This window comes from Cynocephalus volans, chromosome 6 (assembly GCF_027409185.1).
Source record: "Cynocephalus volans isolate mCynVol1 chromosome 6, mCynVol1.pri, whole genome shotgun sequence".
NCBI classification, from domain to species: domain Eukaryota; kingdom Metazoa; phylum Chordata; class Mammalia; order Dermoptera; family Cynocephalidae; genus Cynocephalus; species Cynocephalus volans.
Genome location: NC_084465.1, coordinates 75,999,553 through 76,139,511, shown reverse-complemented (window position 1 = coordinate 76,139,511; position 139,959 = coordinate 75,999,553). Strand labels below are relative to the sequence as shown.

Below are 139,959 nucleotides of genomic sequence, written 5' to 3'. Positions count from 1 at the left end.
CTGTACTTATCATAACAAGAAAATGATTCCATAAAGAAGCGTTTTCAATAAGAAGTCTAAAGAATAAGACTGTAAGAGTGCTGAAAATAGAAAGGAGAAAGAACTGGATTTGCAGCCCACTGTCCACACCAGTCATGGTTTTTAGAGCACCCCCCAAGGTCCTCCATGGAATGTGCATCCACTAGCAGATGAAAGCAAATGTCAGTGCCACCTGTGGAGCTTCTCCTGCCAGCCTCATCATTCCCCAACCCATCTTCTTCACACCATCAAAAATGCAGCAAGATTGATCCCATCTCTATCTCGTTTAAAATCCTGGTTTCATGACCCTTAATGTTGCCTCAGTTTTACTTGTATTTATAATTGACCCATAATAATCGTACATATTTATGGAGTACAGTGCGATGTTTTTATGCATGTATACATTGTATACTGATCAAATCAGGGTAATTACCATGTGTATTACTTTAAACATTTATCATTTCTTTGCAGTGATAACGTTTTGGTCTTGGTCTTTCTTGCCTATAAACCATGACTTGGCTCAGCAAATGATATTTGCCTTTCCCCAGGCCTCCTGGAGGCAAATTCTAGGTACTGGTGAAAAAAACTTTGTTTCAACCTCAAACTCTAGACCAGTGTCATGACTGTGGGGTAAATAAAAGATAATTGAGATTTGGACAGTTTAAAGCCTAGGGTCCTAAATTACCTCTCTAAGATTAGATTATACATTTTAAATGTTTGCATTTAAAAGGATCTGCTAATTGAGTTTTCAAATGCGTAGATCTTTACAGAATTCTGGCTCTTAGTTAAAATAAAAATTTGATCAATCTCATTCTTCCATTTCTCAAAAATTCTTTTTTATTAGTGTTTTATTATGATTGTGTTTCACTTAATGAACTTGCTGAGTTAAAAGTGCTTGAGCAAGTGAGGGACAGCAATTTGGCATATACATAACCAGCCAGATGACACGTACATTCCAAATTATTAATTATGTAATATTAGATTAAAAATTTTGGAATGTATACTATTAGGGTATTTTTTTTTTATCATGGCAGATGTCCATTGCATTTTACCTATACCGTTACAAGCCATTATGAAAAAGATATATTAACATGCACCAAATACTTCCTGTTCTTGTGCAGCAATGGGATCTTTTAGTATTTCAAATATCTTCACCATTATAACTGGTATTTGGATAGATAACAATCTATATATTATCTTCCTTATTCTCAATTATTCCTATTCTATGATTTTTTCTCTCAATTTTCCATGCTAAACTAGGGTATTAAAAGATGGATCAACATATGAAAACTCTTGCTAGCAAAAAAAATTAACAATTGTAATCAAGATGAATTTGTCTCATAATTATATTTTACAAAAACATTTCATTGTTAAAATTGCATTTTTTATAATAGCTACCTCAGAATGCATATATCCTATGGATATAATTTTTAAGCAGTTCTTTTTGAATTTTACTTCTTAGATAAATACATAATTTATAAGCTAGAATTTATCCCTATTGAGTGTCCAAATGCTTTACATTTTTTTTGCTGATTTAGCTCCAAACCCCTTTGCATTTATCTTGTTCACACAGGCACAGCTGGCCATACAGACTATAGACTAAATGATTCTGCTATGAGATTTGAATTTATACAGAGTTTGTTTCATTCTTAAATCCTGGATTCCGGCTTTCATTTGTCTTTCTAAATACATTATTTAATTGAAGAGAAAGTTTGACTTTTCCAAGAACTATTCTAAAAGTGTAATTGACATTAAGCTACAACTTATTTAGTTTGTATTTGCATTTGTGATTTTCCTGTCCTACGTGGACTATTTTGCATTTGACCTTATTGAATCCCATTTTGGAAGAGTTTTAGTGACGAGCTCTTTCTCAGATACAGGAAAAGTTAATTGTGAGTGAGACAGTCTTGAAGTTACTAATCCATAGGCTTGTTAGAGATTTGGAAAAGGCAGTGGCCAAAAGGAAGAGAGATGATTTACAAATTAAACAATAGTTGACAGTTTTACTAAAATAAAAGATTTTTTTTTTAAAGAAAAAACAGTATCTACCAGGAGGTAATGAATATTTAGAATTCATTAAACTAATTTCAGTTCAATCACTTTCCAATCATGTATATTCTTCTTCTAATGCTCACATGATAGTTAAGGATGTACTTTAAATATTGGTATTATAAGCAGGTGTTTCCCATGCTCAGCAAGCTACTTGTTTGGTTTCTATTTGTTATAACTGCACAAATGTTTGAATTTTTAAAACAAGTACATTGAATTTCTACTTTGCCAGTGATTAAACTAGGTGCTTCATAGATCACAAAAAGATTGAGGCTGTTTTCATTCTTTCCGTTGAAAATAATTTTGTTTGCAATTTTTCCACTACCCTTGCTTTGCTCATGAAGTTTTACAGATATATTTTATTTTGCTTTTGAGGTCGTTCAGCTTTAAAGACAGAATCCTTTATTGATCCAAATTAATGTGCTGAATAAATTTAATTTCATGAAAAACACTCAAAATACACTTTGGCCCTCTACAAGAACAGACTCAAAATTTCACTTACATTCTGTCATGTTATTATGTGGTCATAGAAAGTGAAAGGAGGAGTCTATATGGTTTTAAAAAGATACTCTGTTCACACACTGGTAGCATTTAGTTCATTGTCTCCTTGCTAAGACCAGACTCTAGTCACTGGAGAAAAAGCATTTTGAAGTTCATGCAATATATCTTCACCTTTTTATGTTCAGTGTAGTTTTTTTTGTTTGTTTGTTCGTTTGTTTTTATTTTGAGTTTATTTCAGTATTCTAATAGGTTGTCTCTATGGATTTTGAGCTTGGAGACAAAAAAAAATTTTTTTTAAGTTTTAAATTTAGTTTCTGAGTTCCCTTCCAAGTTTCCAGAATAATATCAAGTACCAGGCAGGTAAAGGCGAATCGAGGTAGGGTGGTCATCAGGTTCACAATCCAAGCTGCCAAAATTATTTCCATACACATTATATTGTATCCATGGGTTTATATTCTGAAAAAAAGTAGACATAAAATTTAAATTATAAAAATTAAGGAAACAATCATTGTATTTGTATTTGACAATAATTTATCAGTTTATTTGCCATTATATTAACTAATAGTTATTTTATTCTTATAAAATATATTCCAGATATTGTTCTACACACTATCATTTAATTTTTACTGCAAAACTATGGAATTCTCTCTTTTGCTAAGGATAGTGAAGGGCAGAAATTGAAGCTTAAGGAGAGTGTAATTAAGGATTTGAATACAGGTGGTCTGACTCTGTCCCGAGCTCATGTTGTTGACTAAAATACTACACTATATTCAGATTGGAGTACTTTGCTTTGCCAACGTTGTTAGAAAAAAAAATGTAAATTTAATTGAAAGTCACAGTTTAATAGCTATAACCATTTCCTTCGCTACATACAGAAATAGGAAAAGAATAAATTTAATATTTGTTTAGGAAAATTTGTAAGGTGATGAAACTGTAGAATATTGACCTAGTATTATTAGCATATCTGATGCCATGGGACTAAGGCAGCAAACAGCAAATAAAACTGAATAATAAGTATTCAATATATATTGTGTATCTAATATTCTGTGGAAAATGAGACATGAGTTCACGTGAAAGTTGTAGAATTTCTAGGACTCATACAAATCTTAATGCTAGAAGAAAGAAGTCAGATTCCACTGCAACCATTCCCATTTTATATAGGAAGATATTTTCAAATCTTAAAGGTTAAGTGACTTTTTCAAGATTATGTAAGTAAATACAGGCAGAACTTGTGTAGATAATTTTCTGGTGTTAGATTTCCTTCTAGGTAAAAGAAGTGTAGAGTTAAAAAAAAAAAAAAAACAGGTGAAAATCCACAGTTTTGATTTTGTCAACATTTTCAGATTCTTCTGCTAAAAACTTGAAGCAGTTGAGATGTATTTGCAAGAGCTATGTCTCATCTAGAAGTGGTAAAGAATAGATTTCGTGGTCCAGTGATTACTATACTGGATTAACATCCTCCTTATGAGCCAACTCCATTCTCAACACCTTCCACCCCAGCTGATAACGTTTACTGTAATTCTACTTTAAAGACCTTATTATGAACAAATTATAATTTAGATCTCAGACAATTAGTGAGTGATGGGATAGAGAAAAGCCATTTTTCTAAGTGTCTTTGTGAGTAGGGTCTTCAATATCTCTAAATAACACTAAAAATTTACCTTTATTATTTCTTTGGACCCAGAGGAAATTAAGAATGCAATACTTTTGGAAATTGCACGAAGATGAGAAATATAAATTAGTTGCTATGAACTGGTTGAATTTGACAGATATGTATCTAAGATAATAGAACAGAGACAAATTTGGGGGAGGAGCATCTAAATTAAAAATTTTTTTCTATTGCAATTGAGTAAATACTGAATAACATAACAGAAGCAGATAAAAAAAGAAAGGCTTGACTCGTTTGGTCCAAAGAGTCAGGGAAAAGTATTTAGAATGCTCTACTAATAAAAGTACATTCATTCTATTACACCTTCAAATTGAAATAGACTGTAGCCTACCTCCAGATATGAACATTCCTTAGAATCATGCATGTAATTAGGAAAAGTAACTGGCACCAGAAAATATGGTAATAGCATAGCATGAATGTACCCCCTAAATTGAAACTTTATTATAAGAGATTAAGTAAACAGGGTAGAATTAAATGATACATTTTCTACTAAAATAATGAGTGCAGAGAGTTCATTTAAATGCTCTAAATTTTCTGGTATTTGTAAAAGAAAGAGTTATCTCTATTGCAGAGATAGGAAACTTATCTCGAGATTTTAGGAAACTTACATAAATTTAACTAGAGAATCCATGACAGAAGTAGAAATAAGGTTTGATCTCCTTATACACAAATGGATACTTTTCAGATACACCATGTCACATTTTCTCCATAATTGAACCATTTCATATTCTAAAATATAAAAAATACAACTCCAAATCATGGCTCAGAACGCACTTTAGAACAACTTGATTCATTGATATATTTGCTTAATTCTCTTTCTGTTATATTGTGACCATTTTCTCATATTGTAAAATACTCTTCCAAAACTTTTTCTCCAATGGTTAAATACGATTTCATAATACAGCCATACAATAAGTAGCTTAATATTTTGAATTTGTTAGACATATAAGTTGTTTCTAATTTGGGATTATACAAGTAATATTAAATAAAACACTTTTGCAGATGTGTTTGATTACATTTCTAATTATTTCCTTAGACTGGAATATAGAAGTATATCAAAGTGTATAACCAGTTTTAAGCTCAATAATTACATTTTAATATATATTGCCACATTGTTTCCAGAGAAATTTTACCAGTTTATATCCCATTAGTAAAATATGAGAGTTTTATTGTACATAGCAGCATTTTGTGTAATTTTTAAAGCATATTTTCTAATTTGATGGTAAAAAAATAATATTTAATTTTTATTTGCATTTTTTCGCAAGTGTGGTTAAATTTTTTTAAGATCTATGTATTACCCACTTAAATTTTCTCTCTTGTGAATCATGTCTGTTTATGTCTGCTGCCTGCTGTTTTGGTTTTGTACATTGAGGAGCATACAAACGTCCTTTTATTTTTTGCTTTTAACAGTTTCATAATTAGAAAGGCAAACCTAATTCTATATATGTAGCTAAAAGTCATTATACATTGGTTTGGGAGAAGATGAACTTGTTACGTCATTTGTAAAAACAATTCTAATACAACCAGGCACACCGCCAGTACAAAGGAGCATGCCGAAAACATCACCTCCATGTGGGTGGCCCACCACAGCCACCACAGTAACCACGGCTGCCGCGAAAGTGGCTAGATGTCACAACCACCACACAGATGGTCCACCAGCTACTGGTGTGCATTGATACAAGGAGAGTCACCAGCAGAGACCAAAGAAAAGAAGAGGATGTCTCTCTCCACAAAGCTCATTCCAGAGTGACAGAAGAAGCATCTGCTCTATGATAATATTAGGGGACCTGAACACATCTCTCAGCATTGGACAGTTCATCTACAACAAATCAACAGAATAACCATTACTCTTTCAGAGGGGGAGAAGAAATCTAGGATAATTAGAGGGGGGAGGGAGAGGGAATGGGGGAAGGGGAGAGATTGGACAAGGGCATAAAGAATAAGTACAATATGTAACAATATACATACTAACAATATTGACTTGATCAACATATGCCTACTTTGAATTCCAAAAAATATGTAAATCAATTGTGATTCAATAAAAATAAAAAAATAAATAAAATAAAAACTTAAAACCCCCAATTCTAATAGGAATTCTAATTTAGCTATTACGTTTTGTTTTTTAATCTGTTGTGATACCTTTTAATGCACCATCTGCAGAAGGAACTCAGAGTACACCGGAAATCTCCTGGTGATTATAAGAGATACACTACACTTAGACTGGTAAAGTGTTCTGCCGAGAGTTTCCCTTCCTCATGCTTACCTGGGCTTCACTGACACAGAGCAGTGTAGACCAATGATGTAAACAGTGCTGCAGCCAGTTCCCTCATGCTCATTTCACTGTCGGTTAATGTCTCTACTAGAAAATACGGATAAAAGAGAAGATGAAATTTTGAACAATCAATTTGATTTCCTATAATGTTGGTTCCTTGGGTGAAGAAAAATGTTCAAATTAGTATCTATAATAAGGCTTCTTGAATGATGTCCAGATTTTGTTAAGTTTCTCTCATATTACATCAATAATTTTATAATTGCTAAGTGAAGAGAGTTCATCTAATCAAACCATTTTTTAATGGAACCATTTCTCTACTTTTCTTGCTTTCTACCCTAATGAATCATTGTGCAGTATATGCATGTATCAAAACAACACAATGTACCCCACCAATATGTACAAGTAAATGTTATACAAAAATTTGTTTTTAATTAAAAAAAAATATATAGTACAGGATGCCTGTCCATCTTAAGCGTGTGTTTTATGGTGGGTATGAGAAGAATTCCTCCTGTTAAACTACAAAGCTGAGACTCTGGATCTCTTTTGGTGATGGTGGTGGTGGAGATTTTTCTAAGGACTAATTTCCTTTAGAAAACTATGTTAAAGGTTCAGTGAGAATGATCAAATGAAAATCTTGGGAGGGGACAGTGAATTCATCTATGTATATATGATTAGAAACCTAGCAAGACGAAGATCTTATATGCACAACTAAAGTCATGTTGAAAATCTGGTTTTTTATTTGCAAATATACTCTTGCTTTTCTGAGAACTTTATTAATAAAAAGGTACAGAAACTCCTTTCTGTCTGGTCTTTTGAGACATCTCACACTAGGAACTTACTGAATTAAGCCATCTGTATATCTTCTTGCTCCAGGCAGTGGACTTAGGAAAGTTACAGAGAAATTATAAAATGCCTCGGCTATTTCAAGTGGTTTTAATCAGTTCTCTCATGCAGCAGAGTTCAGAAAATTTTACAGGATTAAAATTATATATTGTTTAACGTAATGAAAGGAAAACAGACATTTTTTTTCCTCCAAATAAAACCACTTTTTAACAGTTACTTCTTGATTGAATTATATACAAATTTTATCTTGGGAAAAATTGCTATTCAAATTTAAACTCAAAAACTATCTTGAAATCACTGCTGTTAGTGTTAACATTTAAGACTTTCTGTTATTTTCCTGTAGACGTCTCAGTGTTTCATGAGATGAATTTTTTTAGGACTTATAATGTGGTCAATAGCTTTTTTAAAAGCTCCAAGTTTATCTCTCAAATGAATTTTACCTTAATCTGAAAATGAATAACTGATGAATAAAACCCTGACAAAGCACAGAAGGACCCGGAAGACCCAATAGGCTATTCTTTTGTTCATAAACAAGAATATTATTCTATCTTTGTGCTCTGAATTCTGGATATTATAACTTTCATCACAAAAATTAATAATAATGTAGATAAGAATAAAAAGTTTTTAAAATTTTCTTAAGAAACTAAACGTATTGCAACTCGGGATCCTACATCAAACTCTATGAAAGCCAAATATGTTCCCATGGGGAAAAAATGAGGAAGCTGTCTTTCACATTTAGGAGTAACAAACAAAGCAAAACCAAAGGGAAATTAAACAGGAAGCTTTCTTTGTTAAACAAGTTTCCAGAAATTATACCTTGAAAGACAAAATCCTGGCTACCTATATTGGTACTTTCCCCACTGTCAATGTTGAATAAGTTAAATACCAGTGGACATCAACAGTTAATATGCCAAAAAGGGATGGAAGCTAATTAGAAGGGCTTTTTGGAAGGTGGGTAACAGAGTGAGTGATGGAATAAGTGGAAAAAGTGAGGACGTATGATACACTTACAAATGCTCTTCTCTAGCAAATGATACACAATATGGAAACAAAACAAATTAATTTTTATTTTTAAGTAGCCTATTATATTGTTTCAAATAATGAGTGGACTACTTTGAGACTTCTTTGATTTATTTTGAATAGAAATTATAATTCTCATTACACAATTATGGAACTAATTACAGCTTATATATTTCATTTCAAATAAAACTTTCTAATTATAATACTTTTTAGAATAATTGAAAGTGCTTAAATGACATATTTATAAAGATAATATAGTGCATATGGCTTTTAATCCCATTTATTTAATCTTCATTTTGTTGTAGAGGTAGTTTGTATATGCAGAATGGCACATATTTACATGGGGGAGGGGTTGTAGTTCCTGCTGCATCTGCTTACACATTGTCCTCAAACTGTAGGTAAATGCAGGTTTTGTTCTATGTAAATAAGTGAGATGATGGGTCTTTTTACTAATCCATATTTACATGTATTATCTGAATTTTTACTGGTGACAGTGAATCTAGTTAATAGCCATAGTGCTCTATGGAAATGTACATTGAAAGTTAAAAACATAAACATCAGGAAACTTTATGATAGATGAGTTAACTATTTATTATTTTTATTGTTTGCCCTCATAATATGAACAAATAATCATAATTTAAATACATTATTGAACTTATTAGTCCAATTTACTGAATTACTGAAATAATCTTTGGTATGAAAGGAAATCTGCTCAGCTGAGCAAATATTTATGGAACTATGTGGATGCTTTGTATCACCCAGCCCTGTCCATGTCCACGAAAAATTTCAACTTTGGGTGGAGGAGGAATTTCAGGGTACTAGCTTTTAGTAAAACAAAACACATCTCTTCATGCAGAGGGGGATTTACCAGGAAGCAAATGAAGCACAAGCTCTGACGCTTCTTGCTACTTTTTACTTGCAAGTCCTTGCAAGGAGCCCTAGACATGCCGGTGAGTACATGCTTCTGTACCATTTGCAGGTGTAAAGCTTCTGTGTGAAATCAGTTTTCATTTCATTTTGCCTTCTTCATGCTTTCCTCAGGGTAAGTATACTATGGGGATCGGAGTGACCACGGGCATTTTTGAGATCTGGCTAAGAGAAAGTTGAGTTGGGGATACACCGAGATTGAGTTTAATATATTTCTGTGGTTCACAGTCTCTTCCATGGATACATCACAGCTAGCTGTCTTTGTGTAGGAGTGTCACATCACAGGGACATCAGCACCTGAGTCACAGGCATATCAGTCTATAAACATACCCAACAGCATCGGACACTAGGAGCATATGCATAATAAAGAAAAAATTGGTCTTGTATGTACTCCACAACAAGTCTCCAGAAATGTCTCCAAATCTTACAGTGGACAAATGAAGGAAACAGGAGTCCTAAAACACTATATGATAGCACTAATGATGAGCCGAGAAGCTGAAAGAAGTTTTTCTAAATCATTATTAATAATAAAAATTTTCTTGGACCATGCTAGGAGACTAAATTATCTTCCTATTTTCTTTTTAGAAAATGTGATAACTTTGTGATTATGTGAGGAGATACTCAAAAGTATGCAGCCAAAAATGTAGAAAAAAAGTATTATAAAAGTGTATGAGGCAGTTACTAATAAAGTATGCATTTTGTTTGCATTTTTTGATGCTTACAAAAAGATTACTTTTTTAGCTTTTAGCTTTTAAAATGTGTAATATGTTGTGATTTTTTCTTTCTAAATAAAGTTCAATTTTCTATCCGATTTTGTATGCGTAATGTTGTACTCCTTTTTATAATGAAGGCCCTGATAATATAAGCTTTACAGTTTATATTAGGCCTTAAAAAACCAGGCTCTGCCCCATACTTGAGAATTTTACAAAGAAGAACACCAGCTGCTGAATCTTCAGGAAGGAAGAAGAAACTGTCCCACTGGACAGTTCCTTTTTTTTTTTTTAAATGGCTTTCTAACCAGATTTCTGATGTTTTCACCAAGATCAGCATTGAGCTGAACAGGAATAGGTTTTTCTCTCTCTTTTTTTTTTTTTTTTTTTGTCGTTTTCGTGACCAGCACTCAGCCAGTGAGTGCACCGGCCATTCCTATATAGGATCCGAACCCGCGGCGGGAGCGTCGCTGAGCAGGTTTTTCTCTTTATTTAAGTCTCTGCCCACCCGCCAAAAACGTGTGCCTCAAAATCATTCATCTTTGTATGGTAGAATTATTGGTAGTTTTAAAAACATATATTCTTTTGAAATTTCTTATACTAATTTTCTATATTGAAAAGTATTGCTTTTATTTTAAAAAGTATTTTAGAGAACTTGGCTCAAACACAGAGTGGAAACTATCTTTGTTCCCATTAGCATAGTTCAAATAGATTTTAAACTTATACCATTGCATTTTTACTATATGCCGAGCCCCTAGAACTACCTAAATAATTAATTACAATTTTAGTTTTAAGATGCATAAATCACGTGATATATGCTAAATATTCAAGCTTACAGAACATCTGTTTCTGTGTTCTGGGAAACACAGCCTATACCTTGTAAACTATCTCACATCTCTTATCCTGAGTAATCTGTGTAGAGACATTTGATTGATTACCTCTGGAATCTTCCTCTCCCCACTTGCTTCTTTGGTTCCTCCTTGCTTACATGGACCTCTGCGGAAATCAGTGAAGAATGATTAGAGTTAAAGACTCATCTCTGTCAGGGTGCTGCAGACCCCACACCATTTCCTGTACCCACAGAAGACAAACAGCTTTCCAGACACAAAAGAACCACTCTTGACTCCACCTCTTGTTTTCTGTCTTCACACGCATAATGGTATTTTCCCACAAGGAAATAATGCCCCTTTACTTGTGGGAAGAACATTTGATTCTTGTAACTCTAAGGGGTAAGAGACCCCTTGAAGAGAGAGCCCCTCTTTGTTCTTTGTGGAGGAGATGATTTAGTAAGACTGCACTAGGGTTCAGACCAAGCCTCCAGAGGCTTAAACTTGCCTGGCTTTCAAGATTTTAAGAGGGATTTTTGCTACTGGAAGAGGAACTTCTTTTCTAAAGGAAAACTCTAGAAACAGAAGTGCAGGGCTGAACATTTGAAGGAAACAAAGGAGTTAGGAGATGCAGGGGGGATCCAATATGATGAATAAGAGTTCCTGAGTTATTTACTATGAAATGTGCAATAGAGGCCCCTTCTTTTTGCTCCTGTGTAAGAATGTTAATAAAAGTCTTTGGCTTAATATATAGCCTTGATACCTCTCTATACCTTGGGGGAGAAAAGTAAAAACAGATACTTAGACCCGGGTTGGGTAAGTACAGGAATATAGGAAGCTAGAGCCATAGGCGGGCAGGAGAGCTGACATTCGAGTTTTCCACAATGAAAATCTGGTGAGTAAATGAGTGGAGAAAATTAAGAAGCAGAAGGAGGGCTGGCTCATTAGCTCACTTGGTTAGGGCACAGTGTTGATAACACCAAGGAAGGGTTCAGATCCCCTTGCCAAAAAAAAAAAAAAAATAAGAAAAAACAAAAAAGGAAATGCAAAGGTTATTTTAATAAAGCACCAAGGGAGTACCCAGAGTACCCAGAGACCTAGGTAGAACACAAAGATGGATGTTTTATTGCAGGATGGATGTGGAATTTATGGCCAAAACCTCAGAGATTTGAGGCTGTTTATGTTTGCTTGTTGTATATCTTTGACAAGTAATTTTCATTTTCCAAGTCCCTGTTGTTTATAAAATGAGAGCCCTAATTCAAATAACTTCCCTGCATAGGGCTTTTTGTGTGTGTGTGTTTTGGTGAGAATTTTTTATAAATGTGCATTATTAGAATATTTACAACCCTTACAAACATGGCCACTGTAGTTTGTGACTATAAAATAAGCTGATACTTATTTACACTATAATTACTGTAGCACCAAATCCCACTAGTCTAACTAATACAAATCAGCCCTAACTTCCTCCTAGCTGTTGCTGTTTTCCAGACTTTCACTTCACATGTAATCCAGAACAATACCCACAGCTACTCCCCTACAAAGACCACTACTGATGTCCTCTCAGGCCTTAGTGAAGGGAAGACACCATGTGCTTATATTCCCACAGCACTACTGAGAATAGGCTGTGACTTTTAATACCTGGACTTTGTTGAAGTGTTGAGTTAAAACTGAAGCATGACTTAGAGGGTGAATTCCAACTTGCCTCAGTCCTTCAGAGGCAGGCTCTCTGCCCAGTTCTTGGCCTTTCTCCATGAGGGAGAAGCCACTTCACCCATCCCTGAAAGCTCCAGGCATTTTCTTACCTCACAGTCTGGGCCCAGCTGCCTCCTGCTATCCAAAGAGAAAGCAAGTGCTTACCTCTCCAGGCCAGAGCCTTGCTCATTTCGTATTTCATATTTAGATACTTCCTGGGTTTCTGGACAGAAAACATACCATTCCCAGGTGGGTACTTCTACCACCACCATAGAGAAGAATCTGGCCCTGTGGCCTGGAGAAGAGTATTGAAGTATTTGGGGATACGTTTAGCTAAGTCTAGTTTATACATAGGTGCATGCACATGCACGTGTGCACATGCACACACAATTATTAGTGCAGCAGAGTCAGTCCAGCACAAATTGCATACTATTCAAACTTCACTCTGGGCTGGACAGAAGATGGCCCCTGACAGACTGTAAGGCAAAAGCATGGCTAAGAATATCTCCCAGGAGAAAAATGATCATTTTCAGGATGTGGGCTGTCTTTGCACTTGACTTAACACTTGTCTTTTGGACTGAAACATCTGCTTTGGGCTGTTTCACTGCAGTATGATTCCCCAGGAACAATGAGGAAGTAATAATTCTTCCTAAAAGGCCCTACTGTAGAGGTCCTTCCCAGAATAAACACAAAGCACTGCCTCTATCCCAGGACACTAGAATCTGTCAGTAATTTCTCCAAAAGGCAGTTTTTCCAGCTACAAAAAAAGAGGTTAGATTTCATTGTTATATATTGTATGACCATTATTTGCTATCATTTAAAAAGATGAGAGAAATGACATAATATCCACATAACACATGTAACAAAGGTGTTATTTAACTTAATGTCTATCTTAGAATTTGAATGATAGTGCCTTAGGAGCTGTTATTCACCTTATCAACAGATGTTTAGAAGTCAAATCCGTTGGCATTTTGGGTGCATATGTAGTCAGCAATTTATACTAACTTTTGTTTCTGACTATTAGCTTAATTAGCATGCATTGTCCTTAAACATATCTACACTAAAATCTGAGTCAGAAAATTTAAACCCAAAATAATTCTGATGCATAATTTTCTTCTTTGAAAATAGCTAGGAATTTCACTTCCAAATATACTGACCAATGGCTTAGTAGGGTTTTTTCCTTTTAATAATTTCTTAAGTCATTTTAAACACAATACATATAGTCAACTTATAACAATCTTCACACTACGTACCAGAGCACAACCATTAAATTACAAAATTTGAAGTAGCTCTTCTAATTTAAATAATGACAGAACACTTTAAAATCAAATACTATATCCATATAATCAGTACGATGATGTAGAAATACTTAACAATTACAGTAATGATATATACTTTTATATATTAAAAGAACAATAATAATAAATCATAAAAAAAAAAGTAGGCTACAAAACACATGAATAGTAACCTAGTTCTGCTAAATGTAAGTAATTAGTCACACAGAAAAAATCCTGGAAGTATGTACACTAAACATTTTTGATGACTATCACTCAGTAATTTCTTTATTAATTTTTTCTTATATATTTAACTTTGTATTTTAAACATCTATTACTTCAACCCTAATAAAAATATAGCTTGCTGAGTTGATAGTGCAAAAGTGAATGAACATGTAAATCAAAATGGAGATTCAGGATCACTTTTTAGGTTTTCATTATAAAAGTGTAGGTCTAATAAAGACAGTTTTAAATCGCATATTGCTCAGTTATTAAACTGAGCCTCTGATTCTCGGAGGGAGGATTATTTTGTGCAAAAGATATTGAGGCCACTTTGTCCTCCCCACATTTTATATTTTATTCTTGGATCCAATAAATTTTGCTTGGACAATTCTGTCTGGCAACTCTATCTAAGACTCCATCTAACACTAGCATCCGCTTTATTTCCTTTACAGTCAAATGACATGAAATTATTGTTTACTTCTTAGTTATTTGTTTGTCCCAATGGAATATAAGTTTCATGAGGTCTAGAACTTGGTCTTGTTCATCCCAACACTTTAGCATCATGCATGGTTCATAGACAGGCATCTAATGAAAAAATTGGTAGTATGTGACTATCAGGAAACTCTTCATTTAGATTAAGTTTGTTTTGGTCCCTCAGATGTTTCCTGTTTATGTTTTGCACTAAGCTATTGGTATTTTTCTCATCTACTAGGGCCATGAATCCTGCTGCTGGTTTTAAAGCTAAAAATATGTCCATAGCTGAGATACACAAACCACACAGGATCTTATATTACTTACTATGTGTGTTGACTTTATTCTTGGCTTTATTTTATTTTGTATCCTTAATATCTTTTGCACTCAATATATTTACTTCTTCATGTTATTGTGTCAATTTATTTATAAAGATGCTTCAAATTCTTTTGAAAATGAGAAAGGCAAAGAAGGAAGAGTGGAAGAACACAAAGGAGAGAAGAGATTTGATATGCATGGATTATAATTAGGATCACTGTATAATTAATTACCCAAACCAAGACATTTCTGAGAGTGAAATGGAGAGCCTGTAATAATTATGCCAGAATAAGAGAGTTATCTAGGACAAAATAGGATGTCATTTTAATTGTAATAACTTAGTGATTTTGCAAGATAAAGAAAAATATTAATATAAAAATAATCTCAGCCATAACACATTTGCTTCTCTTGTCCAGCTTCACCACGGGGATGATGACAGAGGACATGGCCTTCTGCTTTCTAACCCGTGTTCTCTCTGCACACATCACCACCCTCCCTTTTCCACTGGGATCCCGACTGGTCTAGTCCTGCCTATCCAGTGTCTTCACTGCCTATCCCATGCCCAGTAGTGACATTCCACTCCTAAGAAACTGAACCTGGCCAGCTTTCTTATTCCTCAGGCTCTTTCCTTCTCCAAGTCTTTGCATGAGTAGGTTCCTCTGCATGTGGCCCTTCCACTACGCTTCTGCCCAGCCAACTCCTTCTCAGAGAACAGGGGAAACTTTCACAACCCCACAAGCAGAATCAGATTATTCCTCCCTTGAGGTTCCCCCAGCACTTATTACACTAGATTGAAAGTCTTGTACATCTCCCTGATTAGACTCCAGATTTTGTTTTACTTTTCCTACTCCTGAGTTTGTTTTGGTCTAATTTCTTTCTCTCAAAAAATTATAACATTAATTAGTTTTGTTACTGCAGAAGAAATACATATGCATTCTAACAATTAGAGGCCTAGAAAAATTTTAAAATGCCCTTCCCCATTCCAATCCCAACTCCTTAAGATACTAAATATAATAGTTTGATAAGTATCCCTATAGACATTTTTCTAAGTTAATACCAACATTTAAAATTGCAGGCACAAGAATTTTTGTTTACAATTACAATGTGGATATATATATACAAAATATATATGTATATATTTTACATACCATGTAAAACGTAAAACTTCCTTTTTCACTTAATATCAAATGGGCATCTCTACAAATGAATACATATTAGATCCAATTCATTCTATGACAGAATATTCCACAGTATGGATTTATAAAACATTTTAAAATATCTTATGAAAATTACATGAGATAATACATATAGATATATCTGCACATTACCTGGCACAAAGCAAGTTCTCAATAATTTTAGCTGTTATTCACAGTAGTATAAGGAAAAATGTTCCAAATTTTTACCCCTAAAATATCTTTAAAATCTTTTTTCTACTGTGACACTCAATTTTATTGGAGAAGTTTATAAATATCTTCACATAATAAATGTAAGAAAGACATCATATACGCTCTTTTAGTGGAACAGGATGAGAAATAGCTCAGATCTTTCCATTGTAGAAATGTTTATAGGTTCTTTTATTAAAGTAACTTCAGGTATGACTTTGAATTATAGTTGTGTCTTACTGTATTGTGGCTGTAGATCACAGACCAACATGCTTTGTCTCTCTTCCCACTGAGGGGAGGGTCTGTGTCACTTTCCTTGACTCTGTGCAGATTTACGATCAATTCCACCAGTAGAGTACAGTAAAGTAATGGTACGTGATTTCAGAAAAGGCCATTCAGTTCCCATCTGGTTCTCTTGGAATGCTTTACCTGGGCTAAGTCAGCCACCAAATAAGAAGTCTGCTTACTCTGAGTCTTCCATGTTCCAGCTAAAGAACATTATACAAAATTGTGATATGCTGAGGGATCAGATCAAATATGATGTAAAACATGGATACTAAAAAGGAGTTGCATAAACACAGAATATGTTAATAGTAGTTGCCTCTAGCTATTGAAACTATAAGTTATATTTTTCAGCTTTTAATATTATATTGGACTTCCCAAAACATGTATTGACATTACTATAAAAACAAAATAAGTCAATAAAGGAAAGAAAAAATAGATCATATTAATCTAGGTAAACTTTAATCTTGTTATCATTTAAAAATATTTTCCCTTGCTTTCTCTAAATATATAGTTATTAACTAAAAAGAAAGCAAAATTTGCAAGCCTGGGGATAGAATAACTAATTAAATTTATTGTTTCTACCTAAAGGATAGGAAGAGACTAAATTATTTATTGAAACATTAGCCTCTTTGTAGAGCCTGTTGGACAAATGAAATATTTTAAAATGAGTGAAGGATTGTTGATCAATAAGTAATATAATAAGCAAAGATGTTTTATAGCATGTCAGAATTAAAGGTATGGTGAAATAAGCCATATGGCATAAAACAAATCAGGGAGGTCGTATAAGGATCAGATGTCAGATCTATACGTTAATATGTTTAGTCTTTTCAAAAAGTATTTACAGTTGTAAACTGACATGTGCACACATACAAATGTACACACACAAATACAAACCTATTTCTTTTAATCTGATTTTAACGTTCTCCGACTTCATTGTATTTTTTCTTCAGGAATAATTCATTTTTGTTTTATGATATGAACAATACTAATGCAATAATGTCATTAAATAATAAAAATTAAATTATGGCTATTCAAAATATGTAAGCCAGTGAAAGATAATATTACTACATTAGGTATTTCTTATTAAAATGTTTGGCACTGTTAAAGCATATATCAGAAACAAGATTCTAATGCTGATTTAACAAAATAAAATAATGTTTCTACTTTGTTCTTCCAAACAGTGTAAAAAAAGGAAAAATCCTGGGTAAGAATTATTTTGTTGTTGCTATGGCTGTTGGTTATAATGTCCGTACTGTGTTACTATAGAGCCTCATTACAGCTTCAAGTATGAAATAATTTTACAGATCATAAAATGTCCCAAATTTGTATAGTATGTGGATGTTGGAAGGTGAGTAGAATCCTAGCAGCCCATAATCTCAGCAAATGTTTGTTGACTGAGTAACTGATTAAAATTGATAATTTGACAAATGTAAGTATCTGATATGTGGGCCATTATTAGTGTAGACACTGTGACAGATGTAAACAAGTTTTTATTTGACTTCCCCCTCCCCCCCGCCCTTTTTCTGACTGGTAGGAGATCGCAACCCTCAGCACGGTGTGGTCTGCACCGCGCTCAGCCAGTGAGCGCACCGGCCATCCCTGTATAGGATTCGAACCCGCGGCCTCAGCGCTCCCAGCACCGCACTCTCCAAAATGTGAGCTCTAGTTTCTTTATCTGCTTATAAGGACACTAATCCCATCATGGGGGCTCCACCCTCATGACTTCATCTAAACCTGATTACCTCCCAAAGGCCCTACTTTTTAATGTCATACCCGTGGAGGTTAAAGTTTCAACATAAAAATTTTGGAGGGACACAAATATGCAGTCCATAACGATAAGAAAGTGAGTCTTCAAACTTCGCTTTTTTTTTTTTCAAGTCATTTTTGGCTATTCAGAGCCCCTTGCAATTCACATGAATTTGATGATCAGTTTTTCCATTTCTGCAAAAAGCTGCTGAAATTTTGGTGGGGATTGCATTGAATCTGTATACCACTTTGGGCAGTGTTGATGCTTTAACAGTATTAATTCTTCCTACCCATGACCATGAGATGCCTTTACCTTTACTTGGGTCTTCTTTAATTTATTTCAGCAATGTTTTGTAGTTTTCAGCATACAAGTTTTGCATGTCTTAGTTAAATTTATTCCCAGTTATTTTATTCTTTAAATGCTGTTGTAAATCAAATTGCTTTATTAATTTTTCTTTTTGCATTTTTCACTTCAGGTATTATAGAAACAACTTATTTTGTGTAAAGATATTGTTCAACATTGCTGAATACATTTCTTAGCTCTAATAGCTTTCTTATGAATTCTTTTGGATTTTCTATATACAGGATCACATCTTCTGGAAATACAGACAGCTTCACTTCATCCTTTCCAATTTGGATTGCTTCTCTTTTGTTCTGGTACTGGCTAGAACTATCACACAATGTCGAATAGAAGTGCTGAAAGCAGACATCCTTGTCTTGTTCTTTAAAGTGATCTTTCAGTCTTTCCTCACTGCATTTATTTCCATAAATGCCCTTTATCATGTTCAAGGGAATAGTAATAATTATTGTTGTTCAGAAATGTATTTGGCAATATCAATAAAAATAAAAATACTTCGGAGTCCTTGTTTGCATGTGATCTATACAGAGACAAAAAGACCATTCCTCAGGGTGAATTGTAAAATATCTGTATGGTAGCGCCTTGAGGGAGGGAGGTACCAAAAACTGATATTAATTTGGTTGTCCATAAAGAACAGAATGTTGACTAGATTGTGATATGTCCACATTGTGGAATATTTTGTATGTATTAAAAATAATGTTAGATGTAGACGTATGGACTGGGAGGAATGTATAGTAATCTGTCTTAAGGTAGAAAATGTTTTATGAAAGTTAATACAAAACAAGCTCATTTATATGAAAACAAACCAAAAATACCCAAAATGTTGTGTGTGTGCATGTGTGCGCGTACGTACGTGATTTTATGCGTTCATAGAAGTAGTGAGAAGGATGCATGCCATGTGGTAATAACTGGTTGCCTAGAAAATAGGAAGATGTAAAGCCTTTGGTAATTTTTGTTATTATTTCTTTAAAGATTATCCTGTATCAGTAATTAAGACAGAAACACTCACTTAAGCAGCTCCAAGTTTAATAGATGGTGTTCTCTATCCTTGCTTACTATTTCTGAAAAACAGAAGCCTATGCAGTTTTTATGCCTGTAAAGACCAAAAAATAAATTAGAATATCTCATTTTAACCTCTGTCATCAATCAGATGTATGCATAGACCCTTTTATCCCCTAATTTTGGAAACATGCTGCCACCTACAGATAAGAATAGAGTATTACAATTTGCATCAAGACACTGCAATATTCACCAGTGAGCTATTGTGCCTGTGAATGTCAGATATAGACTTGAGTTTGATATATTTTAGTTCAGTTCAATTCAGTTCAAACTATTTATCATCAATATTAAACACTAGGACCATCCCGTGGCTCACTTGGGAGAGTGTGGTGCTGATGACACCAAGGCCATGGGTTTGGATCCCTATATAGGGATGGCCGGTTAGCTCACTTTGGTGAGCGTGGTGCTGACAACACCAAGTCAAGAGTTAAGATCCCCTTACGGGTCATCTTTTAAAAAAAAAAGAAAGAAGGATTAAACACTGAGTCAGGCAGAGATAAAGAGTAAGGGTTTGGAGTTAACGAGGTATTGAACTCAAGGAGTTTATAACTTAGTAGGTGAGATAAGCAGATACAATTTTAATGCAAAGAAATTAACACAAATGTACAGTGAAATAGGAGCAGAGTTCAGTTTTAATGATATGTAAGTGTGAAGCAAGAAGAATTTAAACAGTCTAAATTATAAAAGAAACTATGTGTACTGTAGATGGTATAAAATAAGTTGAGTCCTGGACGTGTTGGGTTCAGAGGCTGATTATATGAATCTGAAACTCAGATAAGCTATCAGAACTTGAGATACACATTATGATTTGGTGGCTAAGAACAATAGATAAAACATGAGAGAAAAGCGATCGCAAAGGAATGGTATGAAGACACAGTGAGAAAAATAATAGCCCAAAGAGAGAAGTTAAGAACCTATTTATTAGGAGTCAGAAGAGCAAGAAACTTACCAGGAAATAGCTTGGTAGAGTAAAACAAGAAATGCCAAGGACAGTAAAAAGAAAGTTTTAATTGTTTTGTTCTGTGTCTCAGTATCCTTAAAGAGTTTGATAAAATCATATGGGTGCTTGGCTAGAAAACCACAAAATACCTGTATAAAAAATAATGCATAATGTTTTTTTTATTTCCTCTGAAATAAATTTAAAATATGGAATATATAAAAATAACATATTTAACAGAATATATAATATTAACTAATAGTTGTTAGTATAACCAGTATAGTCAGTATTAAGTTGTAGGAGTTAATATAATCCATACAATCAGTTATAGAATATAAAATCAATATTAATAGTTATTATTAGTAGTCTTTCTGCCTCTAGTTTTATTTTTTCAAAAATAGAAATGAAACCTGCAAGCAAGAAAGAGCACGGTTTTATGGAAAGGATATTATTATTTTAGTTTCAGTTTGCAAAGTAAAGTTTTATGTACAAAATAAACATTATATTTGATATTAAATAAATTTAATATTTTATTTTTAATGCTAACAAGTACTAAAAAACTTGACTCACAAAATGATGTAAATACATATGAGAAATAAACTGTGAAAACTGCCTTGCCAGAAAAGTGTAGGCAAGGGGAATGTAACATCAGATTTTTCCAGTTCATTTCATATCATTGTCTTTTTCCTCCAGGTAATATCTTTTTTGGCAGAGTCAGGTCCTACTAATGATGGGTATGACTGCCAGTTGGCAGTTTTCTAGGACCTGGGGGTAGAGCTCCCAGACTCTCACTCCATCTTCAATGAAACTTAAAGACACAGTTTTCTTTGAATAAATTCTTTTAATGTTAAAAAAGCTTCAAAATCACCAAGATTTTGTCTTCAACGCTAACAAAAGATCTAAATAAAAATATTTGACTATATCTGAATTAAAAATTCAGATATAATTGGAATATCATTTTACTCTAGTCTATTATTGTGCAGATTAGAATACACAGAAGTTCTAAAATAATGATTAGACATGAATTTTAATATAACAAAAAATAAGATTAGTTAAAAATTAAATAAAAACAAACTGTGCAAAACATGTAGATAATTATTATTGTAATTTGCAAGAAACCTGCCAGCAAATTATGGCTGACATGGCAAGTAGAACAGTGTTCTATACATGTAGGTAAAAGTCTCATTGGAACACAGCTATACCCATTTGTTTGCAGACTGCCTATGGCATCTTTGGTTTCAAACTGTAGAGAGAAATAGTCTCTGCAAAGGACTGGTTTATAAAACAAAAAATGTTTATTATTTGACCCTTTACATAAAAAGTTTGCCAACCTATAGCAAAAGCTGGACAGCACTTGTAGCACAGAATGATTCTAGTTCGGTTACAGACAAAGTTAGTATTTAGAGATTCTTGGGTAAGTAACTAAGATGGTGTTTCTGTCCTCTTAGGTCTTATATTCTAACTAGTATATTTACTCTGTCACCGACAACTGAGTAGTATACTTCAATCATTGTGCACGTAATAATGACACAGCAAGAAGAGTACAATAAGAATCTCTGCTAAATATTGAGTACTTGCTATTTAAATTATATACTTCAATTATAGGTAATTGCATATTATTCCCTTTTTCCAGGGAAGAAAATGAGGCTTAGACAATTTTGTGTAACATGCTTAAGGTCACATTTAAACCGACGCAATCAAAGCTGAGAACTTCATCTCTTAATTCTGAGATTAGGGGGCCATAAGAGCGAATGGTGAGGGACTGCTTGTACCCAGCCACTGAGTGCAGGTAAATTTTCTAGATGTGATGTATTTGCTAAGTCATAAGGGATGAGGATGAGTTAACCAGAAAATCAAGAGAGAGACAGGGTGGATGTATGAAGGCCGTAGACAGTCTCTTATCTCTTGAGCATTTTGTAGTATATGTAATTAATTTCTGGCTGTGCTGAATAAATTTGCTCAGTTAGTGAGACTGCATTAATAAGCTACATAAGAAATAATAATATTAACAATAACAAAATCCTCAGTCATTTTTTTTAGCACATTTTACATGCCAGGGATGTTAAAGCTTCACTTGTATTGTTTTATCCACACAACTAACTTTACAAGGCAAATACTATTGTTGCCCACATTTTGCAGAAGTAGAAACAGAGGCAAAGATAACTTGCCTAGAATTATCTAGTTGATAGTGGCAGAATCAGTTTTCAAAACAAGACATTTTGATTCCAGGACTCACGGTCTTCACCACTGCACAGAATAGCCTCACGTTATTCCTCCTTGAATATAAAGCAGGAGATCTCAGAGCAATGACAACCTGGCATCAACTCACCCCCCAAGCAGCTGACTTTCCATGACTTGAATTCAACTTCTCCAAAGGCGAGTTCATAATGGATTTAGAGAATCAGAATCTGTCTTAGAACTACTTGCTATGGGCTGAATTGTTTTCACTAAAAAATATGTCGAAGCCCTGAACACCCGATATGACTATATCTGGAGTAGAGTCTGTAGCAGGTGATTAAGGTTGAGTGAGGTCTTAATGGTGGGGATGTAATCTGATAGAATTGTTGCTTTATAAAAAGAGGAAGATAGATGTCTTTCTATGCCCTACAAGGACATAGCAAGAAGGCAGCTAACTGCAACCAAACGAGAGCCTTCAAGAGAACTCAACCATGCTGGCACCCTGATCTTGAACTTCCAGCCTCCAAGAACTGTGAGAAAATAAATTTCTGTTGTTTAAGCTACCCAGGTTTAGCTATGGCAGCCTGGGTCAGTATTGTGATGTCAGGTCTCTTAATGTGATCAGCTGACAATTTCTGGTTCAATCAGCTACATCCAGTGTCAATGGAGTCAAAGCACTGGGAAGTCACGACTTGAGTGTGGCAATGAATTAGAGAATTTTAGAAGTCACTCTACTTAGGTAGTTATTGTATTATGAGCCTAATTCTACAAATCAAGAAAAAAAAGGTCGAGGATTGTTAATAACTTGTTCAACAGACCTATAGTTACTAGAGATGGGAAGGGGGTGGGGGAAGGGAGATAGGGAATAATTGGGTAAGGGACACAAAAAGTAATTACAATTCGTAATGATGAACATGCTTATGATATTGATTTGATTATCACATATTGTACACAAATACTGATAGTCAACTCTGTACACCATAAATATGTATAATCAAAAATAAATAAAAATAACTTGTTCAAAATTATCCAGCTTTTAATGCTGGATCTAAAACTTGATTCAAAGATGATTGAATCTGTTAACGTTTGTCCTTTCTTTTATAATGATACCTTACAAATATGCACAAAGTTTAATATCCTGATGCCAAAAATATCAAAAAACCTGGGACTTTACTTAAGTACACTAAAGCATTTATTTTTCTTCGCCTATGACATCTTCCTCCCTGAACCCATAACCTCAATCTAATCATGAGAAAATCACCAAATAAATCCCAACTGAGGGATGTTCTACAAAATACCTGAAAAATATGTTTCAAAACTGTCAGTCTTCAAAAAAAAGGCTGAGAAATTTTCACAGCCAAGAGGTGCTTAAGTGCTTCAGGAGACATGATGACTAAATGTAAATGAGATGTAGTATCCCAAATAGCATCTTCTAACAGGAAAATGACATTAGATAAAAACTAAGGAAATACAAATGATATATGAGATTTTGTTATCAATAGTATATCAATACTGTTTCATAAATTGGGATATATGCATCATACTAATGTTAATGATAGAGGAAAATGGAAGTGGGGTATACGAGACCATTCCATGCTAATGTCACGATGTATCTATAAATCTAAAAGTATTCTAAAATAAAATTATATTTTAAAAAAGATAGGCATACCTTTAACTCAATAATTCTTTTAGATATTTATCCTAAGAAAATAAAGATTAAAGAAGTACATACCAAAAATGTTCTTTAACTAATCATCTGAGATAGCATGTGCTCATTGCAAATTTGGAAAGCAGAAAAATAAAAAGACAAAATTAACATAGCTTTAAACCATATTAATATTCTGCAACCATTAAAATGATTGAAATAATGATTATTTTCCAACATAATCAAACTTACTTAAAAACTTACGTTTTACTTAGTTTTAAACTCAGTACCCCACAAATATGCATAATCAATTATTTCAATAAAAAAATTTTTAAAAATAAAATCCATTTTTTTGAAAAAAAAATTAAACATTAGTTTTAATGTTTTCTAAAATTCATTGGCTAGAAATGTCATTATTTATTTAATATTCTATTAATGGATATTTTAATTCTTTTCAATTTTTTCTAGTATGAGTACAGGAATGTTGAATACCTTTGTGTATAAAATTGTATGCATCTCTGATATGACTACTATTAGATTTCTGAAAGCAGATTTAAGAGATTAAATTTATTAATATTATCAAATCTTCAAATATATGATAACAGAGAGCTCCCTTGAAAAAAAAAGGTACCAAATTGCACCTTCACCACAAAGATAAGAAATGCCAGTCAGTGCACATCCTACATAGCACTGAATACTATACACTTTTTAAAAATAATTTGATGATTAATGATAGTTATTTGAAAGGATGATTTAGTATTCTTAGAATGCGGCACTCCCCTACAAAACCCTTTTCCTTTGTACAGCAAAGACCTTAGATAATTGAGAATAGAGATATTCTTAGGCATGTTATACAGTATTAAGGCTTAATCTTGTTTTGTATATTCTTAACTACCTTATTTCTACTAAGATACACTCTTCTATTAAGAGGGATCTTGACCACAGGAATAGGTCAGTGGGAGAGAGAGCTAAATATCACCTGGCTGGAATAATCTCTTTCAGTTTTGCTCATGGTTGTAGGATCAATGGGATTTAGGTTCTATCCAAATATGAGGAAAAGCTGGTCAGTTTCTGTGTGTGTGTTTGTGTGTATGTGTGATGAGCTTTGTTTAGGATTTTCATTGGAATATACTGAATTCATTGATTATTATGAGGACAAACATCTTTAATTTTGTTAACATGATATTTCTTCCATTATTTGAATTTTTGATAATTTTCAATTTATAGAACTTATCTTCTGTTTGTTAGATTTGTTTCTAGTGATTTCACATTTTTGGAGTATTATGAATACCATATTTTTTTTTCTTACATGTTTAATTGTTTTATTGGTCTATAGGGGGTTGGCAAACTTTTTCTATAAAGCACTGGATAGTAAATGTTTTGGGTTTTATGGTCCAGTAAGCAAAATCAAGGCTGGTATTTGGGTGTAAAAAGAGTGAAAATTAATTTCCATAAATTTTTATTAATGAAATTTAAAATATGATAATGTTGATAGAATATGTTTTCTTTTTATAATCCAGGACTACTAATGAGAGGAATGAAATTCCTTTTAAAAAAAACATACATATGACTTAATTGGTTGGTGATTCCTATCATCAAGTTAATTGCAAATGTTCATCTGTAAAAACTGTTGTTGGGTCATGAGCCTTACAAAAACTGGTGGTGGGCGAGATTTGGCCCATAGACCTTAATTTGACCACGTATTGCCTATAAGAATTTTATTGTATTCTATTCCAAGCAACCTTAAATGGCTCTCTTATTAATTCTACATAAATCAGTCATCCATTTAAATTTTTTACGTGAATAATTAAGTTATTAACAAACCTTTATTTTCTTTCTCTATTGCACTTAAAAGAAAGGGTTCTGGACTCATTTCTTATGTAGTTCCTTCTATTCAATGAAAGAAGTGAAAGCTTATATCTTTATTTTCTTTCCATCTTTAAAGGGAGTAGTTTTCATGTTTCAACACTGTATGATATTCGCTTTAAACATTTGGTAGATATACCTCATTAGTTTTCAGAGATTCTCTTCCTTTGCCAATTTTCTTCTACATTTTTCCTTTAATCATGAAAAATTATTGGATTATATTTTAAATGTTAAAATCATTTTTTCAGTTTTGATCTGAAAAAACTATTATGTAGGTTTAAAATATATTTATGTATATATATGGTATATTCACGTTTACATGTACTTTTACAGAATTTGTTTTCCAGATGATTTTCGAGTTCTCTTTCCTTATTTTCATAAATAAGGTCTATATATTATTTGTCTCTTTTCTACTGTCCTTATCTGTTTTCTATGAAGTTATTTCTAGCATAGTAAAGAAGTAAAGGGAATATATCCCATCCGTATAATTTTTATACCTGTGACTATATTTTTTGTGTGCAACAACACTACCGTGAGATGTTCCAGGTTAATGGGAAGTTTCCCTGCTGTTCCTTAGGTCCCTGGACAGAAAAATTTTCATGGATAAGGGAAGGGATAACCTATATTAAACAAGTGACTCTTCTCTGGTTTCCTAGCTTCTCCACTCCTGTAGCAACAGCTCCTATGATTCAGACGGTGACAGACTTCCAGCCCCGAATACCTAGGCTTATAAATGTTCCTAGGTCTTTGAGGAAGGGATATTTGGCTTCAGGTTTCCCTTATCATTACTTCTAATTTTTTCCCTGATTTTTGACACCTTTAATTTTTTTTTCTTTTGAATTTGGCTGTGAAATTAAATATTTCTGGTTTTGATTTACCTAGAATAAACTCTGCAGTAGAAGAAGAGCTTGTCCATGTAACTTTGCTTGTCAAAGATCCAAAGCTTAACCAATTTCCGTAAGGTAGGTCACCAAGACTATGAATATAAAAAAAGTCCAGTGGATAAAAATATAATTTGCATTACTCACTGATATCAGTTCATCATGGCAAGGTAACGTTTAAATTGTCAGTTGAATTCTTACTGGTGGTGAATAAGTCAAATTGTCAAAAGCATTTTATAACATTAAATCAGATTTTATTTTATTCTTCTTCATCTATTATATTATTTCATATAGTATTTTTTCTTTATATATGTACACAAACAAGAGTACCTCAAAAAGTTCATGGAATGATTTGTATTATCTTTCAATTCTATTTTTCCACGAACTTTTTGAAGCATTCTCATACTTGTGTGTGTGTGTGTGTGTGTGTGTGTCATCAGTCTCTGAAGATTATTTTCTACTTTGCTATCCAAGAACATTCTAGGGATGGAGTATCTCAGGGCAAAGTCCCAGTTGATGAAGGCCTTGGGAACTGTTGTAGTCTGAATGTGTGTCCCTCAACATTCATATTTTGGAAACTTAATCCCCAATGCCACAGTGTTCGAAGGTGGGGCCCTTTGGGCAGTAGAAAGTGCCATTATAAAAGGGCTTGATGAAGAGAGTTTGACTCTTTTTGGCTTTTCAGTCTTCTGCCATGCAACAACACAGCAAGAAGGCCCTCACCAGACTCCAGATGCCAGCACCATGATCTTGGACTTCCCAGACTGAATACTGGTGAGAGAAAAAAAATTCTGTTCTTTGTAAATTACCTAGTCTGTGGTATTTTTGTTATAGCAGCACAAAATGGACTAATGCAGGGACTCAGATTGCCAGAGAAAAACTGTGACAGTGAGACTATATTTAAAAATATAGGAGGTACTGAATTAATTGCAAAAAAGATCTCCTACCCCTTTTGAGGCAACCACACTCCTGAAGACAACAGGATGGGCTGGAGATATCCTCAGATCAACCTTGGTACCTCTGTGTCCATGTGTGGAAGATGGCATGTCCATGTGATGGAAAATCCCTGCATCACCAGTCACAACTAGAGGAGACTTCTTCCCATCTAGGGATGCTTGGGTTAAATTTCAACACACTAGAAATCCATGAAATGTATACATACACAGCAGGTATGACTGATTTTTCCTAATTTCTTACCATTGAAAACCAGGTCAGTGAGGTAATACCTTTGTTGAGTCCCTTCTCTCCACTCAGCCTAATCACCTGATCTAACTATAAACATAAATGATAGAAATTGCTCCCAAGTTAGGGACATGTCTGTGACCTTTGTAGTCTTCCTGAGTGCAAAAGAAAACTTAAATTGGACATGAAAGAACCCAATCCAGGGACATGTGTGCACAAGACATAGCCTGCACCACAGTTATATCATGAATCACTCGTGTGTAGAGAATGGGTTAGGGCACTGCTTGGATCCCCTCAGTTTCCCGTGGGGCCAGGTGGGCCTAAAGTGGTCACAACTCAAAGGCTGTTCATTTCGGTCTATATTTAACCTTTCCTTCCCATTTTTCTCAAGGTACTGTACAAACAATTACACCTTCTACTTGGCAGTACTAGAGCACAATTAGACAGCATTAGATGATAAAATCTTGTCCCCCTCTCCCCAGCCCCAATAGTGGTCTGTTCTGGTTGCCAGGCACTGTTTGGCTGTGAGGTAGAACAATCCCAGGGTTCTGGTCAGGCAGTTGTAGTGACAAGCTACACTCTGCATGTTCATGACCCCAGGAGAGGGACGGGAGATGGGGGGCTCCAGGATGCGGGGTGATGTGCAGGTTTGATGCAGGTTTTACAACAGCCAACCTCGAACATCCACAGGCAGAGCAGGACACCCTCTGGGTTTTCTCTCTTTAAAGTGACTTTGATAGATATCAAAATAGTGATTTTGATAGTGATTTTGTAGTGTGACTACTGCTCCTAAATTGATGTTTTATTTCCTCTTATTGAAGTTTTATTTCATTATAACTCCTAAAAGAGTAATTAAAAATATAGATCATTGTAATATAATAGATATGTACACCTTATCTCTTATTATTAGACTATCTAGAATTAAATTGTGTATTAATTTTAAATAAATTAGTTGGGCCATTATCACTTTAGGCATAATTGAAATTTGACATAAATAGCTTGAGATACTTGAAACATTAAAGTCTACTTCTACATCCTATGAGGTGCACTAAGAAATCTCTCTAACCTAATATTACTTCAATAATTGATTATTAGTTCTAAAAACAATAGAAACAACCCCTGCCAAAACAACAAAACCTTTGGCTACATTTATTAGTGCTTTTAATTAATCCTGAATTTATTAATTTTCACTGTTGATATTTTGCAACACTCTTTTCCCACATTTGTTGTTCCTTTTCAACCTTTTTATTTTCTTTATGATATTCTTTGAAGCATGAACGTTTCTAAATTTTGTGCACTAAAATAAAAGTTCCCCTTATTTAGTCCAAATTTTGTTTCTCAGAAACTTTGAGTCTAAGAGTTTTTTAAAAATGTTTACCTTTCTAAGTGTTTTTATGGATTCACTATTTTTCTCTTTAACAGTTTGATCACTTTAATGCTTTCAATTAGAAATGGGTTTAGAATTTAGCATTGTTTTCTTCTCCCAGTGATTTTAAATATCTTTTTTATCACTTGTTAAACCCAATACATACTTAAGGCTTATTTACACTGTATTTGAAAAATTGGCATTGCTTCATTGTTTTAAAAATATGTATGAACAGTCATTTTTCATTTTCTTTAAGAATTTTCCTCATTTTTTGGATATGCTTAATCTTGCAAATGAGACCAATATCATTTGGTTGACTTTTTTTCTCATTCCAGTGAAATGTTTTCTTAGGTTTTTTACTGGTTTGATAATAATATTATAGACCAACTTAGAGGAGTTGACATTTTTTTAATGTTGCTTCATATCCACTGACAAGTATACATGTCTATTTAATTAAGCCTTCTTTTCTATGTTTATTAGAGTTTTCTTCACATACTGCACATTTATTTTTAGACTTGTTTTTAGGCATTTCAAATTGTCACTATAATGAAACTATAATAATTTTTTTTTTTTTTAAAAGATGACCGGTAAGGGGATCGTAACCCTTGACTTAGTGTTGTCAGCACCACGCTCAGCCAGTGAGCTAACCAGCCATCCCTATATGGGATCCGAACCCGGGGCCTTGGTGTTATTAGCACCGCACTCTCCCAAGTGAGCCGCAGGCCAGCCTGAAAATATAATGTTTTGAGAGGTTAATCTTTTTTTTTTTTTTAATTCTTTATCTTTCTTTTTTCCTTTTCTTTTTAAAATTAGGCTCTTTGTAAGATCCCTGGGAAAATAAGTATAATGGGAAAAGAAACATTTTTTTTCAGCACATTCTAGCCTTTTACTTTGAAAAGTTTAGACCCTGGAGGAGATAGTCTTTGGAGGGTCAGTACGTCTCTGAGAGAAAGATGAAGAGAATATAAGTCCTCTTCACGTGTCACCTTGCACAAACACAAAGACATGTGGGCATACACCAGCCAGACTGTAAAGAGCAGCAAGCTAAGGGGACCAAGACAAGGCTTGTTGCAGGGGATATGCAGAGCAGAGCCCGCCAGCCTGGCAAAGCCTTGCCACTATGTAGGTCCCTCAGTACCATGACAACACTGAGACAGTGTACCCACGGAACCCAAGCTGCTCAAACACCCCTATGTTAAAAACACGCACATACACAAACATCAAGAATCATTTTGTTATATTTGCCCTTTATTGGGTATATATTTTTTATATTTGGAATATATTTTTCAGAGTTTGAGAGACAGAAATGAGCTTATTTGTGGGTCAGATTTTTAAAAATTTTATGAACTTTTCATGTCACGTAAACACATTACATAAAAGGAAATAAAACAGAATCATACTGTGGCTTTATGCGTACAAAGTGATCTCCCCATTACAGCATCTTACTGAATAGAAAAGGTATTGGCAGCAAGTCCTCCCCAAAGTCCTTACTCCTGCAAGATGGGAAAGCTTTACCATAAATAAAATTTTGGTTTATGGGTATGAGTCATTAATGTGGCCACTATCTATTTCTTTTTGCTTTTAATATTACCATTTCCATACAATAAAATTTACAACATTTATGTTCAGTCTTGAGTTTTTATAAACATATACAGTGTGTACTCACCTCTGCAAGCAAAATATAGAGCAGAGATCTGACCTCAAATTGTACATCCTCTCCCAACTCCCAGCCCCTGGTAAGTACTCATTTATTCTCTGAGCAGATAGCATCACCACTGCAATAATAACATATAAATCGGATCAAATAGGATGTAGCCATTTGAGTCTGTCTATTTTCACTTAGCATCATGCAATGGAGATTAATCCTTATAAAAATGCCATATTTACTTTACAACTCTAGGACTGCCTGTTCAGCAATATTTTTTTTTCCAAACACAGCCTGGCAGTTTTGCTCATCTGAAAAAGATAAATCACTTTTAATGTTGGGGAGACATTTATTAAAGTACAGCATGACAATTACTATGCAGGGACGAATGAAGATTAATGGTTGCAGCAAAAAGGGGGCACAGAGAGCAATGGATGTTACTCTGTGGAGATGACTTACTTTTCCTGGCATGGAACTTACAGCTCCTTCATAACTGGATTTACTTCAGTTGAGCCATGAAGAGGACCTGCCAGCAAGAAATCCTGGGAAAGGAAGTTTAGGCAGAGGAAACAGCACAGTCAACGGTATGGCAGTATGAGCACCTGGGATACGTTTTGATGTGACAGTTCAGACAGTGTAGTAATAGAAAGGAGTGTGCATTGAATCTCACTCTCCTAAACTGTGAAATGAAGGGATTAAGGTGGATGATTGACAAAACCTCTTCATCTGATATTCTGTCGTGTAGATTTGTACGACTGAGTTGTGTCCTGCTAAACAATTGTAATCTGGAATAGATTATAATGACTGGAAAAAATAATAGTAGATAGATACTTGAGATTGTGTTTAATTACAGAGCATTTTGTTAATGTGGTAGGCAATTAGAGTCCATTAGCAATGATTATATATCAACATAGGGTTTCTCTTTGGTTTTCTAAATATTTCAGGAAAAAATTTAGAGAACAAAGCAGTTGAGTTTTTAGGCAGGTTGTGTGGCACTTCTGTATCAAGTCCCAGTCTCCCAGCTGTCGTCATAGAAACCACTGTATCTGCAGAGATCAATCATGGGCCTTATTCCTAACTTCCTCATGAACCTACAGAAAAACTGTGTCTATTTAAATCCTTGACCTACCTTTCCTCATCTAGATTCAGTTTTGTCAGGCAAGTATGTTTTGAGTCTCATCAATGGCTTAGTTACTGAGCTACTATGCCCTGGGATAAAATGTTGACCCAGACACAACCTTACCTTCAAGGACCTCACCATATTGTGGGGTGGACAGATGAGTAAATGGGTAATTTTCATGCAGTGGTAAAGAGCTGTGAAAATGTTGGGTACATGGTGCTATGGGAGTCCTTCTTGGTGGGTCAAGAAAACACTGGAAAAAGTCATGTCTCAGCTGTGATAGCCAGGTAAAAGGCAAGGAACAGAAAGCCTTCAGGCAAGGGACCCATCACATGAAAGAAGGAGGAAGAGCCCGGTCAGATCAGGGAACTGTAAGCTGTTGAGTGTGGATGGAGGGGTGCATTCTGGTGGAGACAAAGGACAAAGGAAGATGGAGATGAGACCACCCACAGAGTCTCATAGTATATCTTTTGGACAAGGAAAGTGATAGATTTTGGATGAAGTGCTAGCTTTTAGACAGGAATGTGGGCAGAAACAAAGGCAAGAAGTGAAGTTAGAGTGTTCATAAAGATGAGAGGTGATAGTGATCTACCCAGGTAGTGTCAGGAGGGAAGGGAGAAAATGAATAGAACTAGTGATGTTAAAGGAGCAGAGGGGTTTGAGGGACTGACAGGTTGTGAAAGCTGCAGTGGGGGGAGGCAAGGGTGACCTGTGGGCTTCTTGTTTAGGGCAAGTGAGGGAGTTACTCCTGAGATAGGAAATCATGAAGAGAAGTCTTGAAGCAGGTGCAGACCCCAGGGCTGGAGGTATTGAAGCATGGGAGACCAGAGGGCAGCTGTTCAATAGGAGGAGTTGCTGAGGGGCAGTCCCTTTGGGCTTCTCATTGCATTCCTGTTGCTTTGAGTAATCTTTTCTGTGTCTCTGTTACGCAGCAAGAAGTGTAACAAGTGGTGCCCCATGGGAGGCAAACTTCAACTCCATGGATCAGAGACTGACCTGCTAAAGACTTGGAGATGAGAAGGACGTCCAACATTTACTCATCCCAGTAAGGGAATCACAGGTGGCTTTTTGGTGAGCACTGCATGCCTGTGGCAGTGTCTAGCGAGGTTTTCACCTGAAGGTCTTTTCTTACTTTCATTTTTTAAATATGGGAAATTCTTTAACTAAAGAGAAGATTCAACATAAATTATGACTCCAATGTCTCCTTAAATCAGCTGGCTGTAAGATAACTGAACGACAGCTTGTTGAATTGTTATTGGTCATTAGACAACAATGCCCTTGGTACCCTTAAAAAGGAAGTCTTGATATTGAGGATTGGGAATGAATTGGGTGCTGGATAAAAATTGCAGTAGGTCCTGTCAAGGTTTCTCACCCAATAGTTTGGAATCTATGTCAAGTCGCTTTGAGACCTATTCAGGACATTAACAACAACAAAAAAAGACGTTTATGAAACCTAAAAAGATGAAACATAATCTTCACCACCACCTCCTCCTCCATCTGCCCCTGACTTTTCTCCTCTCAGCTGCCTCTAACTTCCCCATTCCCCTCCCATCACCATGTTTCACAAACCTAAAACCCTTGGCCCCTAAAGATGTGTTTTGGGTAACTGAAAGGACTTTAAATTGGATGAACTAAAGTGAAAGAAGTTCATATTTCTTTGCAATGTTGTGTTGGGGCCTGGGAAGTTCTACCTCAAAATGAAAGCCTCAAAAGCAAATTATTTTTGCTCTGACTTTCTCCTGCCCTCCTGTCTCTTTTTTTCTTTTTCTTAACTCCATGTGCTTATTTTCTTTGCCAAAGACTCTGAGGCCTCATGAGAAACACAGCCATGGCACACCAACCAGACCTCCTTTTGGGTCTGCCACCTCTGTCTGAAACCCCAAAAGTCAAATGGCTTTGGCTCTATTTATTCATTGGCTCAACCCTTAGCTGAGTAACCCATTCGAAAAACAAAACTAGACTAAAATCGACCTATTTTTGTCACCTTACTTTCTGTAAAACAGGGTGAGGCCTTATAGATAAGCTTTGACATTTTTTTAGAAACACAATTTAAATCCAATTGTCCTTTTAAACAAGTGAGTTTTCTATTTTATCTGTCTCTTTATTATATTTTATACAAAACCTTTAAAATCTTTATTGTTCCTATTTGTGTCTACATATCATATATATGTACATAAGCATATGTTATGTCTACATGTTAATGTCTATATGTGTGTTTGTATTGTCTGCATGGTACTAAATTGGCTTATAAATAATTTTTTAAGTTCAAGTGACTTTAGTTTTCTAAATTGTTGATAAAATAGATGTGTTTTTGAAATTTGATTTAAACCTTTAGCCTAAATTTGTCTTTTGGTCAACACATTTTGTGGTATGTTTGATACCTGCTTAATTTGTTTAAGGACTAAAAGCTGTAAGAGAACTGGCTGCTGGGCTTCTCCCAAAGCCCTGCACATGTCTTGTTGTTTGCTTGTTTTTGATTTTAAGCCTCTAAATTCTGGGCATTAAACAGAGGGCCATGGTGAGGTCGGAGGACATAGTGTGTCCACAGCAGATGGGCCATCAGCTGCAGGACAAAACCCAATACCTCTCTGCCTTATCTCAGCTCTGCCTCCTGGCCATGCTGGGAGAAACGATATTTCTTAGACATTATCTTTGTGAATGCTGCCCTCTGCTTTGAACTCCACATGGCCTCTCTAAATTCCATATAGCTCTAAATGCCGCATTGGTACTTGGGACCCAGGATGGATAGTGAAAGGGGGCCTATTTCCAATATCTCAAAGGCCCTAGTTAATATTGGTTGATAAGGGTATAGCCTGATGTGAGTAAATTAAACAAATGTGAATGGGTTAAATGCTTATAAATGAGATCATCATAGTTTCAAAATTCCTTCTCAATAATTTAAAATCTTAAAGTCATGTTATATTGATAAAATACAGAAAGGTTAGTTTTATACAAAGAAAACTAAATATATTTGCATCTGTTAAAATTAAAAACATGTCTTTTCAGATATTAGAAAAGGTTTGATCTACAAATATTAATATAAAACAATTCAAAATTGCTTACTTCCTAAGTTTAATAATATTGATTGTACAAAATTAACTGTAATATTGACAGTACAGTGGTACAAAAAATAAAATTTGGTTTCTTTAAATTTTAATGTAAACTATAAAAGGTAAACAATAAACAGGAGATATTTTCTGTAACTCATGGAGACTCAAAATTGCTGCCTCATAACTAGAACCTGTGCTAGAGACCTTCGAAAACTACTTAATACACCAAGTTTTTGGCTGGGAAACTACAAATATCTACTGGGTAGAAAATAGCTGAAGCTCAAACTGGGGTTTGTATAATCTGCTCTGACAAATGGACCCCCATTTACAACCTGAATGTATAAAAATGTTTTTATCAGCACACATTTTTGACTGGGTTTACTAATCAAACAGGATTACGTTTGTCTTTGCTAGAGGCTTTTAGATTGTAAATCCAGGCAAAAACAAAAAGTTCACTCTGTATATAACTTTTAGGCAAATGAAGCCAATTTCTATCAATTTAACATTGATAGAAAAAAACAAGTATGTGGAAAAAGAGGTGATATAAAGAGAGTTGTGGATATAAAGATGTAGTTACAGTTAAGAAGGCTAAAAAGGAAAAGAAAATAATTTTTTTGTGAGAAAGCATCTGGCATATTGTATTTTTGTCCTACAGTAAAATAACTGGCTGTTTAAGAAGTACGAAGTATAGGACAAAAACAGAAAGTCTAAGTTGTGATAATCATTTGTATGGGTAAATTTATAAAAGAAATTTTAAAAATTGGCTAAAATAAAAAACAAATTATGTATAAGTTTTTCTAAAAATTAAACATTAATATCAAAAGTATTCTGACGCAGGGTTAGAGTTTTCTCTCCTGCATTGGAACAACCAGATTTCCTGAAAGCGCTTAATCTGCTCTTAATAGAAAATTGTAAGAAGTTTTTCTTTACCTTTTAGATAACTGGCCTAGGAAACTTATTTCATGTTTTATCAAGATAATTTCTTGTGCTCTCTGCCTTTGAAACCCTTTGTCACTTTGGTTTTATTTTTGCAGTGACTTGTGATCTTATTTAACTAAGTGTTTTAAGCCTTTGTTATTTGACAAACTTTCCAAAACTAAATTCTGAAAACTCAACCTGTTGACTTGAACTAACTCTGAGGGGTTCCAAAGGCCCTGGAACTTCTCAAAGGATAAATATAAGAAATGTATAAAATTATTTGATAAATTAGACTATATGGGAAGCATCGTCAATACTGTGATGTTATGAATATGTATTCCAAAATTGTGCAAGATTCTTAGAAATCTATGTCTTATATAAATGCTATTAATCATAATCTTGGTTCAATTTTAATTTTAAAGTGTTATGTCCTAAACTAACAGATACAGTTTATTTAAAAAAAAAAAAAAAAAAAAACTAATGGGTTTATAAAATTATTAACCAAGTTCAAAAGAATAAAAATTAATTATGTAAAACTGAATTAACTGAAAAAATTAAGGGTTTTTACTATTTCTTTATTCTGAAACATCAATGGCTCTTTTCAATAATTGAAACATTCACTTTTCTCTCTACTTGATCCCTCCAGAATTTTAAAACTATTTGTGAGTATTATCATTTTATGGCAATATAGTTATTTACATGAGTTCAATAAGGATCTGTTCTTCCTGCAACAGAACACAATTGGAAACACTCGTTATTTTACCAAGGATTTGATTGGAATGTTATGTTTTCAGATATGATCAAACTGCACTGCCACTGCCTGCTCCAGCCACTGTGGTATAGATAATGTTAACTGCATAAGGAAATTATACTAACCCACAGGCTCAAGCCCAAATTATAGATTTAAAGGATTGTGTCTTTAACATTCTCCTGCATGAAAATGATAGGGAAAAATTTGCATTTCCCCTCCCTAGCATTAATGCTGCGGCTCCTTTACAAAGATATCAATGGAACGTCCTCCCCCAAGATGTGATTAACAGTCCCAGTATTTGTGAAGATTTTGTATATCTTGCGTTGCGCCCTAATAGTATGGCTTTTCCAGATGCCTTGACTTATCATTACATGGATGACATTCTCATTGCTCATCCAGACTTTAATATACTTTCTCCAATTCAAATTAAAACTGACAATGGACCCACATACACTTCTAAGGCCTTTCAATTATTTTGTGATAATTGGGATATTAAACAAGTTACAATAGTCCCATATCACCCCACCGGCCAGGCAATTGTAGAATGAGCTAATGGCCTTCGCAAATCTTAATTAAATAAACAAAAAACAGGGAGTTTGGAAGAAGGTTTGGCACCTCAAGAACAGGTATTAAAGGATTTATTCACTTTAAATTTTTTAGATTGTAATTTTCAAAATTTAACAGCTGTTGAATGACATTTTATTACCACTGAGGAAAGACCTAAACCATTGATTTTACATCATCATCCACTACAAAGACCACCGTGGTTGGGGCCAGTTGAACTACTAGCCCAGGGGAGAGGGTCTTCTGTTCTTTCTCCTGCAGGCCCCCTTTGGATACCAGCAAAGTCCATTCACCCATATCATGTGGCACCATGAGGGCTTGAAACTACCAGAACTCCAAAGATGCCAGAAAACCTGTTTCTAGCCATACTTGCTCATATAACTATAAATTCCAAAGGTCCGAAGGTAACATGCCTGTTCATAGTATATGGGCTTTTCCTTTTTATTCAGTCTTCCCTAAGTAATAACATTTATTGGATCCATGTTTTGAGTCCTCCCATTTTTGATCTACTTACAGTGATTCAGAGCCTCCTCTTTCATCTAATGATACTGCTTAAACTGGAAGTGATTGCCTTCCCCATCCTGGTCCATTACAAGATTGCAAAATAAATTGTAGTAAGAGGGGTTATCATAACAGATGGCACAAACTTTTTCATAATTGGCATTTCCTTGTTGAGGAATTGCCTTTATGTGTAGTGACTAATTTTATTGTTAGAAACTTTTGCATTCCCTATTTTTTTTTTCTAAAGATGACCAGTAAGGGGATCTTAACCCTTGACTTGGTGTTGTCAGCACCACACTCTCCCAAGTGAACCATGGGCTGGCCCTTTGCATTCCCTTTCAACCACAGTAGTATATGAATCATCTTTTTACAGCTTTTAATCATATTATAGCTGGGAAACATCAAATATTTATTCAAACTGCAGGAGTTGGTGGAAATTCTAAATGGAAAAGCCATCATCCTTAACCCAGCATTCCTGTTTGTTCTCACCCCTGGATTGTTATTGGAGACATTCTGGACCTTAATTGGGTCTCTTGCTGTTCAAAATTTTTGCATAGAAAATAAATTATATGGAAGTTGTATTTTAGAAAATCATGGTATACTGGACTCCAATACCACCTGGAATTATACTCTTCCTTTTAATTATTCTGGTCAGTCTTCTCAGTAGAATCCTTGTTTAGTGGGTCCTCTCTTTAGGGTGTGCTATGATCAATATTACTCTCCTTTAAAAAAAATCCATTTGGAATTTAACCACTCCATTTTTCTCTCATATTATACAACAAGGAGAATTTCAAAGAAATGAGAAATTACATTGGATAGCTAATGATACCATTGATTCAGTTATGATCTGCTCCTCTTGACTATATATATTTGCCGACTCCTCTCAAATACCTGTTATTTCAATCATTAATTTTACTTCTTCTAAAGAGTCTTATATCCAGGGATTCAATATTACTCTCCCTGACAATTCTATTTGGTTTACTCCTTGCATTACGCACTTTAATATCTCCAATCTTAATATTTCTCATGTGTTTATATTAAAACAAAGAACAGAGTCCTGGTTGCTGGTTAATCTTATTTGTAATGGATGGGGAATTCTGCACTGGAGCAAGTCACCTCTGCTCTAGAGTGAGTTCACCCTAAGAGATTCTTGGGCATTCTTATCACCTCCATAATTGCTGCCACAGCTAGAACTGCTACAGCAGCAACTGACATAGTTGCATTGTTTGATTTTATCTAAACCACACAAAAAATAAATGACTACTTACAAGGAGAAGCTCAAAAGATTACTATCAATCATTTAAATGATTTGGTCCATTGGCTTAATCCTACTCATTGGTTTTCTGGTTTAAGCATAAGAATTTGCATTACTGCTGGAATTATTATCTTATGTATTTTGTGGGTTTTTTTCTAGTGATTAAACTGTTATGTTCCATGTTCCAACAGACTCATCAAACTGAAGTAATGCTGACTGTTCTTCATCAGAATGTCCTTGCTTCCACTGTTGACTCTGATTCCTTGATTTCTTCTGATTCTTTTTAATAATTAAACGGGGGGGAAGTGTAGAGGGTTAAAAATCTTGATTCTCACTTGATTTTTAGACAGGGTTCTTTAGCTAAAAATCTTATGGACCAAAAGTCCTTAGCTAGGAGGAAATGGCCTACAGCTAAAGGGCAAAAAGCCCATCTAATCAATTCTAATCACTGTTTAGGAATCGATTATGTACTTTGATTATTTAACATACTGATTATTGTTTTAAAATGTTGAAAGAATTGCTGTAGGGAAAAATGTGAAAAAAATGTTTGCTAAGGGCAAGCTGTTCTTTGATGGAAACTTTAGAGAAAATTATACTTAGATTTAATCATGAGAATGTAACTTTTGCTTAAATCGCTTAAGGAGAGGTTATATTTTAGATTAGATAATGATCACAGTTTGATCAACTTAGCTTTTCACAAATTGTACTTTGAAATGTAACATTGTTAATTTAAATGATGTCACTAGTTTCTATTGTTTAAGCTATACTTAGCCATAGATAACTTTTGTCACATTGCCCATGTCTTTGTGTCCTTTTGAAATGATTGAATCAACTGATTTTTCTTGTGAAACTTCTTTGTTTTTACAATAAAAACAGAAGCTAACTTTGAATTGGAGCTGTACCTAGTTTCTCCTCCTAACAGGAGTTACTGAGGTGCAGTCCTTTCGGGCTTCTCATTGTACTCGTGTGGCTTTGAGTAATCTTTTTTTGTGTCTTTGTTACACAGTGAGAAGTGTAACACTGGACAATTTTTTTATCCTTAAATAAATTAATTTCTATCTATAATATCATTAGATATCTTTTAGAATCAACTTTTCTATTGTGAAAGAGCTTTATATTGAAAGAACACCACCCCACACACCCCAGCTTCTTTAATCTGTGACAAAGAAAACATAATTTAAAATACAGTATAGTCTAAAAAGGAAATCAAGACAAAAAAACCAACATTTATTAGACATTCCTACTTTTGTTCATACAGATAGGGATGCTAAATGAAAGGTGGCTTATTTTTATCTTCTTAATGATTTTTTTTTCTTTTCCTTTCTTTTCAGAAATAAGTCTGTCTGGGGTACAACTATTGGCAGCTTGAAAAAAATTAAGTGCAACTTCAAGACTGTTCAATATATGATTTTGTCTTTTTATTATCTTGTTGACCTTAATCTGTTTTTAATTTTCAATGCATTACCTTTTGTAATTAACAGAATGCTCTGGTCCTCTTTTGCTTGTGTGTAGAACTTGGTGGTACTCTGTGTTCTGTGTATCCATTTAGATATTTAGATTTATATCTTTTGTTCCCTGCCATTTCAAAGAAAGCATCAAAATTCATTAATTAACTCAACAAATATGTATTGAGCACACATTGTGCATTAGGTCCAGAGGAAATATAAAGTGGATTTGAAAAAGAAAAAGAAATTTAAGTTCGCCAAATGCTTAGAATTGGTTTTTAAGAGTCTGTTTTCACAAAGAACAAATGTAAAATGATACATGTAATTAACAAAATTAATATTAATAGATTGAAATTATTTGTTTGTGTATATTGTTTGATATATTCAATTTATCATCAGTTTTAAATGTATTTGACTGTTACTGAACAAAGTTTGGCAAAGTAAGGCCATTGGGTCAATTCCACAGTGTTTTTTTGTACATCCTACAGGAATGCTGAAGATGACCAATACTGTGTGCCCTAGACACCAAGTCATGGATCCCCACCACCTCAGTTTTATGAGACCAAATGACATCCCCCTAAGTCAAGATCAAGGCAAGGATGTTGACTCCCTTCTTGTTCTAAGTTAGTATTAAGAGAGGGCAAAGGACGGTAGCAGTTAATTTATTGTTACTTCTGCTTCTGCTGTTGCTGTTGTTTTTAATGTTGGTGTTGTGTTATTACAGAAACTATTTTTGATTCAAGTATAAAAAGAGAGGGAAGGAACTTATGAAGTAATTTACCTACAAGAAAATTTCTCAAATACATGTAGAGTATTGATGTTGTGGGGAGTAAAATTCTAGAATCTCAGTAAACTGTTTAAAATAATCCTGAGGCTAGAGAGATTTTGTAAATATAATTGTTGTACCTGATTTGTCTATTTTCTTTCCTATACCTCCTTCCTGCCTCACCTTAGAAATATTGTTGGCTAATTGGCATACACTGAACCAAATTAATTATCTAGAAGGTATAATTAATGGATCCTGCGAAAGATTTTTCAAGGCAAGAATCCCTTTCTCTGTCATAGTGTGCATCAAGCTTCACTGGCAATTAAAGGCTGTGTTTCAAAGAACAAATGAAAGAACGAGAAAAAATGCCACAAATAGGAGAAATCAAAGGTTAATAATCACAGTATAACAGTGTTCTTATAAATTGATAAGCCACTTAGATTATCAAATAATAATGGTATCCACATTTTATCTGGGTTTACTAATTTATCAAAGCTTATTAAAACAACTGTGGTCTTAGATAATTAGGAGTCATGAAATTTCATTTCATAAACCATTTGCTACTTTTAGGGCATGTCTATATAGGCTCACTTACCTGGCTTATTGTAGCAAAATGAATTCCTGAGGAAACTATTGTGTTTATATTAAAATAATTCATTTGTAATCAAAATAAAGCCAACTTAAAAAATCTCTTATTGTTTTGTATGTATTATTGCTATATATTATTCAAAGAACCGGGATTTGAATTGTTTAGACTAAGCTTTTATTTATCTTTAAATGTTAGCTGCAAACTGTTTACATCATTTAGCTCTACATAGATTTACACAGACGACTTCTCAGCATAAATTATGGGGGCCAGAGGCAGGCACATGACATATTCAAAGTGCTGAAAGAAAAAAAAAAAAAAAACAGCTAACCAATAATTCTATATCAGGCAAAATATCTTCAAAACTGATGTAAAAATTAAGACGTCCCTAGATGAACATACGTTGATGGAGTTTGTCACTAGTACATCTACTCTATAATAGAGGTTAAAAGATGTCCTTTGGGTGCAAATGAAAGGACACTAGATTGTAACTGAAAGCAATATGAAGAATCACTAGTGTAAAGGTAACTAAATAGGTAAATACAAAAAATAGTATCATTATTGTATCATCACTCTATTTGTATATGATTTAAAAATGCATAAAAGAATAATTATACATTAGTAAATTGGAACACAATGTATGATTAGTTCATTTTCTGCTGCTTATAACAGAATACCTGAAATTGGGTAATTTAAGAGAAAACAAAATTTATTTCTTACAGATTTGGAGGCAGGGAAGTCCAAGGTTCAAGGGATGCACCTAGTGAGGGACTTCTTCTGAGTGGGAACTCTACAGAGTCCTGTGGTGACCAGGATATGACATGAAGAAAATGGCATGAGCAAGAGAGTTAACATGCTCACTTACTATTCTTATAACGCCATTAGAACCACCCTGTGATAACCCATTATAACCCATTAATCCATGAATGGATCCATCATAAGGGCACAGTCCTCATGATCCAATCACCTCTTAAAGGCCCCACCTTTTGAATATCATAATTGGATTTTCCACCTTCTTAACACTGTTACAATGGGGGTCAAGCTTCAATGAATTTGGGGGGGGCATTCAATTCACAGCAATGCATAAAGATGTAATTGGGACAACAACTACACAGAAGAAAAATGAGCTATATAGAAGCAGAATTTTTGTGTACTATTGCAACTCTGTTGGTATTAATTCAAAATAGATTTTTATAAGATTAAGAGGCCAATTGTAATCTCCATAGAAATTACTAAGAAAACAACTTAAAAATATACAGAAATAATACAGGAAAGACTCAAAACAGTGCATTACAAAAATCAATTAAACATAAAAGTAGGAAGAAATGGAGAAATTGGGGACATATAGAAAACAAATAGCAAAATGGCAGAAGTAAGCCCATCCTTATTAGTAATTATTACAAATGTAAAATGAACTCCTTCATCAAAAGCAGAGATTGGTAAAATGAATTTTAAGATTGACATAACCATACATAGTTTTATCTACTAGAGACATTTTTTTACCTTCAAAGACACAAATAGGTTGAAAGTGAAAAGATGTAAAAAGACATTCCATGCAAATAGTGACCAAAAGAGAGCAGGGGTGGCTATATTTATTAGACAAATTACATTTTAAAACAAAATGTGACAAGATACAAAGAAGGACATTATTTATTGATTAAAATGTCAACCCATCAAGAAGAAATTTAACATTGGATTGTGTTGAAATAGAGTGGTGGTGACAGTCATTAAAGATGAGGAATGAAAAGGATGAATTTAGCAGTATGAGAAAGGTCATTCAAAATCTGTGTATATAACCCAGAGATATTTCAAAACCGAGGACAGAGAAAACTATTGTCCGATGCTCAAGTCCTCAACAAACATTAAGTAGGCAGAAGGTCAGTAAAGAGAAGGGGTAAAAAGAGCGTGCTTACATCTCATGATCATCATAGTTGGAAATCAGCATTTTTTTTTAGAGGAGCAATAGGATAAGGGAGATATTGAGAATTCAAAAGAATGCTGACATTGTAACTTTTCAAACTTGGTCTAATGAATACATCTCTAAGAACCGTGACATGGAATGGTTTTCTTTTAAACAGTAAGGCAATAAGGAGATAGGACAAGAAGGTGGAGGGAAGATTTAGTAGAGAGTTTGAGATTAAATGGGTTCAGTTATAATTTGGGTTTACAGAAGACACAGAGGAAATTGCTGGGAAGAAGGAGAACTGATTAGTGGGAAAAAACAGAGCCAGTTGATATAAGGAGGGAGCAACCAAAGGATTACTGGGTATAGCTAATATTTTGCTCATGGAATTTGCTAGCTTCTTGACTTTGTCTTGGATATCGTCAATTGGCACTCACCTTTCGTTCTCATCTCTTAGACTGCTTTCCTTTACCACAGCAGCTGGAAAAACCAAACACTTTGCTTCCACAACCCACTCTCCAGGTAGCTTTCCATATGCAAATTGATTCTCATCACTAGAATCACTCATGTGAGATTTAGGAGGCCTGTGTGAAGCAGGGTCCAGCTTGCTTCTGCTTTATGTCTTTTCTTCAGACAGAAAAGAATGTGAAGAAGTGGGTTTTCTGTAGCTGTGCTCCATTCCAGTGCCCAGTCTTCAGTTTTATGTTTGTCTAGGAGCATTTTAGTACAGGTGATGGCCAGATTCTGTTACATTTTCCATTCAGCACTATTGCAGCCATTGAGAGTGGTATTGGTGGCTGCAGGGGCATGGGCAGCTTCCTCACATTTCTGACAAGGGAAGGGTTAGGGGTTCCTACATCAGGTCAGATCTTTGTGCTCTGAGACTTTGGGAATCTAGACTAGAGTCTTTCTGTCATCCCTTGGAATGATTTCATGAATATTCAATTCCTTTATTAAATTCCTTTCTACTTATTATATCACAGTGTTGTTTCCTGCATGCACCCTAACAGATACAGCTTTCTAACTACTTTTAAGTGACTCAGGTATTACCTCTGTTTCAGCTACAGTGCTTCAAAATCACAGCCTGTAAAAACATTTATTTAAACAAAAAATATAATAAATATTAATATTTCAACTTCTTAGGAATTGTTAATACAATGAGGAAAGGAAACAACTCACCTTTTTCCAACTTGACACTTACTCTATTCTATTGTTTTTAGAGATTTATCATTAGAAATAGGTCATGGTGATTTATTAAAGCAAGGTAATCACTATTATAAATAGGTTTAAAGAGAACCACTGAAAAAGAGATTTTTCTGCCAAGTACTCCCAGAAACCTTCTTGTCTATGTCCTGCTTCTATCTAGTGAGCTATACACTTGTTTTTAAGAAATGGAATCTGAACATAGTAATTAATGTTTTTTGAAACCTTTCTTCATTTAATTCATATAATGTCCTCTGTCATCTACAAAATCCTTTTATTATAGTGCCTTAGTGGCATATGTCTTTTTTATAACTGCCTAGAATTGAAACCGCCATTCAATAGAAACAACTTAGGGTTCTAAGAAATAACAGAGGGGAAACTCAGTTCCCAGAAGCAAGACTAGGAATTTTCTTTGGTAGTTCAAGGGCAAGAAAGAGGTCTTTTCAAAGGCTTCATTTCATTTGAAGTCTATCATTAAAGCAGTTGTTTGACATAATTTAGAGAAGCTGAATGTTTCCTCAACGTGAAAAAAATTTTTGGTCTCCTTTTGTAATGAATTATATTCATCTCTGCTTATTTTGAGTTGTAGGTTCTTCCTCATCCAGATTCAATGTCACAAGATTGAGGGTGAAACTGAGATACGTAATGCTTCACTGTCACCTGGCAGATAGGCTCCCCTAAATGATTTGACTGCACACGGATGTTCAGTGTCATACATGTGGAGAGCTACAGTCTCATCCCATCCCTCCTTCTTTTCTCGATTGAAAATTAATAAATTTTCAGCAAACAATTCTGATTTATGTAATAATTTTTGAAGATATTTATTATACAAACCCAGAGAGACAAAAATACATATATGTGCTAATCACATTTACTGATGAAGCTAATTGGACCTGTGTTTTCTCCCTGCCTCATATAAAAATTTTAATTACAAGCTCAAATTTAGCAATAGTTTTACTAAAGTCATGACAATTTCTGATCTTCCATCTCTTACCAATAAAATGAGGACCTTGATTTTGAGCAGAAGTTGCTAATTGGCAGCTCCCACTAGAGTTGTTCCTTAGGCCTAAATAATGTTTCTTTTTCATTTGTTTTGTTTGTTCGTTTTGAAGTAATTGCGGAATTTTAAACTTGAAATTTTTCACAAATGTAAAAAATAAAAATTTTTTAAAAATGAAAGAAAAAGATTGGCTTTATTGAAAAAAGTAACCACCTGGCAAAATAGGCCAAAATTCTGTTATCACAACAATCAGCTGGCAGTAGCAGCTTCTCCCTTTGCATGATGAATGTATCCTTTATGCCCTAGTCCCCATCTCTCCCAGTGGTCTTGTACCAATCAATTGTCACATATTTACATCTTCTGCCCTGCTCTGTGAACATCTTATGTGTCTGTCCTGCCATTGAACCATGTTTTCCAAACTGCTTTTGGCAGGTCTGGTAAAACTTTGGAAACATACAATTTTCTATGAATAAATTGTTCTTAATCTTAAAATAAGCTAAAAACCACTGATCTAGATGACTTTTCCAGCTCTAAAATAGGTAAATTTTATTTAGCTATCCACAGTTTTGTTTTTACTATTTTTAATTATGCAGATTAGAAGATGCAGTTTTAAAGTAGGTTTGAAATGAGCTTCAATGAAAAAATAAGGTCATATATTAAAAATTAAGGAAGAAAATTCACTGTGTGGAAAGCAAGTAAATAATAATACATGTAATTACACGTGTAATCTTTTAGGGATTCATGAGGGATCTACAAACTATGGCCTACAGGTCAAATTGACTGCTGTCTGTTTTGGGAAGTAATATTTTACTGTCATACAGCCATACCCAGTTATTTACAGATTAGTTATCACTGTTTTGCTGTACAATGACAGAGTAAAGTAGTTTCAACAGAGACCATACTGTCTACAAAGCTGAAAATATTTACTGTCTTCCCTGTATAGAAAATTTGTCAAACCTAGAGCAAAAACTGGGCAGAACCCATAGAGCAAAGTGGTTCTGGCTCAGTTGAGGACTAAGAATATAGATCTGCTCAGGCTAAGTGATGATCAGTGAGTGTTTCTGACCACTTGGATCTCATATTCCAATTGTTGTCAAACAATTAAATAAGATATTTCAATCACTGTGCTTACAAATAATATAGAAATATACAGAAAGTATCTCTGTCAATTATTTAGTATTTGACAGGCATTATGCTAAATATAATATATAAATAAACACAAATATATGATTTTTATTTCATTTCCCAACGATAGGCATTAATATATTATTTCCATTTCCCAGATAGCTTAAGTAGTGGATACGTAATGTCACATTTAAACCAGGCATCAATGTAACAAGGTAGGGAGTCATGAGAGCACATGATGGGAGGGAGGTTCTTACTCAGACTTCAAGTTTGGTGAAGTTTTTTAGAGGTGATATATTAGCTAAATTGTAAGGAGTGAGTAGGAGAAAAACAGGAGAGAAAGAGAGAGAAAGGATTTGTCAAGGCCATAGAAAATCTCTAAATTTCCCAACAATTTCTTGTAATTTAGTCTTCTTCCAGCTACAGTGAAAAGACATGCTGCGTTAACAGTTTGCATTGATAGGCTACATGAGAAAAAATAGCACTAGCATAAGAGCCTCAGCCATTTGCTGAGCATGTTCTACGTGGTATGTGTGCTAAGAATTCACATGCATTGTTTGGTTTAATCTGCCAAGTAACTTTATTAGGCAAGTGCTGTTATTAACTTCATTTACAGATAAAGAAAGAAAGGCAAATATAAGTCAAGTGTCTTGCTCAGAGTTACCTAGATGAGAAGTGGTAGAGCGAGTTGTCAGAACAAGTTAGTCTGGTTCCAAGATTTGTGGTCTTAACCAATGCGGGTAGCCTCCTCACTATCATGCAGTCGCTCTCAGAGCAGTGGAGTCCTGGCAGCTGACTTTCCACGTTGAGAATTCAAATTCTCCAAAGGTAAGGACATGGTGGGTTCAGAGAATCAGTCTCTGTCTGGAGTCTTGCATTGGGTAGAATTGTGATGCCAGAGGTCTTCCTGTTCATCAGGCAGGGATCATTGGTTTAATCAGCTACAATAAGAGTCTACAAATTCAGAACATTAGAAGTCACGGGTTGAGTGTGGCCATCAATTAGAGAATTTTGGACACTTCTCTATTTAGGTAGTCATTGGGTTATGATCATCACTTTACAAATGACGAAATAAATTTTATGAACTTTTAAATAACTTGCTCAATGTCATCCTGCTTTCAGTGTATCAGATCTCAATCTGGAATCAAAGTCTATCAATCCAATAATGCTTGTTTTTTTCTTACCATGATAATTTACATATATGCACAAACTTTAGTTTCATAATACCTAAAATATCAGAAAATCCAGGAGTTTAATTATACACACTGAAGTACATACTAAAGTCTTTTTTTTTTTTTTTTTTTAACATTCTAACCTGTATTTGAAGTCTGGAACGTTTGCTAATAGGCAAATCATTTATGAAGAAAAACAGCTGAAAATCTCAGAAATTTTGGCAATATTTTTAGGTCAAATATTCATGGTAAGAGTTTGGGAACCTTTTAGAAATTAACTTCAAAACTTGTCATTCCAATTTTATACAAACAGAAATCATTAAGAGATTGCACTTTAGTATAAAATGGAGTACATTGACATTTTTGAAGTAATCAGTTATTATTTTAAGTAATAATGGCTTAAGGTATTTTAACATTGCTGCCAATATGGTTTTGAAGTGAAATCATAAAAAAAACAAGATACCTAATTTTTGGAGAAGAATAAATACAAGCTGAGTGTGCATATTTTACTCAAATTTCTTTTCCTTATTAAAGAAAGTTTGTTTGGAAAACAGTATGGCAGTTTCTTAAAAAATGTTGCATAGACTTATCAAATGACCCAGCAACTCTGCTTCTAGAACTCTACCCAAAATAATGAACATGTATGTCCACACAAAAAATTTACACTCAAATGTTTACATCAGCATTATTCATAATGATCAAATAGTGGAAACAACCCCAATGTCCATCAACTGATAAATGAATAAACAAAATGTTGTCTACTTATATAATATAGTATATTACTTATCAATAAAAAGTATTAGTAAATATACAACATGGATAATCTCAAAAAGTAAGAGAAGCCAGTCACAAAAAAATCATGTATGATTCCATTTAAGTGGAGTGTCAAAAAAAGACAAATACAAGGGTACTTCAATTTGTGGAAAAATGGAATTAAAAGATAATAGGAGCTTTTCCATGAACTTTTTGAACACCTCTCTTATATATAGAAAGAAAGTAGATTAGTTGTTGCCCAGGATTGTAGGTTGAAATGGGGAGTGATTATAAATTGGTATGGGGTTTCTCTTCAGAGTGATGGAAATGTGTTAAAATTAAGTTGTGGTGATGTTTGTACAACTCTGTAACTATGCTAAAATTCACTGGGTTGTACACTATAAAAAGCTGAATTTTATTCCATGTAAACTACACCTCAATAAAGCTGTTATAAAAAATGAATTTGTGTATTCTAAAATATCTGGCTTATTTCAAATTGAATTAGGGCGGGTATTTGGGATAAGCAGGACAAAAAACTAAATTTACTGACATCTATTAGATTGTTTTGTAAATCTAACTATCCATTTCCAGCAACAAACTGTCTATTATATTACAGGTTATAATTATGAGGCCCAAAGTGCTTTGTGATTTAGAAAGGGATGGATACATAAATCATATAAACAAGCCCAGAAATGTCACATAGCTTTGTCACCTGCTACAACGTTTTATTTAAGGCTTCTGGAAGAGTCTAAATAACATTCAAATATAGCCATGACACTTACTAACTAGACAATTCAATTTCAAAGGCACTTTATAATGCATACTTCGGATGCAAATGGTATTACTTGATGCATATGGCTGGCTGTTGAAAGGAAAATACACACCTCCACCTTTACTCAAAGAAAATTTACTATTCCAATCTCATTTTTAAATCACATTGTGATTATCTGCAGATGACATGATTTTATATAGAAAACCCTAAAAAACTTCACCAAGAAACTGTTAGAAACAATAAATGAATTCCATAGAGTTGCAGGATACAAAATCAACATACAAAAATCAATTGTGTTTCTATACACTAACAATGAACTATGCAAAAAAAAATTTTTTTTTTTAAGAAAACAGTCCCATTTACAATAACATCAAAAAACTAAATAAAATCCTTAGGAATAAATTTAACCAAGGAGGTGAAATATCTGTACACTTAAGACTATAAAATGTTGAGGAAAGAAATTGAAGAATACACAAATAAATGAAAAGATATTCTGTGTTTCTGAATGGAAAAAATAAATATTGCTAAAATGTCCATATGACCCAAAATGATCTACAGATTCAACACAATTCCTATCAAAATTCCAATTGTATTTCTCACAGAAATAGAAAAAACAATTGTAAAATTCATATGCAACCCCAAAAGACACCCAGTAGCCAAAGCAATTTGATCAAGAAGAACAAAGTTGAAAAATCATACTACCCGATTTCAAAATATACTATAAAACTATTAAAGAATGAAATTGGACCCTTATCTCACACAATACACAGAAATCAACTGAAAATGGTTTAAAGATTTATACCTAAGACCTGAAACTGTAAAAAAACTACTAGAAGAAACACATGGGAAAAACTTCTCTTTTTATTGTATTTAAGGTATACAACATGACATTTTGATGTACAGATATGTAGTGAATGGTTACCTTAGTCAAGCAAATTAACATATCCATCATCTCACAAAGTTACCCCTTTTTTTTGGCAAGAATACCTATAATCTAATCTTTTAGCAAAATTCCTGAATACAATACAACACTATTAACTATGTTCCTCTAGACTTGTTCATCCTACATATCTGCAACTTTATATCCTTCGACTTACATATACCCATTTTCTCCCTTCTCCCATCCCCGATAATCACTGTTTTATTCTATCTGTGTATATTTGCCTTATTTCCCCCTAGATAAAACATCTAAGTAAGATTATGCAGCATTTTTCTTTCTGTGTTTGTCTTATTTCACTTGGTCTGGGTAATGCTTTTTTGAATATGACCCAAGAAGCACAGGCAACAAAAGCATAAATAGAAAAATGGGATTATATCAAACTAAAAAGCAGAAGCATGGAAAAGGAAACAACAGAATGAAGAGGTAACCTACTGATTGGGAGATAACATTTGCAAACCATTCACCTGATACGGAGTTAATATCCAAAATATATAAGGAACACAAACAATTATATGTTGGGTCCATCGCCGGCCAACCCAAACAGCCCTAGCCTCGTTATCAGTCTTTCCCTAGGTGTCCCTTCTGGTGGGTGGGTGGATAGCCTAGTTTCCTCTTTCCTTCCAGTCCCCGTTGGAAGGAGACGGGGGAAGAGAGCCGTGAAGAGAGGTGAGCACAGCCACCAGCCCCAACCAGCCCATTAAAGGACACTCAGAGCGGTGGGGGTTCTGTCTAGCAGTTCTGTTTATTATCACATAAGCACTTGCTTTTAAAGGCAAATGGGGAAGGAAGGTTTTTACATCCTCCAATCAGCTTAAAGGTTACGAGAGCATGCATCCTGTCTCAATGCCTAGCTATTGCAATCACGCAGTGTTCACGAGTGCAGAAGCACGTATTTGGTCAATAAGGGCTAAGGCAAGGTTCCTGCAGACACTCCCACCCTACTTCCTCCCAGTGCCGTCTTAGGCTGCCATGTTAATACGCCCTTGTGGGCCCATAATGGCACTGCTTGTAATGTCACTTAAGGTGGCGTTAGTTTTTAAGGCCCAATATCTCCCGCTTTTTGTTTTAATAAGGCAGCTGGAGGCGGCTAACCTTCCCAGGCTTGCCTCCATTCCCTCTGGTGGCTGTGCCTGTCTTAGGTTGTTTCCCTCTGGAAATCTTACCCATCATTGACTATCCAGCCAACCGGGGGCGGGGTGGAGCTTAACAGATTGGCGTTGATTTTTTAAAGGGCCATATTGACCCAAGGGCTGTCAGGGCTTTCATTATGGGCTACTTCCTCTACCACCTGGGTGAGCATTACGAGAGAAGTGTTGTTGCACCTTATAAGGGACACAACCTGGCGAATGACATAAGACCCCAAGATGATTAAGACAAGGAAAATGGCTAGGGGGCCCGGCAGGGAGGACAGCAGGGTGGTGAGCCATGGGGAACTTGAAAGCCAGCTTTGGAACCAATTACTATTGGCTTCGCGTTCTTTTTTTCGCTTTTCTAATCCTTCTCTAAGCTTAGCTAGGGAATCCTTGACCACTCCAGAGTGGTCGGCATAGAAGCAGCACTCTTCTTTGAGGGCAGTGCATAATTCTTCTTGCTGTAAGAACAACAGGTCTAGTCCGCGTTGATTCTGTAAAACAAATTCAAAAAGTGATGTTAGCGATTTCTAAAAAATGTGATACAGACACCTCCAAGCGGCCAAGATCTATGTCCACTGCCTCCCTAAGGGAAGCTACCTGTTGATGTGCCAAGGCTGTTCCGGCGGTCCCGGTACCCGCTCCAATAACTCCCAAGATGGCCACTGCAGCTGCTCCTGCAGCCCACTTGTTTCAGGTCCACTTATTTCAGGTTTTGGGGGCGGTGAGATTTGCCACAGTGCTGCAAAAGGGTTTGTTGACACCTATGCAGGAACCTTTGCTAAGGACCCACAGGAAGGTGAGTCCAGAGTTGTTTTTTTTGTGGTTACGTACACATTGGCTAGCGTTTACACCTAGCAGAGTGGCATTGGGCAATGCTACTGCTTGATTTATCTCTGCCTGCACATGGCACTCTTCTTTAAAGAAGGCGCAGTACTTGATAAACAAGTTTGGGGGGAGGACAGCCTTACAGAGCATTTTCCAATCTTGGGTTGTGAAAGGTTGGTGCGCTAAGCCCTGGAGGATGGTTTCTGCCCATGGGGAATTGGGCCCATCCTCTGTGACAGCCTTTTTCAGCTCTTTAAGGTCATGAGCTTCCCAAGGGTACCAAGCGGCCAGCCTATTTCCACTGGGGGCAATGTTGACCGGATAGACCTGAGGGGCCTCTTCCTCCCATTGGCTGTGGACGGCTGGGGGTTCCCAGAGAGCCATAACAGGAAAAGCCTGTGGCTCTGCCGGAGGTGTTTTTAAAGGTGGGCTAGCCTCCTCCACTTCTTCAGGTTTCTCTCCTTCGGCTAAACTTTGGCGGGGTGAGTACGCCGGAAGAGGAGGGTACAGGGTAGTGGCATAGGTGACACTCAATGGCTTAGGGCCTTGCATTGGCAGCTTTGTTTCCTTTTTTCTCTCCTCATCGAACTGCGCCCAATCCCTTTCTGCCCCTTCCTGATGCTCGGGATGGAAGCAAAGCTTTAGGGCAGAGATGGTTGGGTAGAACCCTAAGGGGGGTCTAGCCCATGACTAATCTCGTTCTTTCTGGCCAGGGTCTGAACCCAGTCCCAAGCCTCATACAAGAACAAGTTGGATGCAGGTGCCCAAGGGGCCACCTTCACCACATGACACCAGGCATTGGTGGCCGTGGACTCAGATATTTCTACGCCTCTGCTTTTTTTTAATTTATTTTTTTAGTCTAGTTGGTTTTTTTGTTTGTTTGTTTGTTTTTATTTTATTTTGTCAATATACATTGTGGTTGATTACTGTTGCCCCTTACCAAAACCTCCCTCCCTCCTCTCTCTCCTCCCTCCCACCCAACAATGTCCTTTCTGTTTGCTTGTCGTATCAACTTCAAGTAATTGTGGTTGTTATATCTTCTTCCCTGACCCCCCCCCCCGTTTTTTTGTGTGTGTGTGTGAATTTATATATTAATTTTTAGCTCCCACCAATAAGTGAGAACATGTGGTATTTCTCTTTCTGTGCCTGACTTGTTTCACTTAATATAATTCTCTCGAGGTCCATCCATGTTGTTGCAAATGGCAGTATTTCATTGTTTTTATAGCTGAGTAGTATTCCATTGTGTAGATGTACCACATTTTCCATATCCACTCATCCAATGATGGACATTTGGGCTGGTTCCAACTCTTCGCTATTGTAAAGAGTGCTGCAATGAACATTGGGGAACAGGTATACCTTCGACTTGATGATTTCCATTCCTCTGGGTATATTCCCAGCAGTGGGATAGCTGGGTCATATGGTAGATCTATCTGCAATTGTTTGAGGAACCTCCATACCATTTTCCATAGAGGCTGCAACATTTTGCAGTCCCACCAACAATGTATGAGAGTTCCTTTTTCTCCGCAACCTCGCCAGCATTTATCATTCAGTCTTTTGGAAATTAGCCATCCTAACTGGGGTGAGATGGTATCTCAGTGTGGTTTTGATTTGCATTTCCCGGATGCTGAGTGATGTTGAGCATTTTTTCATATGTCTGTTGTAGGCCTCTGCTTTTTAACATGTATTTTAGAGCCTTGCAGGCTGTCTCGTCACTCTTTCCACACATGCCTCCCATGTTGCCCTGTGAGGAAGGGACAAAGGGAAGCAACAGGATTTCCCCCTGTTATGGTACTCACCCTGACACACAGGCGGATTACTTCACGGCAACTACCGCGGTTGAGGGGACCACTCCGTTGGTTAATCACCCTTCATTGACCTTCTTTCAGGACTGAGCAGCTGGGGGCCTCACTCGCTCGCCTTTTACCCACGAGTTTTGAAAAAGGCCTCACACGGGGCACCACTCTGTTGGTTCTGCTGCCGGCCAACCTGAACAGCCCTACCCTCGTTATCAGTCTTTCCCTAGGTGTCCCTTTTGGTGGGCAAGCGAATTGCCTGGATTCCTCTTTCCCTCTGGTCCCCATTGGAAGGAGATGGGGGAAGAGAGCCGTGAAGAGAGGTGAGCACAGCCACCAGCCCCAACCATTAAAGGACACTCAGACGCGGTGGGGGTTCTGCCAAGCAGTTCCGTTTATTATCACACAAGCTCTTGCTTTTAAAGGCAAATGGGGAAGGGAGGTTTTTACATCCTCCAATCAGCTTAAAGGTTACTAGAGCATGCATCCTGTCTCAATGCCTAGCTATTGCAATCGCGCAGTGTTCAAGAGCGCCGAAGCGTGTATTTGGCCAATAAGGGCTAAGGCAAGGTTCCCGCAGACACTCCCACCCTACTTCCTCCCAGTGCCGTCTTAGACTGCCACATTAATACCCCCTTGTGGGCCCATAATGGTGCCACTTGTAATGTCACTTAAGGTGGCGTTAGTTTTTAAGGCCTGACGATTATATACATAAAAAAAAAAGATTAAAAAATGGGCAAGGGACCAGAATAGTAATTTCTCAAAAGAAGTCATACAAATGGCCAACAGGTATATGCAAAATGCTCACTATCACTAATCATCACTGAAATGCAAATCAAAACCACAGTGAAACATCACTTCATACCTGTTAGAATGGCTATTATCAAAAAGACAAAAGATAACATGTGTTGGCAAGGATTTGGAGAACAAGGAAGGCCTGTATGCCATTGGTGGTAACATAAATTAGTGCAACCATGACGGAAAACAGTATAGAGATTTCTCACAAAATTAAAAATAGAACTACCATATGCTTCAGGGAATTCCACTTCTGGGGATATATTCAAAGAAAATGAAACCAGCATGCTGAAGAGATATGTGCAGTTTTATGTCCACTACAGCATTATTCACAATAGTCAAGATGTGGAATTAATCTAAGTGTCCATCAATAGATGAACAAATAAATAATATATGATATATTTGTGTGTATGTATATATATACACACACATATATATAAATGGAATATTAATTTAGTCTTAAAAAAAGAAGGAAATCCTGTCATTTGTGACATGTATGAACCTAGAGGACATTATTCTAAATGAAATAAGTCAGTCACAGAAAAAAAAAAAAGTACTGCACAATCTCACTTATATGTGGAATCTAAAAAAGGCAGTTGAATGTTGGGTCTGCCACCGGCTGACCCGAACAGCCCTTGCCTTGCTATCAGTCTCTCCCTTGGTGTCCCTTCTGGTGGGTGGGAGGATTGTCCAGATTCGTCTTTCCCCAGTCCCCGTTGAGAGGAGACAGGGGAAGAGAGCCATGAAGAGAGGTGAGCACAGCTGCTGGCCCCAACCAGCATGTTAAAGGACACTCAGACGCGGCGGGGGTTCTGTCAAGCAGTTCCATTTATTATCACACAAGCACTTGCTTTTAAAGGCAAATGGGGAAGGGAGGTTTTTACATCCTCCAATCAGCTTAAAGGTTATAAAAGCATGCATCCTGTCTCAATGCCTAGCTATTGCAATCACGCAGTGTTCACGAGCATGGAAGCACGTATTTGGCCAATAAGGGCTAAGGCAAAGTTCCTGCAGACACTCCCCCCCTACTTCCTCCCGGTGCCATCTTAGGCTGCCATGTTAATATGCTCTTGTGAGCCCATAATGGCACCACTTGTAATGTCACTTAAGGTAGCATTAGTTTTTAAGGCCCGACAGTTGAACTCATAGAAGTAGAGACTAGAATGGTGGTTGCTAAGGGCTAGGAGTTGGGGGAAATGAGGATATATTGGTCAAAGGGTACAAAGTTTCAGTTATGCAGAATGAATAAATTCTGGGGATCTAATGTACAGCATGGTTCCTATGGTTAATATTACTGTATTGTATACTTGAACTTTGCTAATAGAGCTTAAATGTTCTTATCACACACTCACAAAGTTAACTAGGTGAGGTGATGGATATGTTAATTAGTTTGATTGTGTAATTATTTTACAATGTATATATTTATCAAAATGTAACATTGTACAACTTAAATACATACAATTTTTGTCATTTTTACCTCAATAAAGCTGTCGAGGGGGGTAAAAAATAAATAAAAGCAGAAAACACAGAAAGTAAAGAAATGAGAGATAACACAGTCAAAAAATAAAAAGAAGAAATTTAAATATTAATTAACTAGAAACACCCTAATTAACTTGGGTTAAAAAATAAGTATTCAGGATACATTTACTATCCTAGATAGTGGTTCTCAGTCCTTCAAACACTATGATAGACTCCCATTGCTATTTCAACAAATTACCACACATTTCATGACTTAAAATAACACAAGTTTTTTACCAATTTTCTCATCTTATCTTACAGTTCTGGAAATTAAAAGTATGAAATCAATTTTTTCTTCTTTTTTTACTCTTCAAATAAACTTTACTTTTCCCTGAAACTTTTTGATTGAGTAAGTTCTGTGTGGCCAAATGACCAGTCTATTTCCCCCCTAAACAAACAACTGCAATATTTAAATACAAATTATGATTGCATTTTTCTTTCTTCTCTAGGAAAATGCATGAGCATAATACAATCTTTAATAATTTATATGGCTTATAATCTTGAATGATGTTGGACAATATTCTTTTAGTTGCAAACAATAACTACAACAAAAACAAATTTAAACTGAGTTAAACCCAATTCATAGGTAGTGTATTGGGGGTATTTCATGAAACTCCAGGGCAAGAAATATAGGCAGTTCTTGCAAGATTCTGGAGTCACAAAGTGAAAAATCATCAGGAGTTAGTATATTCGTCTTTCTCTGTCTCTCTTTGTCTGCCTCTCTCTCTCTCTCTCTCTGTGTGTGTGTATGATTTTCTCTGTTTCTCCATCACTCTCACATGTTTCTCATCTCACCTCTTTGAGCATCCACCTCAGTATTTTTTCTCTCTGAGCTGATCAGATTTCACTGCTTGACCATAAACAAATATGGCTCAGCTTCTGCTGCTGAGTGTACTTGTGTTTAGCTCACATAAACCATACAAAAAACCTTGCCAATTTTGCATTTCCGGGAAAGAGAATCTATGTGTCAGTGTGGGTCAGTATTTCTATCCAGATGGCTTCAGAAGAGAGCAAGAGCTCTCTCATTTGGTAAAACTTGGGATGAGAAATTCCTGTGATATAGAAATATGTGTTTTTTAGTAAGGTTGCTCTAAATTATGCAGCACATTGTAATAGACTAATGTTGAGAAATGATGCACTTTTACATAATAAGATATAAGAAAAAGTCCAATTATATTGAATGCCGCCCTTGTTTTAATAATAGTAAACCATTACATTCATTCATAGTAGCTACTCTGGACCAGACAGTATTCTAAGTGCTCTCTCTCCAACCCCCGTCCAGCTCTGCACGCACACACAGGTGTGCACTCACCCTTGGTTCTTAAACTCTATGGGGTAAGTATCATCATCATTCCCGTTGTATAGAAAAATGAGGTTGAGGGGTTGGTTGTGCTGTTAGAGATTACACAGACTGTAAATAGGTAGCAGATCTAGGATTAGAGCCTCAGTGTCCCGAACCCCAGGTTCATGCACTTAATCATTCTGCCCCCTGAATTTGGGTTTTTTTTTCATCCATACAAGCCCATCTCCATTTTGTAAATGAATCTGACAAGAGCTAATTTATTTTTTTTCCAAGATAATTATCTTTTGAAATTTTCTCCTCATAGGCTTTTCTTTTTATTCAAGCTCCACTGTACTTATTAGCTCTTGGCTTCATTTCTTCTTCCCTTGGACATTCTTATTATTTCTCTCAGTGATATTTACTGCACTTTACAAGTACCATCTGTGTCTATAACTAGGGAAGAACACATCCATTGTTTTTTCTTCTCTTCAAAATTAAAAAAGGTTAAAAAATGGAATTTTACACCAATATTTGACTAACCTCCATAGACATATTAAAACCTCATTTTTATTACTTTTTTTTTCACACAGTCCTGCAACTAGTACATTTTTTGCAGACCCAAGCCTGTTTAGATAAATTTATTTTTAAAAATTCTTCAGTTATGTTTAGTTTTTTTCTGTATTAACTCACTTATATGGAGAAAAAATTGATCTTTTGATACAAGTTTACTATGAACTCATAAACTGATATTTATCAATCAAAACATGCAGGGAGAAATAAGACCCACTATACTTTAAATTGTATGTTTGGTGGAAGTCAGATAAGTGATGTCTTCCAAGAAGGAAAAAAGTTTATTGCATTTCTACAGACACTGCTCAACAACAAATTCACAACAGGACTATTATGAGCTGATCTTGATTTTAACTATGACTTTGTTCCTGGTAATTTCACAAGTAGACTGAGAAAATTGATGTTTATTTTCTGTCTCAGCTTTATTAGTACTTCATAAGCTGAGACTAAAGACATATGCTAAGAAATCTCTGGGTTTTCATCCTTCCCACATTAAACTGTTCTTTTAATATTAGGCTTTAAGATGAAAACCATCTGCCCACCCCCACCAAAAGGTTATATTTAATTTTTATCCCAGAAGATAGCGTGTTCTTTCTGCATATAAAAAGGGGCTACACACAAGTTTCGTGGACCACAAAGAAATTATTTTCCCAAATGGGTTAATACTTTTACTTTTGGAGACAGGTTTTAAATTTTAAAATTGTAATAATTTCCTTCTCACGTTAAAAAAAGAATTACAAAAAAAAAGAATTTCCTTATGCACTTGGGCACCTCCTGCCTTCACCTCCATGCCTAGTTTAACCAAATCTATGGATGAAACTGTGGTCTGAACCTTGGAGCCCACCAGGACTTCCTGGCTACCCTCTGCTGACAAAGTTCTCCTTTCCCTTCAGGTAAAGGCTCTGTGAGGGCAAAGTCCCAGGTGATGGATAAGGGGACTCAAGGACTGAGACTGCCAGAGAAAAACCAGGAGAGTGAGGTTTCATTTCCAGACATAAAAAGATATAGAATAAATTGAAAAAGGACCCGCAATCTCTGCAGAGGCAACCACACCTCTGAAGACAGCTGGATGGATTGGAAATCATTCTCAGGGCAAACTTAGAGTCACGTAGCCACGTGTTGAAGGATCCTGGGTCCCTGGGTCACCACTGGACAGCTGAGAGAGCTCTGGGAATCATCAGCAAATAAATGGTGGCAGAACCCACGGTTTGGATACTGTATAAACGCAGTCCCTTCCATTTCTGAAAACCCGTCACAGAAGTAGATGAGAGGGCTACTACTGTCGCAATATTAATCTTTCTCCTCCCGCTGTTCATCGCTGAGATCTAAGGTGCCAGGAGCATCTTCTGAGAAGCATGTTCACCTTCGGGAGCAAACCAACAGCCCTGATTAAGGATCTGCCTGCAGTCACTGTCGGGGTCACCGCCCCTTCCAACAGAACCTTGCAAGGCTTCTTTTATTGTTGGGCCATCTGAGCAGTTTCTAGGATTACCAAGTTTTTCTGAAGCATCTGTTAGGATAGCGAGACGCAAGGTTCCAAGCTGCATCCCGGGAGCTTGCCCCCTGGCTGTGCGACAGCAGGGTGACATACAAGGTGGAGGAGCCACAGCGGGGCGCACCGCGGTGTCCTGGGACAGGCTGGGCGTGGCTTTCAGGCGGGCGGGCAGCCAGGGGTGGGAGGAGGCGTCGCAGAGGGGCTGAGCGAAGGCTCACGTCGCTGTCCCAGGAAAGGACTGGCTGCGCCCCAGGGCGAGGACTCGCAGCTTCCCTCAGGGCCGAGCGGAAACAGACCGAGAAGGTCCAAAGAGAGGAGCGCTGAGGAGCCGCGGTGGCCTCATCCTGCCGGCACCCGCGTCCGGGCTCTGCGACGCCTTCCGCGCCACCCGCGGCTCCAGCGATGCCTGGCGGCGCCTGGGCGCTGGCGCTGGCGCTGATGCTCCTGGCCCCGGGGGAAGGTCAGCAAGGTAGGGGCGCGGGGGCGCCGCCTGGGCCACAGGAGGAGGGGACCGACTTCTCGGGTGACACGCGGCGTGTCCTTGTGCATCTTTAAGGCGTGTGTCCCTCACCCACCTCCCCTCTGTCCTACCGCGATCTGTGACGTGGTCACGTAGGCTGGGGCTCTTCGGTTTTCTTTTGCGCACAGGCAGTTGCTGCCTCCTCTTCTCCTCTAAGACCCTCGGTCCTATTTTTGTGTCTTTGTTTCCTGCTGATATCCTGCTCTTGAAGGGCCTTTTCATTTACTGCAAGGAACTTTCACTAGGATCTGCCAGGTGTCCTAGCGGGAGCAGATCTGAACTATCAGAAAAGAGCTCAGTTCCAGACTGGGAGATTTCCACCTCCAGCCCCATCCCTGGAAATTGTTAATTGGTGAACATGTTATCCCTACAGTAAATCACCGAGTTAAGTTCTGTGTAGTATATATTTTTTGTATATCTGTAGAGTCAGTGTTGCTTCTGTAAAAAAGATCTCTATGGAGAGAATACTTCCCACTTTAATTGACAACAAATAAAACTTAATTTAAAATACAGTGAAGTTAAAACAAAATGATGTTATTTAGCCCTTTCTGCTTGTTTTTGTGTTCAAATAGAAATACTAAAAAAATACTAAAAAATACTAAAAAAAAGTGTTGTTCTTCTATTGCAAGTTTTCTTTTGTTTTTTAGAAATAAGCCTGATTTTTGTACAACTATTTGCGACTTGAAAAAAATTACGTGCAACATTTATAATGTTCAGGGTATAGTTTTGTCTTATCTTGTTGATTTTAATCCGTTTTGCTAACATAAGTTGCTCTGTACGAAGGGGGGGGCAAGAACTCTCCCTTGTAAAATTTTAAAAGGACTATTAAAACCCAATTTATTAATTATATCCTGAAATGATGCACCTTAACATGCTATCATTGGTCTGTGCCTTGTTCGGTTTGCTTACAGATTTACTAACTAGGTCTTTATGAAGAACTTTTAAAAATACATGTAATAACATTATAAATATGAATTCATTACAGTTAGATATTTCCAGAAAAAAAAATGACCAATATATACAAAGGAAGATGCTCCATGTTTACTACAGATCGTATAACCCTTTTTTCCCTGTATACAATGGCTGTGTCATCTCTCTACTTAAGGCAAATAGTATTCCTTACCAGGTTAGCTTATATCATGGTAAAGTTGGTAACTTCTTTATGTTTTATAGAGTAGAAATAGAAGAAGAGATGAATGGAAAATCCCTGAGACTTAAAAAAAAAACAAAAACAAAAAAAACCTTTATTAAGATACAGTGTATATACCATACAAATCGCTCACTTAAAACGTACAATTCTAAGGCTTTTAGTATATTCACAGATATAAGCATCCATCACTGCAGTTTTAGAACCTTTTTATCAATTCAAAAAGAAATTCTGTATCCTTAGTTATCATCCCCTATTCTCTTCACCACCCTCTCTGCCTCCCCAGCTGTAAGCAATTACTAATCTTTCTGTCTCCGTGAATTTGCCTATTGTGGATATTTTATATAAGCAGAATTATATAATAGCTTGTCTTTTGTGACTAGCTTCTTTCACTGAGCGTACTGTTTTTAACGTCCACCCATCTTATCAGTACTTGGCTTCTTTATAAAGTAGAATAATATTCCATTCTAAAGATATAACACATTTTGTATATACCTTCATCTGTTGATGAACATTTGGGTTATTTCCACCTTTTGGCTATTATAAGTTATGCTGCTATAAATACCCAGATATAAAGTTTTGTGTGAAAAAATATTTTCATTTCTTTTAGGTATATAGCAAGAAGTGGAATTACTGGGTCAGAAGGTAACTGGATGATTAACCATTTGAGGAAAAGCCAGAATGTTTTATACAGTGGCTGCACTATTTTTTATATTTCTGCAGGAATGTATGAAGTTTCCAATTTCTCCACATTACTTTCAATACCTGTTATTATCCAACATTTTGGTTGTAGCCATGTTAGTGGGTGTGAAGTTGTTATCTTGTTGTGGTTTGATTTGCATTTCCCTAATAAATAATGAAGTTAAGCATTTTGTTTTTCACATACTTTTTGAACATTTGTATATCTTTTTGGAGATACGCCTACTAAGATCCTTTGACATTTTAAAAATTGGATTATTGGCCTTTTTGCTCCTGAGTTGAACAAGTTATTTGTATATATTAGAAACAATTCTCTTACAATGTGTGACTTGCAATTATTTTCTCCCATTCCGTGGGTGGTCTTTTCACTTTCTAGTGTCCTTTGAAACACAGAAGTTTTTATTTGTTGTTATTTTGATGAAGCTAAATTTGTCTATTTTTTTGTTGTTGATGCTTTTGTTTTCATATTTTGGAATCCATTGCCAAACCTAAAGTCATGAAGATTTAGCACAATGCTTTTTTTCTAAGAGTTTTACAGTTTTACTGTTATATTTTGATCTTTGATCAATTTTGAATTGATTCTTGTGTATTGCATAAGGTTAGAGTCTGACTTTATTCTTTCTCATGTGTCTATCCAGATTTCCCAGCACATTTTTTGAAAAACTGTCCTTTCCTATTGAATGGTCTTAGCACTCTTGTCAAAAATCAGTTGACCATAGATAAATGGTTTTTTTTTCTAGATTCCCTAGTTTATTCATTGATCTGTATCTCTATCCTTATGCCAGTATTACATTCTTTAGATTACTATTGCTTTGTAGTAAACTTTGAAATAGGAAAATGTGGGTCTGTCTACTTCATTCTTCTTTTTCAAGATTGTATTAGTTATTCTGGGTTCCTTGAAATTCTGTATGAATTTTAGAATTAGTTCCCTGTATGGAACCTAAAGTACAATGGTGAATTAAAGTGGTGGGAGTGGACATCCTCTTTACGTTCTTGATCTTTTGGGAAAGTATCTAGTCTTTCTTCATCAAGCACGATATAAGCTGTCGGTGTTGTGTAGATGCCCTTTATCAAGTTGTGGAAATTTCCTCTTATTTCCAGTGTGTGGACTGATTTTATCATAAAAGGGTGTTTGATTTTTTTTCAAATGCTTTGTGTCTATTGAGATAACCATGTGAATTTTGATTTTCATTCTACTGATATGTATTGTAATAATTCATTTTTGGATATTAAACCAACCTTGCTTTCCTAGAATAAATCCCACAAGGTCATGGTTTATAATTTTTTTTTCTGTTTCCAGATTTGGTTTGCTGGTATATTGTTGATAATTTTTGCTTCCATATTAGAAATTCTTTTCTGAGTCTTTTCTAATTTTTTTCTATTATTTCTTTTACCTAATGATTATTTAGGTTTCATTTCCACATATGTAAGTTTCTTAAATTTCTAATTTTATTCCATTGCAATTAAAGAGCATACTTGTGTGAATTCCACTTTTTTAAATTCATAGAGGTTTGTTTTATGGTCTAGGATATGTACTATTCTGGAGAATGTTCCATGTGCACTTTAGAAGAATTTATATTTTGCTGTTATTAGGAATAGTGTTCTATAGATGTCTGTTAGGTCAAGTTGGTTTAGGGTGTTGTTCTAGTCTCTATTTACAAGTAAATATTCTGTTTATTTTTTCTATTCATACTGAAAGTGGAGTATTGGAGTCACCAATTATTATTGTTAAATGTGTATTTTTCCCCTTAGGTTCTGTCAGATTTTGCTTCATTATATTTCAGTGCTCTGCTATTAGGTGCATTTATGCTTATAATTGTATTATCTTCCTCATGGATTAACCCTTTTATCATTATAAAACGTTCCTCCTTATCTCTAGTAACGTTTTTTTTGTTTTAATGTCTTCATCTGATATTCATGTAACCACTCTAGCTTTCTTTTGCTTTCTCTTTGCATGATATATCATTTTCCATCTTTTTACTTTTGCTCTATTTGTATTCCCTGTAAAAGGCACTCAGTTTACCTCTTGATATATAAAGAAGGGCAAAGCAAAATGATTTAGTGAAACAGTCACTATTTTGCCTTGCTTTTTAGCCTTTTTTGCTGCCACAGAGCCCAAAATTCTATTTTGAGTATAAAAAGCTAAATTAGGGCTGACCAGTTATCTCATTGGGTAGAACATGGTACTGGTACTGATAACACCAAGGTCAAGGGCTCAGATCCCCTTACTGATCAGCTACCGAAAAAACCTAAAACAAAGAAACAGAAGCTAAATTACTAATTCTTATTTCTCATTAAATTTAGAGCCAAAAAGTGGTTTCTCTCTTTCCCACATCTTTAGAAAAGTTATAAGATTTTTAAAATTTACAAATACTTGAAATTCTCACATGGAAATATACAGAAGATTTTAAAATTAGAAACTCTGTTATTATAAAATGCCTGCCATTGGGTGTTATGCATGCACCTCTCAAAAATAAAATAATCTATTTTGGTTTTTTTTTTAACGTATTTATCAATCAATCCTGAATTTTAAGGAATTCTAGACTTGGCCATTGTATTAAACCAGAAAACAATCTAATGCAGGTTAACTTACAAAGTCATGCATTACATAATAGTGTTTCGGTCAACAACAGACTACGTGTATGACGGTGGTCCCGTAAGATCATGAATGGTGCTGAAAAATTCCTATTACCTAGTGATGTTGTATCTGTTATAATGTCGTATAGCACAATGCATTACTCGTGTTTGTGGTGCTGCTGTTGTAAACAAACCTACTGTGCTGCACGTTGTATAAAAGTATAGTACACACAATTATGTACATTACATAATACTTGATAATAAATGCTTATGTTACTGATTTATATATTTACTGCACTAAACTTTTTATCACTATTTTTGACTGTACTCCTTCTACTTATAAAAAAAAGTTAACTGTAAAACAGCTTCATGCTGATCCCTCAGGAGGTGTTCCAGAGGAAGGCATTGTTATCATAGTAGATGGTAGCTCCATGCATGTTATTGCCCCTGAAGATGTACCAGTGGAACAACATGTGGAGATGGAAGACAGTGGTATTGATGATCCTGACCCTGTGTTGGCCTAGGCTAACAAGTGTGTTTGTGCCTTAGTATTTAATTAAAAAGTTTGAAAAGTAAAAAAAGAACAAAACAAAAAAGCTTATGAATGAGTATATAAAGAAAAAAATTTTTGCACAACTATACAATGTGTTTGTATTTTAAGCTAAGCATTACTATGAAAGTCAACAAGTTAAAAAAATTAAAAAGTTAATAAAGTAAAAAAGTTGTAGTGAGCTCAGGTTAATATATTATTGAAGAAAGAAAAATATTTTTCATAAATTTAGTGCAGCCTAAATGTACAGTGTTTATAAAGTTTGCAGCAGTGCACAGTAATGTCCTTGACCTTCACATTCACTTACCACCCACTCACTAACTCACCCAGAGCAATTTCTAGTCCTGTTAGCTCTACTCAGGGCAAGTGCCTTATGCAGGTGTACCATTTTTTATCTTATACTGTATTTTTACTGTACCTTTTTTATGCTTATATATGTTTATTTATTTATTTTATTGAAACATAATTGATTATACATATTTGTGGGGTTGAGTTGGCTATCAGTATTAGTGTACAGTATGTGATAATCAAATCAGGATAGTTGGCATATTCATCATTACAAAATATACCCATTCTTTGTGTCCATTAACCAATTTCTCCCTAACTCCTCTCCCCTCCTCCTTTCCTCCATCCAGTAACCATAGTTCTGTTCTCTCCTTCTGAGTGTTTATTTTTTCTTTGTTTCATGCACTTTCTTTTTTAGCTCCTACCTATGAGTGAGGACATGAGGTATTTCTCTTTCTGTGCCTGGCTTACTTCACTTACAATTTTCTCCTAGTTTACCCATGTTGCTGTGAATGGCAGAATTTCCTTCTTTTTTATGGCAGAGTAGTATTCCATTGTGTATGTATACTACATTTCCTTTATCCAGTCATCTGTCAATGGACATTTAGGTTGATTTCATATCTTGGCTATTGTAAATAGTATTGAGATAAACCTGGAGTGCAGGTGTCCCTTCAACATGATGATTTCCATTCCTTTGGGTATATACTCAGTAGTGGGCTTGCTGGATCATATGTTAGTTCTAGCTGTAGTTGTTCAAGAAACCTCCACGCTGTTTTCCATAAAGGATGTATTAATTTACAGTTCCACCTTTCTCCACATTCTTGCCAGTATTTATTATTCTTTGTCTTTTTGATAACAGCCAGTCTAACTGGGGTGAGATGATATCTCAAAATGGTTTTGATTTGCATTTCCCTGATGATTAGTGATGTTGAGCATTTTTTCATGTGCCTATCAGCCATTTAAATATCTTCCTTCGAGAAATGTCTATTCAGCTCCTATGCCCATTTTTAGATGTGTTTAGACACACAAATACTTACCTTGTGTTACAATTGCCTACAGTATTCAGTACAGTAAAATGCTATACAAGTTTGTAGACTAAGAGACATAGGCCATACCATTTAGATTAGGTGTGTAGTAGGCTATTCCATCTAGGTTTGTGTAAGTACACTCACCACAATGAAAGCACCTAGTAATGCATTTCTCAGAATGTATCCCTGTCATTAAGCAACACATACCTGTATCTTTTGCAGATACAGGAAACCATTTGCACATTCTATCACTATGTATTTATTATTTATAACCTGATACATTCTCCCAAAGTATATGAAATCCAAGAATTGCAGATTCTATTATATACTACCCATTTGCCTTAAATCATATTAGGAAGAAGAAAGAGTATGTAGAAATGTAAATTTTTTTTTTTTTTTTTTGTCGTTTTTTTTTTTTCGTGACCGGCACTCAGCCAGTGAGTGCACTGGTCATTCCTATATAGGATCCGAACCCGCGGCGGGAGCGTCGCCGTGCTCCCAGCGCAGCACTCTACCGAGTGCGCCACAGGCTCGGCCCTAGAAATGTAAATTTTAATGTATATTTTTTAGGCAGTTTTTTTCTTTTTTTTGAGGGGGAGAAGTTATATGGGAGGTTTGCTAGAAAGTTCTGCACAGCATGCCATGAAACTGACAGATGAATCTAAAGTGCCTGTGGAGTTATTTTTTTAGTACTTGAGAAACTATGTCCCCAATCCTCGAATAGGAGCCCGAGCCAACACTGTCATTATCACTTAGTTAACTATATCATACATTCTAGAGCTAAGGTTAGAATGAAGTTTTTAAAGTGTAGCTTAAGATTTTTAAACTTTCTACACAGACCTTGAACATTCTAAAAAAGGCAAGTAGATTTTTAGAAAAAAATTGTGAAATAATAGATAAAAATATGAGTTATTATTAATTATATGAACTAAGAATTTTTCTATGAAATAAATACTACATAAAAATAAATTATTTAAGTAAAATTCCTGTTTAAATATTACACAATTATTTAGTATTGCTGACGTCACACAGTGATTTCGACTACACTTACTTTATCTTCAGCTTTGTATTAGGAAATAATTATTTAAAGTAGCAAAATCAAAGGAAATGTGAGAACTACAGAGGTGTTTAGGAAAGAGAAATACTACACAAAATATAGATGGAGTTATTGACTTTTTTCCCAAGACAAAATTCCGTTGTAGAGAAGAGGTCAGAGAAAACATTTCAACAATTCTTGCAAACCTCATTAATAATCTCCTTTAAAATACTTTCCTAGTTACTAATCTAGTGCACTGTTTGTATATTGAAGGATCTTAGCAATATTTCAAAATTGGATAAAATAATAGCACATCCCCTGAATTCTATTTATGCATATTTTAAAAAGTATTTATCAAGTGTTGACAGATTGCTATTGTCAACATCACTAGAGCCTTTTGGGTTAAATTCTTCTTGAGAAGTTTACAACTAATTTGTAAGGAGGCACAAGAGACAAAAGAAAGAGGGGCCTTTTGTGGTGACTCCTAAAATCTTTTACTAAAACCAAAAATTCTTTAGGGAGAGTTTTCATTCTGGAAAATAATTCCTTTTGGACAGTTCAATTGCTATAATTACAAACAACAAAATAAATAGTAAAAATAATCATCATGATAATGACTCAATGTTTGTAAGCTACACTAGTGAGATCCACTTGTAAATTAGTACTCAGTTTATTGTGCTCCTTCTTAGTTTAAGTTGGGAAACTGATTATGGTTTATAAGCACTTCTGTAATTTAAAATTACTTAATAAATGTTTGGGAGTTTTATTCAGTAAGTTTTATCCACAGTGAAATATGTTAGTAATGATTGAATTATTTCTTTCACATTTCTATTTCATAGATACCTTCTTTATTCCAGTGTTTTCCTTCATCAAACATATAGTATTTGGAGATTTTCTACCTACTATGTCAGCAAGATACTCTGTTATCCAAATAAGTGCAGTTCCTTGTGGTGCTTATTATTTGAGTAACTTGGGAGCGCGGAGCTTCAAACAAGAGTTGGATTTCTAGGATAACTCTGATTTTGCTGCCTACTCTTCTCCCCTCTCTTCATGTTGAGAAGAAAAGCTTTATGTTCTGCCACTGTGGATTTGACAGAAAAAGTATCTTTGAGGCAAAGACTATTCAGATAACAGGTTCTCTAAAAAAACTACAGAACTCTTCCTTTCTACGTGGTCTTATATTGTTTCTCTTTCAAACCTGCTCCCCTGCACCTCAATCCTTTTTCTGTGCTTAGTAATAAGAAGATACTTCCCATAATTTATCTAACACCAACAAAAAAAAAAAAAAAAAGAAAGAAAGAAAGAAAATCTTTCAAAACTTTTTATTCTTTCCTGCACCAAAGATGGCAAACTAACAAAAAACAAACAACAAAAAAATGCATGAAACTTCAGTATGAGGGCACTTTACAAAAATTAGATTGGCATTAAAAGATTAGTTCAGTTCATTGCATTTCAGGATCTGGCAGAGATAGGATTTGGTGGGGGGCGGGCATGTGGTTGCTTTGGGGGAAAGCTGGTCTTAGGGATCAACAATGGCATTCAAATCTGGAGGACCAGGCCCAGGATGAATCTTTGTAGAGCCTGTGACTTGAGGTGGTCGGAATAAACAAATCCTAAATCAAGAGCAATCAGCAATATTGGTTGTTCAAATTAAGTGAAATTAAAGTTCTTATAGCTTAAGTACATCCAAAATACATACGGAAGAGTATTGTGTATTTGTTCATTGTGTTTATGTAATGTGCAAGTTAAGTCACCTTTTACTTATTAAGAGACCCTAACATTTCTGATGGTCTTTATGTGCAATAGTGGGTTTATTTGCTTTATTTTTGTTTTGGGAATCAATTTGAATTGAAGACTGAACTGTATCAGTGAACAAAACACATACATAAAGACACCTGTCCTTTCCATCCTAGCTCAGGAGTGCTCTCCTGGGGGACACCAGTTTCTTCGGAGTCCGTATAGAAGTGTCCATTTTGACTCCTTGCATCTCCAGCAGTCAGCTGCTCAAGACCTGATATGTGACCACTCCCTCTCTCCCGGATGGTATCGATTTCTCATCTTTGACAGACCTGCTGAGATGCCAACCAAATGTGTTGAGGTATTTCAATTCACTAAGAAAAACATGTGCTTCTGCTTATGTGTTTTTTCATATGAGGATTGAATCTTCTTACTTACAGCCAACTTATCATGCTAAAATAATATTTTAATTTTGTATCATATTGCAATAATCCAAAGGAACAGTCACATGTTACCTAGTCTAATAATAATAGTAATATTAATAGTTAATGTTATGCTCCATGCCATCCACCAAGTGCTTTTACCCACAATATTTGACATAATTGTCACAACCATAGGATGCAATCTATCATCATTACTTACATCAAACAGTGCAGAAAACACGTAGTCTTAGGCACAGTGCTCCCAAAGTCACCCAGCTAGCAGGTCAAAAGGCCAAGTTTTGAACACAGGCAGTCATTCTCTAGGACTCATGTGCTTAACCACAAGTAACCTGCAAACAGCAAAATACTGTATATTTTAAGTGCTTCAGTTTTTGTCAGTTGCTGCCTGACACGGCATTTCTTAGCTTATGGCTCTGATGGCTTGATTAGCACCTCCTATTCCAAGACAAAAGGGAATTCACCCTGGCAGTGAAATCCTCCAAGTGTTTTTTGGTCCCAACCTGAAGACGGTGCACCTGCAGCAAATTCAACATCCTGGAGGCATGTGACCTCATCCCCCTGAAGCTTTCTTTTCAAACCCACAATTTGTGCAGCGAGCATACCTTGTATTTCTTTATAGTTGTGGACATACAAGCATGGGTCTTTCAAACACATTATATTCAATTTTGTCTGTTTTTGAACTTTTACACATGGAACGACACAGAATGCATTTTTCTGCATCTTAACTTCTCACAAAGTTCACTGTCTTGACCGTATATACCATTGATAATTCTCATAGTGGTAGTGTCTTATTTAGTGAGTTAGCCTGAGTGGGTTCTTTCACTTAAGGAGCTTTGACAAATACATTTTCTTCCAAAATGCCTCAAAGAATAAGCACAAGAATAAAGAATGTAAGGCACGATTTCTTGGGTATTCCTCAGTTAGCTTGTGTTCCTTATCAAGCTACTCCTTAAATTTCTATTGAGAATTCTATTATCTTTATCATGATTTTCAAATGCAAGTTCTCCCAAATTCATTCATATTCCCCATTCAGTTGATGGTACTGTCATGAAATAGACATTATCTCTACTTATGACACTTTTGACTAGTTAGCCTTTCAATTCACCTCCTGTTATTACTACCATATTTCTTTTCACATGATCTAAGGAATGAGACTCAGTCTAAATCTGTTAAAAACTAAATTCATTACCTCAGCATCCTCAGTTATGGGATCAATATGGTAAGGAAAGGTTTGAACCTGACATTTATTTTGCATCTCAGGCATTCCATGCACTAGTGGACATTATCATGTATGTAACCTCACCTGGTCTCTCAGTGATGCTTTGAGGTAACTATATTACCTCATTATATACATGAGGATGTAGAAACTGAGTTTCATTCATGTGACCAAAGTCATGCACCTGGGGGGAGGCAGCACAATATGCAGTGTCTGCCACAGCAGGAGCCCTTCCCCTTAGCACACGTCTCCATCGATCTCAGATGGCTGAATTCGCAAGTGAGTCCTGGCATGAGCGGGTTTTCAGTTGTGTTATATAGCTAATGCAGGAACCATAATATTCGAGAAATACATTCATGTCACACTTGCCAGATTACTAAAGGTGCTCATCACTCTATATTACTCTCTATAATCACATGCTGGGTGTGATATCTATTCCTAAAAGTTATTTTTTTTTAAACCTAGAGGAATGCAGCTACTATTTACTGCTTGAGTGAGATTACCTCATCATATAGGATTATGGCTTAGCAGAAGACTTATTTTCCTTATCATTATCCACATTTCATGAATTATGCAGTAACAGAATTTTCCTTTTCAAACACTTATGTAAAAAAAACCTCAGGAAAGACATTCAGATTTTAACAATGTTTAATTTATGGCATATGGCTAAGTCTTATTTTCTCTTTTTTATTTGGTTATTTGTCACTTTTGTGACATTTTGTTTGCAAAAACTAAAAACAAAATCAGAATTTAAAAGTAAAGTTTGAGAAATTTGGAGGAAATTCACTACATCCTGATATGTTTGTGTTCTTGTCTTTGACTGAATTTGCTGTAATTGATTGTAGAGCCCCACACAAATGTAGAGATGAAACAGTTTCCCTGGCCCTCTTCCTGGAGATCAGCTAACTCGTGTTCCTGCTGTGTCCCATGGGGAAGTGTTCTCTGTCCCCACCCTTTCATTCTCTTCTTGAACCAAGACTTTAGAGCATTCAACAGGAAAACTGACAGACTATTCTTATTTTCTACAAGATAATACAAGTCTGCTGAAATGATTTCTATTTGTGATGTTTAAAGTAATACATATGCATTATAGAAAACTCAGAAAATAAATATGAACAGAACATTTATTCATAATTCATCCACACAGTAATAACTACCGTTAACATTTTGCTATTGTTTCCTCCTATTTATATTGTTTTGTAAGGTTCATGCTATATGTTCATAACTTGCTTTTTTTCACCTGCAGTTATAGCATTATCATTTTCCTATGTTATTATAAATTCTTTCATATCAGTTTTGAAAATAATATTCTGTTTTAAATATATATCATGTTAATTTAGACCACTATCATACATGTGCACATTCAGGAGTTTGCTATAATAACTAACTTTGTGATTAGCACATGCACACATATAATTGTTGTTATAATTTTAGAAGCTTTTACTAAGATTGATTTCTATAAGTAAAATCAATGAAGATTAATATCTTTTTGAGGCTTTTGATAAATAGAGTTATTTTAAACATGATGCTGATTTTTAATTCCAATAGCAATAGATAAAAATATCTTTTCAAATACTAAATATTTTCATGTAGTCATTAAGCATGTGTGTTTTTTTGTGTGAATTATGTGTTTGTATATTTTGCCTATTGTGGTCTTAGTGTTTTTAATTGGATAATGTCACATGGTTAAAACAAAATCAGAAATATAATAGTATAGCAATAAATAAATAATATAGCGATATAATACTACCTACAAGTAATTTTCTCCTTATTTAACTTTTATTTATATTATATTCTTGAAATTATTGATCAGATCTATCAATCTTTCCTTTATAATTTTTCCTCTGCTTTTAAGCATAGAAATAATAATATTAAGAATTATAGTGTGGCTAACAGTTAATGAGTCATTGCTATGTAGAAGTTGCATTAGATATATTATTTTATTTGTACCTCACCATAGCACTTTGAGGTGACAGCCTTACTATCCACCTAACACAAGAGAGAAGGATGTTGAGTGTTGCCCAAGGTCACGCATTTAGTTAGTGTCTCGGTTCTCCTCCAATCATGTCATTTTCTATTTAATTCTTTTTTTCACCTGGAAATTATTTTAATAATTGGCTTCAAGTGAGGCTTTAACTTCATTTTTTTTTAAATGGCTAAATAATTTTCCATCACCAGATTTCGAACAATCCCTGTCTTCTCCTTTGATTCCTGTTGCCTCCTGAACTGCGCACTAACTTCTCATATATACGATTTACAGCAATTTTGCAAAAACTTCCAAGATCAGTTTGTGCTATATGTTAAGATGACTTCAGATTGACTTATTTTGCCTTAGAATGTATCAGCTATCTAAGTAAGTTTTCCAACATTGCATTTCTCTTGCTTAGGATAGAAATGTAACAAATGGAATAAAGGTATTTACATTGATTAAGATTATATCAATTATGAGGTTACCCTTAAATTTAGCATTCCTTAAAATTACTTTTCCTTGTATCAGGTACAAGTTATTCGATTTTTAAATGATTGATAATTTAATATTTTAAAGGTTGTTTAGAAGAAAATGCAAAGTTGATTTATCTACCATGTATGAAAATAAATTGTGTTTTCAACTTTTGTTTTCTCTGATGCAAAGATGAACCACTGTGGAACTCAGGCCCCCATCTGGCTGTCTCTTAGAGATTCAGAGACACTGCCACCTCCTGGAGAGATCAAGCAACTGACAGCTTGTGCCACTTGGCAGTTTTTGTTTAGCTCTGCAAAAGATTGCTGTCTCATTCAAATTCCAGTGTCTGTAAGAAACTGTGGGAATTTTTTTGTGTACTTACTACAGCCTACTCAGGGATGCATGGGCTACTGTGCAGAAGGTAAGAAAACATCAGTAATACACACAAGCAGCTAATTGTGGAACTGGGTGTCTGTGTTTGTGCTATTGTCTGGATGTGTTGTATGCAAATCTCCGTGAGAGACTGGGTCTACTATTATTGCCAGATTGAAGCTGAATTTCTGGCTTAAATTGGTTAAATTGAACATAATGATTGAGTGTGTTAAAAATTCTTTGGTTTACTTGAGTCTATTTTTCTTTTAATAAAGGGATGAAGGATGATGAGTAAGTTATCATAAAAATATGTATTTTATATTATTTTATCTTTCACTCACCAATGTTTATTTTGTGCCAGAAATTATTTTAGGACTTAGAGATATGGTGATGAAGAAGACAAATGAGATCTCTGCCCTCATGGAATTTACAATCTAGTGGAATGCCTTAGACGATACATAAAAATAAACTGAACACAACTTAAAAAACAAATCCCTGAGTTCCTACTATATAAATACATGATTGGAGAAATAAATAAGTAGAAGGAGGGAGACAAAGCTTTCGTTAAAAAGAGTTTCAAAATTTGTAGCTACTTCTTCACCTAGAAAATGGAACTTAATTCCCCTGATTTTGATTGTAGGCTTAACTTAGTGACTTGCTTGCAAATAATAGTGTATAGAAAGGAAAAAGAAAACAGTGGTTTTACAGGAGAAACCTGGCTGGTACTATATTAATCAAGTAATTAAAGTTAAAACCACTAGTGATAATGCATGTTGCTATCATGTGTCTCCAGACAACATGCAATAAGAAGGACTTTTGCGGTATTTCCTCCCCCAAAGCCATAAGCCCAGTCTAATCATGAGAAAATTTACATAAACTCAAATTAAGGAATGCTCTACAAAATACCTGAATAGTACTTTTGAAAAGTGTCAAAATCATGAAAAACCAAGAAAAAGTGAGATTGGAGGAAAAGATGATGAATAATGCAATATGATCTCCTGGACTGGATACTGGAACAGAGAGGGACATCAGTGGAAAACTGGTGAAATCTGAACAGAGTCTTCAGTTTCTTTAAGAGTACAGTCCTAAGGTCAATTTCTTAGCTTTGACAAATGTATCATGGTTTTGTAATGCGTTAACATTTGTGGAAGATGGGGAAAGGGTATAAGGGAAAGTTCTGTATTCCTTCTGCAACTTTTATGTGAATCTAAGATTAGTTTAAAATAAAATGTTTATCACAAAACAAAAATAAAACAAAAAATAAAATTAGTTTGGAAATTCTTGCTATAAATTAAAGTGGCCAATGCAGTAGGAATGGACTGGCACAGGGATGCTAGCTTACAAAGGGCACCTGGGGAAGATTTTTCTGAATAGGTGATGGATTTGAGCTGAGCTCTGAATGAGGAGAATGAGGCAGCCATCAGAAGAGACAGAGAAAACGCATTCTAGGTAACAAGAACAGCAAATTTGTATCTCCTTAGATAAGAATGAAGGTGACAGTTAAGGCACTGAAGGAGGAACAACATGGCAGGAACAGAATAAGTGGATGAGTCTCAGAAAAGGAGGTCAGAGATGTAACAAGAGGACAGTATCTGTAGTAGTCCATGGTGAGGACCGAGATTGAGTCATAACTACCCTGCAAAGTCTTAATGGGAGTTTTAAACAGGTAAATAATATAAGGATTGTATTTAAAAGACCATTATTCATGTAGCAAGACTACAGGAGGCTGTTGCATTAATTCAGTAGAGAGATGGCGGTAGCTTAAAGGGGTCAGGGATGAGATGTCTTTTGGAGACAGAACTCATGCATTGGATATGGGAAAAGATGGGAAGAGAAGAAGGAATTAAGAACAATGTCTAGGTTTTTTGCTTGATCAGCCAAGATGGAAAACACTGCAATACACACACATCAGGTTGGGGAGAGAGAGGAATCAAGAGTTCTCTTGTGGATTGTTACCTATGAGGAGAAATGACATATATAGACATGAAATAAACACCAGACGCCTGAGCCTGACACTGACCATGATGTTGTGGAATAGGGGCCCTTACTGGTAGCTTCCATAATACACCATCAGGCGGCTCACCGGCGATAACCGAACTTAGTGAAATTTTTGTTTTATTTTTCTCTTTACTCAACTGTGGCTATGAAGTCTTTGAAAACAGGCAACGTGCTCTTTACTTTAGAGTCTCATGACCTGGTATCCTGAACAAAATAGGACTCAATGAATACATATTCAATAGCAGTGTCTAATCAAACTAGTAGCTCAACTCCTCAGGTGCAAGAAGATCAAAACAGAAAGAAACCACATAACGGTAATTTTTGCTTGGACGGTTTAGACGGTGGTGAAGCTGGTGAACAAGGTATTTGTCTTACAGTTTTGGGGGAAGGAGGAGTGTGCTCATCTGTGAGCAGTTATGGGAAGAAACCAAATCCCAGCGTGTTATCCGGACTCAACCATTATGCAGCAGATTGCAAATGCTGAGAAATACTGTGCTAGACCAGTACTATCAAGCAAGGCGAACACTTGGTTCAGCAAACCATAATTGGATGGGTAACGCTTATGAACACTTTCATCCTGAGGTTGCTAGACTCCCCAAACCAGAAAACCCCAGATAACACAGATATAGCAAAACAAATAAAATAGTTTAGTGCGGTATTACAGTAGTCAGAATGAAACATTGTTTGGGGTTTTGGACATTGTTTTGTGATTTGATATATGTATATATTTATGTATATATATCATAAATATATATATTATATATATCATAAATGTCCAATCTCAAAAATCATTCTGCTCATTATAGCTATGGAATTCGAACCAGTATTATGAGAAAAATGCATTTCTGTAAGATTTCTAGCATGCATATATTTTGAAGATCTGTCTCTTTATGCCAGCAAAGAAAACCTAAGTTTTGCCCTATGGTTAAGTATTTATTTGAACTAAAAAAGCAAAATAACGATTTTAATATTCTTTGGGTTGTAACTAATTTTTTTCTTAAAAACAATGACAGGCAGTCCAACTTCTCACCTGTTTTTATTGCCATAGTATTTCCAAATGGCTTCTAAAGTTGATGTAAATGCATTATTATTAGCCAAAAATCTCTAAGCAAATAAGTCACTTTACATGATAATAGAAACTAATTAAGAAAGATATTGTTCTCAGCATACTTTATTATCTTATTATTTTTGGAATATATGCTACATTTATGGAAAATAAAATTGTTTAGGTTTATTTTATCATTGATTGCCCAGTAGTAGTTCTACCTTTAAAAAAGAAATAATGTAAAGTTACTGTTTGCTGTTTACTAATAAGATGAAAATAATAAACTTATAAAATTTATTAATTCAAATAAGTATTTATTGGCAATATTCTACAAATATAATTATGCATTGGTTACTTCACACATATGCATTGTTGGAGTCATGCTTATTTTCCAACCAACATGGCAGATTCTTAATATAGAGAGGTAGACGAAATAAATGTGGTGCTTGCCCTCACAGCACAGAATATTCAGGCATTACAAATTGAAATTAATGGTATAAATGAAAAGATTAAAAATTGTTACAGAAGTAAATACTGGAGGTTAGGGGAGGATATAATTTATAGTGAAGTGTCACCAGAGAAAGCCTCTTCTGACAAAAGTGTATTGATGCTGAGAGTTGGAGGATAAACAGTCTTTAGTCAGACAAAGAGAGAGGGGAAGAACAGCCCAGACAACAATGACAGCAGGTGACAGGCCCTTAGGTGATAAGAATGTGGTGTACTCACAAGAGTGAAAGCAGGGCAGGAATGCTGGATCTCAATGAATGACAGAGAGCGTGACAAGACATGGGTTTGGAAGGGCAGCAAGGCCTGATTCTTTAGGGAGCTCTGCATTTTTTTCTCTTCACATTGAGAAGTCACTACAGAATTACTCTTCACACTATTTCCCCACCTGCTGTCCAGCTAAAACTGGCTGAACAGCCTGTCCCATAAGAAGAGGAAGCATCTGCTTAGTTACCAGAGCTAGTGTTATGCACTGGGAAGGAGAAAATCCAGACAGATACATCAGCCTCACTGGGTAGCCAAGATGAGAGATTTTGAAAAAATTCTCTTTAAAATTTTTCAGTACTCTAGTCATGAAAAAATAGTTAATTATTGTAAAATTTTCTATAGAATTACCAAATGTTTGTGGAAAATTCTGTAAGTGCTTCATGGAAAAAACAGTGATTTACCTACGTTAGTTTAAGAAACATTGACAAGTATTAAAAATGAAAACAAAACTTTCACCCAAGAGAATATCATAAAATACAAATAATCACGTCAACATAAATTGTTTGCATTGAATTTAGAAATGCAAAACTTAAAATTTGCATTTGATGACACTCCCTCACAACCTAAAATATATCTTATGTTTTGTTCATTTCACTACCAGTTATTCAATTTTTCGGCCTTGACTATTCAAAATTACCTCTCTCATTCTCCACATTCAAGTTCTCCAAATATTTAGAGAGAGTAAAATTGAGGGAAAGAATTGTTATTTTTCACTCTTAATGTATGCATTATTAAGCAGAAATGTACATGAATTATTCTGCCTGATTTGCTGATAAAAGCTTACCTTGAAATACCATTTAGAACTTCAATCAGGCTGCATGGATAGCAAACAGAAATGACAGTCACTTAATATACTTGAGTGTCTTTTTCTTGTTTACCAAGTATCTAGAGCAGGTGTTCACTGCTGATGGTGATTTGGCCACTTCACAATGTCAGGCTGAGATCTCTGTCATTCACTAATCTTTTCCTTCATGGTGACAGGATGAAGCTCCAGTTTTAGCCTTTTTATCTGCACTTCTTACAGGATAAAAGGGAAAGTTCCAAGGGTGAAAGAAGGCTTATGCTAACTGAAACTTACTCCCTTTTAAAGATCTTATTTGGAAAAAACCTTATCACAACCACTTTAGAAGAATTCTCGGCTCATTTCTATCTCCAAAAGCAGTCTGTGAAATGTTGTTTTTTATTTCGACATCTTGTTGCCCCCAGCCAATAGCTCCCATATGGCTGTAGAGTAGACAACAATTAGCCGGTAATATTTAATTTAAAAATCACCAAAACAGCAAAAATTAGAGAATAAAGTTTCATTTTAACAGTATATTCTCTTGAAGATGTTTTATTTCTTAAAATTCACATATATATGATTCACATATACTTCACACACATTTTATCTATTCTTAGAGACTTCTAGAAGCCAAATAAGAGAAGAAATATTAATTTAAGTTTATATTTTTAACCGAAGCCATTCAAACAGAAAGATTTACATATTTGGATTGTTATTTCTTTAGAAGAATCCATAGAAAATATATAAAGTATATATCATATTTTTTTTTACATTTTCAACATTTCAAATTAGCAGGCCAGTTAGGTCCTTATACTCCACATGAAGTGGCATCCTATTGATTAAAAGTAGGCTAAGAGAAGTTAAAGATCTATACTAAAAACCCTAAAGCACTCGCTAAAATAAAACAAAACATTATAGCTAATCAGCCAACAAGGAATATAAAATGAAATCATAAAATTTTAATACTCAATTTTTTAAATGCAGAAAAAGATGAAAAATAGAACAAAGCACTTATAGGACAAAAAGAAAGCAGATAGGAATGTGGTGGATTTAAACTTTATAGTCTCAATAATCACATTAGATATATTTGATCCAAATACTCCAAATAAAAGGCAGACATTGTCAAATTGAATTAAAAAGCAATACCCAACTACAGGCTGCTTACTTCAAATATAAAGAAAAATGAGTTTAATAGTATCAGGTTAGAAGAATTTGTACCTAGGTAATACTAATCACAAGAAATGTAGATTGGCTACATTAATATTAGACAAAGTAGGTTAGAGAGCAATGAACATTACCAGGAAAAACAAGGGTCATTTTCTAATGATAAAATGGTCAATTCCACAAGAGATCCCATAGCAATTCTAAATGATTATGTACCTAATAACAGAGATTCAAAACACACGAAGCAAAACTGATAGGTCTGAAAGAAGAAAAAGACGAATCTACAATTAGTTTCGGAGATCAACACCCATCTGTCAGTAATCGTTTGATCATGTGGAAACAAATCCAGCAAAAAATGGAGGAGACTAGAACAACTCTATCCACCAACTTGATCGAAATGACAATCAGGAAAGACTCCACAGAACGAGAGAATAGACTTTACAGGCGCGTAAGAAATAGTTACCAAGATAAACTGCATTCTGGGCCTTCAATTAAGGAAATTGGAATACAGTAGTCCTCCCTTGTCAGTGGTTTTGCTTTCTGTGGTTTCAGTTACCTACAATCAACCACAGTCTGAAAATATAAATGAAAAATTTTGGAAATAAATAATTCAAACATTTTAAATTGCACAGTGTTCTGAGTAATGTGATGAAATCTCTTGCCATCTCACTCCTTCTTCCCAGATGTGAACCATTCTTCTGTCCCTTGCATCCACACTGTATAAGCTACCCTCTGGTTAGTCACTTCATGGCCATCTTGATTATCAGAGCAATTGTCACTCATGATATTGCAGTGCTTGTGTTCAAGTAACTCTTATTTTATTTCATAATGGCTCCAAAGCACAAGAATAGTGATGCTGGCAATTCAGATATGCTAAAGAGAAGCCATAAAGTGCTTCCTTTAAGTGAAAAAGTGAAAGTCCTTGGCTTGAAAAGAAAAAAGTGGATGCTGAGGTGGCTAAGTTCTACAGTGAGAATGAATCATCTATCTGTGAAATTGTGAAGAAGAGAAAAGAAATTCATGCAGAATATGTATAGGGTTCACAACTATCCATGGTTTCAGGCATCCACTGAGGGTCTTGGAATATATCCCGCATGGATAAGGGAGGACTACTGTATTAGGAAAATTTGAAGTTAATTAAAATTAAAGCCCACTAAACATCTGTATTAGGAAACAATAAAGGTCACAAATTAAAAATCTCAGTTTGTACATTTGTATTAGGAAACAATAAAGGTCACAAATTAAAAATCTCAGTTTGTACATTAAGAAACTAGGAGAAGAAGCACACGAGACTCAGAGTAAGCAAATAAAAGAAAATAATTATCAGAATGGAAATCAATGAAATAGAGTACACATACATCAGAGGAGGGAAAAGGGGGATGGCGGGTAAGGGAGGAATCGATAAAGGGTCATTAAAAATAACATTGTATAATATTGAATATACTAATTATTCTGATTTGAGCATCACATACTGCACACAGGTATTGATATGCGATTCTGTATCCCACAGACATGTACAATCGTTTCCATAAAAAATAAAGTGCAGACATACCTTAAAAAAAATACACAAACACACTAGAGAAAATTCAATAAAAGAAAAAAACTGGTTCTTTGAGAAATTCCATAAAATTAATAATTCTCTAGCCAGTCTGATCAGTTAAAAACAGAAAACAAGACAGAAATTATTAATATCCAGTGCTGTCTGCAGATGGGAGGAAGGGCAGGCGGGAAGGATTAGAAAAGAACACAGGGAAACTTTTGGAGATGATTGAAATTTCATTATCTTCATTGTTGTTATACTTTAGTAGTTGTATTCATATATCAAAATATGTCATATATTGTACTTTAAATACGTCCAGTTATGCCTCAATAAAGCTATTTACAAAGGGAGAGGAAGAAAAGTACCAAAGTAAGCAAACCACGTGGCCATCACGCAGAGTAGAACAAGGGCAAAGACACCTGGGAAAGAGCTTTCCTAACATGTTGGAAGTACATGAAGAGGCCAGTGTGACGGAGTAGCATGCATGCAATAAAAAACCTATTTTATGGAAGTACACATGCTCAACCATGTTGCTGTACCTGTCACTGATCTGTATCGTGAAGCAGTGAAGATTTATAAGATGTCCAGGCAGAGAGAAGAACAGGGGAAAGTTGTAAAGAAAAGGAAAAGCATGGAGCAGAGAATAGCTTTCCTTGTGCTAACTCCACCTTAGTTGTGCAATCCAACAGTGTTTCACTGCTGTACTAAAGAGCTCAAGTGTTGTGCATCTCACATACTTTGAAAATAGCTTTCCACTCATTTGCTTCCCTTACCTGACAAGTGCTACTTTGTGTTAGTTTAATGATGGGCATGTGATTGAATCAGGAAGAATCAAAAAGGTTGGAACCAAATGGTTTGTTCTTTCTTTGCTAATAGTTTCTAGGGATTCTTAATTTTCTCATCCCTGGATGAAATCTTTGAGCTGGGGTGCTGTCTGCATTCCTTACAAAAGCAGCCTTGGGAAAAGCAAATAGAGAAACAACAGAAACTAAAAGAACCCTCAAGCACAGAGGTTACATAATTTTGGAGAGTAAATGGGCAGGAGTAGTGTGTTTTGGCCCCATATTTTGTAGTAATACTGCATCTTAATATATATCTAATTATGTACATGCATGTATGTGTATATGTTGTTAAGATTATTTCAAATTTGTTTTGGTTGCAAGTAACAGAAAACTACTAACAACTAAAAATAATGTAATCAAGTGTAAATTTTAGTATATGCTATCGAATTTGAGGAAGAGTCAAATAGGAAAGCCTCAGGAGGTGTGGAGAATAGAGCAGCTTCCAGGATATTGGCAAAAGGAGTCTAGACATTCGGATCGAGCTCCATCACTAACTTGACTCGGCTTCCAGTTCTTTGTCTCTCAGTTTAAATTCTAAATTCTTTCAAGAAGCAATCTAACGAACCTACCTTTGTGGAGGTAGTTACTCTTGTACCAATTAACTGTATTCAAAGCACTGAGTTATAAATATTACTACCTTGCTCTTGACTCATTGGTGTAATCCTGTGAATGAGTATCGGGGAAACAATTACCAAGGAACTGGCACTAAACCAACTGTTGTATACATTTCTGGAGATTATAATGTGTTTCATTATTATTTTTTAAATATACTATATATATTTTAGAGCAGTTTTATTTTCACAGCAAAATTGAGCAGAAGGTACAGAGATTTCTCTTGACCCCCTGCCCCTGCACATACATAGCCCTACCCCCACCCCTGTTATCAACATTCCCCAGAAGAGTGGTACATTGCTACAACTTCAAATGACATGTATCCACTATTATTGTATCATGCAGAGTAGTTTCATGGCTCTAAGAATTCTCCCTGTTTCCCCCCAACACCTGGCAATCACGTATCTTTTTACTGTCGCTTTGGTTTTCCCTTTTTCTGAATTTCATATGTTGGAATCATACCGTATGTGGCCTTTTCAGATTGGCTTCTTTCACTTAGTAATATGAATCTGTTTCCTTCATGTTTTTTCATGGCTTGATAGCTTTTTTCTTTTTAGCACTAAGTAGTATTCCATATTGTCTGGGTGCACCACAGTTTGTTTATTCACGTACTGCGGGGTATTTTTGGTGCTTCCAGGTTTTGGCACTTATGAATAAAGCTGCTATAAACATTCATGTGTGGGTTTTTGTGCAGAGATAAATTTTCAGCTCCTTCGAGTAAGTACCAAGGAGTATGATGTCTGTATTGTATGGTAAGAGAATGTTTAGTTTTGTAAGAAAATGCCAAACTGTTCTCCAAAGTGGCTGAATCATTTTGCATTCCCAGCAATGTATGAGAGTTCCTGTTGCTCCACATCTATACCAGTATTTGGTATTGGCACTGTATTTTTTTTTTTATTTTAATAAAGCAGACTCAAATTTAGAAGAAAAGATATGAAAGCTATGATTATTTTGAAATATAGTTCCTTATCTGCATTTGCTTTCATCCCTTAAAGGGAAAAATTTATTATGAAAAAATATAAATAAACAGAACAGCTAAGAAAGTCTTAGTCTACAGTAAAACATAATTCTTCAAGGAATTGTCATCTTGGATATAAATAGATTTATATCTTTATGCCCAGTAAAATAAATATACAAGCCTTAATCTTTTGCAGCTATTTCTGATGCAAAATTGCACCCATGTGGCCCTGATGAAATTGAAAGCGAAGGTGGCTGTGTTCGTAAGTGTAACATTTTATTTTCGAATAACGTATTTATAAACTAGTCATTTCAACGTGTTTATGGTTTGTGGCTTTGGATGTTGAATTATATTAATAATTGACAATGCCACAGTCTGGTGGATAATCAATAATAAAAATAACTGTAATGTGCCTTTAAGAAATAGTCCTGGAGTTAGCAGGTGTGTACATCGGTAGAAAATTTAGAGAGAGTTAGAGTTCGGCAAATGTGTGTATATCGGTAGAAAATTTCACGAGCAAATTTGGTAACTTATGTCAACATTCTTAAAAATCCAAGGGGGATTTGTATGTAGCAATTCTACTTCCATAAATCTTAGAGGGCTAATTTAAAAAGTGTGTAAGCACAATATTTATAACAGGATTTTTCTAATAACGTGAAGAGAAGAGAAACTCCGCAAATATTCCAATAACTGCTGGTTGATTCAATATTTCTGATGTGTAAATAATGGCAAAACATTCTGAAATCACTGTTAAAATGTAAGAGTACAATCTTTGACATTAGTAGGTATTCATTGTATATTGTAGGTAAGAAATCAGATTATGCAATACGATCCCTTTTTTGTTTTCTAGGAAGATTACATTTGTACCAAATAAGTCTTGAAAGATAAATATCAAAGATGTTAATGGCAGTCAAAATTTTTCTTTTTTTTAATCTATATTTTCCATTTTCTATCTTTGTTTAATGTTTTAAAGTTATTTCAAATACTAAGAATTCCCTTTAAAATAAATTATTCTAAATATATTGTCTAAGTGATAAAATATATGAGATCTGCCTATGGATGGGCAGAATTAAAATTATTTATTGAAACAGGCTTTTCATGGGGCTTGTTAGCCAAATGTGGTATTTTAATATGAATAATGGAGTGTTGATTAACAAAGATGTTAATTAACAAAGGTGTTTTATGTGGTAAAATAAGTCATAATGAGATAAAACAAATCAGCATAGAGCATATAGGATTCAAATACCAGGCCTAAAAAATTACTATGCTTTGTATTTTTAAAAGAATATTATAATAATCATCCAAATAAATCACTCTGAGATGCTTTTCCATGCCCTATTCCAACTGCAAATAGATTTTCTAGCCCACTTCTCTATTGTTCTTTAAACAAGCTATTATTATATCCAAAGGCTCATTTTAATTAGACCCTGTCATTTAAGTTTGTAAAATAATAAAACAATGCCCATCAATAATAGTAGCATTAAACATAAAACATAATTATTTGGCTATTCTGCATAACAGGTATGAAGTTTCCTTATGATGCACATGTATTACAGAAAAATCCCTTTTCCTCCTTGAATTAATATTAAATTTTTGCTACCTGTTATTCTATTTAGAATGTTAATGAAATTAATTGGGGAAAAAAAGCTGCTATACAAAACTGTACAAAATTTGGGAAGTAACACCTGACTGAAAATAATGAGTCAGAAGTCAACAGATAAGGTTTATGATAAAACAGAAAGCATATTAACATATTTAGCACATGCTAATATTAAAATTGACAAAGGAATAGCAATTGTGATTTTTAAGCAGAAATCATTTATCTGTTGTTCTAAAAAACTTTTCCTTTAAATATACTTTAACAAATTTTCTTTGATCGTCATTATTCCAAGCAACGATCAAGTCATGCAGATAGTTGATGCTATTCAAAATATTGCTTCAAAAATTTTAATCATCATGAATCTTTTTTTCAGTCATTTGTCATCTCATTTCTAATAATAATTTTCATAGGTAGTTTTTTGCTGTTTGTAAATAAATTCAATGTACTTTTCCTAGTTTATTGTTTTAAAAAATATTTTATTCAGACTTTTATGCAGGTATATAATTTGAAAAACATCAAATATATATTCAAAACTAGTCTGTTACTTCCTTCAAATTTGGATATGCAGATTTGGCCTGATGTTTAAAATGTTTACCCAAATATTTGTTAATTAGGTTTATTTGAAAACAATACATTTGTCACTGAGACTTTGGAATATAATGTCTAACGAAATAACACTTTGAGATATCTGAAAGCACATTTTCCCCACAGAAGAGACCATAAATTAAGATTTCTCATAAATTAAGATCTTTCCACAATCTATATGACAGGACTGAAAGATTAGTTTTTTGATTGTCATAAAATTTTCATGCACATAACAGAAGAAATATTTTTATATTTTAAAGCATTTTTAAATCTCATTTTTAAAATTTATCACTCAGATATGTTTTTGTTTTCCAAAACAAAACAAAACAAAAACACATTTAGAAACCTTTCAAGATCTCCAGATTTAATTTTGCAAAAGCCCAGAGTTAAAAATTTTAAAATTTTCCTTTGAGTTTCTAGAGGAAACTTCAGGTTTCTTTAACTTCAGAAAAATGAAAAGAATAAGACTGTTGCTTAATACATAATCTATTTCACTAAGACACTATAATCACCCCCACAATGAACAGCTCTTTCAACCCAGAGTGATGATGAGTTGACTTGTAAGAGCAAATTACAAGAGTAAAACAGAAATTTATTTTAGTTTACATTATAGTGACTATTTTTCTTTATAATAAAGAATTATAATGAATAAAATCTTAATTTTATTTGTTTTATGTCTTAGAAAAAGTTAATTGTTTAAAAGAATGTAAATTATTTTTATTTCCAAGAGCTAGACTTTTTAAGGGCGGACATGCACCATGTTTTAGCATAAGTTTGGTGAGCAGATAAGTTGCTGTGCTATCAATATTTATGTAATTAGAGGTCAAATATGAATGTGCTACTCTGTTGACTGCTACAGATAATCATTTTTCTAAATTTATTTTATTTTTCCTTGAATAAATCCCAGAGTTATAATCTTTTTCCATAAGCAAGTCTCCTTTCTTTAAGATGCCCAGCTACAAATTATGTGTTTTCTCCCCCCAGGCCAGCTGTCTGCTTCATTGCCACCTCCACCCCCAGGAAGGCCAGAGGTTGTGGTGGAGTTGATTGAGTCCAGACTGTTCTGTAGGTGTGCTTTTGATGTTTCCCCTACAAACAACTCAGTGGGATTTCTCATAGCTTGGTCTAGGCTTTCTTCTCAAGAAATCAAAGAGGAGCTGAAACAAGAGACCACAGTTCAAGCATTCTCTCTGCTAGAACTTGATGGTATAAATCTCAGACTTGGAGATAGGGTATGTTCAAAAAAATTGGATTTTCTTTTCTTCTCATGAATATTGATGTTCAAACATGAAATTTAAAAAACAATACTTTAGAAGTAGATTTTGTCCTTAGAGTATAAAGCACTAGTGTTTTTCTTTTTCTTTTTCTTTTCCCCCTTGGCAATTGTACTAATTCTAATGACAACTGGATAAGTCAGTAATCTTGGTGGTTATCAATGAATATCTCCTTTTAGCAAGTTGTTGATTATTATTGATGAATCCTTATAAATATAGGTCTCTTTCAAGTTTTTAAGATGATTATGCTTTTATTCTAAAAAGTTTTAATTTTTTTCAGCAATGATATCACTTTCTATCCACTTTTAGATACATCTTAAATACAAAGCCTATACACTTTAATTTATGTTGAGGTTTGAATATTTTTAATAATGGAATTTTTCTCAGATTTCAAGAAAGTTTTAAAATTATTTAGTTCTTTTGTTATCTCTTATACACTACCTAGAATTAAAATTAAGAACTTAAAGATAATAGTTTACACATATTATCTCCAAAATTTTATTGTTAAATGATTATTTCTTAATTATATTTATAGATATTCTGTAGTGCTTCCATCTTTTTCTTGGAGAAACCACATGTACAAAGTTTAGCCATCAAAAGCCGAGAATTTTTTGCAGGCATTAAGGTATGTAACAGTGGGGATGGATCAGAAAGATTATTCCTCTGGAACTGTGTTTCCCAAACTGTGATGGGTCCATACTGGTTCCTGGACCTCACCACAGACTGAATCAGAATGTTGAGACCCAGGAGTCTCTATTTTTGAAGAATAACCCCAATTACTGTAATGCACAAAGTCTGAGGACCCCTGTTAATGAACTTAAATTGGGATACACTTGCATATTTTTAAGAAATAGCTCCAATTAGAATAAAGCAAAAGCTGTATTCCCATAATTTATTTCATCACATAACTAAAAGTTAGCATAGCAATATTTAGTTATTTTGTGCATTCTAGAAGACAGATACCAGGCCAAGGACTAGATCCTCTGACTAGAATAGAATTGACCCAGAGGTCTGGGCTTTATGGACTACAAAGATCAAGCTAACTAAACAAGGAAATATATTTGGTTACTGCTGGTAGCACTGGGGTTTGGGAACTGATGAGCTACTCTAGCTGATGAGCAGAGGTGACAGGGAATTCTGTAGAAGTGGAATGAGTGGGAACAATATCAAGAGGTCCAGATAAGCAAGCACTGTGCATCTGGAAGTTTGACCTAGTTCAAGGACAAGATGGGAAAATTGATAGATGGTGAGAATAGGACTGAGGATCACGATAAAACCTATTCCTGGAAAAAGTTTATGGATACATGATAGGGACCAGGAAAAGAAGTGAGAAGAGTTTACTACGTTGTCAGAATAGCATAACCACAGTGGAGAAGAAGCAGAGCTCAGACCTAGGCAACACGGGAACCTCCTGATCTAAGTTAATAAGCATTCGATAGACAATGTCAAAGATGAGTGGTCAGCTCCCAGGTACTATTTCTGATTAGGCTAATAGAGAGAATATTCAGTACTAAGAAACACTTGTTTTGAGAACTAGTCAAGACTTGAGGCTGCATAAAAAAAAATCCCTGTCTCAGAAAAGGATTGGCCTGTGAACTGCAATGGGGTCAGTCCTAGACTGCAGGGTGCAGTAAGTCCCACTGTGAACAGCAGAGGCTGAGAAATAAGCTGAGGATTGAGATGTTTTAGGTGAGGACAATAATTTTATTTATGTTTTAAAAATACTTAAATTTCTAATTGAGATGATGGGTATTAGTCCCTAAGAATAATCAGACTCTTTCAATGTTGTGGCAGTAAATATTAGCAAATAAATGGAAGAAAATAGGAATCTTTCTTTCTCTTCCATTCGCCAGTGCCCAACACAGAACCAGAATCAGATGTGTGGGGAACCATGTACAGTCTCAACTCAGAGAAGTGCAGCTGCTCTACGTACTCCAGTCTCTCTCTCTATATATATATGTACTTATTCACCTTTCATCAAAGACTTTATTTGAAATTACTAATATACAGTTTTACTCAGAACAGCTGAGTGAGTTACTAAAACATTTAAACAAGATCATCATTGTTTTTATTAGCAGCATTATTCCCTACTTCTTTTTTTTAATTGAAACATAATTGATTATACATATTTGTGGGGTACAGAGTTGAATATCAATACCTGTGTACAATACGTGATGATCTAATCAAAATAATTAGTATACTCATCTTTACAAAATGTAATCATTCTTTGTGACCCTTAACCAATTTCTCACTACCCCACCTTCCCATCTCTAATAGCCACAGTTCTGTTCTCTCCTTTTGAAAGTTCATTGTATATTGTGATCATTCGTTTGTTCTTTTTTTTCCCTTTCTTTCTTTCTTTTTTATTGTTTTATCTCCCACTTATGAGTGAGGATATGTGGTATTTCTCTTTCTGTGCCTGGCTTATGTCACTTACCATAATTTTCTCCAAGTTCATCTGTGTTGCTGCAAATGGCAAAATTTCATTCTTTTTATGGCTGAGTAGTATTCCATTGCGTACACATACCAAATTTTCCTTATCCAGTTGTCCATCAATAGACACTTAGGTTGGTTCCATATCCTGGAAACAGACCTGTGATGAACATGGGAGTGCAGGTATCCTTTCAACATGATTTCTATTCCTTTGGGTATATACCCAGAAGTGGGATTGCTGGATCATATGGCAGTTCTATCTGTAGTTGTTTGAGAAATTTCCTTATTGTTTTCCATAGTGGCTGTACTATTTTACAGTCCCAACAGTGTAAACGGTTTCCCTTTTCTGCATCCTTGTCAGCATTTGTTATTCTCTGCCTTTTTGATAATAGCCATTTTAACTGGAGTAAGATGATATTTCAATGTAGTTTTGATTTACATTTCCCTGATGATTAGTGATATTGATAATTTTTTCATGTATCTGTTGGTCATTTGTATGTCTTCCTTTGAGAAATTTGTATTCAGCTCTTTTGCCCATTTTTTAATAAGGTTACTGATTTTTTAATGCTGAGTTGTTTGAGTTCTTTGTATATTCGGGATATTAATCCCTTGTTGAGTATATAGTTTGGAAATATTTTCTTCCATTCTGTAGGTTGTCTTTTCACTCTATTGATTGTTTCCTTTGCTGTGCAGAAGCTTTTCAGTTTGATAGAATCCCATTTGTTTATTTTTTCCTTTGTTGGCAGTGCTTCCGAGGTCTTACTTATACAGCCTTTGCCCAGCCCTACATCCTGAAGTGTTTCTGGTGTGTTTTCTTCCAGGAGTTTTATAGTTTCAGGTGTTATATCTTTGAACTATTTTGAATTGATTTTGGTATATGGTGAGAGTTATGAGTCTAGTTTTATTCTTCTACACATGGATGTTCAGTTTTCCCAGCAACATTTATTGAAGAGGCTGTCCTTTCCCTGATGTATGTTCTTAGTGTCTTTGTCAAAGATTAGTTGGCTGTAAGCATGTGGATTGATTTCTGGGTTCTCTATTCTGTTCCATTGTTCTGAGTGTCTGTTTTTATGTCAGTAACATGCTGTTTTGGTTACTGTAGCTTTATAGTACAGTTTGAAGTCAGGAAGTATGATGTCTCTGGCTTTATTTATTTATTTATTTTGTTTAGGATTGCTTTGGTTTTTTGGGGTCTTTTGTTGTTCCATATGAATGTTAGAGTTGTTTTTTCTATTTCTGTGAAGAATATCATTGGTATTTTGATGGGAATTGCATTGAATCTGTAAATCGCTTTGGGTAATATGGCATTTTCACAAAGTTACTTCTTCTAATCCATGTCCTCTGCTTATATTTTTATGGGTCTGGTTTTAATAAGTCTTTTTTAGTTAAAAAAAAATGCTAGGGCTTAAGTTATTACCATCTCATTTAGCAAATGATGAGCTGTTGAGAAAATGTCCTGTCAAAATTATTCCTTAGAAATAAATTATATTCTAACATAACTGCTCTACATATTTTCTTATACCAGTTACAACCTGAATTGAGCACTATATCAGAAGATGGGAAAGAATACCAGTTGAGGATAGAGAGCACAATTCCTATTGTTTGTTCTGAATTCAGTGAGCTTGATCAAGAATGCAAAATCTCACTAAAACTGAAAACTGTTGATCAAGGTAACATACTAAATTCACTTAATTTTATTATTAGATTTGAAATGACTGATGCTTTTTTTTCCTCCAGAAAAAGTCACTGGAGTATACTCATATAATAAATTCTGTTGCATGTTTACATCAATTAAAGCTCGATCATATTAGTCATACTGGGCTAAATTTATGATTGCCAAATTAATTTACATTTATCCCTCCTGATCTCAAAGCATAAATTTAAAAAACTGAACAACCTCCTTCTCAGCATCATCTTTCTCCTTCCCTCCTACTCCTCTTCCTCTTCCCATTTCTTCTCCCTCTTCTCCTCATCCTTCTACTTATTCTTCTTTTTACTTTGTTTTCAGAGACTGAGGGACAAATTTCTCTTTAAGATTTTCCAAATCATCCCCAAAGAGTAAGGTGTACATGGATCTCATAATGCATTCTTCGCACTTCTCTCCCTAATGTAAGCTTATATTTGGGATCTTTTGTTTTAAAATTTTTCTATTTAAGTCACTAATTATATAGATGTCATGATGCATGGCCACATATGTGTCACTGTCACAGCCATATATAGACAGTGGAAATCCTCTCACAGAACAAGATAGAATATGAGAGGATAAAACCGTAAGGAGAGGGAGAGAGTTTTCTGGAAATGTCGTACCCAGGAAAAGAGATGGATAAGGAGATAGAGAAATTGAGAGTCCATTCTAAGACACTTCACAGTAAACAGGCTTAGATAATATCCAGCCACTCACTCAGATTTCAGGAACACTATGAGCACACAATATTTTTAATTATAGCCCAGAAGTATGAAATTAAACTTTCTCTCTCAAGCTATTTGACACAATTCTATTTCAAACTACCTCTGAAAAGCATATTATGCAAATTTTTTTGCAGTTCATTAGGAGAATAAAAAGAGGACAATGTTATTGATATTTTTCAAAATTGTGTTAGGCCAAGATTTTGTTTAGTTATATACATGTGTACTTTAAAATATTTTTGCATGTTTTCAATTCTTTCAATAAAGTATGCATTGTTATAAAAATATAAAAATAGCCTAAATATATTCCTACTTTTGAGAACTTTATATGTTCTTATTCTCCATCAATTAAAAATGATTTCCCTTTTTTCTGAAGAAACTTTTTGGATTTCATTCTGGATATTCCTCATCTTGTCTTCCTTAAGTATATTTCCATTAAATCTCCATTTTCATTGAGAACAAGTTGGTGTCTCTTGGTGTATTTCTACAGAGACTATGATGCTTGAAGAGAACAATACTTGGCTTTCATACCATAGAGCAGGGGAAATGATGTCATGGGCTATATCTATGCCAGAAATATTCCATATTCTCCTTAGGGAGCTGGTCAAGAGTTTGCATGGTTCTGCTATGTTTTTATGTGTGTGGGAAAAGTATATATTTCTAGAAAAAATGCATAAAGAAAAACTTTTTTTAGGAATTTTGAATCCAGTACAATGTACCTACCTAATACTGACTGATATAATTTTTTACCTAAAAAATTTGTGTGGGAGAAAAGAAGATGGAACCATTTTAACAACTTCTTTCTTCCTCCTTGTTTCTCAGAAGGACTTTGTAATCTTTAATAGGATATGAAAGCATAATTCCTTTGTGGCCAGTTTTTGGAGGGAATCTGTTCTTTTTGTTTAGTTATACAAATTCCCAGAGTTTCTTCCTCCTTCTCTGCTGGCATTTTCTTTCCAAAATTTTTTTTTTGTTCCATGGACAAGGGAGCATCTCAAGGTTCTAAATATATCTGGACATTTAGGAGGTGAAAGGAGGTAGCTTATTATGCTGTGAAATCACCACCTCACATTTTGATTTTTCTATTTTTTTAAGACAAACTATATACCAATAATTAAAAGCCATTGCTATCATTCAACAATGGATGGAACATAAACACATGCCTTAAAATACATTACAGAAATATCTGCATCCAAGACCCAATTCTTTTACTTTTTATTTTTTATTTTTTTGCTGTTTCTTGAGTTGGCAATGTTTAAGTGTATTTGAAATTGTTAAAATGATTACACATTCAAGTGTAAAAAAGGTACATGAATGTTTGCAATGCATGTTATCTGTGAACTGCACAAGGCATTTGTGACTTAATTTTTAAAAATTCTACTAGAGAATGAAAAAGCTTTCCACTTCTAGATACCAAATAAATGGTTACTGATGAAGGGACAACCCTTTCTACAGGAAAAACCTACCCTCACTCAGGGGCATAAAATATGGCCAAGACCCAATTCTTTGGCAGTAAAAAAATCAAGTTATGTTTCTTGGTGCTAGAATTATGATTTTTTTTGCAGAAACAAGAATAAACTTTACTTATTGCTTTTTAATTACATCCAGGTGCATATGGACTTACAACCTAAATTAAAGTAGTAATGTATGTATGGTTATATATGTATATATTTGAAATTGATTAATTATTTGTAAAGATAAGGTAGATTTAATAGATTTAATTTAATTTAGACAAAAGTGATAACCATATTTTTTTAAGAAAGAGAAAATAATTTAAGAATAATCTCTCAATTTAATGTTCCATGTTTATGAAGTTATTGCATACTTTGGTTAGTATATTCCTTTTGAAAACTATTCAACATTTTTTTTTTTATTAAAATAGGTAAAGAGCACTTAGGCTTGAATTTGGCACTGTCCTCTTGTCGCGTGGACCTTTACAAGACCTCATCCTGTGCTAATGGAACCTGTAGCCGTGCTTTTGTGTACTACACTGCTGTAATGGATTTTTCTCGCGATGGTGACAGAGTTACAAACATTGTAGTGCAGCCTATAGTTAATGAGGATTTTCTGTGGAACAACTACATTCCAAACAGCATCCAGGTTGACAAATTACAAAAATACCTTCACAATTGAAGCTTTAAAAAGATATGTGTATTTTATCACTATACCTTGTTACCATTTTATTTAAAAATTATTTGATAAATTATTTTAATTTTAAATGATTTAATTTTTAGTAACCATGATAATAACAATAATTATTTGAGAAATTATTGAGATTGCTAAACAATTTATTTTATAGCACTAAATAACAATTAATGGTAATATTTACCAAAAATATCTTTGCTTTTAAGATCAGAGTAAAGGATGTTCCAACTGCTTACTGCTATTCATTTACTGACCCACATATAATTACATTTGATGGCAGGTAATTTCCTGAAAGTTTTTTCTTTTAGTAGTTTTTGTTTGTTTGGGCTTTGTTGTTTTTTCAGCAGAATATTGTTCTATAATTTTTTAGTCCTAGTCAACGAAAAATTAGAAAGGAAGGCATGTATGGCCATCACTAATCTGGTTGAAGATACTAGTTTATTTGTGTAGAATATTTTTGCTTTAAACTCTAGTCCTTATTTAAAAATACGGACTAGTTGTGAGGCTGAATTTGTAATAATGAAGATTATCACAAATGCAGCCAATCATGTTTGCTTGACCATTTATTTATATTTAATAATTATTAAATTGTTTGCTCTAGTGATGTTTACTGTGTTGCATTTCTGTATGATAAAATAATCTTTAAGGTTTAAACAAAATGATTAAATTAACATGTTACAATTATTTTAAAAACTAATCACTCCTAACTCATAACAGAAATACTCAAGGGAAAAACTATTATAACCATCATTAATACCTGGATATTTGACTCAAGAATTTAAAGTAAAATGGGCAAAATGAACAAAAAGTAATCTAAGCTATCCTGCCATTAATATCTATGTAGAAAGATTTAAGCTCGTCATACCGTTCTGATGGGTTCACTAGTATGTCCTTAAGAAAAATAAGAACACCTCATTGTTGAGATAAAATTTTCTTCATGATGCAAGGTAGTTTGTGGGTTTTTTAAAATTATAATGTGATCATTGTCATTAAAACTATCCAATATGTGTGAGTTGATGTAGCACTCCTCCAATAAAAAATGATACTCCAACAGTTTGAGCAAGAATTGAAAAGTGGGAAGAACTGATCTCACCTGCAAGAATTCTTTATGATTCTAACTATAGGCTTAGAAGTTTTAGTGGAAAAACCTCAAGAAAGCATATGGTGATGTATTTAACCTGACTTAATTCAGCAAGATGAATTGTGCAACAATGAGGTGACGAGCCATGTTCTAAGTGCTGGGAGTACAGCAGTGAACAAAGCAGATAAACTCCCTGCCACCCCGGATCTGATCTTTGACTAGGTGAAGAGAGATATGAACACAGTTAATTAATAAAATATATAGTGTGTCTAAGGAAGATCCATGCTGTGAAGAGAACTAAATCGGGGTGGGAGAAGGAAGGAAGGAAAGAAGTAGTGGTTGCAATTTATCTTAAAACAGAGTGGTTACAGAAAGCTATTGAGTGAGGGTGACATTTGGACAAAATCTTAAAGAAAGTGATGGAGACAGCCATGTGCATATGCAGATGGGGAGAAGCCCATTCAGAAGCCCACCCTGCTCCAGAGCAGTGTGGCTGGAGTGGGGAAAGGGAAGGAAAGAGTAGTGGGAGAGATTGAGGTGTTTACACTACTCTTTCATTCAGTGCACACAGATAAATGTGCATGACACATGAAATGATCTGAAATCTAGATTTCTCATTTTAACATAAAAAATGTATTGAATGCCAATAAATAAACTGAATACACATTTTTGGCTTATAACATATCGTTTATACTGATTTTTAACACAATTGACTTTTGTTAATGATAGGATATATGACAATTTCAAGACTGGAACATTTGTGCTTTATAAGAGTATGTCACGTGATTTTGAAGTCCACGTACGTCAATGGGACTGCGGAAGCCTTCACTACCCTGTGTCATGTAACTGTGGTTTTGTTGCCAAAGAGGAAGGTGATGTAGTTACTTTTGATATGTGTAGTGGCCAGCTACAAGAATCACAGCCAAATTTATTTGTAAAGAGCCAACATGTAACCAGCAACATCAAGATAAGTGAATCTTACTTAGGAAGAAAAGTCACGGTATGTATTCTTTAATATGAAAAGTGTTTTTCTTTTTTCCATTTTGGATGAACTTCTATTTATCGCTATTAAATTAGGAACTAACATTTTTTAACATTTAGCATTTTTAACAAAATAGCATTTAGATGAACTATGATCTTAGAAGGAATAAAATTTTTTTTCACCTACTACACACAAATAGACACAACATAGCTAAAAACTCTCTCAGATCTAAACTACCTTATTTACGATTTCAATATAACTTGGATTATTCATAAAAATTACTTTTGACAGTATCTAATAAATGATATATTAGACTATGATGACAGACATAATTAAGAATACATATTCAGGAATAGCTACCCAATTTTTGAAATGAATACAATATGGTACTGTATCAGGAATGGGCTGATAGAAAAGTGGAAGAGAATATAAAGTCAAGAAACATACCCAAGATTATATATTCACTAATATTTTTAAAAAATGATATTTCTCAGCTTGCTGGTTAGCTCACTTGGGAGAACATTCTGCTGATAACACCAAAGTCAAAGGTTCAGATCCTTGTACCAGCCAGCCACCCCCCCAAAAAAAGATATTTCATATCTGTGAGCAATTTGTATCTTAAGGCTACAGTCATCTTTCTCTTATCTTTCAAAAAGTAATTCCCAGGTAAATCTGATTTAAATTTAAAAGAAAGTATTAAAAATTGTAGGTATATGTTTTTATAACATTTATTGAAGTGAATAACAATTTTTGAACATAACATTATATATTTGCATTCCATTATCAAAAACCGAAATGCAAATCAAATATGGGGGTGACCAAGTCGAAATGTATGACATAAGGACTATAGTTAAAAATAGTGTGTTGTATTCAGGATTTTTACTAAATGAGTAGATTACAGCTGATCTTGCCACAGGAGTGGAAATGGGTAACTGTGTTGATTTGTTTCACTACAGCAACCATTTTACTGTATATATGTGTATCTTACAACGTGTTATATACATTAAATATACATAATAAACTTTATTTTTTAAACAATTAGTAAAATATTTGCTACATATAAAACATACATTCAATATAGAAAACATTGTTATACATTGCTAATGTATAAACAGCATTCCCATTAAAATGAGCAAATAATATAAAAAGGAAATTCACAAAAGAAATCAAATTGATAAATATGTCCAAAAGTACAACCAACCAACAAAAATACAAAAACCTTAACCGCGTTAGTAATCAAACAAAGAAATAAAGTAAATACGGATCAAACTTCTCTCGTACAATATTGGCAAGAGTAGAGATACCAGAAATAGTTATAGTCTTTCCAGATGCCATATATATTATGTATAACCTGAACCCGCGTATGCTATTTTACCAAGAAATTTTACTTTTGGAAACTTATTGTAATAAAATAATCCAGTATGTGCATAACCCCACTGATATTCTTTGTATCTCTCCTTGTAAAAGGGAAAAGTTACAATTAATCAGTGATCAATAAAAGGGTTTAACTAAAACTCTAAATATAATGATGTTACATAATGGAATACTTTGTAGTCATGAAAATGACAGGAGAGGTGTGTGTTTATTGACAGGGAAAGATATTCATGAAATATAGGAGAGATTTTTGAAGAATTTGCACCAAGATCTTAACATTAGCTCCCTCAGGTTGAATAGAAATGTAAGGTTAGTTTGCTTTTAAAATAATTTTTTGTAAGGAACACGTGCAATTTTTGAAATTTTTATAAAAGATACAAGGGGAAGGAGAATCAGAGGAGCAAACACAGGTAGTATATCTTCAGTGAATTTTAGAAGAGATTGTTTCTCCACATGTACATCCAAGTGGCTGATCTGGGAGAGGTTACATTTTTGTAACAGAGAGATGCGGCTCAGAGTTACACTACAGACTATTAGGATCATGAGGCAAACTCCCCTTGCGGTGCTCACCAACTCCCCAAGCAATCTTCTGGTAACAATTTGGCTTCTGTTTCTATTTGCCTATGGGCAGCAAGAGAATGCTGATAAGCCACAGGAAAATACTCCTCTGGAATTACATTTATTGGTGTAAATTAATTACTTGGCAGTCTAGTTCCAAATTAAATAATTATAATCAGAAATATTACTTGGCAAGCATTATACTCAAGACTTATAGCTGTTTAATTGTATAAAATATCTCATTTGAGTTTAAATTATTTAAAGAAAGGGGTTGGGAACAATACAGCTCAATAAAAAGATCAATATGGTGATCAAATTTCAAGTCAGCAAAATGCAAAAACCCACTATTTTGACATATAGCTTTAAAACTGTCATCTAAAGAAAATCAGTATTTTATTCTCTCTCTGTATTGAAGGAATAATTGAGTTTGTTTCTTATTTCTTAAGTAACAGTTTTTTCTTAATCAATATTAAGTGTTGCTACAACATCTTTTATTTCTGTATTGATTATTTCTGTGTTTCAGATTTGGTTTTCTTCTGGAGCATTTATCCGTGCTGATCTTAGTGAGTGGGGCATGAGTTTAACAATCAGAGCCCCTAGTTTAGATTACAGAAACACTTTGGGACTTTGTGGCACTTTTGATGAAAACCCAGAAAATGATTTCCATGATAAAAATGGAATTAAAATCGATGAAAATTTTAATAATTATGTTGCTTTTATTAATGAATGGAGGTAAGGAATAAACTATTTTTCATTTGTCAGTGGATTAATATTAAACTTAAAATGGGTGGTAACTCAATAATCTACTTTTTTGCAACACATTCTTGTCCAAATTATTATCCTTTTCTGTTTTCCATCTGGAAGGATTTTACCAGGAAAAAGCATGTTTGACACAATGCCAATTTCTCTGACATCGCCTGGAAAACTGTCCTACTGTAGCTGCTCATTAGACACGGCTTCATTGTATCCTTCTTCTAATCATCTGGACAGTGTTTCTCAATCAGAAATTGCTTCAGGTTGCAAAGACCTCAAACATGTCCGATTCTCTTCTTTGATACCAGAACTCGATGTCACCTCTGAATATATTAATTCGGAAGCTTTTGTCAGAGGGATAAACAAGCATACATCTGGAGAAAATCATTTGAATTTCTCTCCGCTAGAACAAAAGCATTTAAACCTAACCAAACGAGACATAAATTTACAGAAACATCCTGCAGATGAAAAACAAGATGTACCAAAATATTTGGACAATGAGAGATATGCACAGGACCAGGGTAGCCACAGCCAAGAAATAAGGTGGAATCAACAAAACAGATGGAAACGGCAAAACTTTTATGAGTTTTTTCCTTTGTTTGCTTTCCAAAGTCTCAGACAAACTGATCTAGAGGGGTTTGCTTATTTTTTCCCCGAGGACCATGCTGAGGATGTCTACCAAGAGTTTATCCCCTCGTGGCCCACACCCTCTGGCCTCACTGAATACATCACCCTGGCTCTCTGTCAGCAGACTCTAGCCAACTCCAGCATAGGAAGGCTCTGTCTTGCCTTTCTTGGCAAGAGACTAGACAGTGTTATTGATATGTGTGTTAACGATGTTCTGTTAAAAGATGATCCTAGCTGGGCAGAAGCAGGTGTGGCCCTTTTAGAAAATGAATGTGAAAACAGGATTTTGGAAGAGGGGATACATAACACAGAAAAATACAGCAAGTCAATTGGAGACATTCTTTCGGTATTAAAATGCCCCAATCTATGCAGCGGCAATGGGCGGTGTATGGAATGGGGCTGTGCGTGTTTCCCAGGCTTTAGTTCCTACGATTGTGCTGATTCGCATGGTAAGTAAATACTCTCAAACTTTGATGTTGCGTCTGATATTTGATTATGAAAATGTCTTTGTTCTTTTCTACCTTTAGTATCTTAACAAGGTTTATTCACATTATAAAGGGGAAAAATCTCAAATTATATTCATACACTAATAATTTTCTAACTGCATCTCTTCTTATTTGGAGTAAAAGCTGAAGTACTTACAACAGCCTGTAAGGTGCAATGTGACCTGGCGCTCAGTATCTCTACACCCATCCCTCACTACTGTCTCCCTGTCTTCCGTCTTCCCATTCCAGACACTTTGGTGTCTGTGCTGTTTCTTGAAAATGCCAGGTCCACTTGACCTTTTTCCTAGATTCACATTTAGTATTTTTTAAAGCACTGTGTTTATATGATTTTGCTAATTACACTAATTTGCTTAAAACTATTTTTCTGTGTCTCTTCTATCTATATGGTATACACTATTTCATCTCAGAGATGAAAGAAATTTTAAAAAGTTGATTTGGCTTCTTTAACCAGTAAACCAAGAACTTCTGAATCCCCTCCCACCAGCACCATCCTGCCCTTTTCCACCTACAGCCTTTTCCATCTCATTCCTCTAACTGCTCACATTAAAAACTCTTAGTCATTATTGACTTTCCTTTTTCTCTCATGTCTCAAGTTTAATCCATTAGCAGCAAATCCAGATCTAGCTTGAAAGCATTTCCCTTCTTTTCCTGCCACAACTTTAGTCTGACCCACCATTATCTTTCACCCAGATTATTATAAATTCTCTGAAAGCTTATTCTCCATGCAGCAGCAGCCAAAGTGACCCTTCTGAATGCAAGTCAGGCCATATAGCTCTTCTGCTTAAATCCCTCAAATGGCCCTTCGGCTCCTTCAGAGTGAAAGCCACAATCCCTGCCATGGCCTGGAAGACCCCATGTAACCTGAGGCTCCCCTCTCGCTGCATTGATCTGCCATTTTTCCCATAGCTCGCTGTTTCTCAGCCACACCGGCTGCTTTGCTGTTTCTCAAAGGAGCAGGCTTGCTTCTACCTCAGGATCTTTGCACTTCTCCCTCTCACAGGAGTATTCTTCCACCACATGTCTTCATGACTGACTCCCTTCTCTGTTCAAGTCGTATTAGCAGAAAATCTTTCCACAGTTGTTCAAAATAAAGTTTCTCACACGACTCTGTAGTCTTTATCTTCCTTATTATAGTTAATATACTTTTTCTCCATATTCCTGAAAACACTCATGTGATACACTTTATTTTTTTAATGTGTTTATTTTTGGTTCTCCCATGCTAGAATATAAGTTACATGAAGGCAGGGTCTCTGTTTTGTTCAGTACTATATCCCCAGTACCTGGAATAATGCTAGATACATAGAAATTGCTAAATTGACATTTGCTGAATGTATGAAAAAATGAACTAACATGTTTCTTTTTTCATAAAGATTTTTAGTGTTCTGAATGCACATGACTTATGATTTTGTGCCCTATTGCTAGTAAAGTTATATTCACTTAAATTTTGCCAGTACTTAGGCAAAGGACTTAATTACTTTTACACACTGCATATATCCATTTTGACAGCCAGATCTTGCTTATGTAGATAATGTATGATCTTACCAAGACCAGCACCAGAGATACCATTCGAAGATCAGTTAACTGTGACTGCTAGAACAAATTTTTTTCTCCTATGATTGTAGTAGACCTAAGATTAGGGTAGCACGTGGGATAGCAATAATAGATAAAAATATCAACAATACTACAACAGAAGCATACATAAACTTTGATAACTCTTTTCTAAATCTTAAAATAAGATTTTTTTTGAAATTTAATACATTGCATTGCTAATTATATTTTACAAAGTATTTTTTCTATAACCCATCTATATGGCATAAACCAAAATGTATTTCATTGCACTAGTAATTTCTTAATACTTATCCTTAACTGATATGAAATATTACTAAAACATTAATGAAGCCTGTATATTTAGGCACTGGGAGTATTGGTAATGATGTTTTTATTGGTTCGATGGTAGATAACCTGTCTTTTAATACCGTATTACTCTTAACATTTAATGGTTTAATTAATTTAGTAAATAATATAAGAAGTATACTTTGAAATATTATTTTACATATGCTTTTAATTTGGGCTTTGAAAGTAATGAAATTTTTTAATTAAAGAAAATATACCCAATTCTTATAATTTTTCTCAAAGACAAAGCTCCAGAAATTACAGAACTTGAGAATGCTGGATTCTGTGATGTTCGAAAATATAATTGTGTGATGGTGAGAGTTTTTGGTAAAGGCTTCAAAGAATCACCCTCAATTAAATGTGAAGTTACTAGACTACAGGTATGTCAATTATAGAGTTGAAAGACAAGTGAGCTATGAGTTATTCAGATTAATTTTGTCCTGGATTGGTTAGGTCTCTCAATTAGCAACATAATCCCAAAGGATGTTAGTTATATCAACAGAGAGCTGAACAGGAAAATGATTACACTGCTTAACATTAAAGCTTTCCTATTTGTTAACTTTATTAAAGTATTTTTATATAATTTTAAATTGAGATATTGACTCACTAAATTCAGTCATATTAAAAAAAATCAAGCTTGATATATGTATTTCTTGAAATGTAAAATCAAAGAATGGAGATCATTTTTAGCAAAGACACACTGCAGAAACTACAGGATATAGAGACGTGAACATTTCTCTTTCACAAACTGAAAAGTAAGTGATGTCTGAGGAAGGGTCTTGGGGGGTCAGATATTTGGCCTCAACCCACCTCATCCTCTTACTAGGTTCTTGATTCTGCCATAGGAAAGAATTCAAGAGCAGAGTCACAGTAGAAAGTGAGGACAAGTTTAATGTAACGAATAAGAGGTACAGATTTCACATAGAGAGTGTGGTCTCCCTCCCGTGACTGAGCAGGGACCACACCGAGTTTAATACAAAAGTAAGAAATTCACACTTATAGGGTACAGGGTGCTGGCTGGCCCAAGAGAGTGAGCAGCTGCTTGCTGAAAGTAAGTTTGATACAAAAGAAAGCAGACACATATCTGCCCGAGAAGTGTGGGTTGGCCCCAGGAAAGTGAGCAACACCACCACCTTGTGCTGGGATTCAGTTTTTATAGTTTTGCTATCTAATGAATATTCAGCTAAGAGGATGGTTCTCAGTTATGTAACAATCTTATGCATGTTCAGTTGGTCTCTTTCTAGAGCATGTTCATTGGTCAAATTCTATCACATGCTCCAAACACATTCAAGAATATTCTGTGCTCTTTAGGACCCCTAGTGGAAGGTTATTCAGCTACCAGGGTTATATAGTTCTTCTCTACTGAGCATGCCCAGCCACTGGATTTGCATAAGCCAGCCCCTTGTGGTCTCATTTTCCACATGCTGGTGCTGAACATAGGTCTAACTAGTAACAGTAACTTTCCTCTAGGGGAAGGTCTAGAGGAGAGGGCCTGAGAGTTCAGGGAGTGGCTTGAAACCCAGAGGCATGTCTAGTAACCTGAGCCCAGGGAAACTGAGCACCTCCTATCTCCTAAGGAATAATTGTGTTCATCTTCTATGTTTCCCTTACTATGGATTTCAGAGAGGAAAATCTCTCCCCCGCCACCCCAAATTGATATGTTTCTTTCTGGAAGCCAGAATAGCAGACATAATCACTCAGTTAGGACATTAGCATATCAAATTATTCCTTATTTTTGGTGATTACTTATATGGTCTTTCTTTATTCAAGTGGGATTTTTTTTTTTCATTTCAACCAACTAAGTTTATTTATTTATTCATTTATTTGTTTAAATTTTAGCAATACTTCTGTTTCTTGGCTGACCTCATTTTTATTTTATTTTAATTTATCAATATACAGTGTAGTTGATTTTAGTGACCCTTAGCCAATTACTCTTTCCCCTCTCCCTCTCCCCCCCAATCAACATCATATCTGTTCACTTGTATTAACAAGTTCAAGGACTTGTGATTGTTTTGTCTCTCCCCCCATTTGTTTGTTTGTATATTTATTTATTTATTTATTTTTAGCTCCCACAAATAAGTGAGAACATGTGGTATTTCTCTTCTGTGCCTGGCTTATTTCATTTAATATAATTTTCTCTAAGTCCATGCACGTTGCTGCAAATGGTAGTATTTCATTCTTTTTTATAGCAGAGTAATATTCCGTTGTGTAGATATACCACAGTTTCCTTATCCACTCATCTGATGATGGACATTTGGGCTGGTTCCAACTCTTGGCTATTGTAAATAGTGATGCAATAAACATGGGAGTACAGGTATCCCTTTGACATGATGATTTCCATTCCTGGTATATACTCAGCAATGGAATAGCTGGGTCATATGGTAGATCTATCTGTAATTGTTCGAAGAAACTCCATACCATTTTCCATAAAGGCTACACCATTTTGCAGTCCCTCAAGTGGGATTTTTATTTTAAAGGCAGCTCAAAACAGAAAATTATATTTTAACATTCTTCTTAACTTTTCTCTAAACTGATGAAGCTAAATGTGATTCTGAGACTGAGAATTTATAGGAGAAAATGACGTGTGTGTGTGTGTGTTTTAATCAAATAGTTATACACAACAAATGTGCTTATTTTAGGATTTTATGGGTAGAGTCTTTCTAAATAAGCCATGAAATATTTTAATCCCAATGAAATAATGAGATGCACAATAGAAGGATACACACACACACATATATATACACATACATATATATAATTTCAATAACACTCAAGAGAGTGGACATTATATTAGTCTTGGCAGGATAAATCATATGACATCACACTATAAGTGATTTGCCAGGAGAGAATTTTATAGATTTATATGCTCTTGGAAAGTACATCTTGTACTTACCTTCAGATATATTATTTGTGATTTACTCTTCAAAACATCTGATAAGTAAAGAGTAAAATCTGGAATTCTCTAAAACACTATACAGAACCATAGAAAGAAAGAAATATGCTCAATTGCCAAAATCAAGATTATGCTTATCTGAAATTTATTTTAAACTATGGTGAAGTTGTTGGTCTCTCCCAGTCCCAATCCTGCCTGGTGCTGTTTTAAAGGCTTTTCTATCCTTTGATTTGTTCCTTGAGCCAAGCCTGTCTAATTTGGCACAATTTTAGGACCCCCAAACCCATCAGTATGGCACCTGCTCAAATCCTTGTATTTAGTTTATACAGAATGCTCTTTCTTTTCCATTAAGCTAATGTCTTTTCCTAGCTTCTTTGTTATGTGCTCAGTCAACATGATTTTCTGCTCTCGTTTTTAGTTTGAATTCCAGTTTCCTTTGAAGATTGAGTTTCTCTTAAAAATCTAGCTTTTCAAAAATTAGATCATGCCAAAACCTTCATGACTTCACATTATATGAAGTAATTTTTTAAAACTTTTATTTTGGAATAATTTGAGACTTGCAGAAAAGTTGTAAAAATAATAGTTTCCAATAATCCTTCCTTCAGCTTCTCCAAATGTTAATACAGATCTTACATATCTGTAAAACAATTATTGAAACCAGAATACTTACCTTGATACAATACTATTAAGTAATTTATAAACCTTATTAAAATTCAGCCAGTTGTCCAACTAATGCTTATTTTTCTGATTAGGATCTAATTAATGATTTTTATATTGCATTTTGCTATCATGTCTCTTCATCCTCCTTCAGATTGTGACAGTGCAGGGTTTCTCTTTGTGTTTTATGAACTTGGCAGTTTTGAAGAGAATTGGCCAGCTATTTTGTAGAATGCTCCTTTCTCATATTAGATTGAAGTTATAACATGTTGTGTCATGATGCAATGTGTTTAATTACTGGTGATGTACATCTTGATCACTTACTTAAGGTGGTGTTTGCCATGTATCTCTACTGTAAACTTCCTATTTTTCTCCTTGTAATTAATAAATATGTTGTGGGAAGACACTTTTAGACTATACAAATATGTGATTTCTCCTCATATTTTTTCTCCCATTGTCTAGCATACAACTATAATTTTTGCTTGCAACAATTATTACTATGGCATTTGCCAATGGTGATTTTCTATTTTCATCATTTCCTCTAATATATTATTTGGAATTCTACTGAAAGGAAGAGCTGTTCTTTGCTCCCAATTTATTTATTCATTCATTTATTTATATCAGTATGGACTAATAGATACTCACTTATGAATTCTAATTCAATGCTATTATTAATTATTTTGCTACTTAAATTATTCCAGCTTTGGCCACTGGGAGCTCCTCCAAGTTGGTTCTCATGTCTTTACAATGTGCCTCACAATTTTTAAACAGTTTCTCACTCTCTGGCATCACATGATATGCCAGACAAGGTACACATGATACCTTGTATTTACCCAACTTCGATCCTAGAATCTACTATTTCTCCAAAGAGCTTTTGTTCCATTTATTGGAGAATCTCACTTAAAAATCAAAATTTGGGTGCAAATTGTGCTCATTGTTAAAGGTAGTTATTGCTTCTTGGTCTTCTCAATAGATAGAGCTAGGAAATGTATGTATGTATATATACTCATACACACATGAGTCTAGATATATACCTATCTATTTATCCATTTGTCTGTCCTTCTGTTTGTGTATCATCTCCTTGAATTAATACTGATACTTTTGACTCCAATACAACACCAAAAGAGTCATTCTAGCGGCCTCCTTTCCTTATTTGTAACTCCTTTCTTCACAAATGAAAACTGTTGTCACATATTTACCTATTTTCTTAATCTTAATAAATACATAAATCCATTTCAGAAATTCTAAACCATACCTCTGTGAAAAAGAAATGTACAAAACTATATTATAACATTATAAAGACAAATACTGTTTTCCAAACTGATTTAGATTAGCTATTTTCTTTCCCATTCTGTTCAGAGTGGTGTGCATTCCATTTGAGATACAATTAGGTTTATTTTTTAATATTGGCATTTTGAGTTTTCTCTCTGCACTCTGGTTGACTTCAGTTATGTACTTTTTGGCGGGTATGTGAGATATTAATATGGTTTTAGCTTTGGAGCTATACAAAAGGTATACACACAGAATTGTCACTTTCATCTCTTCCCTGCCACCTGCTCCCCATTACCCCTTCTTTCCATCCCATTCCTATCTATTCCACTCTCTTTATTTTCTGGTTTATCCTTATTGTAGCTTTTCATATAAAGACATGGATACATACTTCCTTTTTTACAGTAAGGGCAGCATATTGTGAATGCTTTTTTCCTACTTTCTCAATATTAATTTTATACATGTTCTTAGCTAGAGATCCAACCACTCAATCATTTCCTTCACTCCCTCCCCCCAAGGCATCCTGGACTCTACAGAATCCAATTATTAAATTACTTATTAATAGGATTAAATCAAAGTTGTTATACTAGAAATGGATGGCCCTTCATGATCCAGTTCTTATCTATTTGTGCAGGCTTGAACCTCCCATTTATGGTCTGCTAAAATTCCATGCTGTTTCATGCATCTCTGTCTTTTCACCTTTTCACATGCAATTCCATCCAGCCATGTCCAACTACACACTCTACATTTCTGCCCCCACTGTCCAAATGGCAGAATCTTTTTGCACTCTCAGGAAGAAAAGTATTATCCTTTTTGAACTATTCTTTGACTGTGCTAGTTAGACTTAGTGGTTTCTTTCTTACTACACCTTATTTGAATCTTGGCTATGGCAATTTGATGGAAGAAAAGGTCAGAAATATTAACATTATCCTCAAAAAAAGAAAGGTGACCTTTAATTATTCTTAGGCACATTTGAAAAAAATGTGCCTAAGTAAAATTGTATTTTGTCTGTCTTTTCCTTCATGATCTTTTTCACCAGAATATCTTCCTCACATAATCCATACTCACAAGATATTGTTGAATGGAGAGGAAATAGAACCCTGTTTATTCATCATTTTGGGTAGGACCCTCCAAACAGAGGGATGGAAATAATTACTATTTTCCCAGTCACTGGCAGGAGTCTTGTTTCCACACAGGACACCAAGAGACCTTACATCCTTCTAAATGTAGGTATCATGACTACTCTGAGTCATTGCTGTCATTCCTACTCTGCTAGAGGGAAAACATTGATAGATCTGCTGGACCAGACTGCACAGACCCCCTTAAGCATGGACATTTACACAGCAGCTCATTCAGTCAGTCATCAAATCAACAAGATAATGTCTACTAGCCACAGACTAGAGTGATATTGCCTTCCTTTCTTCTTCTGTTGACCCATAGTACTGAAGCATCAGCATGCTGCAGGCCAATTCTGAGTGGTTGAAAACATTCTACAGTTATGAATTAAAAAATAAATAAATAAATCTAAATTTTGGCAACAAAATATATCCTTGTAGCTTTCTATGTAGTTACCAGTACTCAGAAGATTATTCTGGCTTTTCTTCTTTAGACACCAATGCATTTCAACCCTAAAAATAATATTTAAAGTATGCCATAAGCACGATATGCCATTGAGTTATTAAATAGGGTTAACTGGTTAGAATTTATTCAGTTTCAAATTACATAAACTGGCTTGAGCAAATATAATATTTATTATGAACTAGCTTGAGCAGAAATGCTACTTATTATTAGGATAGCATATTTCTTACAGAATCAAGGACTGGAGCCTAGCTACATTCTTAGGAAAAGACTTGAATATGGGACTTGTACACCAGGAAGACTCAGTATGTGCACATTTGTATGTGTGTGTATCTGTTTGTCTCGGGTCTGCTTTTCTTTGTTTGCAGGTTTCAGTTTTCCATTTCACTCCATACTGTCTTTCTCTACAAAGTGAAAAACATGGCCACCAGTGGCTCCATAGTTTAGTATCTTGCAAGTCAAGCCACTAGAGGCTGACTGAGCCAACATCCTCTTTGGTCCAAAGTTGAAATATACCAGGTAATCAAAGCATTGGCCCAGTATACTTCCACTCCTGGGCCACTCAAGTATAGTCAGGGAGGTGGGTGATATAAGAACAGGAGAGGCCCTATGGGAACTATGCAAATGAAGAGTAGTTTCAAGTAGATGTAAAAGGTGGAAGCTTTTGCAGGAAAAATGAGGGGGTTTATGGCAGAAAATCAATCCACTAAGTGTCAACTACATAGTCAAGTGTGTTTCCTCTTGCTACAAAAGTTGTTACATTGTGATTCATTATCTGTTGCCGCTATTGGTAATTTCTTTGATTTGAACCCTCAAGAAATGCACGATTCATTATAAGTGGTTTACATCAAATTTAAATATATATATATATATATATATACATCTTTCATCAATCTGAATAAAATTCATTCTCAGTGTGACTTGTTTCCTTGTTATATGTTCCTTTATACTAGGCATGTATTTTAAAATTTGTATTTTGATTATATGTAATTCACTAGCAAAACATTTCTGTAATTTAACAGAATTTAATTGCTTTCTCATTATGCTTTCAGTATAATGGCAGTAAATGGGTTCCTGGAGAACCCATGTATGCACAGACTACATTTCAAAACAGCAGAACCATTGATTGTCAGCTACCCACCCATGTCCAGCAGTCTGAAACCATGGAACCGAGGGGTGAGGAACCAATTGTGAAGTGGCAATTAAAGGTAAAGAATAAAAAGACATCCCCATACTTATAAACAAAGTAAATACTTACATACAAAATTTCGTAGTGTAATTATGAGGCTAAATTTAGAACAAATTATCTTATTATAGAACTACATCTTACAGGTATCTAATGATGGTCATAAATTCAGTAATCCCAAAATAATGATCATATATGATGGTGCTTGTCAAGTTTGTGGTCTCTATAAAAATGACTCATGTACTATAAAGGTATGTATCTTTCCACTTATTTTCACATATACATCATAAGCATTTTAATTTCTCATGCTGTTGGCATATTAACTGTAGTTTTTCTACCTTTATATCAGAAAATCTAATAGAGAAAAGTCTTCCAGAAGTATATATAAGGTTAATTGAAATTGTTACTCTGCCTGTGGCTCTTGCTGAAATCGGAAGGAAGAGGTCTCTATTTTAAACCTCTTGAAGTGGCAGATAGTTTATTCCTGTAAAATCAAAAGGAGATTCAGACTAAATTTAATCACTCCCTTCCTGCATATATTGCTTTTCCAGTAGAAAAATGATTTTTCAAGAAGATATTTCTTCGTGGTTAGCTAGTTATCTTCGTGGCAAGTAACATGCATTTACATAGAATTTGTAAAATGCATAAGGCTAGCATTTTTATGGGGATTTTTACTGGCAACTAAGTTCGATGGACCATGCAAATACCCACCACTTGATGGAGGAGAGAACAACAGCACAGCCTGATCTGAGTCCCCATAGCCTCAACCTCTTCTCAATTTATATCCAGTCCACTGGTTTATTGACAGGGATCTCTCACATGTGAATTGCTGATTTAACAGACTCCATGGATCTTATATCACTTGACTCTTCAAAACTGAGGAGCATACAAAATAACATTTACATACTGTGCATGTACATGAAAATAAAGCATTATTTTTTCCTAAATTAAAAGTTTTTTCTTGAGATTAGCCATCAGATCACATCCGTAAGAAGTTTTGGGTTTTGAGAAGTTGTTTGATTTTTATTTCTCCTCAAATATTCCATTTCCACATGTCCATAAGTACTTCTAAAAGTCTGTTATTCAAGGTTATTTTCTCCTCTTGGGAATATTTTGTGCTAATTTTGTGTAATGCTTCAAGTGATATCAAGATATTTTATAAAATGAGCAAAGTTTATACCTCCTGAATAAAATTTGGTTCCCAAGTTAAGAATGATGGCTATATTTAATGTTTTTTTTTTTTTCTGTGTGTGTCAGCATCTCTTTCAACTATTTTGTGTAATGATATCCATTATCAAGTGTGAATAATTATACCATGGATCTGGTCTAGTTTGTTGTGTTCACAGGACATACTGGGCTGCTAGGAAAAAGGAATATAATTATAAACTAATGTAATTCTATAAGATGCATAGGAAAATATGTCATTTTTATTTCTTTATGAATAAAACACTCCATGAGTTTAGCAGTGAAAAAGGCAAAAAGAAAATAGAGGTTTTCTCCCATCTATAAGATGTAATCTATAATTTTGCAGAGAAATACAACATATGTATTTTCTTTCTCCTCTAAATTGATCAGTTCCATGGGCATGTACACATATGGGAAATAATTTGTTTTCTAGCATGCATTTATGATTATGAGGTATAAAAATTTCTCTGATCAAAGCAGAGAATATGCTTTCATTGGAATCTTCAGTATATATGCTGCTATCTTTCTAGTTTTTCTGTTCTGTACACTAACTTTAGCTGTATCTTTATCGATCTTCTCTGTTTTAAAAAACTTCCATTAGGAAAATGTTTGCATTATTGATGGACTCTGCTACATTGAAGGGGAGAAAAATCCAACCAACCATTGTTTGATTTGTAGACCCAAAATTTCAAAATTTACTTGGTCATTTTTAGAAAGTAAGTTATTTTTTATTAATCTAAATATTTGCTATACAAGATATTTTAAGGGTTTAAAACCACAAGTTACATAAATGTGTTTAAGATGGATGAACACTGTGTTTAATTTAGCATGCATAATTTACTTTGCTGAAAAGAAATATAACATGAAAGGATTTAATTATATATATATATACATATATATAATTTCTATGATTATACTGCAATAGAGTATGGGATATTTATTTTAATATTTGATAAGGAAAGTGAGTGTGAATTATTAATGGAGAAAATGGGAATTGTTAATTCAGTTACACAGTTTCTTATTCTCAGATTTACCTCTGTTCAGTTTTGTGACAAGGCATTTAGTCATTTAAGCTCCACAGGCCCTGCATTCATCACCGGTAAAATAAGATATCTGGACTCAATACTCTATAAAGTGCCTTCCAGCACTACCATTCTGTGATGCTACTAGTATAATATTAGGTATAGATAGTTTTAGGATACTTTGTTGCACCCAAACGGTATCCCAATTGAGAGTCTTATACTATATAACTTCATCACTTTCCTAAATACAGCTATGGATGATTCCACATGGGTGTCCAAGTTCTCTTCCTCATGGGGAAATTAGGCATTATTAGATACAATAGGACACAATTATTTCCTGGCCCCATCTAATGTTATCTAAGGGAGTCATAAAAGTTTATGTAACATTATACATGTTATTATATGTAAAAACTTCATTACTGTGTTAGACCACGTGCCATATAATTCACTGCTTGGGTGCAAGACTTGGAATATTGTGGGACAACAATGGAAATTTGAAGAAAAATTTAGTTCAAGAAGCAAGGAAAACACAATATAACTTCTGAATTGGTGCCTGTATTTTTTAATGGTTATTGTATGACTGATTCATTATCTACTCATAGTGGTCAAAGATATGAGGTGTTAAAATATCTTTTGTCTCAAACTCCTCATCTTGAGGATGAGGAAATAAAGATCAATAAATTAAGCCACTTGGGCAAGGAGACTCAGGAGTAGAACGAATGTCAGAAGTACAGTCTCCTAGCATCAGTGCTTTGTGGATGCAGGAAGCTTGTGCCCAGTGCAATGCAGTGAGTCTGTACGTTCCATCTGTTCAGCCAGTGGTGAGGAAGGTGGACATTTTAAAATATAAGACAATATAAAAAGATATTTTAAGGGAACTCTCCCTGTCCCTTGTAATAGTGACTTTGCTAGTGTGTGAGATCAGCTGCTGGAGGGACCTCTCAGGAGCAGAACACGGGTGTGACTGATGGGTTCCTAGTTAGTTATCACTACTGGGAAAGCAGGTACTGCAAAGAACTTTCAGGAAAGTCCAATGATCAATTCAGCCACTGATAGTAAAGAAGAAATAAGAAAAATGCAATGGGGAGGAAGAAAGTGAGGCTGAAAGGAAAAGAGGGTAAAGGAGAGGGAGTGAGAGAAAGCAGTGAAACGGTCCCTGGAAGTAATTTAAGACAGAAGAAGTGTATCCAGCCTGGGCAGTGTGAGTGTATTAATATGTTTTATGCTGTATTCAAAGTGCTTTCACACTCTAGTAGCAAAGCTTGAGGTCTTGCACTTGTCAGTTTTACGTTTTCTAAGAATAGAGTAGAATTTATTCAGAATGTTTAAAAAAAAAAAGGCAGCTAATAGAACTTTTAGCAGAGTTTAATCTTTATCAAAATGCCTGTCTCTGTGGGAGCTCTCAAAATTGCACCTCTTTCCTTTTCTACACAGACATAAAGTTAAGTGTTTTCTCTCTTACAGATAACCAACCCCCAGTGGTTCAAACACCTCAAGACAAATTACAGGCATTTTATGGAGAAAACTTTGAGTACCAGTTCATGGCCATCGATCCAGAAGGTTCTGACATCCATTTTACTTTGGACTCTGGTCCTGAAGGAGCGAGCATTTCCTCTGCAGGACTTCTTATGTGGAAAACAGAGTCACAGGCTCCCCAGAACTTCACTCTGCGCCTTAATGATGACTGTGATGCTGAAACTAGAGTCAGGATTGAGGTAGTTTATAGTTACGTAAATGTCACTCGATTTTTTAACACGAACAACTTCATTTTAAATTCAGAATACAAGCTGTATTTTTAATTGTAAAGAGCAATGAAGTTATTAAACATTGCATGGAATATTAAACTGGCAAAAATTTGACTATTCTTTGTAAGAATGTAAAACCTTAGAGAAAGTCTCAAGCCTAGAAACATGGATCTAAATTAATCATTTCTACCCATTTTTCTCCACTTAACTATGACAAGGATAAATAACTCATTCATTTCTACCTCCGTGAAAGATCTGTGATTAATCTAAAATTGGTAATTATACCCTTTTCCTTCAAGGTGTTGAATTTGAAATCAAGATTATAAATATAACAGATGAATAACTAATCAGCAACTCTAATTCCTTTATCGATTTTACTTTTCAGTATGTCAGTCATGGACTCTTAATACGTATAAACTGTTTTTGTGCCCTTTACTCACCTGTAACTTGGAACAGATGTTCACACAGAAGCAATGATTTGAAGGGTAATGGCTTTCTATGTCCTGTTAACCTGGTAATTCAAGTGATTGTTTGGTCTACAGTTTGGGGATAACCCTGGCCAGTGCCTAACTGCCTTTTACTTAAATGATGGTTTTTTTTCCAGTTATCCTGTTTGCATTATAGAAATTGATCGTCTTGTAACATTTTTTAAAAAACTTATCCCTAGCAATTATATTGTGGCTATGCTCTTGAGAGTGGGTATAGTTGCTTTATTAAACTATTTTTAAATACCTTTTTATATTAAATATATGCAGTTGTCCCTTGATACCCATGAGGATTGGTTCCAGGACCTCCCCAAGCGGATGCTCAAATCCCTGATGTAAAATGGCTTAGTATGTGCATATAACCTACACACATCCCCCTGTATACTTTAAATCATCTCTAGATTACTTATAATACCTAATACAATGTAAATACTACATAAATAGTTGTTATACAGTATTGCTTAAGGAATAATGAGGAAGAAAGTCTGTACATGTTCAGTACTGATGCAATTTTTTAAACAATATTTTTGATCCATGGTTGGTTGAATCTATTGATGCAAAACCCATAGATACCAAGGGCTGACTGTATATATATTGCAAAAATAGGTGATTTTGTCATACCTACACATACATGCCTGTCATGATTTCTGCAGTGATAACTGAAGGTCACTTTATTGCAAAATAAAGCATTTACTTTTTCTCTTTTGTAGGTGACTGTGAAGTCGTGTGATTGTTTAAATGGTGGATCATGTGTATCTGATATGAAATTTCCTCCAGGGAGTGGAGTTTACCTGTGTGTCTGCTTGCCTGGCTTCCAAGGTGGTCTTTGTGAAGTGGCTGTCAGTGGGTGCCAATTAAACCCCTGTGGTTTTGGCAGATGTGTTAGTGGTTTTCACAGTTATTCCTGTGCTTGTCCACCTGGGCTCAAAGGTAAGTTGTGGTTCCTCATGAACTAAACTAGAATATGGACAAAGAAAGGAAAGATTCTTGGAACATTCATCTACAGATTATTCTAGCAAACGTATGGTCCTACAGATGTCAATATGCACTTTAAAAATTCTAGTCATCACAAATATATTTGCGATCCATATTCTTGGTTTTTTAAAATTGTAAATTGCTTACATATACTCTTGCAATTTTGCCAATTTTTTATAACTATAATAGCAAAGTAGGAACCTGTTTTGCAGGCTTCCAAACATTTTTACCTATATTTGATAAGTAGAAATACATTTAAATGTATTATTATAATATAATATGGAATAATAAAGAAGTTATGCCAAGTAAAATATAAAAATTATCGTTTAATAGATATTTTATTGATAATTTTAAACTTAGAAATACCTTGGCATAAATTGGAGTTGAAATCAAATAAAATATTACCATATTCACTAACTCAATTGTCTTGAAATGTCTCACTTTAGAAATAAGTTTATGACTGACAATGTTTAATTTCCCAAGACATTTAAAAAACTCATACATCAATATTTTTGAAGTAAAATAGATGTAAATATTAAATAAATAAATAGGCAACTATTGAGCTGATACTTTTCTTTAAGACACCTCTTAACATTATAATAGAACTAAGCAGAAAATTTGTCTCCTAATTTCTTCAGCATTTTAAAATAAAAATTTTATCATTTGGAACTATGAATATAGATACCTCTTTTCTTTTTATTGTACTATAGACTATGTTTGAAAGAATTAAGATGTCGATTGCTTTATGAATTATAGTGTAATAAGGACTAATATCCATTAATGACTGAATTTATTCATTCAAATGTGTTGTTAAGCATTTCAACGAGCACCATGTCATCTCAAAATTTTTTATCGAGGAAAGACTGACTTTCCTACCACATTGGAAACTTTTCATGAATCTTCACAGTCAATGTAATAGCTGGACTGAACAAGTTGTCTTTAAGCCAAGCAGGCAATCATTCTATTTTTTTTTTAATTACTGTATTTTTTTCCACAAAGTACAAATTACTGCTATAATATGGTAACTTTTTGCCTTAAATTTTAATGAGCTTCTTAAATTGCTTTATTTATAGGAAAAATCTTATGTACTTAAAGGGTCTGGTTTAACATTAGATTATACAGTAAGTTTTAAAAACAGCACACTTCTCTCCTCATAATGTATGACAGTTCTTTTGGGGTCAGGAGGATATACATAAAGCATAGAAGAAATCAAATAATGAGCCAGTTGGACATGCATTGTTTTCCATATTAAATAATTTGAACTCTTATCTATATTTCACATAGGCAAAAATTGCCAGGAAGATGTTGATGAGTGTGAATCTGGGCCCTGCTTTCCAGGAGTAGAGTGTCTCAATACCTTTGGTTCTTACCATTGTGGTTCATGTCCAAAAGGATTTTATGGTGATGGAAAAATATGTCATGGTAAAAGTTCCTGTTTTCTGCTATGAGATGTTTTTTCCTGTCTGCATTTAATTCATTCAGATCATTCAGTTCCATTCTCTCTATTAGCCATGTATTCATTCAGTGTGCCTGGAATGCTACTACAAGGCTTGAAACTAGACGGGTAGCCAGCAGCCAGACCACTGAAAAGCCATGAGGGACTCCCTTAAGATTTTGAATTAGGAGAGAAACATAATAAGATTTACATTTGAAAAGTTTATTTAAGGATCAGTGTGGAGGATGGACTGCTTGTGAATATGGAATTGTACAAGTCTGAAGGTAGGAAGAAGAGCTTAGACTTCAAATGTATAGGAAAAAGATGATGTTATTCTGATCTAAGGTGAGGTGAAAATGGATGAAAGAGCTACCAAAAGAACAAGTGGATAGTACTTGGTCAATGATTGGGATTAGCCTGGTGAGGGAAAGAAAGTCATTAAGTTTCAAGTGCTTGTTTTAGGTGAATGAGTGTGTAGAATTGGCATCCTCATTGTGGTGTACTGAACTGTGTCCCCTCCAAATTCATATGTTGAAGCCCTAACCCTCAGTGTGGCTGTATTTGTAGTAAGGAAGTAATTAAGGTTAAATAAGGTCTTAAGGATGAAGACCTGATCTGATACGATTTACGTCCTTATCAGAGGAGACATCAGAGAGCTTGTGTGATCTCTCTGCCAAGTGAGGATGTACTGAGAAAGTGGCCATCTTCAGGACAGGAAGAGAGCCTTCACCAAAGCCACACCTTGACCATGTACTTCCCAGCCTCCAGAATAAGAAAATAATTTTCTGTTGTTTACGCCACCCAGTCTATGGTATTTTGTTATGGCAGCCTGAGCTAGGGCACATATGCAATATATAGGAGGAAGTGGTTTAGGAGGAGAATGCTAGTGAATTCAGTTTGGGTAGGTAGACTATGAAATATGCACATGGAGCTCATGAGGGAGAATTAAAGATACAATCCTTATGGTCATCAGCCATGAGATGAAATTGCCCAGGGAGAACATCTAGATTTAGAGGAAGGGGGACAAAAAATTGGTGAATGTCAACACTTTAAAAGACTAAAACAGAAAAATAAGTTATAGAAGACAGAGTCAAGGATCCATATCTGTGGTATAACTAAGTGAATGGGACCATATTTTGATGAAAAATATGTATTAATAATGTAAAAACACCTTGTACTTGAATTAGGATGGGCCTATCTAGCCCTGGAGGTAACAGATATTAGGAACGTAGCGCAGGATGGTAAGGGGATTCCCTGTACTTCAGCTACTCACATTTCCCCTCAAGATCCAGTCCCTAATACTCACACTTCCACTCTATGCACTGAAATATCTAATATCATTTTTTTCCAAACAAAGAGGCCCATTCATTCAATAAAACCTTTATCAAGTGGAATGTAGGGGGAAGCAAGTTAAACCAAATCCTATTACACATAAGTGACTAATAAGTTTCTTAACATTATTAGAGGCATTTGTGTATTTTAGGAAGATGCTTATTAATACAAAAGAATTTTTGATTGTTGGTGGTGTTCATTTAGTTTTATGGTAGGCACCAGAGTCAATGAATACAAAAATAATAAAGCACAGTTCTTATTCTTGAGGTAATTGCTAACTAGTGGAGGAAAGAGATGTATAAGATTCAATGGTGTGAGGAAAAAGTTCTGTGGGAGAACCCAAATGGATGAAATTGACTGGGTGGTTGAGTGGGACTGAAGAAAGGTATATTGGTCAGGTTGGGCTGTGTATTAGTCCATTTCTGTTGCTTATAGCAAAAATACCTAGAACTGAGTAATTTGGAGGAAAACAAAATTTGTTGCTTACAGTTTCAGAGGGTGTGAATTCCAAAGTCCAGGGAACACATCTGGTGAGAGCTTTCTTCAGTGATGGCTTTATAGCATCTCAGGGGTTTCACATGGTAGAAAATGGCAGAGGAGAGAGAGAGAGACTCTAACATGCTTTACTTTTCAAGACCCCAGAACTGCGCACCTGACCATCATTATTAATCCGTTCACTACAGCATGGTCCTACAAATCTAATCACCTCTTCAAGGCCACATCTTTCAATTACCACAATAGGATCTCCCACCCTCCCAACAGTCACAGTGGGGGCCAAGTTTCTAATATATAAAACTTGGGGGACACAATCCAAGCATCAGTAAATTTGGGGGGGACATTCAATTCATAGCATGGCTGCCATATCAGAATACCACAGACTGAGTGGTTTAAACAACAGATTTATTTTCTCACAGTTCTGAAGGCTGAATGCTCAAGATCAAGGTGTCAGTAAGGGTTGGTTTCTGGTGAGAACCTCTCTTCCTGGCTTTCAAATGGCTGCCTTCCTGACGAGTCTTTCCTCTGTATGTGTGCTCTCCTGTTGTCGCTTCCTCTTCTTACAAGGACACCAGTCCTATTGGTTAGGGCCCCACTTTTATGGCTTCACTTAACCTTAATTACCTTCTCAAAGGCGCTGTCTCCAAGTACAACCACATTTAGGGTTTAAAACCTCAACATATGAATTTGGGGGGGGCACAATTCAGCCCATGCCAGAAAGGCTTGCTGAAGAGATGACGTTTAAGCTAGTTCTCTAATTTGCAAAAAATTCAGCCCAAATGACATTTGTATTATGTGTTCTTATTTACAATGTTTTGGTTTGATAATAGTTTAACTCTGATCTGTTTTTCATGTACTCATTTAGTTGAAACACAGTTTTTAAATGAATTTACTATACAAACTGTGGTTCTCACAGGATCTGATAAAAGTGTAACCAAGGAAGAGGATGGTAAAAATGCCAAACAGAGAGAGAGTCATGTTCAGCCAACAAATGCAAATGCCTCTAGTAAGTAATGGTTTGGGTTAAAATCTAATGACAAGTATTGCCCCTGTTTGTTTTCCAGAACATATTTATTATTCCTCAGGTTTTTTGATTTGTGGAAAGAACAACTAGAGATTAAATAATGCAGTTTGCAATGTATTCTTCTTGCTAATATATTGAATCTTCTGACTTACATTCTAGAAAAATGCATTCATGTCCTATAATGAACAAAGGATAGCATTATTAAGGTAATGTCAGAGAAGCTTATGGTTGGAAATCACCATTTCAAACATTAAGCCCTGAGAGTAGTTCATTATTTCACAAGGCCTTTTTCTTTTCATGGTTTTTTCTTAATAATTATCATTTTATTCAATAACACTCTATGATTTTATTTTTATTCAGTAACATTCTATGATCTTTCATATTTCACATTGGCTTTTTTTTTTGCTTTGGCATTCTGTAATACCAACTGTTACTATGAGTGGGATTTTTGTTCATTTTGGAAGATATCACTATGTATTCCTGGAACACAGAAAAGTTGTCTTAATTGTAATGTTGTTTATGCATGCAATTGCCTTACTGAATGCTCTGATTTACATTCTTTTTATAGTGGATTCTTTTTCTTGATTTTTTTGGCAGCTAATAATTTTTTTGCAAATAGTGAGTTTTATCTCCTATTCTTATTTATTTTCTTATATTAATGTTAAGTAAAATTTAGTCTATACTTATAATGTGCCAGCACAGGGCAAATGTTTTTGTATATTACCTCATTCGATCCTTATAATAGCTATATTCAGTAACTGTTATTATTTCCATTTATGGATGATTAAGCAGAGGCATAAATGGGTTAAGTAATCTGTTCAGATTTACAGAGGTGTAATTAATGGAAGAGAGATTTGAATTGAGCGATCTAACTGCAGGGCCCAAGATCTCAAACTTATTCCCTTCTTGTAATATTTGGGACCTCCAGTGCAAAGCCTGCAGGGATAGAAAAGCTTTGTTTCTTAACGATTTTAATGGAAATTCTTCTTGTATTTCACCATTAACTGTGATGTCACTGTTGTTTCTGCTAGATACCCTTCATCCAGTTAAGGAATTTCCCTTTTATTTGTTGCTTTCCTGGAATTGTCTTTTTTTTTTTTTTTGCCAGAGATATAGAGAGATATTTTATAATGATGAAAGAGTCAAAAGTGTACATACCTAACAATAGAGTCTTAAAATACATGACGGAAAAATTGACAAAATTGAAAGGAGAAAGAGACAATTCTACAATAATAATTGGAAATTTAAATACCTCAGTCTCAATAACTGAAAGAAATTAATAATTGAATAATTGAAAGAAAAATCAAATAATTGATTTTTCTGGACAGAAAATCAGCAAGGCTATAGAAAAACTGAACAACACTATCAACCAATTCAACCTAATTGACATATGTCAATGATCAAAGGTTTATAAAATTTTCATTTCTTGTGCATTGCAACAATTTTTAAAAATACTCCTTTCTTGATTATCAGTAAAACATTTCCATTAGATCATATATCCTATCATTGTTTTGGGGGTGATTTTTAGATTGTGTTTCTACTTATATCAACTTCTCTTCCTCTTCTTGAGTCAATTTTGTCATGTTTATTTTGCCAAATAATCATTTATCACATCTAGATTCCAAATTCTTGTATAAAATTACATGTGGTATTCTTGTATAATTTAAAAATGTCTTCATACATATAGCTTTTTCTCTTTTCTCATTTCCAAAGTTGTCTAGTTGTATCTTCCCACTGTTTTGTTTTGTTCTCTTTTTTTTTGATAGAACATATCAAAGATTATCAATTTAATTCATTTATAAAAAATAATTATTTAGATTTGCTTTTCTGTTAATTTTCTGTTCATATCCTTTTATTTTTTTATTGACTTATAGGAGTACTTGATATATTCTGGCCACTGATCTTTTATACAATATATACTTGAAATTATCTTCTTTATCTCTGTGGCTTGCTTTTATCTGTGGTATCTTTTCATACAGTGTTAAATTTTTATATAATCAAATAAATATATCTTTTCTTCCAGCTTTTATTTGTAGCTTCTGCTTACAAAGATCTCCCACTTCCTAAGTTATGCATATAAACTCTTAAATTCTCTTTTAAAAACATTTATTATTTTATATTTTCCATTTAATTTTTAATCCATCTGGAATTTGTTATTTTATGGTGTGAGGTAGAGGCCCAACACTTTTTATTTTCCAGATGAATAGCAGTTATGAACTATCATTTATAAAATAAGTTACACTGAATTTAAATATAATGTTTTACTTATTAAATTTACAAATATATTGAGACATATTTCTATGCTCTCTATTATGTTTTTGTTATCCAATAGTCTTTTTCTATGCCAGTAATACATTGTTTTGATTAGTCTGGCTTCATAGCACCTTTTAATAAGTGTAAGGCAAATTTCCCCTCAGGATTCTGATGAGGCTTTTCACATATTTCTGATATATATTTTCATAAGAACGTCAAAGTCACTAAATTTCGAAAGAAAAAATGTACTTTACTAAAATTAGTTTGTTAACTGTTGCTTCTTCTGTCCTCTCTTCTACTATATATTTTTAAACATGAGGTTAATTCCAATTCTTCTGTACATCTTTCTCCAATCCTAATACCAAAAACTGTCCTAAGGAAATGTTTCATTAAAGCAGTTTTGGCAGATAGCAGCAGTCCCTTAGTGTACAGAGGCGGGAGAAAGCAGACATTCTAAAGCAGGGCTCTGACTCTGAGAGGACTGATGGTCCAGGGCCCTCTTGCTCTTTGTATTTGTTGACAGTTAATTGTGCTTACCTCATTGCTTTAATTTATGTTTTTGGCTATATTTGGTGCATTCTTGTTTCACTACTAGTCTGAACTCATATGCTTTCTATGTTTCAGGAAGTCCTCAAATTTTGAAAAATCTTTCATTGCACTTGTTACCAATTACGTTAAGAATAACTATTTGGGGGGGGGTCTTTTTTTTTTTTTTTTTTCTTTTTTTGTGACTGGTAAGGTGATCGCAACCCTTGGCTTGGTGTCGCCCGCACCGCGCTCAGCCAGTGAGCGCACGGGCCATCCCTATATAGGATCCGAACCCGCGGCAGGAGCACCACTGCGCTCCCAGCACTGCACTCTCCCGAGTGCTCCACGGGGTCAGCCCATTTTTTGTTGTTTTTCATTTGTTTTCTTTTGTCTTTATCTGGTTTTGATTGGGTTTGGTTTGGTGTTCTCTGTTTTTATATTATAAGGGGTGTGAGAAGAGCTGTGCATGAAGACAGTGCAAAATCAAATCCTAAATTAGCAATAGAAAGTATAAAAAGGAAAACGTGTCTAATCACTACCTGAAATATGTCCATACTCTAAAATTAGATTATTCCAACCAAAGAAATAAAAAAGAATTATAAGGGAATAAAATACCTTGGAAGATAAAAATAAATGGCAACCCTCCAAAAAATAAGACATAAAAAAATTTTAATTCCTAGTTGAGCAATCAAAAAAAACTAGGGATATAAAATCTCATTTTTGTCACGTTGGTTAAATTATCAGAGCCACAGTTCTTTGCCTCTCGTATAAAATAGCATTTATGTAATTTACCATTTTTTATTTAAGCATTTATTTTCTGTCTTCTTCTTTCCAGGAAAAAGTTACTTATTTACTCTTCTATGTTCCTGTAGTTTTCATCTCATGAAATTGTCTCTCTTGTAGTAGTTATCAGAGATTGTTATAATGAGTTGTTCACATGTCTGCATGCTTAACAATATTCTGAGTTTCTGAAGGATGGGGCTGTGCCTTCTTTTACTTTGAAGCTAATGTGTATTAGGTGATCAATAAACATTTGTTGGCTATTTCTAATTCTTAATAAAATTTTTAATTATTGTTCTTTAAGTTTTATAATATTTAACATTCTGTGCTATTTTGTGTACCCAAATAGATTATACATTCTTTGAAGGCAGGAACCTTATTATTATTATTATTATTTATTATTATTATTATTACACAGCTCCTAGTATGGTGTTATACGTGTAGTATACACTAAAAGAAGGAATGAATTACTTGATGCCAAATATTGTGGGTAGAGCAGAACATTAGCAACTGTTATTGACTAACATTTCTATTTCTTTCTTGGTTGTTTAGATATAAATTTTCAGCCACCATCAACAGAGCCTTCGGTAATTGGTACAAGCTTTAGCCATAGTCCTGCTACTATCAAAAAGTTCCTGAACACAAGCAACATCTCACGCTTGTCACTAAAATCAGTTACAGCTCAAATGGATAATTCAAAGAAGGCTATTTTCTATGAGATATCAAGTTTTGAACATGTGGATCATATTCGCAGTACAAATCTCAGTCTGGAAAGGTTGGAAATTCTTGAGAACAACCACAGTTCTTTAAGCATTAACCTAAACAGCTCCCATGGCGGAGTAACGGATGTTATCCAGAACACCATCCAAACAAAGACAGGAGAGTATAATTCTCAAAAGAATGGGTATTCCCAAGCTTACACACAGCATAAGGATAGGCTTGTTTCACTGGTTACTAAAGCAGTCACTATTTTGCCAGGAAAGTTTGGATCAACCAAAATATCAACTTGTGCTGAATCACCTTGTTTTCTTGGCGTTTCCTGTGTGCAAACCACAGATGGTCACTTCAAATGTGGACGCTGCCCATTTGGGTATTATGGAGACGGTATCAATTGCAGAGGTAGGATTAAAACTCTTCAGAAGATACAAAGAAAACTATGTAGTTCAAGTTTAAATAATTCAGAAGATATACTTTTCTATTCGTTGATTTCTATATATTCCACTTGTTCACTTATTTCTGTTTATTTTATTTATTATTTGTGTATATTCTCATCACATTTCGAAAAAAAGTGGGTTTTCTGAGTTATCTTTTAAAATAATATGAGGGTATTTCAAAAAGTTGATGGAAAATAGAATTTAATGATAATACAAATACTTCCATGAACTTTTTGAAGTACCTTCTTATTATATAGTATTACAACTATATAATATACATTATAAATATATTTATTGAGTACCTACTATGTCACAGGGTCTGTAGAAGCCTTCTGTCTCAAATATATCATATAATATATAAGAACCCTACATATTGGATGTTTTTTGCCTTTTACAGATGAGAAAGCAGAGCTCTGGAGAGCTAATTGACTTTCAAGCAGCTAAGGAGATAAAACAAAGATGTGAATGTACATCTGATTTACATGGTGGCTTGGGTTCTTTTCAGCTCACTGTGGGTGTTTAGCACTTCAAATTACTAAGTCTGCCGTATTTGCTTATTTGCCTTAACTAGGATTCTCTGTAATTCCTTCAGGTCTTTTGAGACTAAAACAAGTTGTGTATCACTTTAATTTTAGAAGTATCGTTTACATCTTTTCATAATTATCAGTGTTGTTTTCTCTGATGCAAAGCAAATTTTTGCCTTTGACAATGTAAAAGTTTTTCTTCTTTTTTTTTTTTATTGTCTTGTTTTATTTGTGTTTTGGTTTGTTTGAAACCAAACTTAAGCGAGAGAGCTGTTGGAGTAGTCCTTTGTCCTTAGTATTACCTAGAGAAGCTTTTTTTACTTTTTTTCCTGTGGGGATTATAATAATAATAACCCTCAACACCTAAATGTTTATCATGTAAAACTCTTTTATTATTAACAAGTAACACAAAACTGCCTCATGCATTTCAGTTACCTCAGGAAGTGTTAAATGTCAAATAGAACACAGTGGATAGTTAGAGAAGCTTGAGGAATACAAACCTGTTAGTTTATGATGTATTCCTGGCATCTTGCTCTTTGAATTCTGATTATCCTTGTCATTCACCAATATTTAGTTGGTTAGTATCTGAAACTTCATTGCCCTCTGAAAAAAGGACTGTAATCCCATGTATGGTTAGCTGCTATCTCCAACATCAGGTTCTGCTGTGGGAGTAACTACCACATGGTACTTCTTTCTTCTCACCCTATTTTTTACCCATTTTCCTCAGTCATTCTAGTAGTAAAACAAATGTGAAGGGAAAAAACAACTTTCTGGGTAAATGTGGCTGTTGTTTAATAGTGGTATTAAAATGCTCAAATTTCAGAGAATTTTACTTTTATTATAACTAAGTCTGTGGACAACATGTATATACTGTATCAACAATTGAGCCTTTTTTACTTGATTTTTGCAGCCATTTGTAGACACCCATGTGGAAAAAGCAGGGCATGTGTTGCTCCAAACATATGCAAATGTAAACCTGGTTATACTGGTTCTCACTGCCAAACTGGTAAGTAGCTCATTTGTTTGTTTACATAATAAATTTTATTTGATATTTAATATTTCTAAGTCATGGGCTTTATTTTATACAGCTGTATGTCATCCTGATTGCAAAAACCATGGAAAATGTATTAAGCCTAACATTTGTGAATGTCCTCCAGGACTTGGTGGAGCAACCTGTGATGAAGGTGATAATTCAAATTAAAAATCAAATAATAGGGCTAAAAGAAAGCATTACTTTCTTTAAAAATATACTAATATACTAGGGTATTTCAAAAAGTTTGTGGAAGAATAGAATTGAAAGATAATACAAATTTTTCCATGAATTTTTTGAAGTGTCCTGGTATTCATTAATGTTCGTGCAAGAGTCCAAGTTGTTTAAAAATAGTTATTAAAAATAATTTATTTGAGAATTTTAAAAACAAATGTTTGAAATCAGATCTAAAGAGCAATAGCGTCTCTTTAGTAAAGTTGTCTTGCAAATTCATTTTTTGAGATCTTAGCTATGTCACCATAATTCCTACAAATATTTCAGCTTCAAGTAGAAGATGCTTAATTATTGAATGACTTATTAGACATGGGTCTAGGAAAGAGTTAAATGCCAAATAATTAGAACATATAAGGTATTAAGAAGAAACCCAAAAAGTGATTTTTAAAAATACATCTATATGTAGTTTTAAACATAATTGCATTGCTTTGGCTAAAATCTTGAGTGGATGATATTTTAAAGGACTAAATTTGTTGTTTATTTCTAAAATCATATTTTAAAATAATGTAATTTGTTAGGTGGTACATATAAATATGAATAAACCGAGAGCCACATTAAATACTTTTATGACAAGTAGGCTACAAATTAAATTTATAGTAAACTAACAGAAACATTGAATATCAATAGCATATGAAAATAACTATAGATATATAGAAATGCTCTATTTATAGGGCTAGAATACACAAGTCCAAGTCTCACTTTTCAGAAGAAGCTTTATCCAAAGTTTTATAAACCACAACATGCTGATGATTTGTTAATATTTTTAGAGTGTGAATCCGTATAGCAATTCCATAGAACTAAACTTTGTATCAAAAAACTGAGTTCATTACAAATGCTCTTACATGGAGATTTTATTGTGAATGTGCTTCATAAATATAAACAGGCTTTTTTTTAAATTAAATGCTGACAATAACATAATCTGTGTCTGCAGAATTTTGCAACCCACCTTGTCAGCATGGTGGCACGTGCTTGGCTGGCAATCTCTGCACTTGTCCTTATGGTTTTGTAGGACCAAGGTGTGAAACAAGTAAGCAAAATTCTCTTGCAGTCTGATATAATGAAATTGCTTCTTTGAGTAGTTGATGGCTTTAACACAAAATGAAATGAATCCAGACCCTAAGTAAAGAACACGTATTCGTGATTTATGACAGCAGTTACCATGTGGACAGCACTAGGAACAACAACAGGTGACCAGTAGAACTAAGATGAAGAAGTTTGTTCTTAGAAGTAACTATCCTCTTGACCCTATCCATGACCCTTTCTTTGGGATAATAGAAATTCAAATTTGTTAATTTGCATATAAACTTATCTCTTTTAGTTTATCTTTGTGATTATTTTCATCAGTAACTAATCATTTTCTCAAATTTCCAACTCTTGTTTACCACTCAGCTCAATAGTTTTCTACTTTCCCCATGTCTGTTAGCAAAATAACAATGTGAGAATCAGACATCATTTAAAGCCAAATTATAAATTATGTTTTATCCTTCTCTCTGATCTTATTCATTAGCAGACATGATTGGCAGTTATGAGCTAGCCGGATAATAGCCAACAATAGAGGATTCCAAGCCTAATTTACCTTTCTTTTATTTTTATTCCATGATCTTAGTGGTTTGTAACAGGCACTGTGAAAATGGAGGTAAATGTCTTACACCAGATGTTTGCCAGTGCAGGCCTGGCTGGTATGGACCCACCTGTAGTACAGGTAAGATCAGAAGTATTTTCAATGAACATGTCAATTAAAAGAAATTTAAAATATACCAATGTCCAAAAGATTTGCACCTAAGGAACGTAAAACCAATCTGACAAGACAGGTATAAAGTTGTTATTTTAAACAGATTTCTAAAAGTCTATATTTCATCTTTTTTTTTTTTTCTTCTTATATCGGACCATACAGTGTTTACAGTTTTAGGGCTACCCTATTCAATAAGTACTGGTGGGTTTTGGGTGGGGGGGGGTCTTTTGTTTTTTGGTTTTTGGGTTTTTTTGCCTTTATGTTTTCTTCCTTCCCTACTGGACAAAAACATATCTGTGGTTCATCCTCTAGCTTTCTTTTAAATGTTTGATCACAACACCAACATTCTGTTTCATTAAATATTTAAGAAGTTCTGAGTTAAGCAGACACCCATCATGTTATTCCCTTCATTTTTCACAGTATCTGTTTGCTTCTTTGGGAGCAGTGTTTACAATTATCTGTGTTTAATCTAATCCACTGCAATTTAATGACTTCTCTCAATGAAAATTTAAACCAACATTATAACTTGTCCACTAACATATAAGGCATGATGCACAGGGAAACAAAGATCAATTTGATTTTTGCCTTGATTTCAAGTAACATATTGTAAGTGAAGGAGACTTGGGATACAATTATAAAAATGATTGTGATACAAGTTGGGTTATGATGAATGATGTAATAACTTGGAATCAGAGAAGACAGAAACTAATTCTGGCAAGTGGAGTTTGGAAAAAAATAGTATTTGTAGTAGACCTTACAGAAAAATCTAAGTTGAAAAACGGAATTGCAGTGCCTTTCAAAGCAAAACAAAGGAAAGAAAACAAAAACAAAGAAAGTTTTTGAGTGTGGTAGGACTTGAGCGCGGGCTTCCCATTTTAATTGGGAAAGGGACAGAGAGAAATGAATGGCCACATGTATTTGAGCAGATTACAAACCATCCTGTTAGTGCTGTTGAACTGAATTGTCTTCTTGTAACTAACAATTACTATTTTTAGCTCACCGGGGACTTCTGAATTCTAATCATAGCCTTCACACTCTTAGCTTAGTATTATTTGTAAATTTAATGAACATACTTTCGAAGCGATTATCCAGTTATTTCATTCCTCTTATTTTTAGCAAAATCTAATTAATTATAAGTTATGGATTTTACTTGCAGTAAAAATAAAATATTTTATTATGCACCATTTTGTATTTCTGTGCAGCTTCCATTTTTTCGTAATAAATCTTTTATGGTCTCTTTTCCTTCTGCTATTCATTAGCTTTGTGTGACCCTGTTTGCCTCAATGGTGGTTCCTGTAATAAGCCAAACACTTGCCTCTGTCCAAATGGATTCTTTGGTGCACACTGTCAGAATGGTAATTATTCATTTTTTTATGAGTAAAAAAGGCAGAAGTTAGACATCAACAGAATTGTGAGTTAACACGGGACAAGTTTTAAAGGGAAGATGTTATTTGTATTTCCACTCTATTTCTTGTGATGTTGCAGATATAGTAACCAAATAACCAGTTCATACAAATATATCAGAGTTATTACATATAATGGTTATATTTATTCAACATATGTTCAACTCACAACCTTGGCACTTGTCTGTGCGGTTTTGCAGGAACAAGGTGTGAAATAAATAAGCAAAGTTTTCCTATAGTCTATTATAATAAAATGGTATTATTTTTGTTGTCTTTATAACAACAAAAAAAAAATGTTCAATCTGTTGTCCATTGTTATCCTATGATCTCTCCTGACTTTAGTTTCATTAAACATTTATGAAGAGTCACCTGTGCACAACACTATGCAAGATGATGCAGAGTCATAAAGATGCACCGTTTTTCCTCTTTATAGATCATTATTTTAACACTTGCTCTCATCTAGTTAAAACTACAGGTTTTTTTGGGGGGGGTTGTTTGTTTGTTTGTTTGTTTGTTTATTTGTTTGTTTGTTTCAGAAAAATGGGAATGTCCTGAGGGGGAGAGAGTAGATATGAGTTAATGTCAATAAGTGAAATTTAAAATGCATTTGTCTGCACCTTCATATTTTTGAAATTATATAAAATGTAGATTTTTAGTATAGAACATGTTATAACATCTCCATAATTTAATTCCTAAAATTCTTACTTGCCTTGCCATGATGCACTTTGGTTTGCAATTCTGTTTCTATTTGGAAGTTGGCTACAATTCTTAGGATGAAATTGAAGCAAAGAAACTATCACTCTAACAGGACGTATGGGCACAGGGAACGAGCTCCTCTAATTCAGATTTTCTCTGAGGAACCAATTTACGGAACAGAAAGAAGTGAAGACTAAGTTAAGGCAAATCTCAAAAACTAGGAGGCTTTGACTAAAGCCCTGCTGAAGAGTTATAGGTGTAGTTTTGAGTGGAGAATGTAAGAGGGGAATGAAAAGCTTGTGTCTGTCATGCTGCTTGCAGTAGATGTAAGACATAGTAAGAAAAGTTCTCCTTCTTTAAAATGTAGATGCCACCTGTGTAACTAAATAAAGGGAGGAAATCTCTAAATCATTAAGTTGAACTAAAAATTACCTATTACGTTGAACTAAAACATATACCATGTTTTAAGGGCCCAGGAGACAAGTTGTTGTTGTGGAAAGAGAGTAGGTTTTGGAATTAGCTAGTCTCTGCAACTTCCCAGCTGGCACAGACTTTGGAAATTTGCTTGAAGTTTGCAGCCCTCAGATTTCCTTGCTTTCACGTTTGATCTAGAAAGTTGCTGTAAGGTGTAATTCTTATTAGATCACATTTCCTTCTGAGTCCAAATGGTGGGGAGCAAAGATGGCACACACATTGAAAGCGATTGAATAAAATTAGGCAGAATATGGTTAAAAATAAATGTGGGGCACAATTATTGTGTGTACTACAGAATTTCACAAAAGAGAGATATAGAAATTGATCTAGAAACATCATGAAAGCATTAAACCATTAATAAGCAAGGCTTAAAATGGATGGCTGAAGAGATATTTAAATACATCTTCCAGTTTCCTTCACCTCTTTAATTTCACATGAAAGGTGAGCCTTGATTATTTGGCTCACTTTGGGGCTTGATGGAAGAGTGATAGGAGGCCTATAGAATCTCATAAATATACATGGGAGGGTAGATTTTGTCCTAATCCTCCTTTTCCTGATGTGCAATTATAAGTAAACATGGCCAAGCCTAAATTTTATGTCCTTTATATTTGTTTTAATTATACATGCTTTTTTTGTGTAAATGTAGTATTTATATCTACACTCAAGTCTTTGTGAATGATTATTAATTATAGCAAGTTTACCCATCATAAACAATATGTTTTAAATTTCTAATTATAGGCATTACCTATGGTGTTTTTGTAATGGAAAAATACAGTTTTCTTAATAAATAGAAATAATCTTAAATTGTATAAAGAATAGGGAGCAGAAAATGACAGAGCATTTCTCCACTATTAAAAAGTACCAATAAAATGCCAGAGAAAGTAGACTCAGCATGAACCAGAAAAAGCACAGCCTAAAATAGTGGAAGTTATCCATTTGCTAAAAGCATTCAGTTATACTGTTTTTATATTGAAAGCGCAACATTATTTTTAACTTATGAATTTATTTGAAATCAGTGGAAATTTTTTTACAATGTTGGAAGTAAAGAAAGCAGCTTATATTAAAGATGGATCTAATTTAAACTGGGAGTCAGTCTACAACAGCCCTGTTACCAAAACCAGTTAATTTGAAGTTTACTTTTAAAATACAAACTAAAATACATTTAATTATCATTTAGGAAAAAATTAAATTTAAAATTTTTCAGGCAGGTTTGCTTTTCTATTATTTAAACAAACAAACAAACAAACAAAAAAAAAACACCCTGCATTTAATTTTTATATCTGAAAGAAACATGAAGCAATAACAACTTACTCATAAAAAATTACAAATATTAACCTTTGAATTTCACGGAACGGGATCATACACATAGAACATGCTAGCAAATTGAATTAGAAATTATCTAATAAATATTCATAACAAAGACAAGGATTTATTGTTGTAAAGATTCTTACCAAGCATTCACAAGAATAAGTTACATGTAAACCTCTGCCTTTATGATCTCAGTAAGTATTCAAAAGTTAATTTTAAAAGTGTTTTCTAGATATCGTGATAAATTGTTGAGCTTTTTCTAATTTCCATGAGAGCTGGTACATTCTTATTTTGAGTTAGGTTTTGACTTATTTCTTGGTTTTGTCCAGATCATCTGGTGCATACTTATGGTGAGACATAAGGTTTATAAAATACGCACTAGAAAGCTAAGGACTCCATTTGTTACGAGCGCTTCATCAATACATTTCAGATCGTGCTAACCCACGAGCAGCTTATAGCTATAAGCACTGTATTTTATGATTTAGAAAGGACAATTTTAATGACTTGCAGTTGTAATCTTTTATTTTAATAGCACATTCCTCTGCCTTATGGCCCATTGATAACAAGCACATGATACAATATATATTATATAATAATTAAATATGTGATATTTACAGATTGCTGCCATATGTTCTTTCAGCTATCTGCCAACCTCCCTGTAAGAATGGTGGCCACTGCATGAGGAATAATGTGTGCTTCTGTCGTGAAGGATACATTGGTAGAAGATGCCAAAAAAGTAAGACACCACTAAATGTGTTTGCCAACTACATGTGAAGCAAACATAAAAGTGTTGCTGTTTAAGAACTTATTCTTCATGCTTTTACCTTAAGGCATCTGTGATCCTATATGCATGAATGGAGGAAAATGTGTGGGACCAAACATTTGCTCTTGTCCTTCTGGTTGGAGTGGAAAACAATGCAACACACGTAAGAGGAATGTTTTTTAAATGCTAAAGCTTACATGATTCATGGGAATATAAAGCTGGATATAAAACAAGGAGCATTTTTCTTGTTCTCTACCCCCTCCCCTTTTTTTTGGCAGCTGGCCAGTACTGGGATCGAACCCAGGACCATGGTGTTAGCACCATGCTCTAACCAACTGAGATAACTGCCAGCCCAGCTTGTTTGTTTTTATTTTTGCTTATTTCATCCTGCTTAGAAGATATATTTTTGAAATAGAATAAAGTGCAAAGTCCTCTGAATTCATCTTTTCAGGTTAGCAGAGGAAGAGGGTATATTGTATTTTTTCAGTTTTTCCACTACACTTGCCATGGTAAATAACAAGTCCTTAAATTCTGCTCTCCTAATCTGAAGTAGGGGTCAAGGAAGGATTTTTAAAAATTTCTGATTCCTTGGCCCCACCTCAAACTAATCAGTTTAGACCTTTCCAAGGTGGGGTGCCACTGCCTTTCAATCTGGTTAGTTTCTGAGATGATGGAAGCTCTCTTCATTCAAATGATTAATATTTTTTCCTTTCTGTAAAGTTAGTTATAATTAGCAGCTATTATAGTGTACTAATCAAAGTGAAAGATGTGAAGCAACATAAATATCCCCCAATGGGGGAAAAGTTCAGTCACAATGCATTCAAACAATGGAACATTTATAACCACCAAAATCACATTTTCCAAGAATAGTAACATTGGAAAATATTCTTGATAAAATGTTAAGGGAAAGATCTTTTAATCATTGCCATTTAACTTTTTTTTTTAATGAAAAATTTTGTGGTTTATGATAGATTTGTCTACTAATTTAACTTGTTTGTATTTCTATTTGCAGCTCTCTGCTTTCAGAAATGTAAAAATGGTGGTGAATGTACTGCTCCCAGCATATGCCATTGTCCTTCCACCTGGGAAGGCGTGCAGTGTCAAATACGTAAGCCCACAGGATTTTATTTCTACTATATGTTCTGAACCTGAATCTGTTATAATAATTGAAGTATAGTTTTGGGAAAAATCCATAGAGGAAAAACTTCCAACATGATGATCCTTTAAAAAAAAATGATTTTAGAAATTAAAAGAGAATTTAACCAATTTTATACCCATTTAAAAGAAAAAAGTATGGCATAATTTATTAATAATTTATGTGACATAGGTAGTTTCAAATTATGATCTGTGGGCTCTGTCAGTGAAGTTTTCTCAGGTGGGTCAAAGAAGATTTTAAAATACAAAAGTTTAGTATTATTTTATACATAAGATAAATATATGTTTATCATGACAATCTTAAAAAATATGGAAACATAAAAAAATTAATCACTCCAAATTTCTCCACCCAGAGTTAATTTCTGTTACTTTTTTAGTATTTTAATATATTTTCATCCAGTTTTAGTCATAAATTTCTACATAAATGAAATCTCAGGGTATAGAACAAATTCAAATTTTATATAATTTAAAATTTTTTATGAAAACTTGAAATAACATGTTAAAATATTAACAAAGATTAACTTAATGGAAAAAATTGGAAATCTCCCCCAAATATTTTCAAATGATCGGCAATTACATATTTTCAAAACTGATGGCCAAGTAAACTGAAATTACACAGTTGCAACACGATCGTGCCTTTTTACTAGAAATACATGCCTTCCTGTTTGATATCTTATGAATCACACTGTTGTTTCCATGCATCAAAAATTTTGCATATAATTATTGTGACTCTTAGACATCATTTTATTAATAAATGCTATTATAATTCATACATTTTTATCCTAGAAAAAAATACCAAAGTATTATGAAGTGCTAGTATCTACATGAGAAATTTGTGCTCAAAAATCAATAATTCTGATTAGAAATTAGATGAGATAAAATGTTAGAAAAAAGAGTTGTCAATCTAGACTTGGGCTGTTCATTCCAGAGAAAGGTTCATGTGGACCATGAGAGAGAATAAGATGTTAAAAGTACATTAATGCAGAAATATGCTCCAATGGTTGTAGATTGAGTTACTCAGAGCACAGCCTGAAGCTGTGTATCCTGTTTCTGCACCCTGCAGCACCTTTAGGAGAATTAGAAAAAGTTCACCTTTTCAGAATGCTTTATTTCCAACTGAGCAGAAACTGTCTAATGATGATATTTAAACAAAATGTGTTTATACCATCTGCTGGAAAATGGTTGTAATAAATATTCCAATTTATGATGTCTATTCTGTGAATGGTGCTTCCTTAGCTGTGGAGCCCTTGTGCATTACACAACCTGCTCAACTGTATACAGCAGCACTCCTGAAAATATACCCTGTCAATGTTGCATTTATAGCAAAGGGAATATTATTCTTGAATTGTACAGCTTTCAATATGAGACACTGCAGTAGTTCCTCTCCCATGGAAGATAACAGTATTGTATATTTTATAGTATGCTCATTTTCACTCGATATTATTTAAAAGCATTTACAATGTCCTTAAAAAGCATAATTTAAGTGATATATTAAGTTCCATCATATAAAAACCACAGTTCATTTGACCTTTCTCCTTATATTGAACATTTTAGTTATTTACAAGTTATTATAAGTATTATAAGCATTTTCTCCCTATAGATAGATGATAGGTAGTTAGATTGATAGACAGATATTGAGATGTTGAGATAGATATAGGTTTGTTTTAATTGCCTTGGGAGAGATTTCAAGGAAGAAATTTCTGGTTCAGACAGTGTGAATATCATTAAGAAGTTTCTGATACTACATACCAGCCAGCCACCAAAAAAACAAAACAAAAAGAAATTTTCCATAGAATTTTTCCACATTAAACTTCCAATGGTAGTTTGTAAAATTGTCTGTTTTTCCATACACTAGCCAATATTAAATTGTCTTTTTTAAAAAATTTTTGCTAAATTGTTAAAAAGTAAATTACAGATCTACCTTCTATTATTGATTTGAACTTCTCTGAAAAAAAGAGTTATACAAGTATTTCAAATACATTAAAATGTAGCCAAAGAAATTTTTGTTTCCTTTAATAATATATGTAGAGAATTCTAAAAGTGTTGTTTGTGTTTTAGGTGTTTCATTTTTTTGGTGTGTGTGTTCTGAAAAAATGGAAGTGCATAGATTAGAACCACCTATATAGGTGGCTCACTAATAGAGTCTTGTGACTATGTCAGTGTTCCAGTCACTGAATAACTTCAGACCACTGGCATAGAATATGCCACAAGCATTCTGTGTCAAAAAATGGTAATTGTAAAAATGTATGTTTTGCAGCAATTTGCAATCAAAAATGTCGTTATGGAGGTAGATGTATATTTCCCAATGTGTGTTCGTGCCGCACTGGATATTCTGGAGTCAGATGTGAAAGGAAAATACAGGTATTTTAAATTTTAAAGAGAAAATGGACATCAGATATTGACACCTACATATCTCTTCTACTTAGTGACTCCTCTTAATGTTTTATTTTCTTTTATTTAAAAAAATACAAAAGGATTTACTACTTGTCTCTAAAACTAAAAATAATATTTTAGTGTCTTTATAGAGTTACCTCATAACACAAAATTTTGATGTGTACTTATGGAATTTCAGTATATAGATACAACTGTGAAATGTAATGCAGTATTTCGTGACTCTAGAGCTGAAACAGCAAATATTTTACAGTACAATATAGATTTGACACCACTAATTTATATTTTGGTCAAATATTAGACCAAAAGACCACCCTCACTTCTCTCAAAAAATCCTCTACTTGTAAATCAGTAAATCACTACTTTATTGACTTGGGGGTGGCTCTATATATTTTCAATGGGTCATGTGCCACTAAAGACTTGTCTAACCTCATTCTTTTCCTTGATAGAAATTATTTCTCTTCATTTGCTCTCTATTAAAATTCATTCCAGGGAAAGTAATAGAAAACTCTTCAAGTGATTAGAATTAGAATTTGTTTGTATTTCAGAAACCAAGGAATCAAAGGAAGAATAGAAGCTTTTTTGGAGTTTCTGAAATTGCCTTACACTTATTTATAAGGTCCAGTGTTATATAAACATATATTTTAAAAGTTTCTGTGATCATATTTCTGCGTATAAAATTTATAACTGCATTTTGTTTGGTCTATAATCTTAAATATCAATAGCGAAGAGAGTTTTTCAGTCCTAATTCCTACAAATACCAGGGTAGCTCTAATGATCACAAAAACATTGCAGCAGACCTCTAAAAGATTTCTTAATGTTAATCAGTAGGAGTTTTAATTTAAAAAGCAATTATATGCTATTTAGCACTTCAAAAGCCCCAAGGGTCAGGAATATCAAAATATGCTGGAGTACTATAATTTAAAAAATGATAAGAAATGTTCTCCTCAAAGCTTGATATTGGATCAGTCTGGCTTAGAGGCAAAGTAGATGTATGTATGTTTTTCTCCTAGCACAAGCATTCATCCTGGAAGAATACGGCCTCAATTTGAAAATAACAGATCATAATAGGACTATGGTTTGAAAACCAGAAAACAAAATTACTGAGCACTTATTCGATTAGATATTGTTGAGAAAAATAAAAATAAAAGCTTACATTCCCTGGGTTTAAATTAGACAGCCTAAGAGGGCCAGCTCGTGGCTCACGTGGGAGAGTGTGGTGCTGGTAACACCAAGGCCACAGGTTCAGATCCCTACATAGGGATGGCCGGTTAGCTCATTGGGAGAGCGTGGTGCTGACAGCACCAAGTCAAGGGTTAAGATCCCCTTACTGATCATCTTTCAAAAAAAATAAAAATAAAAAATAAATAAATAAAATAAAGGCAGCCTAAGTGTATATTATTTTACTTAATTTTATTTGAGATTTCTATGGCAGAGAAAACTCTATGACCTCAAAAGCTTTTCAACTCTACTCTGACTACTGGAGCAAAGTAGGTTGCTTCTCTGTGTTCTATTTTTATGTATGTATTTACCATCTGAATCATTCCTCAGATGATCAATAGCAGATCATCTTCATCCCCATTAGTGTTGCTTCTGAGATGGCATCTGGAGCCATATTAAGGAAAAAAAAGAACAGAAGGTCATGGGGAAGGAAGAGGGAGAGAAGACTAGTTTGGAGCCTCATGTCCTGCCTTACTGTAACCTGCTTTCCCAAGTTTTTAACTTCAGTTCTCACTCTGGCTTTCTTCTGTTGATCGTGGGTGCCATCATTTTTACCTATTTTTTAAATATTTCTTTGGCTCCTAAACACAGGGTGAAAAAGAAATTTATCTTTAACAAGAAAAAGAGCAACTATCACTCATGGTTAACACAGAACCTTCTCTAACACCTTCCTTTGCTCTTTTTTAATATTAAAACTTCCCCAAAGAAGAGTTCAGGGTGGCTAATCTCCCCTTGGCCCCAGACACCCTAAGGCAGTGGGTGAAAAAAAGAAATAAGGGTACTGATTGGATTGCTGGAATTTCAATGAAAAAGATATAACTACTAGCTGGAGACAAAAGAGATAAGGAGAAAATGGGAAGGAAGAAAAGAAGTGCTAAAGAGGATGAGTTAATAAAAAGCCTTACGGAGCATCATAACCTGCTTCCAGCTGTTGGGTACACTTACCCTTGACCCTGCCTCTTGTTTGTTCTGTGACCTTGGGCAAGTTATTTAGCCCCTCTGAGCCTGAGTTTCCTCATCTGCATTATGGGGCTAATCATAGCACCTAATCATAGGGTTATTGTGAGGGTTAAATATGTTAATTATATGTAATTACCTAAAACAGTGCCAGGTATATAGCAAGCATTGTGTTAAGAGTTTGTTTTTATTACATTGAATAGAGGAATAGAGAAAGGTGCAGAAGGAAAAGGATGGGAAAGAGATGAGAGAAGCATTGCAATGAAATGTTATATCAGTGGTTTTTTCCTGAAGGGTATAAAAAAAAATTCATTGGTTTTACTGGGCATGGGTGCTTCTTGAATTTTGTTTGCCAAGATAGGGTCAAGTGGTGTGCAAGTTCCAATCAGTCACAACGCTTTGGTCTTTAAATGTGATCTTGATTAGATCCCAGTTTTATGAAAACAGTACTGAGTTGAGTGGCAAACAAAGGCTAAAGAGCTTTCTGTGTCATGTCAGAGGGAAGGAGGCAGTGAATAATGAGTAAGGGTTAAACAATTTTCTACTATTCATTGAACCTCGATTTCCCTTTTCCTACTACAGGTAAAACACCATTGAGTAACATCAAGGATGTGAATTACAAGTGCTGGGGTGCAGAAAACTGTTACCCCCAAATATAGTGCTTTTACATGGTGGAATAAAGAAGCAGCCTCAAGGTCTCTCTGACCTTCCCCCCCCCCACGCCCAAAAACATGAGAAGAAGCTGTTCCCTCATCTGCCAAAAGTTTGGACCCACCAAGGAAGAAGACAATTACCTCTGGTCCTTTCCCTGAGTTTTCATATGATATATGTGATAACTCATATCACAGGAAGGAAGAGCAGAGTCTGTCAATGCATCTGGACTAAATTTTGTCACAGACCATTGTCTTATATTTTGCTCCCATTCACTATTGTAAAGAAAATCATTTACTAGTCATTGTCTGCTCTGCGGGCCAAGTAGACTTTGTCCCAGGCTGTTTTATGTTCTCCAGGCCCATTGCCTCCCCCAAAGAATAATTTACTCCTATACCACCATCTCTCCTCTCCCTATGGGGATGAATATAAGCTCTGTATGTAGCTCAGTGAAAAATTGGGACATTATTACTCTCCTGTGATTTTCCCATGCTTTGCCCCTTTCCCAGCACGTTGAATAATAAAATTTATTATGCCTTTTCTTCTTATTGATCTAAATTTGTTAGCGATTTTTACTAATGAACCTGCAGTGGTGAAGAGGAAATCTTCTCTTGGCCCCTAACCCTAACTGAAACTTTTTATTCAGAAAATCTTGAATTCTTGAAGTTTATTTGAACATCATTCTAAAAAATATTTTTAAAACTGAAGAAACTAATAACATATAGAATTATCTTAGGTGTTATTGTTAGAGAAAAGAAGAGAAGAAATCCAGGTAATCAGGGCTGGCCTGTGGCTGACTTGGAAGAGTGTGGTGCTGATAACACAAAGGCCATGGATTTGGATTCCTATATAGGGATGGCTGGTT

The 139,959-nt window shown here is 34.5% G+C and overlaps 1 protein-coding gene across 1 annotated transcript; it reads left to right on the top strand.

The window, feature by feature from the left end:
- Nucleotides 1-60,980: 60,980 nt before the first annotated feature.
- On the top strand, nucleotides 60,981-137,071 carry VWDE (von Willebrand factor D and EGF domains). Its single transcript, XM_063101053.1, has 30 exons — nucleotides 60,981-61,047; nucleotides 70,334-70,518; nucleotides 74,449-74,680; nucleotides 84,539-84,604; nucleotides 87,512-87,759; nucleotides 88,337-88,426; nucleotides 91,760-91,904; nucleotides 94,523-94,740; nucleotides 94,992-95,065; nucleotides 96,596-96,866; nucleotides 99,304-99,512; nucleotides 99,645-100,609; nucleotides 102,803-102,939; nucleotides 110,009-110,164; nucleotides 110,289-110,393; nucleotides 111,929-112,043; nucleotides 113,814-114,064; nucleotides 115,290-115,509; nucleotides 116,839-116,976; nucleotides 123,954-124,520; nucleotides 125,990-126,085; nucleotides 126,168-126,263; nucleotides 127,275-127,370; nucleotides 127,950-128,045; nucleotides 129,335-129,430; nucleotides 132,597-132,692; nucleotides 132,787-132,882; nucleotides 133,732-133,827; nucleotides 136,132-136,235; nucleotides 136,991-137,071. Exons 1-30 carry the CDS (start codon nucleotides 60,981-60,983, stop codon nucleotides 137,069-137,071), a joined length of 5,412 nt encoding a protein of 1,803 aa, XP_062957123.1.
- Nucleotides 137,072-139,959: the final 2,888 nt, after the last annotated feature.

What these genes read in the sequence shown, in the direction of transcription:
- VWDE (XM_063101053.1), top strand. Translation starts at nt 60,981, where the DNA reads ATGCCTGGCGGCGCCTGGGCGCTGGCGCTGGCGCTGATGCTCCTGGCC. An exon ending in ACTGAAAACTGTTGATCAAG is followed by an intron (nt 91,905 to 94,522) that starts GTAACATACTAA and finishes TTATTAAAATAG; the next exon opens with GTAAAGAGCACTTAGGCTTG. An exon ending in AAACTAGAGTCAGGATTGAG is followed by an intron (nt 114,065 to 115,289) that starts GTAGTTTATAGT and finishes TCTCTTTTGTAG; the next exon opens with GTGACTGTGAAGTCGTGTGA.